General features: G+C 33.8%; 1 protein-coding gene across 4 annotated transcripts; it reads left to right on the forward strand.

Annotated features, from left to right (window-relative positions):
• Window positions 1–1,110: 1,110 nt before the first annotated feature.
• TECRL (trans-2,3-enoyl-CoA reductase like) lies at window positions 1,111–98,989 on the forward strand. 4 transcript variants are annotated; one of them, XM_001501057.5, is made up of 12 exons: window positions 1,111–1,448; window positions 28,819–28,870; window positions 48,694–48,738; window positions 56,712–56,815; window positions 64,716–64,831; window positions 69,193–69,298; window positions 70,554–70,626; window positions 75,736–75,779; window positions 88,438–88,495; window positions 96,702–96,787; window positions 97,316–97,361; window positions 98,250–98,989. In XM_001501057.5, exons 1-12 carry the CDS (start codon window positions 1,215–1,217, stop codon window positions 98,375–98,377), a joined length of 1,092 nt encoding a protein of 363 aa, XP_001501107.1. In that variant the 5' UTR covers window positions 1,111–1,214; the 3' UTR covers window positions 98,378–98,989. The 4 variants fall into 4 exon arrangements, with proteins under 4 accessions (XP_001501107.1, XP_070118509.1, XP_070118507.1 ...); XM_070262406.1 differs by having other exon boundaries at window positions 1,158–1,448; window positions 56,712–56,800; XM_070262408.1 differs by lacking the exon at window positions 88,438–88,495 and having other exon boundaries at window positions 1,157–1,448; window positions 56,712–56,800.
• Window positions 98,990–144,179: the final 45,190 nt, after the last annotated feature.

Genomic DNA, 144,179 nt, shown 5'->3' on the forward strand with positions numbered 1-144,179 from the left:
CTATGTGAGTTGCCGCCAGAGTATGACAACTGACAGACGGACGGTGTATTTCCATGACCTGGAAACGAACCCGGGGCATGGTTGTGAGACCACTCAATCTTAACCACTAGACCACCAGGGCCAGCTCACTCTTCCGTGTTTTTTTAAATATTAAATAGGGAGTGTGATAGTGGCCTAAAGTATTAAAATGATAACTGAACAATGTGTAAGTGAATCTCCAGTGCATAATTTGTAGTCAAAACTAAAAATAAAGAATATATTATTTTATTTAATTATGAAAGGAAAGATTAGCCTCATATAGATACATAGACATCCCCCTTTACAATTTTAGCCATTTTTCTTTTTATGTTTTCATTGAAAATAACATCCCAGAATATTTTCCTGTAATATCTCTTTGAATCAGTGGCAATATACTTTGTATTATTTTTAGTTGTTTCTTGACCAGATTTATAGTTCTCAGAGTACTTGGAGTCTTTTTCACTAACCTCTCTTTTCAGATTGTTTATAATTTTACATTGCTCATGCTAAGATTATTTGAATTTGCCATAATTTAGTGTTGTGGTAAATGTGATGTGTAGTACTGATTTTCTACATAATTTCAATGATTTCCCAATGACATAAAAGGTGTCAAAATGTTAAAATAAGGTTTACTTCCTTTTCTGTATGCTATAAAATCACTCTCTATCTTTTCCAATCTCATAGACAACTTGCTATCTATTCCCTATATGCAGTGAAAAATATCTGATATATATATACATATATTTAAAATATGACACAAATCTTTATCATAGGCAGCACTTATAAAAACTTTGGTTATGTAATAGCTAATTTTAAATACATCTTGTATATCATAATATGTAGGTTTGAAGATTAGTGCATCCAGAATTCAGAGATAATGAAAATTCTATCAATTCTTTTCTTTCCTTGGAATTTCTGATACTAGTGGTCATATTAACAAGCAGAGAAAAAAGGAGAAAGCAAGAAATAATTCGAGCGCTGGTAAAATAATCTTCATTGCAGCAATTCACAATAGCATGTTATATATAGAAATAAGATCAGTCATTGTTTTCAAGCCTGCTAAATAAAACCGAACTCTTGGAATGGCATGCCACTTGACCTTTCTGGGTTTCACCAGCAGTATTTAACTGGTGCAAAGGGAACACACTTGCAAGTGTCTCCTGTTGACATGAGAGATTCTCCTGGTAGTTCACACAATGTTCAAAAGGCACAAGTCCCTTGCTTCAGAACGCAAGAAAGAATTATCTTCCCATGGAGCCACACGGTCCACACTGAAGAATGATATGAGAAATTTTCACTTTTTGTCGCAACTTATACTCTCAGCAGGGCCTCTCAAATCAATTCCAGCAGTTAAACATTCAAAGACTGCTCACTTTGAGGTTGAAATACTTGATGCTCACACAAGAAAGCAGATATGTATTGTGGATAAGGTGAGTTTCATTTATTTCTTTCAATTTCTCTTATCTGACCCAAAGATCATTGATCACTTCATTAAATGTTGGCAAACCTTTACTAAAAGATCTTCCAGTGTTTATTGCTAATTTTACGATGAGTAGAATAGATACTTTATACTTCATTTCAGTAGTAAATATTCACTGCATCTTTCATACTCAATTTAAATGGTAGCTAATAATTATTAGCTTCTGGATATCCTGCTGACATTTACCATGGTCAGGAGGTAAAATTTCCGGGGCTCAGCTTCTCAGCCTACATGACAAAAGGTCTCTAGGTTTTTCTCTTCATGCACTTCATTGCATGTTCAAATTATCATAAAGTTTTAATAGTGTTTGTAGAAAATAGTAAGCAAAAGCCACTGTTATGAAAAATGATACTTAGTGTATATGATAAAACTTAGTCATTTACAAATTATTTAGAATTGATTAAATTATCTTAAAAAATGCACATCTCACTTTCTATGAAAAGTTTACTTATTTCAAAACCACGGTGTTCAAGGTCCTAAAAAGAGTGTCTTGCTTAATATGTTACCCATGTGTATTCATATCACAGATGTTTCACTAAGAAAAGATAAAATATATACTTCCTAGGCTAGAAAATTAACACACAAATATATGTGTACACTGTAGATATACATATGTATGTACAACATTCCAAACATTTTCAGTTTCTCAAAAGTTTAAAAATACACCAGTGGTTAATTTGTTATCAGAAAGATTGATATTTTTAATAAAAATAAACCTTGATTTATTTTACTTTACAGACTAGTTAAATAAGTTTTTTGCTGTTGTTCTAAAACTAAAATTTAACCACCGATTTTATTTAACTATACTTTCACTGTGATTCTAGATAAGAAGGAAAGAGAAGAAATTGTTTCCTGCTTTTAATTGCCAAGGTCATATATACTTTCTTATTTAGTAATTATAATGCTATGACCAGCCTATTGGTTGGGTGATATTAACTTTTATTTACAGATGAAAAATGAAAGATAGAAAAACTTTAAGAAGTTTGTACAGGTCAAGGTGAAATATAAGAGATTCAAAATCATTTCCATGCGACTCTAAATCATATTCTTTTTCTATAGCATCACTTGGGCCATATATAAATGATGAATATTTATTACATATAATAGAATTTTAGCTTATGAATTTCATGCGTATTATAACTTACCTCTATTTTAGTGTCTCAATAAAGTTTTTCTATTTTTTATATCAGACAAGAATAAGACAAATCTAAAAAAAAAGATAAAGTTATTCAGAAGTTACTGATGTTTGCAGTATCTCAATATCAAAAACTCAAAACTTATAAGAAAAATATAATTAAATCAAGGGGAAAAAGGCAATGGAGGGAATGGATATTAAATTGGTCAAGGACTTCTAAAGACCAAGATACCAAAATGAGACTGGTTATTGTGTTCTTTTTTATATGTGTCTAAACCTTGACACAAAATCCACCTTAAAGTAATGAGGAACTGGTGGGCTCCTAATTATTTTCCTCATACATTTAAATTTTCTGTTATTAAGATTTTATGTGAAGCTAAGACATGGAGCTTTATATTTCCATGTTTACATTTCTAGCTAAATGGTGAAAAGTTTAAGCATGCAGAAAGCCAACATTATTTAGAGATAAGAATTTTGTTTAGGAATCTCATATTTGAACTCTAAGAGTCCTGGTGTTTGCATCTCCAGTGGCAAACCCTTAGGGAAACTCAAAGGCTCAGTAGGGGATTAAGTCGGATTCCTCGCCAGCCTTCATTGCACAATCCACACCCTGTGGTGTGCAGCTTACTACATCCAAATGTTTGACTTGTCATTGAAACTGAATTTTGTTTTGTCTTGTTTCAGTTTTGTAATTTGAGAAATTGTCTCATAATGATGGCAAGATTTCTAAAAGAACAAAACACCAATTACTTTACATTTTTTTTGTTTCACGATTCCTAGCTGTGCAAATTTGTAAACATGAAAAAATTGCTTTTGTTTCTTGTTGAAGATATTGTTTTTCTTAGACAAATTAACAGCTATATTAGCAGTAAGGTCATGTTAAGTGCCTTTCACTGCACTTGGCTACACCTGGTCTACAAAAGCAGTGTTGCTTATGACTTCGTCCCTGTCTTTCAGTAAGTACTGTGTTGTTAAGTAGTAAAAGTTAAAGGGCATGTACTTTGGAACCAAGCATATCTGGATCAAACCCCTGCCACATCAATCATATCTATCAAGGCACAGGAAAGTCACTGAGCTGCTGATCCCCAGGACCTTTATTTAGAATTTAGGTTACTAAAATCTATTTTGTGAGCTTGTGGTAGAAGTAGAAATAATATGTGTAACATGCTTTGTAGAGTATCTTAAACATAATAGGGACAAAATAATCTTTTTAGTTTTAATAATCTTTCAGAGAGATAAATTTAATGTGCATAAACATTCAAAAAAAAATGTGACGAACTTTGTGATATCCACACAGAATTTAAATTTGACTTCTTGATAACTATCCATTGACATGATTTGTTATAATGCTTAAGTTAGATGTAAATTTTCAAATACCTAGAGTGGGATGTACGTATTTTAGTAATATATGCTAAGCTCTGGTAGAAATTGAGTTTGCGTCTAGATATATCTAATTTAGTTCATATAGTTTAAATATAAATTACAATTACATTTAATTTAAAATTAAATTTAAAAATAATTTAAATTCACAGTGGACAAAGTACGTACTCAAGAGATTCATGAGACCAAAACATTGAGAAAATTCCTCGGATTAAAGAAAATATATTGAATCATGTTCTCCAGCTTCTGTCCCATTTCTCTCATTACTTTCATCATGTTCATATCATCTGTCCACGCTTCTCTTTTCTCATTCTATCCTAAACCCTCTCCATCCAGGCATTTGCCTCCATCACTTCTCAGAATACGAACTTGCCGAGGTCACCAGTGAGGCAGTGGTAAATACCCTGCTAAATCCAAAGGTCAATTCTCATGCTTTATCATACTCAGTGTATCAGCAATATTTGCACTGTTAAGCACATCCTCTTCCTTAAAATACTTTCGTTATTTGAGCTCCAGGATTATACACACATTTTTTTTTTAAACCTTCTTTATTGGCTTCCCCCTTTTCTCTTACTTCTTCTTTATCATCTGACTTATTATGTATGGATTGTCAACAACTCTGTCATCAGAACTTCTCCCCACCTTTACTCATTTACCTTACTGAGTCTTGTAGCCTTAAGTATCATATGCCTATCGATGACTCATAAACATGTAACTGCAGCTTATCGTTTTCCTCTGAAATTGCAAATCCCTTTATCTATTTATCTATATATGTATCTATCTACATCTATGTATGTATGTATGTATCTATCTATCTAACTAACTAACTGTCTAGCTATCTCTCTGGCTATCTATCTATGTATGTATCTATCCATCTACCTATCTATTTGGATGTTTACTAGACATCTCAAACTTAGTATATCTAAAACTGAGCACTTGGTCTTCCCTCCAAATTTTTCCACAGAGTTTTCCAAGTCACTAAGTGGCAAATATATCTTTCCAATAGCTCAAGCCAAACAGCCGCATCATGACTCATCTTTTAATCTCACACGCCACATACAATCCATCTTCACAGTGATGTCTTCAAATATATCCATACTTTGACACTTTTTCAACACCTCTACTGCTAGCACTCCTCAATCTTTCCTGCTCTTGTCCTTAGCACCTTCAATATGTTCCCTAGATAGCAACCAGAACTCACCTCTTAAATCATGTCAGATAATATCATTCCCCACTCACAACCAGTCAACATTTTCCTTTAGGTCTTTACTTAACTGTCATGTTTTCCTTGGGACTTTTCCTGACTACCTATTTAAAATTGCCAAGTCTGTCAATTTTCTCTAATAACCTTCCTTGTGCTATTTCTTCACTAGTACTTATTACCTTTTTCATTTTGTTTATTATTTGGCCTACCCCTAGAATACCAGTTTCACAAAATCAGGGATTTGGGACTTTTTTCACTCCCATATTTTCAACATTTAGAATAGTGCCTGGCCCAAAGAAAGTGCTTACTAATATGTATTGAATAATTTGATGCTTGTTTAAGAGGTATCTGGATTTGACAATGCACTCATGTTTAGGAGTGCTAGTTTTGGGGTGGAGGAGTATGATATTTGAAAATACTTTTTATTTTTTTCTAAATCAAATTATCATTGGAATAAATGTAAATGTGTTTACAGAAAAAGACATTTAATTAAACCATTTCACCGAATGCCCAAATTCCTCCTGGCTTGCTCCCAGCAACGATGTACAGAATTTAACTTCATATTCATGTATAATTTATTAACAGATAGTGATATTCTGATTACAAAAGCTAACAAACTTTTCATAAAGAAGACAATGAAAATGGAAGAGTATTTATTTAACTAATTTACTTATTTCCTATGAATGATTGAAATAATGCTACTAAAAGAATGATAAGATGGAGAGCAGATTTAAAATATATTGTTAAATATCATTCTTAAGTATTTATTGGAACATCAAAAATATATAGGAAAAATAAATTTAAAAATTTAACAATGAATTATTTCTAGTTGCTAACTGTCCTTGTCTCACTTCTATTTTACAAAATGTCAGAAGCTTATCTTGTGATAAGTAGATGATTCAAGAGCATGGCCAGAACTCTTAAAGCTAGAGTTGATAAATGTTTCCAATATCATCCCATTCTTTTTTCTTTAGACTTTTCTCCAAGGAGCTTGACCTCAAGAGCCCTCTTTCTCCTATTGTTTTACTTACTCTACGTCAAAACTCTCAAAAGCTTTCAAAAGACTTCCTACAAATAAAAGAAAGCACTCAATAATTCTCCAATCCTTCTAGTGGTAAAAATACCAGTTTTCACCAGAAAGCAGTAGAGAGAATTATACAGGATTATATAACTGCATAAAAATTGTACTTTTAATACTTCAGTGAGAAATTTTGAGAACTGTTAATTTCTGACATTGCTACTTTTAATATTTTATCTTGAGGATGCTACTTAGCATATTTATGCCTCAGTCTCTTCATCTGTAAAATGAGAATGGTTCTGCTTTAAAATGGCTTCCTGGTAGTTTTCAGAATTTCATGCATATGCAAATGGAAATATCTTCCTTTCGTTCCATTACTCTTTTTCTTCCTCCTCTTTCTTTTCTTTTTTTTATTTTATCTTTTCCTCCTATGTCCCTCACCTCTTTCTCCCATCCCTGTCCCTTTTTTCTTTCCCTCCTCCTGAGCCCTCTTCTTCCTATTTCTTATTATGTAACATGATATAATAGAAAACTTAGAACTTTGGATTCAGAAAGCCCAGAATTTCAGTATAAATCTGACTGATTTTCTTCTCCATAGACAAAGTCCAAGAGCTCTCCTCCTTATTGTCCTTTTCTGTAAAAGGATTTAGCAGTCATTATCCTTCCCCTTTACAGAGGAAGAAATGGTGGCACAGAGTTGAAATAAAGAACTTAGTGGATGTTAGAACCAAGGTTTGAATCTAGCCAATATACGTTCTGTGTCTTGCTCTTAACTATTATACACTACCACTTGACGGATATTAATGACTTCTATTAGCCAAAATTCTCATGTTCTGTTTAATTTCATGGTTGGGATGTCTGATTTCCCATACAGACAATGTATTTCAGAACAGAAGTGCTATTTTTGTGCATGTGTGTGTAAGGAAGATTGGCCTTGAGCTAACATCTGTTGGCAATCTTCCTCTTTTGGCTTGAGGAAGATTGTCACTGAGTAAACATCTGTGCCAATCTACCTCTACTTTATATGCAGGATGCTGTCACAGCATGGCCTTATGAGTGGTGTGTAGATCTGCACCTGGTATCCGAACTCGTGAAACTTGGGCTGCCTAAGCGAAGTGCACGAACTTGATCACTACACCACTGGGCTGGCCCAGAGAAGTGCTGTTTTTGAAGGATGTCTACATGCCCTTCCATTTGAGACAAAGGAAAGCTCTTTAACACTCTTTCCATGTTGTATATCTAGACATACAATATCGTTAGTTAACACTCAAACGTAGAAATTAAAAATATTTTTAAAGTCCCTTTAACAAATTAAGAACAAAATGTGTTCAAAATGTTTACATCATTAAAAACTACAAAATTGAGATGAAAGTTTCCTTCCAAAAGAGGTAATTAATATGATCATTTTTAGTGAACACAGAGGAGCCCCAAAGCCCACCCTATTCTTTGGATGTACTTGGGAATTCCTTAGCACAGCATGCAGTTATAATTCCGAAACAATCAGTGTACTTTGTTTAATATTATCTCCCCTGACTTAGATTTCTTTCAGAAAAGGTATACCTATTGTCTTAAACCAATATACAATGTCATGAGAGGCAAAGTGGTGCAATGGTTTATGCTCTGAAGTCTGACATATTTGTGTATGCAGTTGAGATTTGCGAATTATTAATGCTTTGTCATCTTAATATGTTACTTAACTACTCCGATTCTTGGTTTCCCAAGAAGGATAAATATAAATCAAAGTAGAGTAAATATCTACCTCTAAGGAGTATCTAAAGATTTTATATTTTTTCTATGTAGAAGGTAGCACCACATTTGCGACATGGCTAGTTTTCTGTAAATGAATGTTATATTTTAGGTAGTGGCAAAACATTAAAAATATTATTCTGCTGAAGTGGGAAAATAATTGAATTAATACTTTTCTACTATGATTGCAAAAATTTAGGCATTTTTGGTGATAGTCATTATTATCCTTTTCTAAAATGATTAGGAAGAATTAGAATTAGAAAGCATAGTCACAGGAATCATCTTTGTAGCATCAGTTTCTAGCATTCTATATTCAACTCATACTCCAAATAATATACACTGGTTACTCATACCACGATATACCATAAAAGATGCCAGTGGATATATAAGCATTGCATTAGTGTAATAGTAGAGAAAAAATTATACTCTAGAAAACTATTCACGAATACCATTTACAAAACAAATATAGAACTTTTGTCTATATTTTTCCATTTTCCAAATATATCACCATGTAAGAAAACTGTTTTTGTTTATGGTTAAGCTATAAAGAAGTTATTCTATCTCCTAATATATGAGAAGCAATTATACTCCATTTAGAAGGTCAACATAGATGAATAAGTTTTAAAGGATGCGTCTAGAAAGAGAAGAGTTTAAATTTACCAGATTCAGTGGTTCTCCAACTCTCTATTTTGACATTTTATAGTGTCACAATCAAGTATTTATTAATTCAATAGATATTTGTCCAGTGCCCCATTAGGTGTTTGAGATAATGCATGAACTCAAACAGATGCAATTTTGATCTTCATAGATTTTATCCTCTCCTGTGGAAGACGGTGTAGAAGTAATTTTAGGTGCAAAGATATCTACATAGTGAGAGGTAAAAGAGGGTAATTTGGAGAGGCAAACAAAGGGAGATATCTTAATCTGTGGAAAAAGAAAGCTTCCTAGAGAAATGATCTTTATATGTGGCCTGGATAGTGAGTAGGATGAAGTTAAGTAGAGGGATATGATAGACAATTAGGAGACAGAAACAACAAGACATGTTTGGTTGTCAGAGTTGAGGGAAAGGGAGAACACAAGCATGATGTCAAATTGTTGAAACAACTCCAGATCTTGAGGATGGTACAATTTACTGAATCATTTTTGTGGCGTTTTTGTTTGCCTTCTTATTTTTGGTGAAGACAAGGAGAGAGGCAGGTTGGAAGAAGCACTTTTCATTCATTTTAAATTAGATATATTTGTGAGATATCCAAATAGAGATAACCAGTAGGCATCTGGGTGTGAAGACATAGAGCTGAGGAGAGTCACCATGGCTAAGTATTTTGATATGGGAATTGAAAACATATAGGAGTTCCTTGAACTCTCAGAGTAGGAAAGATAAAATTTGGAAATAATAATATGATGCATAAGAAGAAAAAAGAACCAACTACAGAAGGCTGAGAAATTCCAACATGTAAAGGTCTTACAGAAAGGGGAGATAGAAAAGGAAAATAAGGAGAAGTTTCCAGAGAGCTAGAAGAAATATGAGAAATGTTACACCACAGAAGTCAAAGAAAGAACATTGAGGAAGAGATCAGTAGCAAGGTTTCTGGGCTAGTGTGATCAAGTCTAGGGAGTGACATTGCGCAATGGAGCAAACAGAATAGGTGGTACGGTTGGGACCGATGATAGAGGGCCTAGGTGCCTTGCTAAGGCATCTGGACCTTTTCTTTTCTTTCAAATTAGGGGGGTAATATTTCCTGATCTGCCTTTCCAAAAATTAAATTTGCATCCATGTGGAAGATGGAATGGATAGTAGAAAGACTGAAGACAGAGAATTCAGTAAAACTGAGAAGTGAATCTTTTGTCAGCCCGTTCAAGACCGCCATATTTGGGAGGCAACCTGATATCATGGATCTGCTCAGGCTTTGAAGATACTCAGCTACCTCTCACACTTAACCAGCTTGTGACACTGGGCAATGTCCTTGTGTTCTTTTCCCTTATATTTTATTGGTACAAGTTATCTCATTGTAGGCACCTGAATAAATGTGATGTTCCATAAGGAATTTCTGTAAGGAAATGACTATGGCCCAGAGCCTTGATTAAGCAAGATAGAGCTAACAAATTAAAATTTACAAATTATTAATAGCATGGAAATTCTCAAATCAATTAAATATATTAAAGAACTATAAAACGAAGGCACCTGGGGCACATGTCTCTGTCAGGGTCCATGGATAGAGTGTGGTGGGTTTCCCAGTCTAAGGCCTGATTCGTCAGTTTAAACCAAAAGAGAGGGGTTTGGTAAGCCCCACGTGGTTCTTACTGAAGGTGCACATAAGGAGAAGGCACTGGGAGGCAAGGGAGACTGTTGATCACAAGGGCTGTTGGGGAAGTCATATCAGGAACGTGCATTTACTTGTGACTGTTGATGCTATTTACGGCATGTGCTGCATGAGGGGCTAGTGTCAGTTTAGGGTTACTGCAGGCCACCTGGTCAAACAAAACTGATGTTTGATTCCAGGCAAAAAGCAATACCATGGTGTAACTTAGCCAAACTCTTGACAAAACCTACAGATGTGCATGCTGTACTAATGGTTTTAAAAAGTTCACGATGTAGGAATTCTTAGTTCTTTCATGATCTAACAGTTCAAACAAAAAAGATAGAGTGTGCTTACATAATATATTTCTGGGAAAAAGTTTCCATTCACCCTTTTCGTGCTTTTGTTTGATTCTTTTTTCTAGAAATTAAAGGAGAATTGTATTATTGGCTTATATTTTGTCGTTATCAACATTTTATTGCTGTTTTTTGGTAATCTGACAAAGAACTGTCAAAATCATTACCTGACTTGCTGCTGTGATCTTAGCGTGTACTTACATATAATGCAAGTTTTTTGTCATTGTTCCTTTTACTGACCTGAGTGCTCAAAGTTTTCTAGTGACAACTTTCTTTCCTGAGCCTATTCCTCATAAAATTAGGATTTAACACGAGCGGTAATTTAAGTCAATGTTAAGAAATAAACATTCTGTTATTTTATATTTTGAATTATGTAAAAGCTTCAGGGAAAGAGGTCTGAAGGAGCAATACTGCAGCAAGTGGAAACTGATATTTATATCTACATTAAGGCTCTTAATATCCTCATACCATATGTTTGTGGGTACAAATTTGTGCTCCCTGAGGTCTTAAGTTAGCATTATTAGAAGTAGAGTAGTGGTAAAATTTATACTTTTGCTAGAATTTGTGCAATGATATGGCATCTAAGCTCCATACAGTCCTAAATTATGCATGGATTTACATATATTTATATTACATCTTACTTTCTGCTGTGAAAACTATGCTTTTTTCTTGGCTACCTGAGAAGAGCTCAAAGGCTTAGCAGCAATCATCGTTTGAAGGTGATATTTCCCTTAAAAAGCTTTGCAGTGATTCTTATCAAGTACCTATGAGAATATCTTGCAGGGGCACAATCCTAGAAGATCAGCTGCCTTCCTTTTCCCTCCCTCCTTCCTTCCTTCTTTCCTTCTCTCCAGCTTGTTTTTTCATTGAAGAATACCAATCTTCCAGTTGTTGGCACGGTTATAGACAATGGGAACACCAGCATGAAAACCAGACAAAACCAAACAAAATATGCTCCCTCCTCTTCAAATGTTCACAGCATTGTGATGAATAATCACATATAAATAGCCCAACGCAGATAATATAATACAAGCTTGAAGAAGTCATGAACGAGGTGCCAACTGAGCCCAAGTGGATTATTTTCTTTTCTGCTGAAGAAATTGAGAGCAGCTTTAGAAATCTCTTCCAGTTACAAACAGTCCCAGCACACTGAAGGATCATCAAGGGGGATCTCTAACAGGAAAGGGCAATCTCCTAAAGTAGAAATTATTTCCTCTGAATGTCTTACATCCTCGGCCTTCCAGGTTTTGAGTGAAGGCATTTTGCTCTGGAAGCCCCTCTGGAGAATTTAGGAAGGAAGGTAAAGATGAATTCCCTTCCCACTTAAGAGTTTCAAATGTGCAAACTTTTCAGGCTCTGTACCATTCGTATATTATATTTTATTAGTTGATTTTTAAACTGCCAGTCATCAAGTAATTTTCAATCCCTGTTGATCTGCTGGGATTCAACTGAGTAACCTGAGCCCACGAGTCTGTCACCATATAAAGCCTGTGAATGCCGCCCTCATGTATTTTCCTATGAGAAGTGAGTTCTCTTTTAGATAGATTTATTAGGAACTACCTACTACGTCTAGATAACAGATATTTTATTTGAGAATTGATCTTACTCTTTTTGTTTTTTTTTTTTAAAGATTGGCACCTGGGCTAACAACTGTTGCCAATCTTCCTTTTTTTTTTTTTCTGCTTTATTTCCCAAACCCCGCCCCAGTACATAGCTGTATATCTTAGTTGCAGGTCCTTCTAGTTGTGGGATGTTTGATGCTGCCTCAACGTGGTCCATGTCCGCGCCCAGGATCCGAACCCTGGGCCGCTGCAGCGGAGCACGCGAACTTAACCACTCGGCCATGGAGCCAGCCCCCGATCTTACTCTTAAATCAAAGAATGCTGTACCTCTGCCTTCTTATAAACTCAACATTCTTAGAAAATTTTGGGAAAAGAATGAATAATTACCTGTCCTTTTTCTTATAGAGTTTAAGTTTTCTCGTTACACATTTTTACTGTCTCCAAAATAAACATTTAATATTACTTCATGTTTGAATGTTTCTAACTTTGTAATTACTGTTATATGATTTTTTAAAAATCAAACTGTAATCAGCGATTTCTTTTGGCAAACATTTGGTGAATTACTGGCTGTCTGAGTCCTTTATTTGTCAATAGTGGTCTGTGCGCCACTGAAAATTGATGTATTATCTTCTTTTCATAAATTTCATTCAATAAAATTCTGTTATAATCTGAATTTAATTTAATCAGGACTTTAACACAGAATCCTGAGGCAGTCTTTCAGATGATATGCTACTCTTTTTTTACAGATGGGAAAATTTCAAAAATCTGTCATTCTAAAATTTCTGAGAAATCACCTGTATGTTAAGAGCTATTTTATGTAGAGTTCTTTTAACTCTTGATATGGTAAGAAAAACATAAACAGCAGAAACAGCTACAACCCTGAGCAGCTGATTGCTAAAATCAAATCTGCTTCATTTCAAAGTGGGAAGAAAAAATGAAATAGGTTTTTTTATAATTATAAAAAATAGATCCAGAAATTTTCTTATTCACTTTTACTTTTCAATCAGCATTTCTGGCATTGTATACACATGATCTTTTCTTAGGCCTTTGTTGGTAATAGAATCCTTCTAATGTAAGTTATTGGTCCATGTATGTCATAGCTTAAGTATGTAAGTACAATTTGGCTAGAATAACTCATTTTCAAACTAACTGTTCTTGACACTATCCTGTGCTATACTAGAGAAAAATCTGGAGTCCAAGTTTAGCTTTGTTTCCCTACACAAAGACACCCATTTCCCTTCTGTCTGATTAGATGTCTTCTAATTTCTTGCACCACTCGCCATCTCGTCGGTCCTAAAAGGAGGGGCCAATGTGTGGAGTTCTATAACACATAATGTATCTGTGATAGAATGTGCAAGTTTTTTCAGGTCTGCCCATGCTATTGCCTCACAGTTACTCATTTGGGAGGTTGAAAAGGCCAAGACTCAGTAGGTGATTGCAAGAGGTCAAAGTGTCCCATCAGTAGAGAATTCACCTGTGGAGCTAATTCTTTAGTCAGTCACCTTAGATAGTTCATCAAGCTGCTGGCTTTCCAGAATCTCGTTCTTTTTGTACTACATCCAATCAATCAATAAATCATTTTATTCTAGACTCAGTATATCTCTGCACTGAACTATTACCATCCTAGTTTAAAGCACCATCACTTCTAACATACCGACTGATCTACGAGCCTTCCCTGAACACCCACAGTATATGTAGCAAAACAGAATAAACATACTATAGTTCCTCTCAGATGTAGGTACAAGCACATATAAGTTCCACAATATCACCAGGTGAAATAGAATTCAAAATTTGTTATTACAGGTGAAATGGTTTTGTTATGGCATTATCATTTTAATTGTTACCTGCAGTCTGTTCAATTTACAGAAGCCAGATTGATTCTTTTAAAACCTGAACTATATCATGTCACTCCTCTGATCAAAACCCTCCAAAAGCTATACACCTTACTCAGGAGAAAATCCTAGCTTCTCTTCCACATTCTAAAAGTTTATGTGTTATTTCCACACCCTCATCGCTCTGGTCATGTCTTTAACCCCTCTGTCTCCAACTCGCTCTGCTCCAAGCACACTGGCCTGCTTGCTGTTTCCCAGACACTCTTGATGTGATGATCCCTCAGGGTCTCCATCCCTGATGGTACTTCTGTCTAGAAGAATCTTCTTCAAGATATCTGCATAGTTAGGTCCCTAGCTGAGGCCTGTGCTCATATATCTTTACCTTCCTATCAGAATCATACTTCTCTCCATCATTCTGATCTCTTCCTTCCTTTATATTTTCTTCTTTGAACTTACCCTCAGATATAGAATATATATATTTCTTTATTGTCTGTCTCATTTCTTCTAGAATATCAATTCAGTGTGTGCTTTAGTATTTTAGAAAGTGGGATTCAGGTAGAAGACTGCTCGTATTTAACTCAGCTCTGCTGCCTATTGTCTGTGTGACAGAGCACAGATCCCAACAGCTAAGCGCATCAGTTTCCACGTTGTCAGCTGGGGATGATAACAATACTTAACTCTGGGTTGTTGGGAGTATTAAACGAATTAACCGTTTAGAAGAGCACTTGGTACATAGAAGACATTATATAAGTGCTGGCTATTATTTTAAAACAGAGTAAAATTTTGTGCATGCGCGTGTGTGTGTGTGTTCCCACTCCTTTATGCATGGTACATAGAACAGTTACTGGTGCATAGTTGGAGCTCACTTAATATTTTTGAATCAAACAACAAACTCTCATACTTATTTATCATATCATATTTGTTTAGCTTGGATCCTTTACGTAATGATTGATTTGTATTTTATTACAATGATCAAGTTTGTGTTAAGATCTAAGATATAATGCTTGGAATAGATATTATGAGCCGCAAGACATATCCAGACAGTGAAGACTTTGTAAACATTTTTTATCCATTTAGTTAACACCAGTTGTGTACCTTTAGAGAGACATTTGTATTTCATGGATGCAATTTCCTCTTTTAAAGAGGCTCACTGATACGTACTTCATAAGATTGTTTATAATGGTCAAGTGACTCTTTGTATAGATTCTAAAGTATTTCCTGCTATATGGTAAATACTCAACAAATTTTCCTCTACCTCCCATCTCCCCTTTTTTCTCCCTCCCACTATATGATGTAGCTTGGCTGTTGTATAAGGTTTGAACCAGGCTATTTGCGTTCAAAGTCCATCCTTGTAGCTTATTAGCTGTGTGACTTGGGTAAATTACTTAAGCAGGCTGAGTCAGAGTTTTCTCTTCCATAAAATGAAGATAATAATATATCTTCAGTATGGTGTGTGAATTAAATTATTTAGTAAAGGTAAAGCTCTTGGAATAGTGCTGGACTCTTAAGCACTCAGTGATGTTAGTTATGACTGCTAGCATTATTCTTAATGGTATCCAATGCTATTTCTATATCATGTATTAACTTAAAATAAAAATGAGACAAATAACTTAATTAAAACGTAAAACCAGCTAGCAAACTCATTTTAGTGATGAAAAATTCTAGTCCATATCAAAGTAATAGATGATAGTATATAGTATATATCAAGCATTGAAACTGATCGAATTTACAGGATATAGTAACATTTAATTTCTTTAGAGGTCCATAGTAGTTATATTAGCACACTTTATGTTCAGAAGAGCAGAGGAGGAACTCCTTATCTGTGTCATGTTTTTATCTCTGTTTCCTGTCACATTTATTGATAACACTTTTTTTCCATTTAAAACTGTCTTAATTGGGACTATCAACTCTATGGTTACCTTTTCTGCATTTAAGGCTGTGAGATGAATGCACTCTGGACACTTATGACCTGCACAACTACTAGAGATTAATTTTTCTACTTTTGAAAGAGATCAATAAAAGTTATTTAAAAATGTTACTAGCATAACAATGAGGAGAATGATGCTGTTATCATGCCTGTTTGTTACCATTTCTAAACCACGAGGAACAGAGGCTAGGCTACCTGCCACATGCGGTGGGGAAGGAGGTTTGATTATTATTTGCATTCATTTTATGGAGACTGTACTTAGCAAGTGACATTGCTGTTGGAGGTAACTTTATAATTCATGCAACAAAATAGTTGATCTTACATTTATTTAACATCTGATGAGCTGTCCATTTTTATTTCTCTCATGTGCCCAGGAAACTAATGTCCTTATCAAGGGTGGAAAGCCTATATCTTGTGTGAAGGAGAGAAACTGAATTATATTTTATATCCTATCCCCTCACCCTCAAGGAACCTAAATTTTCCAATTGCTATATATATATGTAATAATGTTTGAAATATATAGTATATGCAACATTATATCTATATATTTATATCTATGTCTATATATGTCAAGAAAGCAAAATAACATGCATGGTATATTCTTACTAAAGATGCAGAGAAAAGATGGGACTAGTGCCTGGCTTTATGGTCTTCTAGAATATTCTAGATAATAAAATAAAATTTTAAACGTTTTGGAGACTCTGAATTTATGAGCCTTAAAATCATTGTTGGTTCCCCAAACATCCATGGGCTGGAGGTGGGCTCTAGGAGAGCAGATAGCTTGTCTTTTAGCTCATAGACCTCTGGGTTAAATAGATACAAAATACCTCACGTCATTCAGTGAACTTGGATTTTGAGACTGATATCATGACTGTTAGGAATTTTGCTTCCATGAAGACACAATGTGTGTATTTTGAAAATGTAAAAGGCAAAGGACCAAATATTTGATGATCAGAAAGGTAGACTCTGGTAAATATTAGTGTTGTTTATTAAGGGGTTTTTGCTGGCTCTCACACAGGAACAGGGTTGTATTAAACTTGCCTACTTGTCTGAAGTAACTAGTTTTGTGCTGTGAAATATGGGTGAAAGGCATGAATTTATTTCCTGAGGGGAGCTGTAAGAACCGAATCTAATTTCACCACATTTTTTTTTTTAACTTCTGCCTTGGAAACAAGAAATGTTCCAAATGATGTCTGCTTTGTGAATATGGGTCCTAGAGTGAGGAAAATGCAAAGCAGGTCCTCCAGCCAATCTGATATATGTGTAATATGTGTGAAAAATAAGCTTGTATTGTTTTAAACTACTGAATTCTGCAGCAAAGCCTAGACTATTCTGACAGGTGCATTCAATGAAACTTGAATTAAAGATGAGTTTCATGATTTGGCAATTCATTATTAAAGATCCTTTCATCATTAGAAAAATTTATAACCGAGAGAGAGAGGGAGAACAGTTTTCTATATCATTGTCAAATTTTTCCTCTTAAATCTTCACATACATATCAACGTCATATGTCTTTCATTTAAAACTGTAAGGCAGGGCTAAATCAAACTAAAAAGCTTCTGTACAGCAAAGGAAACCATCAACACAATGAAAAGGCAATTTTTGGAATGGGAGAAAATACTTGCAAGCCACATATCCGATAAGGGGTTAATATCCAAAATATACCAGGAACACATACAACTCAATAGCAAAAAAATAAATAGCTCACTTAAAAATGGGCAAAGGACCTGCAGCTGGCCTGGTTGCATAGCAGTGAAGTTTGTGCACTCTGCTTCGGTGGCCCAGAGTTTGCAGGTTCAGATCCTGGCCTCAAACCTACATGCTCCTTATCAAGCCATGCTGTATATGTAGGCATCCTACATATAAAGTGGAGGAAGATGGGCACAGATGTTAGCTCAGGACCTATATTCCTCAAAAAAAAAAAAAGTGGGCAAAGGACCTAAATAGACACTTTTTCAAAGACACAAAAATGGCTGATAGGCATATGAAAGCATTCTCAATGTCACTAATCATCAGGTAAATGCAAATCAAAACCACAATGAGATACAACCTCACACTTTCTGGATGGTTATTATCAAAAAGACAAGAGATGATAAATGCTGGCAAGGACGTGGAGAAAATGGAACCTTTACAAACTGCTGGTGGGAATGTAAATTGGTACAGCCACTATGGAAAACAGTATAGAAATTCTCCAAGAAAATCAAAACAAGAACTGCAAAGAATAGATCCAGCAATCCCACTTCTGGGTATGTATCCAAATGAAGCAAAGTCATTGTCTCAAACAGATGTCTGACTCCCATGTTCACAGCAGCATTATTCACAGGAAACAAGATATGGAAACAACTGAAGTGTCTGTTGAATGGATAAAAAAATGTGGTATATATACAACAGAATATTATTCAGCCTTGAAAATGAATGAAATCTTGTCATTTGCAACAATATTGATGAACATGGAGGGCATTATGCTAAGTGAAATAAGTCAGACAGAGACAAATACTTCATGGCGTCACTTATACAGAGAACCAAAAAAAAGTTGGACTCTTAGAGAGTAGAAAAGTGGTTCCCAGGGACTGGGGATTAGGGAAAATGAGAGGTTGGTAAAAGAGTAAAAACTTTCAGTTATAAGATGAGTAGGGTCAAAGGATCTTTTGCATAACATGTTAACTATAGCTGATAGCACTGCATTATATAATTGAAATGTACTGAAAGAGTAGATCTTAAATGTTCTCACCAAAAACAAAAAAAAGCAAATATGTGAGATAATGAATATGTTAATTAACTCCATAAGGGGAATTCTTTCACAACGTATGTGTATATCAAGTCATCACATTGTACACTTTAAATGTCTTACCAATTTATTTGACAATTATACTTCAACAAAGCAGAAAAAAGAATAAAAATAATTTTAAAATAATTTAACAAACACAGACAAAAAACTGTAAGACAGATTTATAAAGTATTTCATTATTCATATAAGGTAATTCAATAAATTGACTATATTGGGTACTCAATCTATCCACTGGATGTTAATCTCTTCCATGAATTTTTTTTTTTTGAGGAAGATTAGCCCTGAGCTAACATCTGCCACCAATCCTCCTCTTTTTTGCTGAGGAAGATTGGCCCTGATCTAACATCTGTGCTCATCTTCCTCTACTTTATATGTGGGAAACCTCCCACAGCATGCCTTGACAAGTGGTGTGTAGGTCTGCACCCAGGATCTGAACCGGCAAACCTCAGGCCACCGAAGCAGAATGTGAGAATTTAACCACTGCATCACTGGGCCTGTCCCTTTCAATGAATGTTTAATGATTCTATATACCAGAATTTCTAGTAGATGATATTTAATAAAATAGGCAGCAGAAGTAGGCTGATTCTAAATATACAAGGTTGAATCAATAGGACTCTGAGATTTCTCAGATAATGAAGTTGGGTTATCATGGTTGATATAAAGATTCTGGGTTAAAAAGCTGACTGAATATTGGTGTCATTAATGGAGTACAAGCAGTTCTTGGCTTAACACATACAGCATTCAGTTCTGATCATTTAAATTTGTGATCGCTGGGAGATATATGCAGACATGTTAAACATCCAGTTGTATATGTAAGTTTGCAGCTGTGAAAACAAGTTGGTACTGGAGATATACATTTGAGAGTATGAAAAAAATATGGCATTCAAAAGCATGGGACTGAATGAGATTAGCTCTCTAGATAAATGATGACTTATTTTTACACAAGATCACCAAAGTGTTGTAATGTAGGTGTTGATGCTTCATGGCTCATTTAATCATCAAACATTTTTCAGAATTTCAGACACATTAAATAATAAAATTTTCATTGTCCTAAGATGAAAAATACTCAGAATTGGTTTAATTGTTGAGGATGAATTCTTCCGTGAACACGCAATACACACAGTGACATTTGGAAAGTAATGCAATCACTTTCAGTGGCTGGCACTGTGTAGCAACACTTATGAGGGCAGTGAGCCAATGGTGCAGAAATAATTGTAGCATCTATTTCTGTGGTTTGTTATCAAACAATTCATTAATAATATAAACTTTCTAAAGTTGATCTTCCTCTCTAATTCTTTTTGCTTGAAACTCATTTCACATTCCTCATATTCTAAAAACTGTAAATTAAATCTTGAAGTAGGTAAAAAGAGACATATGACCATCACTTCAAAACTGAAGTGATTGCTGGTGTTTGGGATGCCATTTGAAATCTTTATCCATCAAGAGATTACAATATGAAGTCTGTTCAGGTCAATAGATTTAATTCAGTTATCTAAAATACACTCCTACTGTTTTTTCAACACAGATAATATACAATAAATAACAGTGCCTTTCAGGCTAGACTAAGTAATGGCTACAAATAATCAAGGATGTACAGTAAAAAAGGCCTAATTCCCGCTTATATGGCATGCCCAATATGGATGAGCTGTGACTTTGCTTTGAGCTCTCCTTATTCTGGAACCAGGTTGATGAAACAGCTCTTGTCATTGTCATTGTCATTGTCCGTTTCCAAATCAAGTGAACAGAGATGTGGTATCCCAGTCAGTTTGGGCTGCTGTAACAAAGTACCATGGACTGGGTAGCTTTCAAACAACAGAAATTTATTTCACACAGTTTTGGAGGCTGGATGTCCAAGATCAGAATGCCAGCATGGTCAAGTTCTGGTTAGGATCCACTTCTGAGTTGCAGACTGCCATCTTCTCATTGTATCTAGAGGGCTAAAGAGCTCTCTGGAGTCTCTTTCATAAGGATGTGAATTGCATCATGAGAGCTTCACCCTCATGACTTAATTACTTCTCAAAGACCTCTACCTCCTAGTATCATCACATTGAGGGTTAGGATTTCAACATATGAATTTTGAGAGACAAAAACATTCAGTCCATGACAGTTGGTGGAGCACACCCTGGCTCTTAAAGCTCCCTCTTGGAAATTAAACATGCTGTTTCCTCTCATATTTCACTGGTCAGTCAAGCAGTGTCATGCCTGAGTCCAACACGGTAGAGATATTCCCTCTGGGGTGCCTGCCAAGGGATGGACAACAAATATTTTGAACAATTATAAATCTACCAGAGTAAGCAAAGACTCTTTGAAACAAACTTATTTACTCCAAAATTTATGTGCTAAAGTTCATTCACTTTAATTGTATACAGAGCCCCAATTTCTCATTCAAATTCTATTAACTGATTTGCTTGGCTAGGACAATCTTAGCTACCTGGTTTCTAAGTCAGAAGGACAAGTGAGACCTATAGCAAGCAAAAGCAGGGACAAGTCCAAGAAATAAGAGCCAGCAGCTTCCGGTACATATACTCATCATGGTAGAAGTCAGTAACTCCCAGACGGATGTGTGAAAACTCAGAATGCTTTTTAAGACCTAAGGCTTGAAAAGGACACACTGCCATTTCTGTCCAAATTCCATTGTCCAAAGTCAGTTAAAGACCCGAAGTTCAACATAACCAGCATCAACTCCTAGAGAAATGGAAATGAGGAATAGAGCAAATATTTGCTAAAATAATCTAATTTGCTCCAGATCTTCAGTTTCTAAGAACAATTTAATTCATCCTTCTCTTAGTATGACAATAAATATATTTTAGGGACAAGAGTATTCAGATTGGATGGATTAAAATATTTGATACCTAATGAGGAAGATAAAATCCTACTTTTTCAGAAAACTGGTTACCCATAATAACTCCTTTCCCAAGAGATACTGTGTATCTCAGAATGGGGATTTCCTGAGTCACCAGTGGAATAAACCTCAGTTTCTAAGATTTAATGCATAGTAAGTTTATGCGGGTTTTTTTTGAAATTCACTGTAACTACATTGTGCATCTTTCAAAAGCAAATATTAAGTATATTGGATATTAACGTGAAATATCTATGTGAGTCATGAATAGTTTCAGATTTATCATAAAACCAAATATATGAAACGTTTTTCATGATATCATGTTAATTTTATTTTTGTATATAGAATTTGAAATTTGAGTGTATTTTTTAAAGTTAGAGTTAATCCATATATCTCTTTAATATCATCAGTAGAAAAAAAGGTAAACACATTAATTATACAACAGACTTAACATCTCAAGTGATTTACAATCTTGATGTAAATTTTTAAAAAGTAAACATCACCATCTGAATTTGTTTGTAATCTGTACAATGAAATGACTGAGCTATATGTTTCTTTTCCTTTCTAAATGATTGCTATTTTTAATACTTCTTTGCTACTTGATAACCAGCTACCCAAATACTTAGTTTCAAACCAAGGCTATTTATTTATCTAATTATTCTGTTATTTGGTGATTTAGCTTACCACTGCTCAGCAGATCTTCTGCTGGGCTCACTCAAGTAATTGCGACCAGCTGCCAGGTAGCTGAGTGACTCTGAGCCAAGAGTGAGCTGGACGAAAGGGGGCAACAAGGCCATGTGTCTGTCATCACTTGGGAAGTTAACTCTGGCTCCTTTACTTGGGGCTGATCAAGGGTATTATCAGAAATAGTAGACATACATGGCCTCCTGAGTCTTAGATTTGCAACTTACCCAGCCTCACTTTCAACACATACTTTTGATTAAAGCAAATCACCATAAATTTAAGGTCTGGGGAAATAAACTCTACCTCTTTATGGGAGCATCTGCAAAATATTGTGGCTATTTTTGCAATCTCCACAATAGTATAGGATAAAGTACAGTTTTATTACTAATATATAATATACATACCTACATATACATAGATTGATAGATAACACTGTCAAATCAAAGTTACTTTACTATTCCTCCCAAGCCTGCTAATACTGAGCCCATGATTACTCATCACTTTCATTATTATTTTCACCGTATTTGAGCCTTTTTTCAAAATGTATGTTACGGTAATACTAATTAAAGGTATATATAAATGCTATCTTTCCCTTTTACAAGTGAAGACAAAGTGACTTTGGTAATATCCCTGTCATTGTCATTGCAAATCAATGAGTGGAAATCACTTGTGTTTTAATCAACAATTTTTTAACAGACTGTAAATCCATAGTTATTCTAAGAAAGACTTTTTATTCTGATCATCGCTAAGAAATTATATCACCTAAAATGGACCCTGAAATATTTTACACTTTGTAATTAAGAAAACTCAAACTAGATTTAAAACATACTACATGGACATCTTTTTCCCTCCATTTTTATCTGTATTTACATTTTAATGAACTGCATTATCGATGAAGAGTTTTTGTATTTATGGAAAAATCACCTTTTCCAAAGAAGTGAATATAAATTAACTTGGATTATGCATACATACTTAAGTCTTTTCCCTATGATCCTAAAGCTGAATGATTAATCAGTGGGTAATAGAATATCATTCATTTATCAACCGCTTTCTTCACATAGCAGTTAATTTTCATGTTATAATACTTGGGACTATTTGGAAAGGAAAATGACTGCCATTTAATCACTGGTGTTTTTAACAAATTTTTTTAAATGATTATTTATTAGTTTGCTCATAGGTAATATTCTTTTATTTAAAATGGTCCTTCAGTATTTATAGAGAAACCATTTCATTTAAATATGGCTTGGGCTTCCTTATTTAGGTAATATCATATTAAATGAAAACTTTCCTGAGTGTAAGGATTATTTTCTTGGCTTCACAAACTTGCAATAAGAAAGCAAGTAATCATAAATGTTAAGAAGTCTAAGAAGTAATCATAAATGTTAATTTCACCAGGCTCTATTTTATTCTTAAAAATATGCTTTTGGGGCTGGCCCCATGGCCAAGTGATTTAAGTTCCACATGCTCCACTTGAGTGGCCCAGGTTCACAGGTTCAGATCCTGGGTGCAGACCTGCAGCCATGCTGTGGAGGCATCCCACATGCAAAGTGGAGGAAGATGGCACACATGTTAGCTCAGGGCAAAGGTGTTTCCTGGGCAGCCATTGCAGAAATGAGGGCTCCAGATAAGTATATAATCTCCTTTCTGGCAAGTCTCATCAATCTGTAGTGAGGCCACGGTGGGTGTGCAAGAATGGTGTGCCCCTGCTTATGTTCCCTGGGAGCTCCTCCTTAGCTTCCAGGTGTGAGGGAAACCCGAAGCCTCTCTCTCAGGCTGAAGCTCCAGGCTAAGTGAATAGGAAGACTGGGGTTCTGTGTCAGTCTGCTGTCTTTGAAGTGCCCTGGCAGGGTTGGTGGGGGGTGAAGTGGAGGTAGGGGTCCTGCCAAGAACTGTCTTTCCTATTGTTACAGACCTGTGGAGCTCATGTATGGCCAGTCAACCTTGGCCACCAGGGTCAGGCGATCAAGGAGCATCCCCTCTGTGGATTATGCACACCCACTCGCTTTAGCAAGGCATCTGGAGAGTATAGGGTATGCAGTAAACTCACTGGCTTCAGGAAGGCAGCAAGAAAATGTCCTGACTGCACCCACCCATGGGCTTCAGCAATGCAGTGCCTTCTTTGTGCAGTGGCTGTAGACTGGGAGTGGGAGAATGCCATGACTACTTGCACTTGCCAACCCCAGTTGGGGATTGGGGGAGTTTCACTACTGACAGGCTTGCAGTCTTTAGCTAGGGAATCGGAGAAAGCCTAACCATTCATGCTTCAGGCCCTCACCAGGAAGTGGAGGAGTACTGCAACCACAGGCACTCTCTGGTTTCAGAAAGACAATGGGTAGTGAGATAGCGGTGGGACTGCTCACCCCTATCTGTCTTAGCTGGGAGGCAAGAAGGAGCCTGTCTGAGCCTGCCCATCTGTGCCAGTAGGCTAGACAGATAGTGCAACAATGGCATCCATCAGTGCCTTGGTTCCTGGGGAGCACCTCAGCAGTCCCCTGGCCCTCCAGCTGAGGCTCCTAGGTCAGTAAACACATCCCCTTGACATACAGTCTCGGCACTTTTCAAACTGCTGCTTTTTCGCGGGGTCTTGGGTGAGCAAGACCACATATGAATGCCCTTTGAGTGAGGTATCTCAGTTTCTTAAAGCACTTGGAGTCCCTTGGATGTGAGCTTTGTTGTTTCTCTAAGCCAGATGTTTCGTGGGCTCATTTCTCTGGTGCGGATCCCAGAAGTCAGGGTGCCTGATGGGGGCCACAAACTCCTTGCTCCTTTGGGAGAAGCACCTGTCTGTGAGATTCCTCCTTATTGTATGTTGCAGTGCTGGTGGTGGTTTTTTTGTGAGGCCCTGTCTCTGCTTCTCCTACCCATCTCAATGTGGTCCTTTTATCTTATGTTGTGGAGAGCAGTTCGTCTAGTTTTCAGATCTTTTTCAGAGAAAAATGATCAATTCCTAGGGAGCAGGTGAGTTCAGGATCTTCCTATGCCACTTTCTTGGAGCCTCTCCCACTTATCTATATTTTAGTTACAATCTAGAATAAATATATTCAACTCCATGTTCTATTTGCTAATGTAAAACCTTATAATGGAACTTCTGAGAGGTATTTTTTGCACTTTCCTGAAGTAGTCAATTTTAAAATATGATTCTCTAGGCTAGTGCTCTTCCTTGTATCTCAGAAAACAGGAAGAAAAAGCTCTTGGCAGTTAGGAACCCTGCACTGAATATTTTGTATTTGTTCATGTGAGTGTGTGAATGTGTATTTTCGCACCTCTATATCTAATCATTTCTATCCAATTTGTCTTTTATTCTGTTTCTCTATCTTTACTGGTAAACAAAGTTTACTGAAAATTTTGGTTTGCACATTGTAATTACTCTGTCAAAGAAATTTCAAGTCTTGGTTGTTTTCTTTACCACTTAATTTTTATTTCTCTAAGTAGGATAAACAGTATTCTAGAGACATCTGTTCATTTCAAGGAATTCCCAAAAAAGTGACTTAAATGCAGTGTATAAAAGTAGCAATAGTACAAATTTTTTTTTGTGAAATATTGAAGTATTGTTGGATGCGGCAAATTGAAACAAATCCTAGATTTCACTCGAATGTAAAAAGCTTCTTCTAAGTCCATCAACTTAAATGTTGGATAAAATAGTAATAGTAAAACTATGATCAGTTGAAATTTAGAAGTAAATTTTTGGTTCAACCAATCAACACCATTTACCTTGCTTACTTAACATTTTAAAATTAATTTCCTCTGATGAGAAAGAAAGATTAATGAAGAGAATTTCAGGATTTCAGATGTAGGAATACTTATCTCTCCCATCTGCACAGTTAATTGTGATCCATAAAAGTGAATAAATTATAGTGATGACAATTTGTCCTTTTTAAGAGGTTGTAAAACTGGCTAAAAAGTAGAAGTTATTATGAATAAAATTCCTGATGAAGCTACAGAGACATCGATTTAGTAATCAGAAAGTCTTATATGCTCTGTTAATTATCATCTTTTCTTCTTTTTCTGCTCCGAGTACAACTAAAGGACCGGAAGAGTTGATCGAGCACAGTCTTGTGGCTAATTGAGCAACGCTGTTTGAATCATTTAATGGTTAATTATTTTTTTTCTGTTATATTTGACTAAAATTGCTCCAGAAAGGGCAGTTCTCAAAGATTTATTCAAAATAAGCACTTTTCTAACATTTGAAAGTCAAATGTAATTTTAAAAAGTAAAAAATAAGTTAAAAACCTTGCTAGAAGCTTGTAATAACAACCGACTTCCGCAAGTAGGTTTGTTTCGGGAGAATATAATCTTAGTCTTGAAAGTTTGCAAATTCAGAGAGAAAAATACATATAGAAGATTGTCATTTAAACTATTCTAGTTTAAAGAAAAGCATACAGCTTTTCCACAGAAGTCAACTTGTGAAAGATTTTTCATATCAGGTTAAGGAACTTCATTTGTTGTCACGTGACTTTGTACTCACAACTTTATTTTTGGCTTCAACAAAAGTGACTTCAAACTTTCTAATATGCTATATTGTATGCATGTTGAAATAGGAATTGCAGTAACACTAGGTGATTGCCCTCAAGGACCTCATAGATTGTTGGAACAACCAGCATGTAGACGCAAGATAATATGCCTTCATAAATTGATAGCTGAGCACATAGCAAACCCTAACTGAGCAGTTATTGATCATGAAAATTATTTGTTTTTCCAAATTAGATGGTCCTTGAAATGACTAACTGACAGATATTTCTTACTCTAGAGACTAGCATGTGGATTTTAGGCACCCCGATTAGAGAAACCAACATATGAAACTGTTTTGTGATTAAGTAACAGTGAGATAAAACAATGAACACTGTTAAAACAAACCACTACATTTTAAAAATGGAATTCAAATATCAGAGTTCAATAACCAAAATTAAAATGAAATATATGTTCAAGTTTATATACAGTACTTTCTCTAAAAACTGTTTTTAAAATATTTCTTAACATCTTTCAGAGAAGAGCGATGCTATGAAATAGTTGAAAATTTGATACTCACAGAACACTTTAGGATCCTTTTCTTATTTACAGCACTAATTCTCAATACAAATGGGAATTAGTATCATTCTTCAGTGCTTAAATCTGAGAACTTTCTTATTTAGTAAATCATATGTATATAGAAGAAACAAAAAAAATGTTTGCTGAATGGCATAGCACACTTTTGGTTATAGTTCTATTAAGCAGGGAGTACCATATGGTAAAAAAAAGTATTCATTGTTATATTTTTAATATATAATAAAATTTTAAATATAATGTAATGGTAAGAACCCTCCCGGATATTACCATATGTCATCCCTTTATGCACTTTTTTTTCCATTTCACCCTCTCAAAATAGCTATAAGAAGATTTTAGTGCAGCAATAAAATAAAATAAAACATGTACACAATATTCTATACATGTTTAGAAAAAGGAAATACATTTTTCTTGAGAGACCATGAAAATGTCTTTGGATGTAGACTTCGAAGGATTATCGAGTTTTTCATAAGCCAATGAAAGGGATCAGAAGTGGAGGGGAAATTCAGTTTGCAACGTTGATGTGAACAAAGTCAAAAGGTCCAAATGTGTTGTGATGGCTTGAGGTGTTTGAGTAGAACTCTTACCATCATGAATTTTCCAATTTCGATGAAGAGATATTTCTTTTATTCATTTTTCTAACATTAGAAGGGTTAATTTTAGCTGATCAGGAACAAATAATTTGTCTAACCATTATACACTTAGAAAATCCAAATTATATATCTAACATGCATTTTGAGGGAGCTGTTGTATTTTTGGTTGGGAGTTTTAATAACGTAACTAACTAGAGGGCTTAGATAGGGACCGGCCAGGTGGCACAGCTGTTGAGTGCACACGTTCTGCTTGGGTGGCCTGAGGTTTGCTGGTTCGGATCCCGGGTGCGGACATGGGACTGTTTGGCGAGCCATGCCATGGTAGGTGTCCCACATATAAGGTGGAGGAAGATGGGTACAGATGTTAGCTCAGGGCCAGTCTTCCTCAGCAAAAGAAAAAAAAAAAAAGAGGATTGACAGCAGTAAGCTCAGGGCTAATCTTCCTCTAAAAAAAAAAGATAGAGGGCTTAGATAGAATATTTTTTCTCATGATACTCTGAAGTAACATTTTCCTCTTTTGTCCACATAAATCAACCTCACTTACTCAGGCTCCTCTGCTATCCATTGTTTTACCTTCTATCTATCTTGTGAATTTACTCAAACTTTTAATTGATAGTCTCACCGGTTTGAAAACCAGAAATTGAATATTATGGGCAAAGAAAATTCAAAAATATATTTTAGAGATAAAAGGTTGGGCAGACTCACATAATAACACCATTATTGCTACCTATAAATATAAGATTTTAGAAAAAGATATATTGATGTAATGTTTCAATGTTGTTAAAGCAGTAGTGACTGAAAATTAAACTTTAAAGTTTATACTTTAAACATTAAATTACATTTTCTTCTGAAACAAACATATAGCAAACAACTAAACACCTTTTCCTCATAATTTTCTCTATTTTCTTTTCCTTTTCAGGTGACACAAACATCTACTATTCATGATGTTAAACAAAAATTTCACAAAGCATGTAAGTTTTATATGTAATTTAGAATTTATATTATAGTCTTTTTGTTCTTAAATTGGTTCACATTTATCTCTAAGAATAAGTCCAATATTATGATGGAAAGTGTGTATGGAACCGTATTTTTACATGGAATTGAGAAATAATATTATGCTAAATACTTCTTGTCCAGTATTTATACTGGTCAAATCTCTTCCACAAAGGAATTGTTTAAAACACATTGAAATTATGCTACTGAATTTTATCGATAGCTAGATTTACCTCATTGAGAGATCTATTATCATTTTCTTGGAAATAGTTATATAAGGTTTGTTTAAAATAGATTTTTATTTCTACAACTTTTCAGTAAAGTTTACCCACAACTTAAACATAGTGAAAATATCTATAATTACGAGAGATCATTTTTTATAGACTTTAATCTTATAGTAGTTTTAGACTCATAGTAACACTGAACAGAAAATACACAAAGTTTGTGTCCACCTCCATACCCCCACACATGCACAGCCTCCCTAAAAACATTCCAAATCAGAGTGGTACGTTTATTACAACCCATTCACCTACAGTGGCACATTATTATTTCCCAAAGTCCACAGTTTACATAGAGTTCATCTTTGGCATTGTTACATTCTATGGGTGTTCATAGGGAGCATTTTCAATCATTTGGATTCGGTTGAACAATATTTCTTTTCTGAACATATTTTTAAATCTCACAATTTAATACATTAAACTGTTTAATAATATCCAAGAGTAAGATAAGTAGAACTGTCATAATTTTCATCATTTTTTTAGGGAAAAAATAGAATATTGACTGAATACTTTCTGTACATATGAAGTCAAGTGAGGCATAATGACTAATTAAATGAAGGTGGAAGACGTCGTGTCAGTTTTCAAAAAATAGTCTCATGAGGAAGACACAAATGTATATCCAAAGAATATAAAAAGTAAAACCCAAATAGTCAATATACCTAAAATTTATAAATATTTATGGGAAAAGATCCTTTTCAAATTTTTAATAGGAACAGATAGCATAAAGAGGATGGGATAGAATTATCTGAAATATGCTTAACCAGTTAAACATTCTTGAGGAAGGTGAGTTCAAATATTTTACCATAAAGACATGTAGGATGTGGATATGCAGACAGGAATCAGAAAAGGATGACCGTAAGGAAAAAAGAACAAAACAAGAGAAGTGCTGAGATCTGTCATGGATTAATTCTCCAACTTTTAGCATGATAATCTAGTTCTCTGTATATTTATGCCAATATTTTCTAAATTATTGAAATTTTTCAATCTCCAAATTTGTATCATCGCATAGTCTATGTGAATCCTGTTACTCTGGTTATTTACGCAAGTATTTCCAGTTTATTTTCATTCTGCAGGCATTTGTTTTGAGTTAATTCGCATTTTCATATGAAATATGGACCTCGGTAAACTAGTAATTGAATTGCCATCTTTGGGAAGACTTAGACCAATTTTATCCTATACAGTAGTTTCAGAAAGTTTGGATTGTAGTAATAAGTGAGAAGACATTTGAAAATGACTTTTTTTTTTACTATAAAGTAGAAAGATGAAAGAAAATGATTGCATTTAAATTAATAATGACAATATAATAAATATAGTATTTCTATTATTGTCTGGAAATGTGGAAATGAATCAAAGGCTACGTATGGGTAGAAAGAATGTGCAGTCACCTAGATGTGTGCTTCTATGATTGCTTTTATGATAGTTTGTGTTATATATAGACATACATAACGATTCCTCAGAATCTTAAAATTATAGAGCCCAAAGTTCTATGTTAATGTGGTCCAGAGCCTATTTTTAGGAATTTTGAAAGTGAAATTAAGTAGCTTGTGGAAAATCTTAGAAATGTCCAGTTTCAGAACTGGACAATTGAAAATATGACAATAATAGGTTAGTTTTAATAGCTATATCAAGACTCAAGAATTTCTTGACAACTATTATTTTATTGACTTCCTAAGCACGGTTCTAATTTTTAACAACTTTACATAAATTTGAATCTTTTCTACTTCTTAAAAATTACCTTTACTTTGAAAGTATATTCATCACTTAAAGAAAAATATTTAGGCAGTTTTGCACTTACTATACTATTTTTGAAAAACTAACTGGTCTTCAAGTTTTACAGAGTATAGAAACACAAAAACATTTTTTGCTGCATTACATTACAAAGCAGTACCTAGAAGTCAATTAAATTGGACATTGTTTAACATATTTGCCAAATAGTAAAAGGCAACCAAAAAAACATTGCTAACATTAACAATATGTGACTGTATGTACAATGGTAAAAACTAAAAGTTATGTGTTGATTGCCTCAACATTTTATGTGTTTACCATACTTTAAAACCAGATAACATTGAATACTTTAATCAATTTCATAAACCTATTCAAACAATAATAATCATACGCATATAACTACAATTAGATTTTTCTACAAACTTACTTCTTTATTTTCTGACACTATATCATGTTTTTATTATGACATTTCTAATGCTGTTTGTTTTCAGGCCCTGGAGTTAAAATAGGAATTGTTAATCTTGTAAAGGAAAAAAAACCTCTTATCAGAAGACCAGTTTTCCTGAGGGGACAATTCTCCTTACAAATCTTTTATCTCTATGCTTTGTTCTCTTAGGTGTTCGGACTGATCTTGATTTCTTGTCTCCCTACTATTTCTCTGACTCGTGTCAGCTTTACATTTTTCTTAGTTCTATTTTAGAACTCTCTTTACTGTGATTTTTCTTGTCCTGTACACTGACTATCTTGTGTCCTCCCAAGGTTCATAATTTTTTGGTTCTGCTCTGTCTTAAGAGTTATCTGATAGATTGCCCTGGTAACACCACAGCATCAGACTGGTGAAGAGGCAGAAGGAGGAGGAAACTACAATTACAGTGTTAGTTGTTTAGGTAAAGGGGAAAGAAAGAGCAATGGTTTTCATGAAAAGAGATATCTATAAAACTATAAATTATATATACACACCCACACACACAAATACTTCTGCCTATTTCTCCTCTTCTCATTTAATGTACCAAAATGCATGGCATGGCCTCAGCTACAATATCTCCATCCATTTATTCATTAACATTTGTTATTACTTTTCTTGCTCGTTATCTTAAAGTCTTTCTTGGAGAGCTTCTGATGTCTTCACACTCATGTCTCTATATATCACTCTCATCTTCTCACAAAGCTGGCACAGAGGAATTCAACCTTCTTGTCAAAACCGAGCTGAAAAATTAAGCATTATACAAGTCCAGGAAACATCTGACTAAAACTGTGAGAATATTTTCTAAGATTTCAAGAGACTTTTTTTAAAAAACTTCACGTATGTATACTACTACATATTCCAGCGGAGGAGCATTATCCCTTTCATGTTATTCAATTTAACAACTATTCTTTATTTTAAAGGTAATTTATCCCTCTGTTGGGATACAATAATTTATTAGAATAATAATTGTTATATTTTTGGAAAATAAGAGAACTTACAAAGAGTGACAGCTAACTGTGTATATACTAATTTAAATCTGTAATGATATATTCTATTTTGTGGATTTAATTAATCTATAATCAAAATGTTTGCCAGAACAAATGTTAGTTCAAGGCCAATCTTCCTCACCAAAAAAACAAAGAAGAAGCTTGCCAGAATAACAGATAAATTCCAGCGAAAAAATTTTGCCTGAATGTTAAAAGTTTCATTATGCTTTATTATACTCAAAATTCTTTAAATTCCTATAGTCTGGTCCTCCATAGAAGAGGGATGGATGCAATAGTTGGCACTGATGAAATAGAAGATAAATTAATTTAAAAAATTCTCAAAGCAAAAGTCCAATGAATATACTCTTTAGAAACTGTGTCATTACTTGTCACAAGTCAAGGAATCTCTAACCAAAATTAAAAACTACCATTGTTGTCGAGTTGTATAAGGGTAGTATTTCTTCTAAGTAGTTAAAAAAAAAAAAACACCTTTTTTCTATTTTTTTAAAACTTCTTTTGGTTTTGTAGTTAAAGGTGGTTTGCAATCACGAGATAAGGTGCCCTGAACAGCATTTTAACATCATACATAAACTCTAAAAAGAAACTAGCCACCAACCAGTAATTATGAATGATGACTTCTATGAATATCGAATGGAGGTAAATATTATAATTATAATTATAATCAGGTATAAAATTAACCTTGATATAAAATCCAACCCAGAAGCTCTCTGAAGCCATCCTTTTGAGTTTTTATGGAGGCTTCATTACATAGGCATGATTGATTAAATCATTGGCTGTTGGCAATGGACCCGACCTCTAGCCTCTCTCTCCACCCCTGAGGCCAGAGACTGCTGGTGGGACTGAAAGTTCCAACCCTCTAACTGTATGGTTGGTTCTCCTGGCACCCAGGCCTCATCCTTAGGTAGGGTCCAAAAGTCTCCTCATTAACATCACAAAAGACACCTTTATAGCTCTTATCACTTGGGAAATTCCAAGGGTTTTAGGAGCTGTGTCCAAGTAGTACAAAAGGTGTGAGCAAATACAGAGGAATGGGTAGGAATGTTCTGCCTAAGCGAATTTAAACTTAATGCACAATTTTTTTAAAGTGATTCAAATGTCCAAGAAAAAAAGAATAAAAATAATGCTATAATCATTGGCAGAAAATATGAAATTTCACAAAGAAAGACTCACTTGAAGGAGGAAGATAGATGTTAAGTATCAAGGGACAATTATGTGGAGATAAATCTTCTAAGTTTTGGAAATGGATTCTCCAATAAAATGAATTTCTTGGGGCTGGCTCCGTGGTGCAGCAGTTAAGTGCACACTTTCCACTTTGGTGGCCTGGGGTTCCCTGGTCCAGATCCCAGGGACAGGCATGGCACTGCTTGGCAAGCCATGCTGTGGCAGGTGTCCCACATATAAAGTAGAGGAAGGTGGGCACGGATGTTAGCCCAGGGCCAGTCTTCCTCAGCAAAAAGAGGTTTGGAAGCAGATGTTAGCTCAGGGGTAATCTTCCTCAAAATAAAAAAATAAAAAATAAATAAATAAGTTTCTCCAGCCCAATAATACCACCATGAAATTAGAATGATATTCTACGGAATTTTTCTACTCACAGATTTTGTATGGACTAGTAACATATTTCTCAAAATTGGTAAAGTAGGGGCCTGAAATTGGCCACCCCAAGATATGTCTCTTTGGCATGATGATTATTTGGGGCTGGTTACTTTGCAGACAGGAAAGCAACTGAAAAGTAGAATTTACTTACCCTTTGTAAGAGGCATTTACATTGTAAAGGAAATCTCCATCTGTAAAGATATCTCCCTCTCTACCAGGAAGAAGGGGGCATGACATTATCTCTAGAAACTCTTACTCAATGGGGAAGGCAAGGACTTAAATCTGCATTTGTTTATTGTGCTTGTCTGGTAACCTCCTGTAACTGACTCCCCCCCTCCCCCCCCCCCGCCCCCAACATCCTTCTTTGTCTTTAGCTGGATATGATATTTAAGGTGGGGGCTTCAGCCATTTTGGCGAGTTGCTCAGCTTGCCTGAGCCTCTCCCATGTATACATGTTATAAAGCTTTGTTTAATTTTCTCTTGCTATTCTGTCTCACGTGAATTCAATTCATTCTCTGGCCAGACGAACCCAGAGAGGGTAGAGGAAATGTCTTCCTCCCCTACAGTAAACATTTCTGTTTAAGAAAATTGGAGAAGGAAGGAAAAATAAAAGAAAATCTCTTTGCTTATGACATTTGTCTTGTTATTATTCTCTCTCTTCTTTCCTTAAATCTAGGTGTGCTTGTGCTCCTTAAACATTATCCCTCAGAAACATAACTCTATTAGGTTTAATTAGCTGTGTCATGAATCTCCTAAGATATTTTCATGTAGCCAATTTTTAAAAATACTCACAAAAACTCTATGATCATCTAGTAGTATTATAATTTTCATTTTACAGGTGAAAGTCTTTAAAAAAATGATTAGACAACTTGCCCAAGGTCACATAGGTAATAAGTGGCAGAGCTGGGAATTTTAATCTCAGGGATTATGACTCTGTACCCTGTACTCTAACCACTAACCTCCATTGCCTCTACTTTACTGAGTCATATTTTTCATTAATTTCTTCAGGCAGAAATCCAAACAATACCTGTTTATTTTACGTGGGAAAGGCTATTATTAGTCCCCATTTGCAAATAGGGAACTAACTCAAAAGTTAATTTTAGAACTTATGTAGTGAATAATAGTGCTATCAGTCTAAGCATAGTTCACAATTGGTTGTAATAACTTAGCACCATAAGGTAAACTATTAAATTAAAAACACCAGTTAATATGAATAGAAGGAAAGAATGCAAATATGGCTTGAAAGAGCTAATGGAATTTTCTTCTGTGAGACTGATCTCAGAATTAGTAGTATATGAACTGCAGTAAAAAATGAATGACAATCACTTGAAGTGTAATTTGTGCACAGACTCTATGTAATAAAAGAAGTTTCTGAAAGAAAAAGCAAAATCGTTTTGCCCCTGACCTGTGTGCTATTAGTTGACAAATACCATAAAAAGTTTCCATGATGTTTCTAATCTCCTGGAGGAGTTGTCTCCGCAGTTCCCAGAAAAGCCCCTGGGAAAAATGCAAGAGAAGGAACAATAGAATTAACACACCAATTGTAGTTTCAGCCACATGAAGGGCCATATAATTGATTGTGACAGTTGAAATGCTTATAAATCTTTGCCAAAAGGCTAGGAGGATATAAACAATGCTAAACTTTGAAAGGTTCAAGGAGAGCAACTCAAAGCAAAGATAACCCAGTGGAAGGATTTATCACATATAGTATAGAATAATGAGTATTCTCTAGACAATCTGAAAAAAGACTCTTGGACAAGACTGTAGAATTCCCTGATCTCTCAACAAAAGAAGCTAAAAAAATGATAAATGCAACCTAGGAAAGAGGTGGCAGAATGCCTTTCTTAAAAAAGCCCTCTGCTGCTAACTCAAGAAGTAGCTAACATTTTTTCTGTAATGGTTTCCTTCACAAAAAGAATTATAAGCCTTGTCAATGATTTAGATGGAGAAATGGAATAATTTGGCAGGTTATTTATTCTTTGGTAACAGTCAAGGTTACATTTTGTGAAATCTATGGGAATTAAGTGACTATTCACCTTCTAGGAATTTAATCATTGAGGTTCAATAAGACCCTTTTACTTGTGGGAAGCAATATCATCATTTTCTTCATATTACATGTAGATTTCAAGATGGAGACAATAAAACCTGTTGGTGTTAATGTTCTAGTTATCGAAGACATTCTAACAAATATGCCCACAAGACACAAAGAAACTAGACTATATGAACCCCTCTCAGCTGGAAATAACAAAAGCGGTCCATCAGTTAGCCGCATCCTTGATAGACTTCAGACAAAATATTTCAGGAAAAGAGTGAAATTTCAGGAATCATATGTCAACCATTTAAAATTTAATAGGATTTTCAAAATATCTGTTCTTCAGCATGCTATTTACATCATTTAACAATTTCATACCACATATTGTTAATTTTTCTTCAGCTTTAGAGAAAGGGTTATTATAATTTTGAAGCCCAATAATATTTGGTAAATTACAAAATTTTATTTCACGGAAAATATTTTATAGGTTTTCACATGATTATCTCACAGCGTGATAGTTTAAATTCTTTGTATTTTCAATTTTATCTTTAAAAAATCTTTTTCTGTTGTTACTTAAGTAGCAAAAATCAATTATTTAATTCAACTTAATTCAACAGATACTTGATCAAGTTTAATGATCAGGTACTATGCTATACTATTAAAAGATGAATATTCTTAGTCTAGCCATCAAGATTTCCTGGCATACAGAAATATGTATACACACACACACACAAATTGAATGATATTTTAGAATTGATTAATGTTGACTCTACTAGTTAAAAATTATGCAAATTTTATTTTACGTTAATGTTAATCAATTTACTCTCTGTGGTCACAGATGCTCTCTTGATTCCTAAAAATAGTTGACAGGATATTTCCAACTTCCTTCTTCTTAAGCATATTTCAAAATAGTTCAACAACTTATATATGTTAGTGGAGAGAAATGTCAAATCTTAAAAAAAATTAATGCTGGAGGAAGATGGCTTCCCTAACCTTGAAATTTCAGGGAAATTGCTGATTCATTTGCTCTTAAAGTGGAAGTTTGAGATAAAAAAATAACCTAAATAATGTATCATCCCTCAACATGATATTAAGAGATGCAAACATATTGAGATAATATTTTGAGAAAAAATTACAATTCGAATCTATCCCATTATGTTATGTATATGTGTACTGTAAGTCACAAATTGTAATAATATATTGCCCATAATATATATATGGTTTCTTGCTATAAATAAAATCTCTGAAATTTCTTTCTTACGCCAGTGTCTTCAGTGAGGTCTCAGTCTAAACCACAATATAAACCACTGGCCCATATTAATGTCACATGTATTGGAAATGGACCTCTTCTCACTGTGACCACTTTAAAATACTTGTCAAATTTACTTTGCTGTATATATTAAATGTCATTGGACACTCACGGAAGTGTTGAGAATTCTATTTACCTATGTGATATATGATTGTTTGCAGAATCTTAGGAGATCCAACTGTTAGGAAGAGATGACCATTTTGCCAGTCAAGGTTCATGTAAGAAGACTGTCATAACTAATAACAATTCCTAAAGTGCATGAGATGTGATCCCGTCTGTAAATTGTTCTGCCTTTCATTACGGTACAGCATTTAAACCTGCGTCTTGCTATGCAATGTCAGGGTTATTTTGATTCATCTTTCACGACCTTCCGATGTTTCCCAAACCTGATATTATAAAATAATTTTGTTTTACAATCTCTAAGCATCAAGATGGTTGGGTTAGCAATATTTAAACCTGAGCAAGTACCTATATTATAGATGCACCAAATACTAGAAATGATTATCTATAGCAAATGACAGATTTCTAATTTATATTTGAATATGAGACTATGTGAGGACCTTTAAATTTCTAAAGGAGATTCATGTCTTGGAAACTGGTTACACTCTTAAAAAGGAATGCTCTCAATAATACAAATCCAGGAAGCAGTAAAGCAATAAAATCACTGGTACAGGTGAAAGATAAGTCTCTCTCAAATTTTAATGAACATGCAATTTTCTTTTTCTTTTTATTTTCTCTGTGTTTTTGTCTTTTTTTAACTTTTTTTGCTTTTTGGCAGCCACTGTTTCTGATTCCATTGCCTTCATTAATAGGATTATGAAATAAAGTATGATGAGTAATATAAAAGAGCAAGAGAGCCCATTAAGACATAGCTTGAAGCAGCGTTAGTCTTCTCTCTTCCCTGGGATTGTCTTCCTTAAGGAGCTTCTCAGAAAAACATGAAACGCACCACAGTGGAATTCTATGTAAACAATCTAAAAACAAGCACATGGAATCTTTAAATGCTTTATTAATGATACTTCCTTATTACAAGAAAACGTCATAAAGTGGGTAATTTTTTCTTATACGTTTTCTCTTGTTGGTTAAAAATATCTTTCTTTTTCACATTTCATAAAACAGATCATATTCAAATAGTTGCTCAGATCCTTTTATGAATCTCTTGAAAATGTAAATAATCTCTTTGTTAAATCTAGATGGCCAAATTGTATCATAATGTTTTCTAAAATCCCGTGAGATAATAGTGTGCCAATGTATTATTTTTATGTATGATTTTTTTTTGTTTGATGAGTATATACTTTGTGGGCGAAACATCAGATTTAATACATAAGATTATTTTTGCAAGATCATAATAGCTTCCTTTTTTATTACAATAAAATGATGAGTATACAAGATAAATTTCTAAAACTATAAAAATTTACAAAGAATAAAGCATTATCCAGCTATTATTAACTTTTTCCTTAATGGCTATTGATACCTCTCTATGTCTATATAACAATTTCACATATTTTACACTTTATTCTCTTAGCTTTTCTTAACGTACTTTCTAGATATATTTTTGTGTAAATATATATTGATATATGTGATCAGTATTATGAGAGATATACTTTTGATTGCATGTATAACACATATTCTCTGGATACACATTCTAACTACTTCCATAATGAAACAATATTATGCTTATATATTAACAAAATTTGTTGAATGTTGAACAATATTTACTGAACATTTACCATGTACCATGCATTGAGATAGTCACCAGAATAACTCATGTTCGTGAGCTTCTTTAGTCATATATACATATATATGTTTTTGTTTTTGTTTTTGTTTTTTTGCTTGAGGAAGATTGTTCCTGAGCTAACATCTGTGCCAATCTTCCCCTATTTTGTATGTGGGACACTGGCACAGTATGGCTTGATAAGAGGTGCGTAGGTCCGAGCCTGGGATCTGAACCTGTAAACCCTGGGCCGTCAAAGCAGAGCATGCAAACTTAACCACTACACTACCAGGCCCACCCTCTTTTGCCATATTTTTAAGAATAATGGCAAAAAGAAAATGTTGTTATAGAGAATAAGCTCGTTTGAAAAGGGGCCAGTCCAGTGGTGTAGTGGTTAAGTTCGCGCATTCTGATTCAGCAGCCCAGGGTTCGCCAATTCGGATCCCGGGCGTGGACCTATGCACTACTTATCAAGCCATGCTGTGGCAGGTGTCCCACATATAAAATAGAGGAAGATGGGCATGGATGTTAGCTCAGGGCCAAGCTTCCTCAGCAAAAAGAGGAGGATTGGCGGTGGATGTTAGCTCAGGGCTGATCTTCCTCAAAAAAAAAAAAAAACAAGAAGAAGAAACTCATTTGAAAATCTAACGTGTATTGCCAAAGTTTCTCTCCTAATTTACAGACTCAAAACAGTACAGTACTTACGAATGTCTTTTTTCTCTTCCTTCAGTAACTGGATATTAACAACTTATTAATTTTTGATAATTGATGAGTGGAAAAATTTTATTTAGTATTAGATTCCATTTATTTGATCACTAGTGAATGAATTTTTCACACTCTTAGTTGCAATTTATATGTACTTTTCTGAAAATTATCTGTTCATGGTCTTTACCCACATCTTTGGCTATGTGGATGTTCTCATTGTATTAATAAAACATAAGGTCTTTAAAAATTAGCATAAAAGTCACAGACACTATTTTTCCGTTTTTGCTGGAGAAAAGAAATTTTATAGATCCAAATTAATCAGTTATTTATTTTATATTTTCTGTTTTGTGTGGCCTATTTAGAAGTATTATTTTCAACCTTTAATCTTTAAAAATTTTGACATTTTATCCTTACACTTGTAAGATATAGTTCTGTTTTTTACATAAAATTTTTTAATATCTCCAATTTATCCCGGCATCAGGATGGAGTATAGGGTTCTCACCATTTAATTGTTACCTTCATTTTTACAATTTTAAATTCTAATCATATGATTATTAATAAATTTATACAGCCATTTTCTTTCTTAGCTATATTTATATTAGTTTGTTTTTTTAAACAATATCTAAATCTTAGAGAATTAATTCTGCTTTTAAAATGTTTTCCTGGTCGTTTATTTTGTATCATGATTTCTCTGTTCTTTTGCTGATTAGGATCAGATAACTTCTTAACATCTCTTCCATTCATTATTTAGGGTTCCATAAATTTGAATTCCAAACATTTTCAGGGATATTATGTTTTTCAAATATTATAATCCAAATATTTTTTAATACCGTCATATTTCATTTTCCAATAGTTACCAAATATGACCCTGTATAGCATTATCTTTGCATCATTTATTTTAATAAGCACTAGTTCTCTCTTAAAATAGATTAGAGTAAAATATTCATAGAATAAATCCACAGTGACAAAACTTTTAGTTATAGAATCATCTAGATTATATAAAGTAGTATTATGTGGACTTATATATGTAATTATGTGCATTTTAATATCCAGACCTCACATCTATGTCTGTGTGTGTGTGTGTGTATGTGTGCAAGTGTGTGTGAGTATATGCTAGGGCATTGTCATAAAATGAATATTTGCTAAACAGTAAAATACTTATCTTTTCTACTATAGAGCCAAGATAGTACAGAGATGATCTAACGTCTGTTTTCAGAAAATTGTCAAATGCATCTATATGAATTAAGAAATTGTCCTTGCTAACTTTCTTTAGTGCAAACAAAACATATTCAGAGACTCCAAACAATGTATATATTAAAAATATTTTATGATTAACAGGTTGAAACTTGTTAAAACTATATGTGCTTAAAAGTAGAATATCTTAATTCCTTCTTACAGCATCTTTTGAGTCTAAAAGCTTATGTCAGTCATTTCCAAGGTGTACCTAGATACTACGAAAAATCAAAAGTAAAAGATTTAACCTAGGAAGAATATTTTAGATAGGCATTTCTGTAGTATCATTTTGAGGTTGACTAAATGTTTATCAAGTGAAATCTATATATTTTGTCACAATCCACAAGAAATCATTTGTCCAGTTTATTTTTAAAATTTAAGGTAAGTTTTCTCTCACGTCGCAACTCCACTGTCTATAAGATTCATGTCATTCTAGTATATTATCTTTCGTTCTTCTTTTTTTTGTACTTATCTATCCAACTTTTCTCTATTTTCTTTGAGGGCTCTAGAATCTGGATTATAGATTTCTCCATTCTATGACCTGGCACTACATTGAAAATTACATCTAAAATGAGCACCATCCAATATGGTAACATCAAAACTGCCTGCTTTTCTGGAATTTTCACCTCCACTTCACTTTAGCTATTTACCCACTTATCCACACCATGAGTTTTTCCATGAGTTATAATTGAATTTTAATATTTGAAACTCTGAACAAAGCCAGTTGAACATCTTTTGTTCTAAATGCCTCACTCTTTTGCTCCAGGACTCCCAGTTTCTGGAACTCACAGAGATGTATAATCTCTAGAACATCACCTTTCTTCTGATCTATCATCTAGGTTAAAACTCTGTTTTGTAATTTATCTAAACTGTTCTTTCACTGGTTGATCCATATCAGCGTCTTAGTTCCACTATGCAATCTTCTCTCCATACCCTTAGAAGATTTACTCACTTGTCTCATTTTTTTCCCTATATCTTCAAATGCTTCCTCGCTAATTATTCTTTTTTTCAAGATTTTCCCAACTTACAAACTACTATAACAATGTCATAATTCCTTCCTCTATCCCTCACTTAGCATACACTTCAGAACACTTTCCTTTGTCAGAATGTCAGAGAACTTTCTAAGGTCCCTGGCAGTTTCTTTTTGGATAAAGCAGTGGACCATTTTTGGTCATATGTAATTTGAACTCTCCAATGCATGTGACGTGGTGCACCTCCCTTCTCTTTGTTTGACTCCTTTTGTTTGTTTGATTTTTGACTCTCTGCCCACTTGATTCTAAGATGTTAAACTTTATCTTCTCTCATCTTTCATTCTCAGACTCTGAGAACTTCTTATCTTATTTTTCGGTCTCTTAAATGTTGGTTCTTCTCAGATTTTATCCTCAACATTCTTCCCTTTTAATTCTACATTTTTTCTCTCTTTTTATGTGCCCTCAACTATTCCCATGGTTTAGAAAATATCACTAATGAATGAATGAAACAAAACTCTGTCCTTCTCAGAACTTTTGGCTCTATACTAAACAGCCGAAGTGGCATTGCAATACCTTGTATATTTTGCAGATACCTCAGCTTCCACACGATCAAAATTAAACACATCATATGCCTCCTCAGACTTGTTCTTATTTTCCCTAATTCAGTGAATGATAATTCGGTTCAGCTACTCATTCTTGAAATCTGCAGATCATTATAAACACCACTGTCTCCCTTATATTTTGTATCCAATTGTCCACTTGGTTTACGAACTGTATGCCATTGCTATGAAATCTGCACATTACCTTAATTCGTACAATCACAGTTCAAGTCTTTGTAATTTTTAATATAGACACCTATAATAGTCTTCTGTTGGATACATTTTCTCATATATTGACCCGCACAAGTATCTTACTCTTTACTCATGGCAGCATCAAGTTCAAGCTCATTCTGATGTATAAGGCCCTCATAATGTCCTCATTCTTTGTGTGTGTGCATGCGTGTTTACCTTGGTTGCAGCAAAGGAAAATAAATTTAATACATAATTTGAAGGGTGTGGTGGGGAATGTTTCCTTGGTTTGTTCTTGTTGAACAGCAACTATATTTTGACTGTGAGATTATTCCTACTTGATTATGTATTTATTTGCTCTATTTGTTTCTATAACACTAATTAGTTCATATATGGTTGATAAATAGAGGAATGATGTTAGCACAATGTGGAATTTACAACTGTTCATGCGCCTTTTTTTCTGAGCGTGGCATCATTTTGCATTCTCAAGGAATGGTAGCTGAATGTGAAGGACATAACATGAACACATGAATGGGTAGAGAAATAGACACTAGACCACAGTATCTATTTCTAACCTGGGTCAATTTGCCCAAATGCTTTGCCTTAGAAAGATTTATTGTCTATTTTCCCCTTATTTTTGTTAATTTCAGCAGTCACAAATCTTTCTTATGCACATTTCCATCAATTTTTCTTTTACTTTTTTTAAAGAAGGTCAAGCCCTATATTTTCTGTCATATTCATTTATTAAGAATACCTTTTTACGTGTACCAGTATTTTTATTATGGTTATTGCTGTTTCTGTTAGTGATCACAATATACGGTTGTACAAATTTTAAACAAGCTTCTCCAACTCTGTTTTTTTCAGAACTTCTGTAATTTTCAGAGTGTGATTTTGCAGATGAAGTGTTTCAAGAAGGCACATATAGTGTTTTAGCAGAAATTCTTGTATCTAAACAAAGGACTAAAAGGTTTCATATTGTTTTGTTTTAAAACTAACGTTAATAATACGTATTTAATTAGGTCTTAGTAGCTTTTGGTAGTTTGCATGCATTATCTCATTTAAGTCTTACAACATCCCTAAGGGTTAGATACCTTTGTTATATATCCTTTTTTTAATTAACTATTTTGCTTAACAGATGAGGAAAATAAGATTCAAATAGGTAACTTGCCCAAAATAAATAAGGCAACTAGTAGATTATGGTCCCAGGATTTAAGCTCAGACAGTCAATGTCCACAAACTTTGCAGTTAACTAGCAATAAAACACTGATTCTTTATATAGGGAAAGAATTTATTATAAATAACATCTCACATTTGATTAAAACCATGGTGTATGTATGACTTCTACCAACTCTTCTTCAATAAGAGGCTATTTGTTTATTCAAATCTTAGAAAACCACACATTCCTCTGTGCCATTCCTATCACTGCATATATAGTGATAATAAATATGATCATGACTACCTCTTCTCATGGAGGTTGCTCAACAGTAAGGATGTATGTATACTAAACATCTTAATAGGTGCATAAAATAATTTCAGATAGGAAGATCAAAAACAGGGTAATGGGTTAAAAGCAACTGGAAAGTAATACTGAGATCTGGTGCATCTGATAGTATCAGGGAAATTCTCCCTGTACAGAAGTCGTTCAGAAACAGATTCAGACACAGAGAATGAAATAGTTGAGTATAACAAGGTTTAATATTTGCCAAGTAGTGAGGCAGAGGGAAAATTTTACAAAGTAGTGAAGATCATTGATTAAGGTGTGATAACTGCTTTGGATCCTAGAATTGAGCTTAGAGAAGAATGAAAATGTTGGAGAAATAAGAAACTTAACATTGTGAAAATAGTGGGATAATTGTTGGAAAATCCTTGAAGAATCAAAGAATATTTGAGCCAGAAATACTAGTTTAAGTTAATAGGGAGAAAAGATGTTAGTGATGAGAAAGTAGGATGTTTGAAATTGGTATTTTCAAGGTGGTGCATTTATTGGTGAGCATAAGACTCTGGGAAAAAGTGAGAGAGTAGCTAGAAAATATTTGGATTTGGCTAGATCGTGGAACGAAAGGACACGAAATTAAAATGATATTAAAATCACCAACAATGATAGATGAGTAGTGGTGGAGAGGATTTCTTAGCTAAAATTATCACTGATTTAGGTGGAAAGACCAGTCCACCATAGATGGCAACAAGAACAAATAATATTAGATAGTATAGTCTGGTGATATGCACTCCACAAGGAGAATGGAGAAAAAATGTTTTGGAAGCAGCATCTAATAGCAAGGAGGATTCTTATCACACTTTCATGACCACAGTTGGGTCAATTTGGTGTAAAGAATGAACACCAGTTGAAAAATATGTAGAGAAGTTTTATATTAAAGCAAGAAGCTTGAGGGATTTTTGGTGTGGGAGTTGATGATTTAGAAGTTTTTGCTGATGACAAATTATGAGTGTCCTAAAGTACACTGGGGGAACCTGAGAAGGCATGGAGAGGTAGGCAATCAGGTCTGATTAGAAGTTGTACACAGCAAAACTGGGAGAAGTGACATTGTGATGGTGGACACTCTGGGAGACTTGAACAGCTAAAAGTGTCTAGTGTAAATGGAAATATAGGCATGATCATCAAGCCTGGTAGTTTCTTAGAAGTTCAGTGGGTGATTGGGTGAACAAATTGCTTATAAACTTGAACCAGTGAGGATAAAGGAATTTGATTGTACCTGTGTGCTCTTCTTCCTGGCCCACATTATTCTTGCATTATGCCTTGTATTCAACTGTGAAATTTGCTTGTTGCTTCATGCTTCTTGCTTTCATTCTCATTTTATAATTCTGAAGATTTATTTATGTAACTTTTGAATTTTTTATTTTTGGAACCATGCCTGTTTTCCTACAGAAGCCTTGCTTTGCGATTGCAGATTACACAGTGTTACAGCACTCTGTCTTTCTTACTTGAGCTCTTTGTAACATCGAACTCTCTAACATGCATTTTCTTTTCAAGGTCAGCAAAATTACACACATTGATGGTTGCTGGTTTGCGTGTTAAGACTTTCTGTTGTTGTTGGAGATAAGATTGGAAACGGTTCTCTTATTTTTCAGATGCATAAGGACTATCACGCATGTCATTTCTTACTGGCTTCCTTGATTCCATTTCAGCTTGATCACTTAATTATGTAGGTGGCATTTATAAGACTGCAAAGAAATGTTTTACAGGGAATAAAATGGCTCATTTAGTTCTAGTGAGGTAAAACACTGAATGAGTCATTTAACAATATTAAATCAGCAGCCAGTATTTTTCCATCAAGGAAGATCCTTCATTCTTCCATCAAGGAAGAGTTTTGGATAATAATACTTGATGTTTATTTCTTAGGAAAAAGGAGATAGAATTCATGTGCCTGCTCTTTTTGTTCACATTTGTAGGCTTCTACTGTTTGGAAAGAATATAATGGTACTAACTAATAAAGCAGTATAACCAAAGTGATGATGCAATGTGCACACGAAGGAAACATGTCATCATATGTTCCATTTAGCATTCCATTCCCTGGTTGACATTTCCTATAGTTTTTAGACCCATGGTGTTCAAGCTTTTTTGACTATGATTCAGAATAAGAAATGCATAATAGTCTTATAAAAACACAAGTGTTTTTATACAATTTAAACTATTGAAGCAAAAGTTCAAAGAACAATATCTAGAATTTATTCCAATATATTGTATCCAATCATGACAATCCATTTCTACTCTATTCTATTCAATTTATTTCTATTCTAATCTATTCTATCGTATTCCTCTATATATTGCTGAGAATAACACACTAATTCTATTCTTCAACTTACTGATGGGTTACAACCAGCAGTTTGGAAAACACTACCTTATTAAAATAAATCTGATTGAATTACATAAAGACATTAGCTATTTAGAATGTTATTACATAATCATATGAACACTTCCAATTATCAAGGAAAGAATTCTAAGGCATGGTTAGAATATGATAGGAGTTATCCTAATCAAGTTCAACTTCTTAGATAATTTAAGATACTGGCAGATGCCTTAGATCTACTACATAGTCATAATTCAGCTGTGAGCCAGTTGTCCAAATTCAATGTACTCAGCATTATAAATAATCTTCTGGACTACTCATACATGCTAAAAATCCGTATGCAACATATGTTCTTTATCCTTTATTAACTCTTTTTATGTCATTCTTCCAGCCTAATCCACCTCACTCCAACAAGCACAGAGCATTTCAGCAAATGTATGTTTTGTTCTTTGAAGAGATGACTAAAACAAATCTAAAGCCTTATATAGGCAGTAAATAACTCTCTTTCACTAGTACAGTATTCAAAGGTCACAATCTATAGATGCCAAGTTTACTTCATACGTAGATTAATAGTTTATCCATGTGGAGAGAGTTAGAAGGCCATGGATTTCCCTGAAGGTGTTTAGAGCTTCTACCTTCTCTGATTCATCATTGTGAATTCCGCCAGTGTTCACTCATCTAGTTCACAGACACATCTATTTGCTTAAAATGCTAGAGTTAGTTTTATATTGGCATTTCCACCATCAGAGGTACCATAAAGTGCTATTGGAAGTGATGTCTTACATGAATATTATTAAATTTGACAGAATTTGACAGCTTATGCACACTCATTATAGGTCCTCAATAACAATTTGTCAAATACAGATGGATTCTCATAAGGTTTGTATTTCCTCCAATACCCATAATTGGAAATTCAATTAAAACTGTAGAAATCTCTATTGCCTTCATTTGCATCATGTCTTCTTTGGCAACAGATTTTCACTATGAGTAATAAGTGCAGCTATTTTTAAATATTTTTCAACAAATAATGTCAGAATACGTTCCAGACCAACAAATGGCTATGTAAATATAACAATTGTATAAGTAAATACAAAAACAAAACAAAATTAATTGTCTTTACCTGCATATTTCCTAGTTAAAAAAAATCAAATGTCAGAATTAAATATTTGTGCCTTCATCATTTGCCATGCTATTACTAAATTTTGTTTAGAGATAATCTTAAATAGCTTTTAACTTCTGATTACACTTTTTGACTTCTGAGTTATTTGTCCATGAGAACTTGCATGTATAAGTTGTCTTTTTGCAGTAAATTTAGAGACAATTTGTTGCAATAGTCATTATGTCACATTATCATCACTCTTAGTGACACTTTAAAAAGCAATGTTTTGAAAACAAAATAACAATTGTGGAATATTCCTTTGACAATACTCTTCTTTTAATATATTATTTATTAAGTCAATTTGCTTAAAATTGGAACTCAAAGTTAAGAATTAAATTTTCAACAGACTTTAAAGTAAGAACATACGATTCACTTTAAGAGAAAAGAATTATATTCAGGTAATTGTGAACCAACTTTTTTATTATGGCAGTATTTAATAAAGCTGTTTTTCTTTTCCTATTTAGATAGAATTCTTTAGTAACTTTTTATTCTTAACATTAGTATAAGTAGAAGATACTAGTGATGTTTCTGCTATGATCAATACCCCCACAATATTAAAAGTCAATAATACATATTATTCTGAGTGCCTTACTCCTGATACAGAATAACCCACTTTCACATGCCAATATTATAAATTTTAAATGAGATCAAAGTCCTCCAGTTTTAAATGAAGAAGTTTAAGCTTTTTATTGAAGTATAATTACATAAAGTGCACAAGTCATAGGTCACATACCATGGTGTATATCCACAAATTGAACACGTCTGTGTAACCAGTCCCCAGATCAAAAAGCAGAGAATCACGACTCCTAAAGCTCTAGTCACGCTTTCTTTTAAAACTATCCACCATTGCTCATCAGCACTCTGCAGAGGATAACAACTATCTCCTTTTCTGACACGGAATAACCATTTTATCCAGTTCTTAAGGTATAATCTGTCTTACAATAGAAACTACTAGATTTTAAAATGTGTTTATACTTGCGCCGACAATTAAATTTTATTATTTTTCATTGAATAGGTCCAAAGTGGTACCCTTCCCGAATTGGCCTGCAGCTAGAACGTGGTAAGAACCAACTTTCATTGATCCATTTATTTAATTCAGAATCTCTTTTATGTCATCAATAGCTAGTATTCGTTTCTCACTTACTAAATGGCAGGCACTGTAATAAGTGATCTAAGTGTATTATCTCATTTGATTGTCTCCGCAAGCCTGGGCTCCACTCTTATGGATGAGGAATTTTAGTCTTAAAGAGATAAGTTTTACACATTCACTGTCAGTGAGTATTGGAAGCAAGATGTGAACTAACATTTTACTGTCTCTAAAGATTTTACTGCTGTGTTCCTTCTTTCTACTGCCTCCTAATATATTCTCGGGGATACAAGTTAGCTCTTTCTTCCTTTTTTCTTTTTTTGCTGTTCTAAAGCAGAGTAAGTCAGGTAAGGAGAAGCAGAAATGAGTGAATTTTAAGGAGAAGTATTATATTCACTATTAAGCCTCAAGTTTCTCAAAATTTCAAACTATTCTCCATTCAGAAAATTTATAAATAAATACACTTAAAGATGAGTCCTGCTGAGAATCATTGTTTTTGACATTGCATCAACTTCAACTTCAATTTGGACTTGTTAAATAAAAGCTGTGGGTAGAATGTAAACTTTAGAGGAATACTTAGTCAAAGTCCGTAACAGTAAATCTCTAAGAGGCATCTATTAAGGAATTTCAATCTCTGCATTTTTTCTTACAATGGTGAACTGAATTTTTTTTCCTGGTGCTTTTGCTAATGCTTAGGCTGTCATCTCTCAGATATCACATTCACGTAAGGATAAATGATGATTTCCTTGGATCTCTCTAAGATGTTGTGTTTGTTCTCATTGCTATCTTAAACCATCTTTCTTTCTGTCTTTCTTTGAGACTTCTGTGTTGAAACCATAGGCATCCATGGCATTCACAGAAGTCACTCTTTCTTGATGGGCTCAAATTCTTTCAAGTTCAAATGTTCAAGAAAAATCCCCATGTGGCTAGAGTTTGAAAGAGAAGAATCATGATCTTGTTTATTTTAGCCTCCACAGGGCCTAGTATGTACCAGTACATAAATGCCTTTTCAACACATGGATGCTGAAATAACATAAAATGAAATTGCGGTATTATTTTTGAAGTTGATTCATATAAAGAAAACTCTGAGAATGTCACATGCATCGATGCCAAATGTAATTTCAATTTGAAAGACACGATAAAGGACTAGGGAATTTCTCTTATTTCCACCTTTCTGGTGAATGTAAATTTTACTTTCCTCTCAAATTTATTTACCTGGTTGAGTGTGCCTGGGTGTGGTCTGAATAAAGTGTAGCCCTGTTGTTGTCCTTGGATAGGCATGTGATGATGTACTTGAAAAAAAGTCAATTAATTTAGTGAGATAAGCAGGGCATGGTGCAAAGAGAGGGTTATTTGGAGTAACTCAGAAGTTTAGACCTGACTCTTCTACTTACCTATCTATAGTGTCTTCTTTTGGAAAGTGGAGTTAATAAAGAACCTAACTCATGGTTTGTTTTTGGGTTTTTGACTTTTTATAAGTGTTAAGATTGTGTTTACAAAGCACTATAATGACTGGTACATGGTAGATGCTTCATCAGTCATAGTTACAACTATTAATATTAAGGAAAAAAGACAATACCAAAAAAATCAAGGCCTGAATATTTACATAGATTTGCTGCCAGAATATATTTGCCAGAATGATTATACTATGAGTAATGACATCATGTGAATTTAGAGTCTTTTATAGTTTCCTCACACAAAAAGACATCACTAAAATGTAAACAAAATAGCGAAAATTGATTTTTACAGGTTAAAAACCATTCATTTAGCTCAGTGATTCTGCTGAGCTGGGCTGGACTTGGGCTTGCTTGGCTAGGCTCACTCACGCAGCTGCAGTCAGCTGGTGGATTGCTGGGGACCAGCTGGTGTAGGATGGCCATAGCTACAGCCACTCCTCTCTGCTCTGTGTGGTCTCCCATGCTGTGGCAGAATATTCTGAGCTTGTTCTTATGGCAGAATCAGGGGTAAACAAATAAGCACAAGGACTCAAAAACTCTTGAGGCCCAGGTTTCGAATTGGCATATGATCCCTTGCTCCACATTCTGTTTGCCAAAGTAGGTCACTAGGCTAGCCCATGTTCAAGGGGTGGGGAAATAGACACCAACTCTTAATGGGAGGAATGAAAATTCATATTGTAAATGGCGTGATATGGGAATGGTGAAGAACTGAAGCCATTACTGCAATAAATCTGCCATACAACCCGGTAACTAAAATGTGTTCTCTCATTCTACCTTGATTAGCATATTTCATAATGTCCTGGAAGTACAGGGTTGAAGTTCTAACTCAGAATCATCGGATTTCTATAATAGAAAGGTGAAGATTGGGCAGTTGGCCCTTCTCTTCCCATCACTGATTCCAACCATCCATTCCTTTTATACAACAGCCTTGACAAACCCCTAGATTTAGAGGTTGCATCCTACTGCCTGGCTCATCCTTGGAAGGAAATAATCAAGGAAGATGTTTTGCATAAGTTAATTTGGGCTAGAAATTCAGGCTCCTTAAATGGCTAGAACAAGATATGAGAAAGAGATGGCATGGGCTCCTGTTAGGCACGTTCTCTTGGCCCTACATATTTCTTTCCCTTTGAAAAAGGCAAGAAGCATGCAAGGCCAACAACAGGGTCCCTGAACTGAGTCTAAAAGTGGTATGATTAATGATATGTCTGGATTCTGTCAGGGTGTTTTATCCAATGTCATATTGATGGGACCACATTTTAAAAGCATAATTGTAATGCTCTCTTCCTTGAAGTCAGCATGGGTGATATAGGAGTAGAAACTAATTCCCTCCCCAAATGTGTCAATAGCTGTATATCGGAAAGATGTTTTCATCACACTTTTAAGTGGTGCAAAGCTATCAGAAATTTTGGTCCTTATTAACATTTCTTGTTGTTATACATGATTGTCACAACGACATTACTGACCATTCAGATATCAAAGTCTTTCCCTTGATCCAGGGTGCATTAGCTTCCATGTTACATTTGCATTAGCTGTGTAACACGTTATCACAGACTTAGTAGGTTAATCCAACACTCATTTGTTAGCTTGAAGACTCAGTATGGCTGGATTCTCTGCTCAGAGTATCACAAGGCTGGAATCATGGTGTGGACCAAGTTGGATTTCTCATCTGAAGAGTCTTGAGAAGATCTCACTTCCATCTTCATTCCTGTTGTTGGCAGAATTCCTCTTGTTGGTTTTCTATGACAGAGCTCCCTATTTCCTTGCTGGATCTCAGTTCCTAGAGGCCACCTGCATTACTACTTGCCATGTGGCCCTCTTCATCTTCAAGCCAGCAATGGTACAGTGAAGCTTTCTAGTACATTGAATCTCTGAATTCCTGTCTGCCTCTCCATGCAGGTTTAAAGAACTCATGATTAGGTCAGACCCACCTGCATAATCTCTCTTTTGAAGCCATATAACACAACCTAATCAAGGAAGTGATAGCCTGTAATATTCATATTGGATTTGTCAAATTACTATCTTCACTATTAATATAAAGCAATTGTTTATTTTCGTCTTATTTTAAAATATCTATAATTATAAAATGATGTATTGGACTCTGAAAATCATCTAATAATCATCACAAATTAACACTTTACTGATTTTTTCAAACAGAGAATGGAATGACACTTTTTCATCATTGGAGATAATATAAATCACAAATAGATTAGCATAAAGTATAATATAAATATAACAACAACAATGACAACAACAATAATAGCATTATACTTGTGAGATTTATCTATGTTGGTACATGTAGCTCTAGTCCACTCATTTTTCTTTCTGTTTGGCATTTGGTATTTGGAATAAAACAAAATATATTTATCCATTATCTCATTTATGCACATTTAAGATTTTTATACAATTTTTGCTATTACAAATAATGCAAAAAGCACATCCTTATACATATCTTCCAGTATGCTTATGCCAGACTTATGTACAGTTCATTTTTTCATTTTTTTATTAAGATTATGATACATTACAACCTTGTGAGATTTCAGTTGTACATTATTGTTAGTAATGTTGTGGACACACCACTTCACCCTTTGTGCCCTCCCCCCACCCCCCCTTTTCCCTGGTAATCACCGATCGGTTCTCCATGTCTATATGTTAACTTCCACCTATAAGTGGGGTCATATAGAGTTCATCTTTCTCTGTCTGGCTTATTTTGCTTAATATAATATCCTCAAGGTCCATCCATGTTGATGCGAATGGAACAATTTGGTCCTTTTTTATGGCTGAGTAGTATTCCATTGTGTATATATACCATATCTTCTTTATCCAGTTGTCAGGTTCTGGGCATTTAGGTTGGTTCCACGTCTTGGCTATTGTAAATAGTGCTGCGATGAACATAGGGGTGCATGGGACTCTTGGGATTGCTGATTTCAGATTCATAGGGTAGATACCCAGTAGTGGGATGGCTGGGTCATAGGGTATTTCTATTTTTAACTTTTTGAGAAATCTCCATACTGTTTTCCATAGTGGCTGCACTAGTTTGCATTCCCACCAACAGTGTATGAGGGTTCCTTTTTCTCCACAACCTCTCCAACATTTGTCACTTTTGGTTTTGGATGTTTTTGCCAATCTAACAGGTGTAAGGTGATATCTTAGTGTAGTTTTGATTTGCATTTCCCTGATGATTAGGGATGATGAACATCTTTTCATGTGTCTCTTGGCCATATCTTCTTTGGAGAAATGTCTGTTCATGTCCTCTGCCCATTTTTTGATCAGGTTGTTTGTTTTTTTGTTGTTAAGCTGTGTGAGTTCTTTGTATATTATGGATATTAATCCTTTGTTGGATAAGTAGCTTGTAAATATTTTTTCCCAATTAGTGGGCTGTTTTTTTGTTTCAATCCTGTTTTCCCTTGCTTTGAAGAAAGTCTTTAGTCTGATGAAGTCTCATTTGTTTATTCTTTCTATTGTTTCCCCCATCTGAGGAGTTATAGTGTCCAAAAAGATTCTTTTGAAACTGATGTCAAAGAGTGTACTGCCTATATTCTCTTCTAGAAGGCTTATTGTGTCAGGCCTAACCTTTAAGTCTTTGATCCATTTTGAGTTTATTTCTGTGAATGGTGAAAAAGAATGATCAATCTTCATTCTTTTACATGTGGCTGTCCAGTTTTCCCAACACCATTTGTTGAAGAGACTTTCTTTTCTCCGTTGTAGGCCCTCAGCTCCTTTGTTGAAGATTAGCTGTCCATAGATGTGTGGTTTTATCTCTGGGCTTTCAATTCTGTTCCATTGATCTGTGCACCTGTTTTTGTACCAGTACCATGCTGTTTTGATCACTGTAGCTTTGTAGTATGTTTTGAAATCTGGGATTGTGATGCCTCCGGCTTTGTTTTTCTTACTCAGGATTGTTTTAGCAATTCGCGGTCTTTTGCTGCCCCATATGAATTTTAGGATTCTTTGTTCAATTTCTGTAAAGAATGCCCTTGGGATTCTGATTGGGATAGCATTGAATCTGTAGATTGCTTTAGGTAGTATGGACATTTTTAACTATGTTTACTCTTCCAATCCATGTGCATGGAATGTCTTTCCATCTCTTTATGTCGTCGTCCATTTCTTTCAAGAAAGTCTTATAGTTTTCATTGTATAAATCTTTCACTTCCTTGGTTAAATTTATCCCAAGGTATTTTATTCTTTTCGTTGCGATTGTGAATGGGATTGAGTTCTTGAGTTCTTTTTCTGGTGGTTCATTGTTTGTGTATAGAAATGCTAATGAATTATGTATGTTGATTTTATACCCTGCAACTTTGCTGTAGATGTTGATTATTTCTAATAGTTTTCCTATGGATTCTTTGGGGTTTTCTACATATTAGATCATGTCGTCTGCAAACAGCGAGAGTTTTACTTCTTCATTGCCTATTTGGATTGCTTTTATTTCTTTCTCCTGCCTAATTGCTCTGGCTAACACCTCCAGTACTATGTTGAATAGGATTGGTGAAAGCGGGCACCCTTGTCTTGTTCCTGTCCTCGGAGGGATGGCTTTCAGTTTTTGTCCATTGAGTATAATGTTGGCTGTGGGTTTGTCATATATGGCCTTTATTATGTTGAGGTACTTTCCTTCTATACCCATTTTATTGAGGGTTTTTATCATAAATGGATGTTGGATCTTGTCTAATGCTTTCTCTGCATCTATTGAGATGATCCTGTGGTTTTTGTTTCTCATTTTGTTAATGTAGTGTATCACGTTGATTGACTTGCAGATGTTGAACCATCCCTGTGTCCCTGGTATAAATCCCACTTGATCATGGTGTATAATTTTTTTTACATATTGCTGTATTCGGTTTGCCAGAATTTTGTTGAGGATTTTTGCATCTATGTTCATCAGTGATATCGGCCTGTAGTTCTCCTTCTTTGTGTTGTCCTTGTCAGGTTTGGGGATCAGAGTGATGTTGGCTTCATAGCATGTGTTGGGGAGTACTCCATCTTCCTCAATTTTCTGGAATAGTTTGAGAAGGATAGGTATTAAATCTTCTTTGAATGTTTGATAGAATTCTCCAGAGAAGCCGTCTGGTCCTGGACTCTTATTTTTGGGGAGGTTTTCGATTACTGTTTCTATTTCTTTACTTGTGATTGGCCTATTCAGGTTCTCCATTTCTTCCTGGTTCAGTTTGGGTAGGTTGTAAGAGTCCAGGAATTTGTCCATTTCTTCTAGGTTGTTCAATTTGTTGGCATATAGTTTTTCATAGTATTCTCTTATGATCCCTTGTATTTCTTTGGTATCTGTTGTGATTTCTCCTCTCTCATTCCTAATTTTATTTATTTGAAATTTCTCTCTTCTTTTCTTGGTGAGTCTGGCCAAGGGTTTGTCAATTTTGTTAATTTTTTCGAAGAACCAACTCTTTGTTTCATTGATCCTTTTTATTGTCTTTTTAGTTTCAATATCTGTACGGCTCATTTTTAAGAATGGAACATTTCCTTTACATGTCTTCTAAGACATCTATTCTGTTTATTTTCCTGCTATTTCATGAGAAACTCCTTCTCAGTATTTGCTATATGTTTCTCTTATTTCTTGGAAAGGTTGGAGTGGTAGAAAACTGTCTCAGTTTCCATTCTCTTCTCAAACTAAGTACATAAATAATCTCATCAAGCCCCATGGCTTTATCTGTTACTGAGTTTCAAATATCTACAGACATCTACCCAACTGCTTACTTGATAGCTCTTCACTTGAATGTCTAACAGATATCACACACTTAACATACCCTAGCAGAAATCTTAATTTTCACCCCCAAATCCTTCCCCTTCCTCAGTTTTCTTCATGTTGGTAAATGATATTACAACACCCTTAAGTGCTCAGGCCAAAACTCTAAGAGCTATTTTATCTCACTGAATCCTCTCCTCTCAAGTTGAATCTTTTCTATGTTCAAAAACATCTGGAATTGATGCATTTTTAACATTTCCTTCAGTGCCACCTTAATCCAAACATCATATCTTGCTTGACAAATTTTGAGTTTCTCCTAAGTAATGTCCTTGCTTCCCATTTTCCACACAGCATCCATAGTGATCTTTTAAAAAGGTAAGTCATGGTGCTTTGCAGTGACCATTGAAATTCATCTACTCCAACTAATATCTCCTATAATAAAATCACTTAGAAAACAGTTCTTTGTCTACTGACACTTAAATTATACTTTTAAAATACTTTGTATCATATTTGATTATGGTAATATCTAATATTATATTTTCTCAGAATAAAATATGATACTAACTACTGGTAGTCTGTACTTTGTTTAGATAGCTCTGGGAAACTACTATGCATTTGAAAATTTGCTAGATATATTTTATAAAATGTATTTTATAAAATGTGTTTATTCACATTTTATTTTACATGAAAGATTTATTGTACATTGAGATTCCCATGTAAATTTCATCCTTAGCTCTCACATTAAAAATTATTATCATTATGACTTGAAATTGTGTTAAAATAATATTTCCTTATTATTGAAGGTGGGCCTTTTTTGAAGGACTACGTAACCATTCAAAGTGTTGCAGCCTCCTCCATTGTCACACTCTATTTTACAGACCTAGGTCAACAGGTCAGTTGGACTACAGTAAGTATCAATTTGAAATGCAATACACATGTCACATATTTTGATGTGAATAATTTGTTGACCAGAAGGACAATTTCTATCAAATAAATTCATAGTGAAACAAAATATTGTACTGAATGATATTTTAAATTTTCCATTCATACTATGATCAGTGTCCAAAATTCCGTTCAAGAATTGGAGCAGTGTAAATAGACAGTTGAAAGAAGGAAGACAAATTTCCTTTTAAATATCAATCTACCCTATGACTGATGGCCCCATTTCTGCTTGCCCTATGCCTTGTCAGTTCAATGGTATTTCTTCAGATTTTCCTTCTAGGGTCCTGGGGATAATGAAGACTCTTCTAACATCAGACAGAGGGAAATTATTCAATAAAAAATGTTCCAAGGCTGAGGGAGAACATTTTGGAAACTGAGAATGAAGTAATAAGACTTCTTTGAGTTTGGGGAGGCAGGTGTTCTTTTGGTTCATCTGGGAGGAGGAGCTTTCAAAGTGATAGCAGCTGAATCCAATGGCATTAGAAGAAAGAAGACTAAGACACAGAGTACTAAGAAACAGAAAATACTTAACACTATTTCACAAACATTGGACTATTCATGAATAAAGAAATAGGTAGATAGGGGCTGGCTCTGTTGCATGCTAGTTAAGTTAGGTGCCCTCTGCTTCAGTGCCTGGCTTTGTGGGTTCCAATTCCAGGTGCAGACCTACACCATTCATCAGCCATGCTGTGGCAGTGACCCACATACAAAATAGAGGAAGATTTGCATAGATGTTAGGTCAGTGCTAATCTTCCTCAAGCGAAAAGAGGAAGGTTGGCAATAGATGTTAGCTCAGGGCCCATCTTCCTGACCAAAAAAGAAAAAAGAAAGAAGTAGATAGATGGAATAGCTTCAGTAGCAAGAGGAAATACTATGTGATATTTAGTGACAGAGGCAGTGAAGGAGTTAATTTGATAAATAATTTTGACACTGATATACAGAGAATAGTGCAAGTATTCTATTTTTCAATTAAACTTATTTTATATTTCTTGTTTACACTTTTAAAGGTTTTTTTCTGATTATGTCCTATTCCATATTTGTGATATGATTACACTTTTAATATTTTCTATTCAAAATGGCTTTCCTTTTTGCCAGCATTAACAATTAACATTATCATCCACAGTGCTTTGAGTTTTCCTTTTATACTTAAACAATCAATTTTTAAAATTATTACAAACACAGGATAACTTTTACATTCTTATTTAATTCTCAAAAAGAGAAATTCAAGTTTACATTCATTAATTAAAATATTGTCACATCTTTTATTTTTCTAGCAGTCTGTCCTTTAACATATATTGTCTTCCTGTATTTAGAGAATTACTTATATTTTAGTGTTTTTGGTTAAATAGTTGCTTTAATTTCCAAAGTTTGCTGAGCTTTTGAGTACTAATTTGTTGCCCTAAAAACTGAGTTTAGAATATTATGAATCCTGTTGCAGTGTTTCATAATGTTTACAAAACAATCTATTGATGCGTGTATTGTTTAAGTCAAGGGTTTAATACTTAAATGTGATATCTATAAACCTTTGCTAAAAGAGATTTTAGACAAGCAGATTTTGATCTTCAAAGGTTAAACTATTCAGAGTCTTTGTTCACATTTATGATGAAAAGGGAATTCTGTCTACGGAAGTTGTGTCAGCGTGAGTGACATTAACAGCGTGTTCATTAGAAATTCCAGCTGCATCATTTGGATAAGCACTGAGGAGAGAAAGTGCTAAGGTGGAATTCTATGACAATTGTACTAGAAAATTATAGCTTATTTGAGAGGAAAGTCATTTAGTTGACAAAAGGAGCTCTGGAAATAGGCTGGATATTTTTAAATCAACTCTATGGTTCATACGACCTTTTGCTCCAAATGAGTCAGTTCCATTAAATGCTAAAAATATACACATTATATTCCAATCATGCCTACTTTATATCAACTAAATTATACAATAAAAGCAGTATTTTACCACACATAACATTCTTGTACATTTATAAAATATTAAATGTGCTCCTATAATAAAAGTATTATTATAGTTTTTTTAAAAAAACAATCTCTTTAACTTAGCAAGGTCAAAATTAATATTTTAATAATATTTTTCATCAAGTAAGAGTATATTATCACCGAATATTGAAAAAACTCTTACCTCATTGAATTTATTGAAAGAGTTAGGAGAAAGTGTTAATATAGCAATGTAATAATCCTCATTATATAAATCCTATTAACTAAACTAAAGATCTTATTCAGTCTTCACCACTTATACATTCATCCATGTGTGTGTCTATAGTTCTGTGCAGTTTATCTCTTGCTTAGATTCATGTATCTACCACCAAAATCAGATACAGAATTGGTCCATTCCCACAAAGGAACTCCCTCAATTACCCTTCTATATTCACACATTCTTTTCCCTACACTGGGACAACCACCAATCTATTCATCTCTATATTTTTGTCATGTGGGTAACGCGATGCAAACAGAATCAAACAGTATTTTGTGATTGATATTTACTTTTCCCTAAGCGTTGTGCCTTTGGGATCCATCCTGCTTGTTGCATGTAACAAACTCAGTTCTCATTTATTGGTGAGTAATATTCTGTAGTATGGATGTAACAGAGTTTGTTTACCCATTCAGCCATTGACAGACATTTGGGTCGTTTTCAGAATTTTACTATTACAAATAAAGCTGTTATCTGTTCGTGTATTTGCGTGAACATAACTCTTTTCTGATACACATAGTTGAGTTTTACAAGTACCTTTTATATTCTAGATAAGTACTTTAATACATGGTTTGCAAATATTTTCTTTCAGTTTTTAACTTGTCTTTTCATCTTTTCAACAGGGTTATTTTTTTGCTGTGCAACAAGTTTTAAATTTTTTTTTTGAGGAAGATTAGCCCTGAGCTAACTATTGCCAGTCCTCCTCTTTTTGCTGAGGAAGACTGGCCCTGAGCTAACATCCATGCTCATCTTCCGCCACTTTATACGTGGGAGGCCTGCCACAGCATAGCTTGCCAAGCGTTGCTATGTCCGCACGCGGGATCCGAAGTGGTGAACCCCTGGCCGCCAAAGCGGAACGTGTGCACTTAACTGCTGCGCCATCAGGCTGGCCCCCGAGTTTTCAATATTAATGCAGTCTGATTTATCAATATTTTCTCTTAAGGATCTTGCCTTCACTGTCATATGACCTATGTAAGAACTCTCTGCTGGGCCCTAAGTCCAGGAGTATTTCTCCCAGGATTTTTTCTAACAGTTTAATAGTTTACATTTAATCATAGTCTATTTATATTGTAGAGAATTACCTATTTTTTTTAATCACCAAACAATCAGTATTTTCTTCCAATTTGCCTCTTGTGTTTTATAATCCATTTTCTGTTTTTTTTTTCTTGCCTCATTTGGATTAATTGTCATACTTTCTTTTCTATTAGCCTCTCTGCTATTTTGGTGGTTATATCTTCTTTTTTTTTTACTAACTCTAGTGTACTCAAGAGATTACACTGTAGGTTTTTAAAATATTAGACACTAATATAAAGTGTTTAATTTAAGATTACTAATGTGATACCTCATAGATAGTTAAATGACTTTAAGATATTTGAGTTCCTCCTGACATACCTTCTATCGTGGTATATTTTAATTTTCTACATATTTTAAAGCCAAAATCCAGTCCTATAATTTTATATAGTCAATATTTATTTAGATTTATCCTCTTTACTGCAATTTAGTTCTTCCTTCTCATGTTGAACTAATCTGGTATCATTATTCTTCTTCCTGAAAAACACTTTCAGTGCTTTACTCTACTTTTATCATTAACGAATTCTCTCAATTCTTGTTCATGTTAAAGCATGTTTATTTAACTTTTATTCTTGAAGAATATTTTTGCAGAAAAAAATAATTCAATCTTGGTGGTTATTTTTGTTTTCACTTCACAACATTTCATTATTTTTATTTCTGGCTCCCACTGTTTCTGTTGAAAAGTCAGCTATACTTCTTTGAAAGTAGTGTGTCTTTCTCTGGCTTATTTAAAATTTTTCTTTGTTTGGTTAGCAGCAGTTTGACTTTGGCACTCACAGTTATGATTATGTTTCTGTTTCCTCTGCCTCAGGTTTATAGTGTTATCTGAGTCTATGGTTTGATATATATATTTAATTTGAAAAATTAGCATAATCTCTTCACCTTTCGCTTTTCCGTTATTCTCTTTGTATTCTCCTTTTGGGTTTCATATTGCATTTCCATGTTTTTCTTTTCAGAGTTTTCAGATATCTACCGACAGTCTCAATCATGTCTTTTATTTCTTCGAATATTAAAAGATAGTTTTTTTTAAAAAGATTTTATTTTTTCCTTTTTATCCCCAAAGCCCCCCAGTACATAGTTGTATACACTCTTCATTGTGGGTCCTTCATAGTTGTGGCATGTGGGACGCGGCCTCAGCGTGGTTTGATGAGCAGTGCCATGTCCTCGCCCAGGATTCAAACCAACGAAACACTGGGCCGCCTGCAGCGGAGCATGCGAACTTAACCACTGGGCCACGGGGCCAGCCCCTAAAAGATAGTTTTGTAAAAGTATATGTCTGATAATTTTGTTATGTGAATCCTCAGTTTATGTGTTTTCAATGTCTGCTGTTTCTTTTGGTTTCGGTCACAATATCTTCACTCCTTGTATACTCGTATATTTATAACTTAGTGCAGGAAAATTTATGTGAAAAACTTTAAAGATAACTTGAGCCTAGGATGATGTTACCTTCTTTCAAAGATGATCTATCATTCTACAGATGGACTACTGGCACTAATGGGTCCAGGTCGTTTTAACCCAATCAATGATTGAAATGATTCCAGGCGGAGCCTCAGTACCTGTGTAGACAGATCTATTTCTGCCTCATCTTCACTCCTATGGTGTAATTCACTAACCCAAATCCTGGAGGTTTTATAAAGCCACCTCCATCCTTGCAAGACACCAAGCAACAATTTTTGTCCTTTTCTTCTCAAGCACCCCCAAAAGATTTGATCTTCTTACCAGGCTTCATATCTCATGTTCAATCATTACTCTGGAACCCTGTTTAAAAATCTTGACCTTCTAATTCTTCCATGACTCAGTAGCTCTTTGAAGCCTGAAAAACATTTTAATCAATCTTTCTCACTGATCTCATTAGAATGATTTGTTTGAATAATCTAAAACAGAATTCCCCATTATATGTTATTCCTATAGTGGTTAAATTAAAAAAAATAATTTCTAGTATCATATTAGCTTCGATAGTACTCATTGAGTACAAAGTGATATTTCTATTGGGAAATGCTCTCATAATTATATTTAGTAGCTCTCCTATCTTTAAAAGGTTAAAGTTGGCACTACTTTATTTTTGTTCATAATTTTCAACAACTGTGAAATGCGCAATTTATTTTGCTTTCGACTGTCAATTGCAATTTTAAAAAACAAGTAAAGCCATCACCTCAATAACAACAGGAATAAAAAGTCATGCTTTTTCTTTTCAAGAGAGGATGAAATGCATTAAGCACAATCTAAGCACAAGAGTCCTAATCAATTCACTATTGCAGCCACATGTTTCAATTATATTTTCTAAACCAGCTTATTGCCTTCTACCTCTTTCAATTTAGACAAACACTAAATTGAATACTCCACAGAAGTTCAAAAAAATCCCAATTACCTGGCTTGCCTAGTAGAAGTAGTGAATTTTGCATTTAAAGCAACACATTCGTTTAATACAGAGAACTTTCTATAAAAGGGAAGCATGAAAAGAATTTGATTTTGGAATTTAAGGTAGCATGTATCTGCAAAGTAAAAAGAGTATATCTACTTACTTTGAAGATAGAATCTCTGCTAAACTTGTGGATTACAATGGAGTTCCTAGTCTTTGCAAATTAATCTGATTTGCTTAGGCTGTATACCCAACCATATTTGTTTGTTTGTTTATTTTGGTTTTGGTTTTGTTTTTACTCTCTCTTTTTTAGTAGACGAAGAACAATTCCTGTTTCACAGGCTGTCATCTTACTATTTGTCTTTCTGGCTTGTAGTTTTATTTATTCTGAAACTATTTTCTGATTACCTTCTAAGTTTAATAAAACATATCTCTTCTTTTCTTCTATTTGCACCCAAATAGACTGTTTTTTTTGAAAGATACATTGTACAAAGGTTATTTCTTATCATTCTCTACTGCTGTCAGGTCAGGATCTATCTTCATACAATGTACTGTTTTAACCCCCAAGTTTCAGTATGAATAATATTTGTGATAAAATGTTGGGCCTCCTAGAACATATTACTGTAAGCCAGCAGGTTCTCCGAATTTATTTTTAGGAGATGATGGAGATGAGATTGTAGTTTAATTTCCTCTGATCCAAGGAAACTTCCTATTTGTGATAGCATTTTTATTAACTTAATAAAGAGTGACATTTGGTCCACGTTAACTATTATTCACGACAGTTTTCATTCCTGATATATTACTAGCGAATTTGCTCAAATTTGACCTGACTAGATCAGATGGCATTGAAACAAATATTTTAAACGTTTTGCTGTAATAAAACAATCACTTTCCTTGTTCTAGAGTATAAACTAGACTCTATTATCAGGCATTCAAAAGTGGTAAATATTTTTTCTTTATATCTGAATAATCAGGCATGTTGTATGCCATAAATCAATATAGTCTCTCGGTAAAAAGGTTGCTTATATATTGAATTTATCAGATGTTGCATTGTTTTTACCTTCACATAAAAGTCTTTTGGGGCTCATGAGATGATAAATATTGCTAAAAAGAAAAATTATAACTGAAGAAACCTATGTATATAAATAGCTATAATATGCATTATTATTGTATGTATTATTATTATACATGTATTACATGTATGTATATATGTGCATGTATATATTTTTCTATGTGTATATGTATTTATTATTTATGCATATATACATAAAACATGCATATCGTGTATTGTAACCATCTAACTATATAAAATTCTCACCAGAGATAAGAACATAATTTTTACTCATTGAGCACACCTGCATATTCAGTAAAACAAGTGCAGCTTTAAGTTTTCCTCCTTAGAAAATGATGAAAATTGGCAAAGACAAAGCAAAGTAGTAATGGCAGTTGAATTTATCATTGTCATGTTTGTATCAATTCTCTTCTCTTTGAACACTCAGAGGTCAATTATTTTCCCTCTTCTGTCTGAAAATTCCAGAGTGTGACTTTAACTTGGTTGCAGTATCAAAACAAAGTCAAATAATGGACAGTCACCAGATTCAGAAAACCACTCAGCCAGTTAATCTTTCTGCAATCACAAGTTCTTGCTTCCAGCTATCTTTCCAAGTCTTAAACTGTCTCTCTGTAGGATGGATATTTCTTTCCACATATGTGGTTGCCCCTCAGCTCCAGAAGTCAGAAGGCAATCCTTTTAAATACCCACTCAGACTCATTAGAATCGAGGTCTAAAATTTCCAAAAGAGACAACTAAATTATTTCAATTTTAATCAGGGTCAAATCAATTGAGTTCAAGACGACATGGCCATGTAAAGATAAGGAAAAAACCAAAAACAGTCACTAAAGCCCATTCCATTTAGTGACAAGCACAGTTGACACAGAAGATGGAATGTGTATGGGGCTAGGGAGACATGAAGAAATATTTGGTTATTGGTTAGTTAAATAAAAATTCCTTTGTACTGTTTATGAAAAAAACATTAGGTTCAATATTAATTTTTATTTTAAATTAATTATTTATAATTGTCATTCTCCTAACTCTTGGGTAATTCTTCCAAGGAAGACTTTTTGTTATTTGCATTAGCACTTAGTCTAATTCTTTTTAAAAAATAGATGCTCATAGTCATAAGTGAAACTTAACATCTATAAAAATATGTTTAATCTAAATCAGCTTCTTATTTTCAGGTATTTTTGGCTGAATACACAGGACCTCTGCTAATATATCTCCTCTTTTATTTGAGGATCCCATATATATACGACATGAAAGAGTGTTCTAGAAGATTACGCCACCCAGTGGTACAGTAAGTAATACGTATAGTATATATAGATTAAGGAGGAGGTGAACCAGTACACAGATATTATCTTAATAAAGGTTATTTGTAAACCCAATTAAAGTGGATTCAATTTTGGGGAAATATATTTTAGGTAACCATAAATAATGTATCCACACCAACTTGCAAATTTATAAACAATAAACTATTAAATATACTTTAAAGTAGAGGGAATTTAAGTTGATAATAATCACACAACAAGAGAAATCTAGAAATTTAGAAATATCAAAAAAGATCTTCAATTATAAAGTTGAGCAGCCATATTTAGGCTCAAAATATAGATACTTCTTTAAAAACATGGGCAACATTACATAGGAAAGAAATAATGACCTAACTAATGAAAAAGTTTTTACGAGTTATCTTTAGTAAGTCAAAATACAAAATTAAATTTTATGTTGAAGACAGAAAAAAGACCAAGACAGTTATCAAAGCAGAATATACAACCGGAGTAGTTAGCATATTGTGGAAATAATTGGTTGGTCTGTCTGTCTGTCTCTTTCGGCATACCGAATTAAAGAGAAAGAAAATCATTATTCAAGATGCTACACTGAGATGTAGGATTAGCAATTTGTTCAAAAACAAAAAAAAAGAACCTGATTATATGACTAAAGTCCAAGAGAATTATGAAGAAAAATTCAGGTCACGGGGATACTAGAAGATAGAGAATGATTTGACTAGTAATTCTCCCATCTCAAATCAAGCTTTCCCTTACCCTTAATTTCTGTACTCCAGTCACTCTGGTCTTCCTTCTTATCCTGATACCTGCCGTGTTCCCTTTCACATGGGGCATTTACACATGCCATCCCTCTGCCTCAATCTTCTTTACCTACCTCTTCCTTATCTATTATTCAAGCTTCAGATAGAAGCTTAATATTTCTTACTTAAGGTAGCCATTACTATTCCTTCCATGACCAATATGCTACTAAAATATTTTTCTTTTATACAATTTATTGTATACAACTTTAAAATTATATATTCACGTAAACATTTGTTTGTGTTTTTCCCTCTATAGAGTAAAAGTTCTATAATGAATGTATTTTGATATCCAGGATATTTTCGCTGCTTAACACACGACTTGATTTCTAGGAAATACTCAAGAAAAATATTTTGAATGAAATATGTAGATGAATCAATATCATACTATGTATTTATTTTACATTGGGCACTTTTAGAGGATGAAAGAGAGGAACCTGACCTGGATGGGAGTTCTAAGATGGCTTCTCTAAGAAAGTTGCATTTGAACTTTTTTCTTTGTTCTCTGAAGAGATTAGTCAGATTTTAGTAAATTTGAGGAATCTTAACATGGAAATTATTTGTGGTACAAAGCCAATTGATGCTTTGTAGGGGCAGAAAGAAAGTTAGTGGAGCAGAGCACAGAGAAGATAGGGAGATCAGCTCTCGGGGATGATGGTCAGGTTTTATAGGACAAGCTGTTCGGGGCCTTTTGGAAAATTAACATCTGTCCTTTTTCTTAAGTGAAGGGAAGGCCCAATTCATTTAGAAAGAGTCTGGGGTGGAGAGTTCATAAGGAGAATGCAATTGCACTTAGTTTTTACACCAAATATATAATATGAACCAGATATATAGCATAGAATGAAAAAAGAACACTTTTCCCCAGTGGCATTCTCAAAGGAATTGACTCAGGGTTGGTTACCATTCTTAAACACAAACACAGCGTGTTTTATAACATTTCAGTGATAAATGTATTTGTGCTACATTGTTCCAAAATAGCAAATATATTGTTTTTATGAAATTATTTCAGAGCAGATATACACAAACACACAAACTGCTTTTGAAATTTGTGTCACAGTAGAGATTATAAAGTAATCAAAGGCTTCTAAGGCAAGTGAATTTCAGGATGGACGATGTCATTTCCCAAGGTTAAGAAGATCAAATTTCAAATGTCATCTCCATTTGCCACACACTCCAATGTTAATTCTCCAAAATTGCTTTGAATCACATCACAGAGTCAAAAGTATTTTTCTGCTGGATTCAGATCTATATGTGACTGAACTGCCACAAAATTCTTTGAATTGCTTAGAAACCTCTGCACACTAAGGCTGAATCTCCTGCAGGATCTCTGTCCCCATCAAGTAGTGAAAAGGTGGTCCACAGCTTGGTGTAACACAGATGTTCTTTATTTAATCAACGGTATTTAAGATAGAGAAACATACTCAAAAGTAGCATAGTCTCTCCCACTAGAGGGATCAGGTGAACTAGCTGCACTGTGGCTAAGGCCACACCTTCTTAGGGCTTCTAACTGCATCATCAGTGATGGAAAAGCAGCCAGAGAAACCTTTCCTGCAGTCAGTGTTCACAGTGTGACTATCTGCTTTAAACGCAAGAGAATACTTTAGATATTTGGATACTATATCCCTGTTTAGGGATGTATCCACCTCATTAACCCCACACTGTCAGGTCATCCTCCCTCATTTCACACATTCCATCTCAATAAACTCTACAATCGTCTAATGTTGCCTTCCATGAGTCTTCCCCAACTCCTGGAATCCTTCCACTGTGTCCTCTGCAATTCAAAGTCCATTATTAGAAAAATCTCTTATATCTTCAACATTTTATCTGAACACTAACTTCAAATTCTTCATCAACAGAAACCTGATACATTGCCTACCTTGAAGCTCTGAAGTTTAGACTGTCTTCTCCCACAGCCCTCAGACTTTGAAACTTATTTGATACAGGATAAGATATTTTCAAATATTATAACTAGAAGAAGAATTGGGCCCCAGCCTATTTATGGATGTGCACTTAGTTTAGCACAGGAGAGAGCAAGAGTTGATGTTTGAAGAGAAGTCAATCAAAATGAAAAAAGAATAGGAATATTGTTGAATGAAATGAAACTTGGTAGGTGAGTTATCAATAGTGTGCAAAGTGGCATATATCCAAATAGCAAGGCATAGCAGTAAATTCTATACTGGTCTCTGTGCTCTCTTATGTATAGCATAAAATAAATAAGTGAACTAATTTAGAGGTATCATAGCTTGAACTAAAATTTCTCATTTAGAGCTCTGCTACATTGCTGGGTGTAACCTAATTTTTCTGCTTTATTACAAAATGGAAAATTTTATTAATCAGGTATTTATATAAACACTTCTACAAAAGAACGAACAAGTTAGGAGGGATATCAATGCCCTCACCAGTTCTTTGACCCCACAAGGCAACTTCCTAGATCAGGATCTTTGCTTGTGCTTGTCTTACTGTCTAGAAAGTGCTATCCCCAGATCACCACACTGTTTGGTCTCTCACATCTTTCAGAAATTGTCTATTGTTCACAGATATACACATCACATAAAACATCTCTCCCATAAGAGATGCAAAATTATATATTTATGAATTGATTAATAATGATAAATTCCCTGATGACTTAGCCAGGTTGATTAGTGTTTGTTTATTTGTTTGTCTTACCTAAAGTCACTATTATTAAAATCAGAAATCGTTGGTTCATTTTTGTTAAAATGAACTCCCAGTGGAGACTCGATGTTTTATTTTATGTAGACTAAATGGCATGCTGATTTTTATGCTCAACCTTTATTGGTTTAATTATGCAATCTTTGATTCATGTTGATTTTCTTGAATAGCAGCCAAAGGATTTGAAATTTTACATTTTATTTATAACAACATAGGTACAGATTTTAATGCAAAATATTTTTTTCTTAAATATACTTCTGTAAATTACATTTGGCATTTAGTTTTAAAATAGGGTTATACAAATGACAAGAAGAGGTGGTAACTTAGAAAAATAGCAACAAAAACAAATGCACAAAGGGACAAACAAAATATTGCAATATGTTAGGTGGGCAAAAACCAAACATAAACTAAACAAAACAAAAGCAGCATTGAACCCATAGGATATGAAATTCAAACTTTTTCAATCTATGGGACTTGCTAAAGGACAAGTAGACAATGAAAAAGTTATTCTGAATATTATAAAATGTCAAATGCATTCTAAGTAGGTTTTGGATATTTTTGAATTGTCTGCTTTAATCTGGAGGCATTTTGATATGAGCACATTTGCAATTATTATACGTATATATATTCCTGGAGCAGGTGTGAGCATACAATTTATGAAATATTTCTAGTGTCATCAGAAGTAAATTTATAGAGACTGTTGTAACAGTACTTTTGTTATTAAATAAGTTTAGAACATTTCTAGAATAAAAATATTAACACAAACACTTGTGGTTTGGTTACTGAAAACAATATTTCCTAATAAGTAGAATCATGTATTAAATAAAAAAATTAAAATATCTTATGCATAAGGCAATTCAGATTTTTAGGAGAGAATTTAATGTATTCATATTTCATTTTCTTTCTAGCTTGGCCTGCTTCTGCCATTGTATGCACTATATCCGATATCTTTTGGAAACCTTATTTGTACACAAAGTTTCTGCAGGACATACACCTTTGAAAAATTTGATAAAGGTAGGGATCGATATGTTTTGTAATTTTAATTATTATTGAGATAATTTATGTATCGAATCACCTGTAAAATAATTCAATCATGTTTATTTCCCTCAAGCCTAGATTTGTCTGTTCAGCAGTATCAGCCTGTCTTAAACATTCTGTTCCTGAAACGTTATTTCCTGGGTGACCTGTTTCATTGGAGCTGCCCTCAACCAATAACCCTGCATAGAAAAGTTTGCCAAGATCTTATGTTGCAAGCTAGATAAGTTCAGGCAACTTTTAATTTTGAAAATACTTAACATTGAATTCAGATTATTTAAGTGCCACTTGGAGGGGAAGAATGTCATTTATGAACCTTCCTATAAACAAACATCTGTGTGATTAAAATAATGATACTACACCCCATCTTTACGATACTTGACAGTGTGATGATAGTGGCTTTACTCTTCAAAAAAATGGTGAATGCAACAGTTATTAACCATCAAATAATGATCAAGAAAACGAGAAATTTTCTGGAACATTGAATTGGAAATGTAGGTTAGGTAATATGCTGCAATTCAACTTTCTAATTCAAATTGAAATTTACTTTTCAATTTAAAATTTATTTTCAATACACATTATGCTCTTACTAAAATCTTCCTTTCTTTGGCAAATATCTGTTTTCTAAAAGTTTCAACAAAGCAGCCATTCTATTGCCATTGTGATGAAACAGTAAACTCTAAAACTCTTAGAAACCTCAGAAATTGTTTCACTAGCTTCTCTTTTGACAGAAGGTATTAAAATTTATCATATCAGTATAGGATCAGCATTATAGCCTAGGACTTCTAAAACCAGGCCTTGTTCTTTCTAATCAATCAAGACATTACTTGATGAGCAAATAATTCATCTTCTTATTCATTTACTGTTGGAAAATGAGTATTAGTACATTTTATGCAATAGAAAATTTATTTTTATGACAATTCATATTTATTATCTGATAGACAAAAACCATTCTTCAGAAATTTTCTTTTGCAGTGTCACAATTGTCCTCTATCCTGAATACCCATTTATATTAATAAGGACTGAGTAAAGCAATGCATTTCTTTAGTGATATCAAAAAGGTACTTTTAAAATGCTATTGGATGAAGAAACATTCCATTTAGCCAGTTTAGAAAATTTATATCATTTTTTTATACAAAACTACTGCAGTGTGGCATATAGACGTGTAGGGTGGTTTAGAGTGATGTGATCTATATGCTGTACATTACTTACTTTTATTCTGTGTTATTTGTAGGGCTGTGTCTTTTACTGGGGATTCACTTCTTGGATGGCCTACTACATTAATCACCCACGGTATACACCACCATGTATGTAGGATTTCTTCTTAACTAACCCCATACTAAATTGCCAACATCAAAACTCTTTCTAAACTACATAGAAATGATGAACAACATGGCACACTTAAAGGAATAAGCAAATAATGAAAAAAAAGTCAATTTTAAATTGTTTCCATCCCATATTCCATTACATTTTTATGTAGACATAAAAGACCAGATTTGACTGTCATTCTTTGATTTATTTTCTCTCTATAAGAACTCTAGCAAAAATATGAGTTGATTGCAAACCTCCAAAATGACAGATAGTAAAATGAAAGAGTAAAGCTTAAAAAGAAAAATTCTATAAAATCACATAATCACGTACAATCAGCTATCAGATACTTTAAAAATAAACAATAAATAATTATTCTTCCAGGTGTGATTCAATGAAAATAAAATAGAGGCATCCTTTTTCTGTGACATACTGTTTCTTATTTATAACTTTCTTAAATCGCTTTGGTCCTTGACTCGGATGAAGCAATTTGGTGGAAAGTTAACTGGACCAAAGCTAAACCTTCAGTTCCTAATTTGGGGGAAAAAATACCTGTCCTGGAGAAGAATTTCATTTCTTTTACTCATCGTGGACTGCTCTCGCCAGCTTTTACTGCAGCTCACAAGGCACACACATTTAATTGACAATTATTTTTTGTGGTCTATTTCTGCTCTTTATAAAGTTTGAAATAAATGGAAATGAATGACGTAGTCAAGCTTTATTTTAGATTTTATAAAATAATGTAATCTGACAATTTTTTGCTTGAAGTCTCAATACAGAGAATTACATTATTTGGGGTCTTTGCTAAGATCAGCAAATCTAGTTCAGCGTGCTAAGTTAAGAGTAACTGAAATGTTCAAAACATTAACTCTTCTAAATACTAACCATTAACTCAGAATATTGAAGGAAAAAATCTTTTGATCTCATATAACTCTAACTGATTTTTAAAATATTTACCAGAAGATGCACTTTTTAACTTCAGAACATAAACAGATAAATATTTTTGCTCCATAGTATGTTTAAGAAGAGCCTCTGAAAAATGCTACCTTCACATATCCGATGCAAAATAATAAAGGCTGATTGTGTTAATACAGGCAAAACATTTATTGAAAACAATATTTGTCGAGAACTGTAAAATTGCTATTTCTTTTGTAATTATAAACAGCATTATTATGTAGGTGTTCATGTTCCCCATTATAGATTAGGAAAATGAGGTCCTGAGGCCTCATTTAAGACTTTTAAATGCATAAGATATAAGTAGGACTCAATTTTTTGATGTAAGCAGGAGACACATCTGTTTCTTAAATTGATAGTCATCTTAGTCAGCTTTGGTGGCTGTAACAAAATACCACAGACCGGAGGACTTACACAAGAGGAATTTCTTCCTCACAGTTGTGGAGATAGGGAAGTCCGAGATCAGGATGCTGGCGGATTCTCTTCCCTGGTGAGGACTCTCCACCTGACTTGCAGAGGGCTGCCTTCTCACCACGTCCTCACATGGTGGAGAGAGAGAGGAAGCAAGCTCCTTGATGCCTCTTCTTATAAAGGCACTAATCCCATCATGAGGGCCCCAACCTCATGACCTCATCTAAAGCTAATTACCTCCCAAAGGTCCCATCTCCAAATACCATCATATTGGGGGTTAGGTCTTCAGCATATAGATTTTGTGGGACACTATTCAGTGTGTAGTAATAGTGATGTGGACCTAGGATAATTAGCCCACGTTACAGGCGAGTAGTAGGATTCAACAGATCTCTCTAATTTGTCATATGCTTATGACATTTGTTAGGTATTATTTTTTCTAAGAATTTCACTTTTCTTTTTGGCAGCTATGATACAAAAAGATCTTCCCTTGCGTTTTTCTCTTCCTAAGATTTTTAAAGATTACTCCTTCCCCTTTATAATATTTTAGTTAAAATTCATAGATTTAATATTTTTATTTTAAAATATAGGTCATATATTAGATCATAACAATTCAATGCAGTCCCTCCAAAGTAGAAGTAATACAAACTACATTATCTTTAGATGAGATGATATAAACATTAAGCATAGTTAAGTAAAAAAAATTTGAACATAAAATTTTTAAACTAGACGCTTAAAAACATATTCCTAAATAAGTATTGAATCTAAAAGTAAAAATAGTAATATTACAGAAAAGACTATGACAAAGTGACAAAAGAGGAAACAAGTACATATTAAAGCTGTTTCTAGCAAAGTAGTTATAATCTTATTAGATAATCATATATAAGGAAAATGAATCAAACATACTAATTCAACAAGTTAGAAATTCCTTTGTTTTAAAACATTTTACTCCAATTGTGCACTGCTTAAATTCGTGTGCTTAGAGTTGCAGAATAGACGATTGAGCCAATTTTTACATTGTTTCCTTTGAAAATTTTCTTTAGAATCTGCATGCTTACAACATATTTTTCCTTCATTTTACCCTCAAAATTAGAAAAAGAAAGAAAAGAACAGGGGTAGGATTTTATGTATGTTTACTTTTTTCATCATATTTTTCTGGGGTTTCACTTTAGGTATGTTCTTTCTACTTACATACTCAAGTCTTTCATTCTGGATATTTCTTCTTACATTATAGCTATGATTCTTATTTTTCTGTTCTTTTTATGTTGTCGTAATTTACACTGTTGCTCTTTGTCTTTTACATCAACTGGTTTTTTTTTCACCACTTTCTACATTCTCTATGCCAACGCTTTCATCTTTTTCATAGTCCTATTCTCAGCAGATCTGACTGCACAAAATTAACAGCATTTGTACATTTACACACTTAAACCAACTTAAATGAAAGATAATATGTTGGTATTCATTTCCAACACTTATACCAGTAAGGGTGTCCTTTTCCATACTTCTTGAACAATATTTAAAGGTAAATAAGAAAAACATATTATCATAGTTAAAAACTGCCCAGTGGCAGGAATATTCCATTAACCACAAACCAGGATGCATATGTTCAGAAAACTTAATACATAATGTTTGATGCCAAAAATAGTCAAGGAAAAATGACCTACCTTTTTTTGCCTACTTAAATGTGAAATATAATACAAATTGTAAAAATATTATAGCAAGTTTTAATGATAACATTTTTTCTAGAAAGTTTGTTTTAAATTATATTATCTGTAACTTTGTTTTCTGGGAATAAATAGTAACAATATTTCAAAATTATACTCTTTGACCCAGTACCTGTTTTATCCCATCATTGTTTATTCTCATTAAAAAATGAAAACAAAGCACATCTTCACTGTCCTGCTGCAGGAAATGTTCTGAACCTCTCTCTTCTCTGTGTTAATAGTTTTTCCTTTTTTTTAGATGAAAACTCAGTCATGTACTCGGAGTGTCCTCCCTGATTAGAACAAATCCTTTTTAGCTCTTAACATTGAATACTACATAGATCCTTCTTAGTAACACTTATCCAAGTTGCAAACTTCCATTTGTTATTATGTGCTTAGTATTCGTTTCCTTGTCAGAAAGTAAGTTCCATTCAGACAGGGTTGCATTTGCCTTTGTTTATAATTAATTTATCAAAAGAATACAGTGTAGTGCTGCCATGTAAATTCCTAATAACTATCATTGAATGAGTAAAGTTTTGTCCAGATGTGGGCACAAATAAAAAAAATTATGGTCGATAGGGATGGATATCACCTAATTATTATGATTTTGGCAGAGAAGAATGTTTATATCGCAAAATGTGTATAACATAATATTAAGGGAAAAGGTGATTATAAACTTGTTCTATTAAATATTATAAAACGTGTATAACAAATGATGTATATTTCCAAAAGGGAAAATCTGAATTTTAACTAGGTTCCATGGATGACAGGATTTTTAATGGATTTTATTTTCCCTTTACACTTTTATATATCTCAAATTTTCTCCATTAATATATTTTATTTTATACTTAGATAAATGTACTATATAAAGAAAAACTTCCAATACAAGTACATGTTTTATATATGTACTTTATACATATAGCCAAATATACTTATGTAACTTTTAACTAAATTATACTTTTAAATTTCTAGCCCGTAGAAATAGGACTTCAGTAAAAGACTTATACAGAAAGATATTTGAAGCAGTATTATTTATCATACACAAAATTAAGTGATCCTAATTGCAGCAAGTGCATAATATTTACTGTTTCAAGAGCTGGCCACATCACACCTTATGATGCAGATTCCATGATAGTTTTGACAAGGAATGTTTAACAATATTGGAAAAGTCTTTAATATATTCTTACATAAAAATACAAGATTCAAAATGGGGCATTATATTAATTTTTATTTATATAGGTGTTTATATAATAAATACAATTTACATGTGCACACATAAAACTAGAAGAAAGAAATGGAACTATTAATACAGAAGATAAGCTTATCAGGTAATTCTATTTTCCAGTACTTTTGTATATTCCAACTACTCCAACAGGAATAAGGTGACTTTAGGACATTGTTTTTAATTCCACTTTGTCTATTACTCTTTATAAGATTTGGGAAATTATATAACCTATATTTTTCTTTATTTTAAGATAAAACAATAATACTTGCCTCATATTTTTTATGATGAAAAAATAAAAAACATTTAAAATATTGCCTGTTACAAAACATCAATGCAGAGATAAAAATTATTATTAGCATTTTTCTTTTTGTTTTTAAAGATTTTATTTTTTTTCCTTTTTCTCCCCAAATCCCCCTGGTACATAGTTGTATATTCTTCATTGTCTTTTTGTTTTTAAACATTAAAAAATAAGTTTTTATTGGGTGCCATTATATGTTAGGCTGTATTAATGTGCTTTTAAAGTGACAAACAAAATAGATTACATCTGCTTTCAAAGAGTTTAATAATACAAATTAAAAAAAGATTTCATTTGTATTCTAAATATCATGATGTTACTAAAAGAAAAGTACGTGTGGAAAGTAAAAATATTTTCATGTCTTTAGACTGCAGAAGTATCATCCCAAAAGGTCAATTACATACCACATAGGACTTTTGATCCGAGGATAGTGATATCCAATAAACCTTGCCCAAATTCTTTCTACAGTGTGGCAATCCAGAATATAAGTGTTTGCATAACATCTTCCTTTCCTACTTTCTAGCATTTGGAAACAGGCAAATCACAGTATCTGCTATCAATTTTCTGGTACGTATTCTTTATATTACTCATACTGTAATTGTGGTATTATTAAGAATGCAAATTAGATGGCACTTGAGGATTTGCCATGTAGAAAATATGATCTATTTTATATCATATACATAATGGTGTTAAATGAAGTAAATCAGATAACTTCCCGTAATCAAGTCATTAGCTCTCTCAATCTTTTAATCAAAATGTTGTACTCATCTGTAAAGGATGATTAGAGTTATTTAAAATACAGTAAAATTTGAAAAAATTATACTCAGTAATTCTTCCAATTGTCAGCATATTTACCAACTTATAAAACTCTAAGAGCAAAAAGTTTTACAAATCTGATAGATGAACATCCAAAAAACACTTTGGCATAATTGTTAATTTAAGTGATTCTGGATGAAAACAAAGTGATTTTTTGAGTGAAACACAGCTCTTTCTTAATTGTTCTCAGTCCAGTTCCTTAGATCATTCTATTTAACTTCACATACCCGTTGTTTGAGTTGGGTCCAAATCAATCTGTGTACCACAGATTCTTTATTATTTCTGAAATACATGAATTATTTCATTAGACATATTTAGCCTCATACCATGCTTTCATTCTTTGTTCATGTTCTTCCCTCACTCCTGTCCCTGAGAGATTAACTCCCATGATTCCTGTCCTCGATATGTTGATATCCTCCCACGAACAAGACCATATTCCTTGTGACGTTTGTACTGAACAACTTAGACCCCACCACTTCATACAAGGCATAAATTGCACTCCATAACTCTGCAAAAGCTCTCACACAAACCTCTGTGTGTGTATATATATATTTGTTTTAATTAATAGCTTGGTTAATAACATCCTCTACGGTGATGGCGGTGAGGGGGGCAGGTCATTTTAAATTTTTTTAGCAACTAGTTTTGTGCACAGTAGAAGCTCACCACTCACTTGAATAAATAACAAAAAATCACTTCTTTATTTAGAAATTTTTAAGCAAATATACTGTAAATATGTCACCACCTTTTAGTTTTTGATATGTGTATATTGTTCATGGACAGAAAGTCTGCAGTTATTTATTTTGATGTGTTTATTGCTAACTTACGTTGCACCAAGTCTAATGTTCTCTTTATATTAACCACTTAGTTAATTTGAGCAAATGGAAGAATGAATTTATGGATTAACAAAATAATAATCACATACTTGGTCTTTATTTAGATATATTTTTAGATTAATATCTGATTGTTTCTCTCATTTTTCTCTTCCTTATGAAATCATCCACTACTTTTTTGGCAAGTTGTTTACTCTTATTTATTTTTGTGTAACTATTTACACAGCTCCCATTTTATATAATATATTTTATTTCTTTCCTTTTCTCAAATGTGGTGTGGATATGAATCCATGGCTCTAGAACAAAAGAAAAATTTTAAGAAAAGTTGTAGCTTTTACAAAATTATGTATTATAATAGTTGTAATATTTTTCTTGAAAAGTGAAAAGAATCATAATTGGAAACAAGCAAAATTCTAATAGTTTGCAATATATATTTTTCCTCCAAAGACTTTTGAAAACTCTGCTTCCTTATTAAGCTACTATTTCTTCTCCGTCATTCATGCCTTTATTAATTAATGCTATTTTATATAGTCCCCAGGGCGAAACTTAATATTAAGAAGAAGAATTAAGCAACTAGTAAAATCTTATCACGCAGTTGCTGTCTTGTAAGGACCAAGATGCCAAACTATGCAAATACTGATAAATAGTGGCGTAGACTATGTCCAATACAGACGTAGCACGTAAATGTGATAACTTTAATTCCACATCTCTGAGCATAGAACAAGCATTGTCTGTTTCAGTTATAGACTTAAATTAAGATAAAAAGACTAACTTGTGCTTCTAAGTATAAACAGTATTGAATATATGGAAAAAGCTTATTTTAAAGTCAGAATTTTGAGTGTAATTGTATTCCATTGCAAATAGAAATTTAGAAATTAGACAGAAGGGCCACAGTGGCTCTTAAAATTGTAAGTTGTGATAATAAATTAAAAAAGCCTGCTAGCTCTGTAATTTCTTAATAGTGATCAATGTAGGCAGAACACACAATTTTTACAAGTAATAATGATATTAATATATAAGTTTTTCAGAATTGATTCTAATACAGAAAGTAACAACTAATGAGTTGATCAAGTTTGTGTATAATCACCTAAATTGAAGATGCCTGCCATATCATTGTGAGTGTAACATTCTATATTTCAAGGTTAATGTTTTCATTCATAATAGCTGAATGTATAAGTGTTTACCTTAAGGATTTATTACAAATAATACATATACAAATGATTTTGAAACAATAAGCAACCTGCTTTTAAGTCCAATGCATTTCAAATTATTTTATATCAAAATTACTAGCATAAGGCGGGCGTGGTGGTGAGTGATTAAGTTCCAGCACTCTGTTTTGGCAGCCCGGGGTTCACTGGTTCCTATCCTAGGCATGAACCTACGCACCGCTTATCAAAGCATGCTGTGGCAGGCATCCCATATATTAAAAGTAGACGAAGATGGGCACAGATGTTAGCTCAGGGCCAATCTTCCTTAGAAAAAACAGGAGAATTGGCGACGATGTTAGCTCAGGGCTAATCTTCCTCAAGCAAAAACAAAAAAAATTAGGGGCTGGCCTGGTGGCACTGCAGTTAAGTGCATACTTTCTGCTTCTGCGGCCTGGGGTTCACCTATTTGAATCCTGGGTGCTGACATGGCACCGCTTGGCAAGCCATGCTGTGGTAGGTGTCCCACGTATAAAATAGAAGAAGATGGGCACAGATGTTAGCTCAGGGCCAGTCTTTGTCAGCAAAAAGAGGAGGATTGCCAGATGTTAGCTCAGGGCTAGTCTTCCTCAAAAAAAAAAAAATTACCAGTGTATAATAGAATCAATTATTATAAAGAAGAAACAAAGGGGAAATTCATGAGTCAATCATACAATATAAAATTCAAGGAGAAACTGTCATAATTGCAACTGCTAATTATTCTGCTAATAAAATGTTATGTTTGTAAACTACTTGCTTTTCATTTATTGATCTATGTACTCTCAGCATAAGAAAAAAAAGCTTGATTTATTTAAAGTTGGTTTTGCTCAGTAATTACTGAGCAACAAAGGAAAAGAAAAAAGAAAGAAAAAAAAGACCAGAAGTTTAAGAGGGTGAGGAAGGCCATGTGACGCCAAGAGTATAAAGCAGGCAGGGCTCCCATTCGAGTCTGAGGGTAGAATGGACAGTGGATCGAAGAAAGCTTTCTGGAGAATGTACGCGTAAAGTAGGCCTCAAAGGATACCCTGAGCTGTTTTCTCATAATGAAATAGCTTTATTTAATTTTTTAATTATAAAAATAATACATACAAATTCCAAGCAACATAAAATGGCATACAGATTTTAAATAATACAAAATTCCATCACTAGAAGCAACGATAATTAACCATTCAATCAGTATCCTTCCCCTACAAATACAATTTTATTTAAATGTGGACCATAAAAAAAATCAAAGTAAAAACTTTAGAGGCCCTTGTTAAATGAAAAATTGTAGAGAATTATATAATACAAGTATCCCCGTGCTTTCCCGTCACTTCTAAGTGATAGGCAGTTCCACTAAAAATCCTTGGAGGAGCAGTGTGGGGTGATCTGATGCACATGTGTTGTATGGGGACATCTCATTTACTTCAAGCAGAAGAAATGAACTCAGAGAGACACCTCTCGATGTTGCAGAGGAGCAAACTGTGTTTTGTTGTATCTGGCATTTAATCCAACCAGCAAACCAATGGGTGTGAGTTTCTCTAAATTGAGTGAAGTTGTAACTAAACATTTCGACCTCAGACTTCTGTGTTTTGGTGTAACATAAAATGCCCTCAGCCAAGACACTAATCTACAGCATTGTTTCTTTTACGCCCTTGATTTATGTTTGGTACTTTGTTAGAAGGTTCTCTTTTCATAAAATAACAAAGAAAACTACATAGAAAACCACACTTCTGAAGCACCTCATTAAGGGACACAGAAAGTTGGAAGGCATATCACTCTCACCGTTACCATTGAAATGAACTGGCCTTACTTCAGAAAAATAGTTGCTACGTAGAGCCAGATTATTACCTGGTAAGAAGATAATATATTAGAACCATGTTAAATATGGTTATACTTCTTAGTTATTCATGTGTGAATCATCCATTTTCTGCACTAACCATTAATAATTATAATTTTCTGGGGCCAGCCCAGTGGCGCAGCGGTTAAGTTCGCACATTCTGCTTCTCAGTGGCCCGGGGTTCGCCAGTTTGGAACCCGGGTGCGGACATGGCACCACTTGGCCAAAGCCATGCTGTAGTAGGCGTCCCATGTATAAAGTAGAGGAAGATGGTCATGGATGTTAGCTCAGGGCCAATCTTCCTCAGCAAAAAGAGGAGGATTGGCAGTAGTTAGCTCAGGGCTAATCTTCCTCAAAATAAACAAATAAATAAATAATCATAATTTTCTTTTCTGCTCCCTGTGTTTTCATTCTACTGCTATTCTGAGCTTCCTACTACACTAAAAATATATTGTAGGCAAAACACCACACTTCACAATACATACTTAGTATGTTCTAAAGTTACGTAAAAATTCCTTGTGGAAAATCTTTGATTTTGGTGAGTTTTGACACATTTATACTATATTCTGAAAAGTATTGTATCACCTCTTCCTTTGGTACATTTTTTCTGTCTTTCAACACCACTTCGTTCCCTCAGATATGTTCTGGCATCACAAAATCTACAAGGGAAAAATCAAACAAGTAGAATCAAATACAGGCAAATTTAGAAAGGCATCAGAATATTTTTCCCTATAACTTTTAGATATAACTTTGTTTTTCTGCTGTAAATATTGTGGAGACACACTATAATCCAGCCTGTTCATATTTCTATGACTCCTCTTCATCTTCTGAAACCAACCCCACCCACAAAGCAACAAATCAAAACACCAAAATCACAACTGCAAAACAAATGGATTTTATAATTTTTAGTAATTGATTTTATTAATAACAATCCTGTTTTCTTTATCCACTCTTCCTCTCAACCTTATTTTTACTCTCCAGAGGCAATTATAGTTTGTCAGTTCTCTGTACAAGGAGCATTTCACCCGTAAAGGATTTTTCTTGCCTTTCTTACTGTCTTCAATGAGGGGGAAAATGAGAGGAATAGATAATAACATCTAAGGCATAGTTTGCAAAGTACTGAAAATAACTCTTCTCCCTGGTTTTGTCTCTCTGGCTCTAGTCTCACCATTGGTTATCCACTCATTTAGGTTAAGATTTTTTATTAAAAGCAAATATTCTTGGAAAGGAATAAATTATGCTCTTGTCAAGTAGTCACACCTTGTCTTGTAACGTTTAACTGAGAAGGAGCTTGAGCATAGAAGTGTAGTTTTTGATTAGGGGAGATGCTGGGGACAATATATTATAATATTTAATAACGGTAGAGGTGAGTTGGCTGCAGTTGTGGAAACCACAGAAAGGCTAGGAAAATGCTTGTGAATGTTTGGTATTTGTGGATGAGATGAAGGAGGGAAGAAAAGGGTGCCAAATGTGAGTGCTTTCCTTCTCAGCAGTCTGCTCAGGTTTAGCTGGGACAATTTTTTCTCTGATCTTTTGCCTACTATTGATAACCACCGATAACAAGATTTACATTTACTTTTCATTGAAGATTTAAAATAAAATCTAGGCCTCTATGTTTTCTCATCATTTGCCATTCTACTTTCCTCTCAAATCCATGGACTATCTTTTAATTATATACATAGGACTCAAGCTTTATACTTAAATTTGATTGGAGTCACTGCTTCTTAAATAATTTATTTGGAAAACACGTTTAAAAAAATGATGTAAAATTAATGCAAATATTATATTTTATTATTTTACTATAATTACCATGGGTTCTTCAGTTAAAACTTAGTTACTCCTGACTATAGTAATGGTTTCAATTAAAACCAGCAGCTATTATAACCAAAAAAATTGTTATTGTTAAAATGTATAATATAAAAATGATATAAAAATAATGGCTGAAAAGACAGTCACTAAAAGTGTGTTTTTAATAATAATTAACTACAGAGTTAGTATATGTAAAATATCCTTATTTTTAAAATTTTATTGTTTGGGCCATTCTTATACTATATTTTTGTACTGTATATGCACATTCTTGTGTTATATAATATTTCATGAAAGCTCTATGGATTAAAAAAATAATTCAGGTATTTCCAAAATTGTAGTAATGAGGTAGACCACAGATATAAAATAAATTATTTTAAACATTAAATAAATTCCAAAATCAAATAGTTTGGGTTACAACTTATTGAGTGAAAATATCATCTCTTATAGCTGTTTATACAATAAAATATTAGTTTCATGCCACAAATAAATTCATAAAATAACTATTAAAATTTCTTTTTCACATCATGCAATAATATAAATGCAATATTTGAACTTTTTCTTAAAATCCTACAATTACTTATTTTCAAAAGTCAAATGTATTGGTTAGAGCAAAGACAATAAAATGGAGTTAAGATAGTCATAACAAAGGGTGCTGTAATGACTAGACATCCACATTCAAAAAAATGAATCTAGACACAAACCTTACATCCTTCACAAAAGTTAACTCAAAATGGATCACAGGCCTAAATGTAAAACTCAACACTATAAAACTCTTAGAAGATAACACAGGAGAAATCCTAGATGACTTTATGTATGGTGACGACTTTTTATATACAACTCTGAAGACACAATCCATGAAATCAATAATTGATGAGCTACTTCATTAACTTAAAAACGGCCTTGTGAAAGACAGTTTCAAGAGAATGAGAAGACAGGCACAGACAAGGAAAACAATATTTGCAAAAGATGCATTTGATAAAGGACTATTACCCAAAATATACAAAGAACTCTTAAACTCAACAATAAGAAGACAAACAACTCAATTAAAAAATAGGCCAAGACTTTATCAGATATTTTACCAAGAAGAAATACAGATGGCAAATAAACATATGGAAAGATGTTCTGCATCATATGTCACCAGGTAAATGCAAATTAAAACAACTAGATACCACTGTACATCAATTGGAATGGACAAAATCTAGAGCACTGAAAACACCAAATGCTGGAAAGGATGTGGAGAAATAGGAACTCTCATTCATTGCTGGTTGGAATGCAAAATGGTGTAGCCAGTTTGAAAGAAGTTTGGTGGTTTCTTGCAAAACTAAACATACTCTTATAATACAATCCAGCAACCATGCTCCTGGGTATTTACCCAAGGGACTTAAAAACATATGCCTACAGAAAATCCTGCACATGGATATTTATATCAACTTCATTCATAATTGCCCAAACTGGAAGCAACCAAGATGTCCTTTAGTAGGTGAATGGATAAATAAACCATGGCACATCCAGCCAATGCAATATTATTCAGTGCTAAAGTAAAATGAGCTATCAAGCCATGAAAAGATATGGAGGAACATTAAATGTATATTAATAAGCATAATAAGCCAATCTGACTAGGCAACATACTGTATGATTCCAACTATATCACATTCTAGAAAAGGCAAAACTATGGAGACCACGAAAAATATCAATGATCACCATGGGTTGAAGGAAGAGGGATGAACAGGAGGAACACAGGATTTTTAGGGCAGTGAAAATACTATGATACCATGATAGAAATATGTCATACATTTCTCTAAGCCAGTAGAATGTACAATATCAAGAGTGAACCATGATGTAAATTATGGACTTTGGGTGGTTATGATGTGTCAACATAGGTTCATGCAGCAAATGGACCACTCTGGTGGAGATCTTGATAATGGGAGAGGCTATGTGTTTGTTGGCAGAGGATATATGGGAAATCTCTGTACCTTCCTCTCAATTTTCCTGTGAACTTCAAACTGATATAAAAAAATAAAGTCTTTGTGAAAAATAAAGTATTAGTTAATATGTATATATTTTCTGTTAAACCCTTAGTTAACATATTGAATATATTTCTTCTGAAACAGAATGCATGTTATCCTTATTATTATTATTATTATTTGTGAGGAAGCTTGGTTCTGAGCTAACATCTGTTGACAATCTTTCTCTTTTTGCTTGAGGAAGATTGTCACTGAGCTAACATCTATGCCATTCTTCCTCTGTTTTATATGGGATACTGCCAGTGTGGCTTGACGAGCAGTGCTAGGTCTGCACCCAGGATCTGAACCCATGAACCCTTGGGCCTCTGAAGCAGAGAGCATGAACTTAACCACTGTGCCACTGGCCAGGCTCCTCCTTATTAATTTTTTGATAGAAATGTATATAAGTGAGTTTCATAATAAATGAGTAGAGATTAGGAATTAGAATAAAGTTCTATAATTTATGAGCATAGTAATATAAATTATCATAAGGATTATGAATACTAAGACAGTGTAATATTGGCTTATATTATCAAATATTATATCAGTCTAGGGAATATGCCTTATCCCTTAAAATAGAAACTAACTTCCCAAGATCAGAATAGTTGATACATTTCACAGGTGAAACTTTCTGTATTCATGTAGTTAGCCAGGATTTTCATTATTTTTGAAATATTGATTAAGGTAAAGTAAATAAAAGATATAATTATTGTTGTCATTATTATCATTATAAATAGAGAAAATAAAAATAGCTTGAACTCAAAACAAACCAGATTATGAGTGTTAGAAATATTTTAGCAGATTCTATATTTCAAAGAAATTAATAAAATGATTACCATATTGCTCAAACGATAAAATTATAAGATATTGGATCTGTCAATAATTAATAATAATAGTGCATATAAAACTGGGGGAACAGAAATATACAGAAATTACATACATCATTTTCATTCCTATAAAAATATTATGAGATCACAGAATAAAGATTCCTTATTTTTGCTGTAGAAACCAAAAGGATTTCACTAAGACAAATGACAGAGCCTGACTACTTGATGGCTACAAAGTCTATATTAGGGTGTTTGGATTTTGTTCTATGGAAACATCACTTTCACTTATTTAAAGGAGAGAAAGCTTGACTTAATGAAGTTTGTAAGGAAGAACAACACAGTAATTCTGTAAAAGTGGGTCTCTGCCAGTTGGCCTCCCTCTGTCTCATTTTCGTCATTAGTCATTAGCATCTTTGACACATGACAAATGTTACTGACCAAGGTACAGTAAGTAGCAGTTAACAGAAAGCATCTTTACTACTGAAATTCCATGTGTTCTGATCCAGTTGTATCTTTCAATCTGGATACAGTGGGATTTAATGGGGGATATTTTCAGAAAAAATTGTAGAGCACAATGTGAGGAAAGATACATCACTTCTAATACGTTAACTAAAGTCCTTTGCAGACTATTAATCTGACACCTCCTACCCTGTACATTGTTAAATATTTAGTAGTACTGATTAAAAATAAAATTGAAATGTCAGAGAACTGAGAGTACTAAGGATACTGAGAAAAAGTATTTCCATTTACTTTCTAAATCAAAGCATTTAAGAAAAGATGATATTCACATGTAAACACTGATTCTTTCAATTATATTAGCTGACAATTTCGTATTATTTATTCATATAATGATTACTCTCAAGAATGTAGAACAGACTACTGAATCATTGACATCCTGCTATTGCTCAAATGAATGCCATTGTGAAGCAACAAGTAATCAAATTATTCACTAAAGATTGTTTAAAATAAGTATAAATGAACATTTAAAAAGTTTTACTTTAAGCCACACCTATGCATCCAAATGTAAAGTCCATTTGAATTTTCATTATTTACCATGTTAAAGTTCATTCTCATTTAAAACATTTATACCTAAAGACTTTATTGTAAAAATAACAAATATAAAATTTACCATCTTAATCATTTTTCGTGTATGGATCAGTAATGTTAAGTTCATTTACATTGTGCAACAGGCATTTAGTGACTTTTTAAATCTAAGCCATGTTGTTCTTTACAACTAAGGCTGTTCTGGCAATGTCATGTGGTTGCTTCTCTCTCTTTTGTGAGTGTGTTTGGAAAATATAGGCTCTTTTATTAATTAGATTAAACGTTTTGGGAAAAAAAGTGAAATTGTGGGAAATTGCCAATTTGTATTTGAGCAAACCAAATGAAATAATTTCAAATTCATTTGTTCTACTACTGTAATGCAGAAAAATGGTTCTTCTTACATATAATGTTTAAATATTATTTCTTTCTTAATATATCTGGACAATGTTTTCTTAGTATTTCTTTTTGTATGTTTCTGTGTACTTATTGCCTACAATGCCTTTACCATCTTTGTTACATAGGGACTAGACGTGGTTCATAGTAGATAGCACCTACATGTTTTATTATTTAAGATAATTTAAAATTTAAATAATGTAAATCAAACCTAATGATAGTAACTGCCCCAAATTTTATTTATTAAATTATTTTGTTAACATATAATATGACAAATGGAGACATCTAATTTAGGTAAGAGTTAACCCAGAAGAAATGTATACATCATGCTGACAAATGTGCTAGTGTTTTGCATTTAATGTGCTGCTGAAATTTAATCAATGATAGAACCATATATTGAGTTTTATAGCACTGACTAAATTTTCTAATCTTACTCAGGCTTGACCCAAGAGGAGATTATATCAACCACTTTTGTCTAGGTTTATTAGTTTTCAAACTGTCTTGGACTCACTTATTCCTCAGAGTTTTAAAGCTAAGGCTTAAGGTGATAATTACAAAGAGTCACAATTGCTCTTTAAAATCCATTAGGGAGCTGTTTAGTTTATGATAAACTAAACATCTCTAAGCATATAGATATAGTTGGTGATTTTTTCTCTCTACACCCAGAATGTATATAGATAAACTTTTCATCAGTTTCACTACTGATTGGGTTGGGCAAGGGGCACCTAATAATCAATTATGGCATTAGTGTAAGGTTACTCTCCTGCTCTAACTGAAACCAAAATGCTATTTTATTCATATCATGTACTATGGGTAGATGATTAATGTTTTTAGATTTAGTTTTGTTGTGATATGTAGGAAAAAGAAAGTATTTTGATGGTTGAATGAGTGTAAAAAATATTGATAATCACAAATTAAACATGTTTCACCAGAAGAAAAACCATAATTTCTAAAATATGCTTTGTTAACAAAAGATTTGGTAAGCTAATTTGCTTATTAATAAATACTTTTTTCATATATCCCATTTTGTGTTTGGCACTGTGAGTGATGAAAATTAAGTATGACATAGTGTCTGGACTGAAAGATGAACAAAAAATATGAAGATCAAATGGACATATAATAACTCATTAATTTGGTAATTATGTGTTTTATGGTGTTGATAATGTGTGAGATAGAAATTTAGAGCAGTGAGATCAATGCAGGACAATTCTCTGGAGAAGTTTTTATTGATGACATTGGTAACTAAAATTATAATAACTTTATTGAGCAATTCACGTCAGATACTTGATTCCATTTAATCATCATATAACATACTTATGAGATAGGAATTACTATTCACATTTAGGTGAAGAAATGAAATTTCAAATATCTAAATCACCTAATCTCTAACAAAGAGTAAGTGAAAGATGCAGGATTCGAACACAAGTCCATCCAACCAGAAGCCCACACTCTTAACCACATTCACACGTGAATAATTTCAACTGTAAAATCATTATCTGAAAATGCAAAACTCATATTCGCATTCCTAATTAAAACTTGAGAAACTAGGAGCCTCCTGTACAGTTATAGGAATATTGTTCCATGCATACGCTATTTGTTGAAAAGAACAAAACCAGATAAACTTTAAGAGATTAACAGCATTAAAGGCACTGAGTTAGAAGCATGTTCAATTTATGGGATGGGTGTTCAATTGAATTAAGGGTGTTCAATTTATGATATTATAGTGAAAAATTGAGTCTCGACAGTAGAGATTTTGGATAACATAATCTGTTATTAATAACATAGAATTTATATGTTGAATACATACTTTGTGTTAAATCAGATAAGGTATATATGGCAGACAAAAGATCTTACCTTCTGAGGATACTTGTTGCAAATTGGGAGCATTAATAGCCCCAGGAGATGTTGGTAAGGCTTGAGATTCTTAGAAGTTCATAGTGGCCTATTAACAGGGATGATGAGTGAAGTGTACATGATCAACGGGTCAGATGACAGACAGGCAGCAATTGTCTCTGTGGGACAGTATTACTTACAATGCATTTTCTAAATTGAGCTGAAATAAGCTGGAAACCAAACTACCAACCTTGCAGTAGAAGGGCTGCTACTGTGTTAATAAACCTACGATATGTAAACCTACGTTCAATCTATCCACAGCAACATGACGTGTCTCTTCATGGCATGAAAATCTCCCCACTATAACAAGTACAGAGCAGATAATCAGCACAACCTGATTAACCAGGCAATTTGAATCCGGTTATCAAATGGGCTCAAGAGTATCTTGAGGATTTCTAACTCAGTATGACTCATTATTTTGATTCTATATATGCCTACAAACGGCTTCTTTCATTGTTATAACACAAAATTTCCTCTCCTTGCAATTGGAGTACTAATCTATCTATTAAACCTTTGAGATTAATATATTATGTGGATATTTATATACAGAATACATTTTTTAAGAGGCATAGGTATATCACACTGAAAAGGCTAAAATGTTTTGCAGATTTGTGAAGCTGGAAATCATTTCATCAACGTTGTATTGGCTCATCCCAATCACACAGGTTAGTCTGTTTTCCTTTTAATCTTCTCTAGAGTGAATTATGTTAATTATCATTTTTAAAAGCCTTAAATCAACAATTTTTAAAAGGGAAATAGTGATAGTTGAGAAGATTTAAGATAGTATATCCCAATCCTTACCTTTTCATGTCTAAATTTTCCAAATATTTGAACCAAATCATATGCTCTAATAATAACTTCTCTAAAATGAAGTGTGCATACACACACCCACCACACCACACTCCCCCCCAACACACCCAAAACAACAATCTCACAAATATGTGAAAAAATAAACACATGATTAGGAAGTGAAGCGATATGAAATCTGTTGATAAATATCCAAATTGCTTAGCTTAGCTCTCAATTTTGATCTAATTTGCCCAATAATTGATACAAGCAATGCCTGGGAAGGCATTTGTAATTTGATCATTAGTTAAAAGCATTCAAAAGAATTTAGTATCCAAATCATTTAAAGATATCTTGGATAAATCAATCCTTTCATTCTGGCTCAATTATGGGTAGGGATTCACAGCTGATTATTGTAAATGATACATATTTTAATTATACATTTCAGATAACAATGGCCAACATTTGGACTTCATGTTGTTATCAATTGAGCTGAAAATATAAAGGCACATTTGTCTTTTCAAGTGTGTTTTAATCTCTACCTGAATTTCTTAACATTTTCTTGCCTCTCACATTTCTGGCAGGCTGATAAAGCATATGAAACACTTTCCAGAATAATTTTTTCATATAATAAAATACATAGAATTACAAAGGAAATTTATTATATTGGAATACTTTTGAACATATGAAAAATGTTGTAATATAATAATATATTTCTTACTACAACATTAAATAACACTGTGATAACTACTTCAGTTTTTGAGTACTGGTGACCATAAATTATATATATGGATATCCAAACAACAGAAATAAGATTTGAAAATATATGTACTTTCTCTTGATGGAAAAAAGTTAACAGATTAATCAAATGCTATTTGGGTTTGTTTTCTGCATTTGTGTTGAAGTAAAGCATGCATTTCATTAAGAAGTTGGAAGCCATTTTTATCTGATCTAAACTCATAGAGGCACTGAATTCTCTTTGGGGGTATGTGAAGCCCAGATGAAAAACTTCTCATAATCTGATTTATTTTCAGTGTAGAAGCAAAACACAATACAATCCCATAAAAATGCTAATATTATCAACGTTATGAATATCACAAATTTTAGTCTTGACTCTGACTCTCTAACAATGTGACCTCGCTCAGGGTTCTTTATCTATCTGGAATATGGTGTCATTATTTGAAAATGAAAATTTTAAGTCAAATATGACTTTGAAATTATTCATGTGAGAAGTACTGTGTGTATGTGTTTATTTCACCTTTTATCTTGCTTTATATGTTGCTCTTGAGAAATTAGATGCCAATCTACTCTTCTCTCCTTTGTTAATTGGGATTCTTTTTTTGTCTGGCGACTCACAAGACTTTTTCTTTATCACTAAAGTCTATTAATTTTGTAGAGTGTCTTAGAGTTGATTATCTCAGATCAATTTTCCCAGGGACATGATGTAATCTTTAAGCAGGTTGATTCATGTCTTTTTTAGTTCTAGAAAGTTTTACTACAGTTTTAAAATTCACTTCATTACATTGCAGACTGTAGGGGAGTGGTGGGGTTAAATTATACATATGTTACATCTGTCTCTATCTTCTATATAGCTATCACTTTCTATTTTTACAGATCCACATTTTTGTATACATTCTGGGAAAAGCCCACCAGGATGCTACTGGGCCTTTCTTTTTGGGGAAATTTTAAAAGACATGCTGGTGGGAAATTACCATTGCAGAGTGTCTTGGTATAACAATTGATTTGCACTAGTTTCCTCTTCAACAAACTCCTAGATTTCCTTCACCCTCAACTGGCACATTTAACATCTCAGGGATTATCTGTTGGCATGATATAGACCTTCATCTTGAGAGTCTGAGATTCCATTCCTGTGTACTTATCAGAACACGGATGTGGTCCTTGTCCATGGGTCAAGGGAGTACCAAGAGGTATCCAAGTACTAGAGGCAAAATCTATTCTCCTTACCTCAATGGATAACAGCAGGCATACTTCCTCTTCAAGATCACAGTCAATTACCCTGTCAACAGTAGCGCTTCCACCTCCACAACTCTAGGTCTTCAGATTTTAAGATCTTTATCCCCAAATGAAGACTGTTCTGTAATAGGATGCAGGAAGATCCCCGTTCAACTATAAGTTACAGTTTGTAGTTGATTTAAAGATGTACCTTGCCCCTACGTCAGCACCTTAGCTATGCTTTCAATAGACCAGTTCGTCAATCCATTAGTTTGACAACTTCTTGATCATGTTGTATTTGATATGATATGGTTATGGACCCTCTCCTGTACCTCCTTTTTGAAAAGTGGATTCCTTAAGCTAATAGTATGTTTTGGAAGATATGTTAATTGATCAAATATTACGTAAGACCTTGGATAACAGGATTGACTCAGGAGCTGAAGGAAAGAAAGGAAAAACCATTCACAGAATGTCTCTTTTCCTGCAAGTGTGAATTGCTGCCCCCCTTCAGAATAGATGGTGTCTAATAAATCACCTTGCCATCAGGTTACTTGTTAGTCTCCATGAGCAATGATGCCTTTTTACGGTCTCCCTGTTGTTCTTTCTTGCTAGCAGTTTGGACATTTGTCAACAGTAGTAGGTAGATCTGCCCTGGTAAGTGGGAGCCCATGCTAAGAACAGCTTCCATTCCTGCCACTATACTCTCCTAAATCAGCCATTTTCCAGCAATGGAACAGTCTATTACAGAGGCTTGCCTGACATTGAGTCATCTTTTCTATGTGTTGTTTACTGTCTCTTCCATTATTGATACTCCCTGTTGGACATTAATGTATGATACAAAGATCTTTACACTTCATGCCTACTCTTATATTCATGGAAATTTCTGACTTGTGTGTCCATTTGACACTGCCTGTGATTCCACGCATATCATAGCCTTGGGTATATCTCTTTCAACGCTTGAAACTCTGCCCGTTAGGAGAATTAGCCCCCTGCCCACTATTGTCTTTTAAGGGGACCCCTGGACGTGACCATAATGCAGCTGCCAGGCATTTTTGGCTTATACCCACATACCAGCCAGCTCATCCCTAAACGATGCTCAGGCTCCTCCTCATTTTTCAGCTGACCTTAAGGGATCCCTGGACTGGGGATGTAGGTGAATCAAATGAGACACATTTGTTCAACAGTGGTGGATAACATGGTTTTCTAGACTACCTGCTAGTGCATCTTGCTTGTACCTTATTGTCCTACTTATGTTTCACTATGAATATACCACTTCCATGTTGTAATCGATTATTGCTAGTCTTACTCAACCTATGACTTGCTATGTCTAACAGAACTCAGCTTATAACGAAGTTAGGGCCACATGGTCATTGTTCCTAGAATAGGCTCTTAATCTTTACCAGGATTCAAGAGCATGCCAGGACTGTTTTCTCAAAGAACTATGATTCTCCATTACATATGGCAGGGCCTTGCTTCAGAATACCACAGTTCAGCATTATGATTATCCCATTGGGCTTGCCATAAATTCCACACAGTTTTTTCCCACCACTGACAAGTTTAATCTAGAGCATCTACCTAATTTCAAGGCCCAAATGTAGGAGTGCTTTCACTAAAACTTGAGCCTGCTGGAAGTTTCTGCCTTGAGCCCTAACAAACTATTGTAGCTTTTTGTGCTACATGGTGTATGGTTCAAAGTAGATTTTCCTGGTGTGTAATATGATACCTCCCTAACTAGAAGAGGCTACAAGGCATTTTGCTTTCTTCTTACTGGTGGGAGGTAGAGATTGCAATATATTTCCTCTGTTTTGGAGGCCATGCTCACAATCCTTTGGCCTCAAAACATTTTACTGATGCCCCTAAAACTTTGTTGTGTTTGTTAGCCCTCCCACCTCCTGTGGCCCATGCATGTCTTACCAAAGCCACCAACATGCAAGCCACTCCTTACTCATGGAGTATGAAGAGCATAATGTTGATGGTATAGTGTAAGAGTGTGATTTTCAGTGAGATGTCCAACCAGTCAGGGTCTCCTTGAGCTATTTTATGAGAGAGGGCAGGAGTATTAAAACAGTCCTAGAAAAAAATTGAAAATGTATACTCTTGTCCATTTTAAGGAAAAGTAAATTATTCTTTTCTAATAGAGACAGAAAAAAACACATCTGTCAATTCAGTGGCTATATCCATATACCCAAGCCTGGGTTAATCTGCTTTAGCAAAGATACCATATCTGGTAATCACTTGCAATGGTGGATAATGTTTGATCAAGCTTGCAGGTCTCACTGTCATCTTCCAAAATAGAGTCTTGCTCTTGCAGGGCCTAGAGAAGTTAATTAAATGGTGATATAACTCAAGCATACTTTAGACTTTAAGTGTGGCACTAAGCTCTCCCTGGGATACACTATTGCTTTATATTTACTGAAGAAGGAGTGCGATTTCAGAGGCTTCCACTTGCCTTTCCTCACTTTATTAACTCTTACTCCAAAGGCCAAGAAATCAATATGGAGGTTGTGCAATCTACAAAGTATGTATAGTCCAATTATCCATTCAGTTTCTGGGGGAATGACAACTTTGGACCTGGTGGACTCACTGTGTCTAACAGTCCTTGAAATGTAGGGATATTCTACTTCCACTGGTATACAATTTGCCAAACAAATGTCTATAGATCATTTAGTGACGTTCTCTAGTGAGGGAATGTGAGAATCGTTATCATGTTACTTGTTTTCCTTTTTCAAACTGTTTCTTCCTGGGCTTCTAGACTGTTCTTCCATCAATGAGTTTAGCGTCTTACAACTGATTCAAGTCAAAAAACTTGGAAAAAAATAGAGAATTTTATAGTGGGCCAGGTGCCTGAAGTCTCTGAACTATTCATTTCCAAATTATTTTGCTTGTCTAAATTCAGAAATAGCATTGTGGAGCATCCATCAATCTAGCCTCCAGGAACACTGTGTTCTTTTAATGAGCTTTTCTGTGGATCCAACTTTCTGTGGCTCAAGCCTCTTCTGAACTTACCACTCATTCTGACTTATGACAATTAAGTGCAACCAGAATTGGCTTTGATTTGGGGGAGGAGGGATCCTTTAATCCCAATCACTGCTAGAAATCCCAGTTCTAGGTGACATCACTTACAGTCCCCCTGGAACTGCAGAGAGCCAACACGAATCTTAATGATGGTGGTGCCCTTTCATTAACACATTCCTTAAAGCTTTGGAAAATGGTGTATCCTCTAGATGCTGCAACAGAATATGGGAAAGAACATGGGAATATGGCGCATGGAAAAAACTTTCCTCTGATAGAATAGCAGCTTCCATTTTCAGCCTTATATAGACTATCTACTCCAGATCCCCACTTTTCTGAACCATTTAACACCTTCTTTCTCTGCCTGCCATAGGTATTCTGACATTTCTGCCTCAGTTACTGTGGGCCATTGCCTTATTCATGCTTCCAGATGTGTGTTAGCGTGCTTGTGCTATCTTAAATTCTACATCCAGGACGGTGCTCCAACAACATAACCCTACCCTTATCCAATTTTATATTTTGCCCCTCTTATCGAGCACCCTCAGAACCCAATCATCACATATGTATTCTCCTTTAATTTGCTTTTCATGTTGGCTGGGTCCTATAGCTTCTTTGGGGCATAATTCCTTTTTCCTTATTAAGACCAGAACAACCTCAGATAGGTTATATTGTGATACAATTCTAATTATAGCATAAGTGTTAAGAGGGGACATGGAGAAGATCCTAGATGAGATTTTCCCGCAACATAATGACTTCTGTATTACCTTTAAGCAAGGAGGTGTGCTAAGCTTTAATAAGGAGGATGGGACCCTTCTGTAGACAGGGAGTTCACGAAAATCTATGTACTCCAAGATTTTGTGGACAATGACCTTGGCTTCGCAGACCTGCTTTAGACTGGAGTTGTATATTCTTCGGAGCTTGACTACTCTTGCAATTAAGTCCTGGACCTGGTTTTCAGCTTTCTTTGCCTTTCTCTCATTGTATGCCACCAAGGAGATACTCTAGTTTTCACCTTTGATTTTTAATTGTGAATTATTAGTTCCAGTTTTGGCATCTTTGTTGAGAACACTGATAGTAATTACCACTTAATTCCATTGGACCAAATAAAGCATTCACTTCCACCAGTAAAACATCCTAGTCTACCACTGGTAAAGGTTTCACACTTGCACAGCTACCTTGACCAGCAACCATCGGTTCTGCACCTACCATAAATGATGGGGTACTCATTGCAGGTACTTCAGCAGGTCATTCAACTCTAAAATGTCACTCCAGCCTCTGCTTTTTGGGCCATTCCTGGCGTCAACTACTATAGGTTCAGTTTTATGGGATGCAGATGCTGAGACAGAGATTAGCATTTAGGAGGTTTGTTAGGGAGTGATTTTTTGAATGGGAAGAAAGAAATCGTGTTTGAATTGAGTGGGAAGTTGAGAGCAATACAGTCTCAAGTAGAGTTTCAGATGAACCTATGGGGCATTCTAAACCTGGGATGAATAATCAGTGGTGTTCTGAGTTGAGTCATCAATTTGCCATATGAATCACATATTGGACAAAGGCTAAACTAAAAAGTGAGTGTGACCTTGGACAACATTGTGCCCTCCAGCCAGTCAGTCTTCATAGAGGGTGCTGAGGGTTGAGGGTTCTCTGCCAGCAGCACTCCTGAAGCTCTGGAATGAACCCTTTATGCCTTAAGCAGAATTTGGATGGTGCAGTACTGTAATGTAAAAAATCCTCAGACTTTTTTTTAATAGAAGCTCTATTATAAATAGTAACTATAGATTGAGAAAACATATCATGGGAATATAAATGTTAAATTAGTAACACAAACTTACGTATTATTACAATTAACAGCAACTATGTACACTTGAGATGATATCTATCTACAAACGTTTTGTGTGTCACAAGACACTGTTTATTTAATCTATGAACGACATCTGGAAGAAATTTGCATTTGTGGGCCCTGATAATTCCACTATCTCCAGAGGCTGAAGAGTCATAAACTAGAGGCTTGAACCCAGATAGATTATCTTGTGTGCGTCTTCCACTTCCGAAATTCATTTACTGTAACGTGGGTAGGTTCTTCCATTATCTTTCTTTTGATGAATATATGAAAATTATACAAAGGCATTTACATAAGTGTTACCAAGAGAATTAGTAGTATTAAATGGCTTACGTATTTATCCTTATCTTGAAATGAGCAGTGCACAGTATCTAGTATATTTTTTACTTTGATATTTCAACAATAGTCGCAGTCTTGGAGTCAACATACTGACATTTCATTATGACTTTAGAATCATAACTAAAAGAGATTAGTTGATGTGTTATCTGATTAAATCTTGCTGTGGAGAATAAACAATAATTTCACAATTCATATTTACTTTTACAAATGTCACAGCTCAAAGTGCAACTTGAAGTCATTACAAATTTGTTATCTAAAAGGTTTCTTGAAAAAGTTGGGAAGGCGAAAAATAACTAACAAAAATCAAGTGACAATATGCTAAATATAATGAGAGCTGTAAATAACTATCCTGATTGCTGAGCAGAAATAATTTATGCGTTATTTCTGAATATTAACTCTACTGATATTCACCGCAATCCTTTTATGAGAGATTTTCACACTTTTTGATATAAATGACATTGTTATAAGATTTCCTTTGGATTTTCACTAATTTAACAAAAAGAGAGGTGTGAGGTATTTAATAATCTCACCCAAAAATATCTTCGTTGACATTAAAGGGGAATAGGAAAAGGCATACATTGTGAAAATTCATTTGTTAATCTTAGTATGCAATACTATTGCAACTATTATGATATGCAAAATAACATTTATATATTGTGGCATTTAAAATCTTAAAGAGATGATTATCATGGTGTGTTCTGTAATTTTACAGCAACATAGCTGTAGACATGGTCAGAAAATGACAGGTATTTTATTTGAGTCAAAAGGTCATAACATTTGGAATTAGGTCTCTTCTGCGAAATTCATGAAATAGGTTTCTATAAATATATGATGACATGTCACATAGTATATACTTGTTCTAGGGCATTTAGAATTGTGTAATAAGTATATGATCAAATTTTCAATATGTAGCATCATTGACATTTTGCACTTCTTTCTAAAAGGAAACAATGCCTGTTTTCCAAGTCCAAATTATAACCCGTTCACATGGATGTTTTTCCTGGTTTCGTGTCCTAACTACACCTATGAGGTACACTATTTATGTATGTAGATAATTGAACTTTGATGATATATTAAATGCATGTGTTTGTGTTTTTATATGTATTATAGATTAATATATATATGTTTTATCTCTAGATATAGGTAGAGATATAGATTATGATATAGATTTCAACTCAAGTTATAGGCATAGGAAATTGGAACTTGTCAACCACAATTTTCCCTACAGAAAAAGGAATATTTGTAAATATATGTATCTGTATTTAAAAACATTTTTGTAATCTTCATATAAAATGTCTTGAGATGTTTCAGAGTTTTAATTTTTATCAAAGTTTTTGGAATAATGTTCTCCATTTTCTCATCAATATGATAATGTTTCATGGAATCATTTATGACTTTATCATATTTAACAGAGAAATTAACATTTTGGGGAAATTTATTTCTACCTATAATTTTTTCCACTGTGTTTTGAGCTTTCACGTTACCTGTTTAATGCCACCAGTGAACAGATTACTAGATTAACCATCGATATTTGTTAATTTATGTTTTAATCTGACAGATTGGATCATGGATTAGTTTCACAGTCATGACACAAACACTGCCAGGTAAGATCTAGGTTTGTTGACAATTAATTGAAGTAAATGCACCTTTAGGAGAAGTGGTTTCTGGTGGCAAGTTGCTATAGTACTAAAGTTTTGCATATTTGCAAAAGGATTTTATGCTTTCATTTTTATTTTTATTTTGCATATTTTAGCAGTATTAAAATATATTGGAACATCTTTTACTATGTATCTCTATGTAATTGCAACTTAATTCAAGCTAGGAAATGTCATCCAAATATATACATTAAATAACTAGATTTTGTTAAAAAGCAGTAGCGGTAATAATTCACTTCACTTGAAACTGTCTCTCATGCCTGTGTACAGACATATGTATGTGCTATGTCTTCAAGTGTCCCTGAGTGTCTGTAATGGGAGGTCTGGGAGCAGACGTGTACCATCTTGAATGCTGGGCATTTTAACACACATGAAGAAGTTGAGTTGCAATGAACTCAATGTATTAGAAGGGATATGCATAATATCCATTTCACCCCATCTTTGTTTCACCATACAAAATTCTGAATCATAATTAATAAGGTTTGTTGTGTGTGTGTGTATGTACAGGTATATTATGTGCATATGGGAAACTATTATTGAAAAATTCAAAGAGATTAAAAAATTCCTTATTCGTGAGTATTTTGTGGCAGTGAGATAAAAAAATGTTTATTTATTTTGATCTCTGCTTTGTCCTTTCTGTGTTTATTCATCTAGCAGCAAATATTGATTAAATATATATTATGTTAGGTAATGAATATGAGTAAAGAAAATTGATAGAGAAATATGCAACATTTGAAAAATATTTTAAGAGCTGTATATGATAGTGTTTTTTCTTCGAATAACTCACTATAACCATCATAGAAATAAGAAAAGATAATTATTTCTTTTTTCTTCCAGTTGGGATTTTTACACTTCTGATGACTATCCAGATGTCTTTGTGGGCACAAAAGAAACATAAGGTTTATCTGAAGAAATTTAACTCTTACATGCGTAGGAAATCAGCAATGATACCATTCATATTGTAAGAAAAAATAAGTGATCTTATTTCATATACAGAAAAGCAATATATAAACTCACTAAATTAGACTTAGTCTAAGATGATTATTATGTTCCAGAAATTAACAAACAACAGTATTTCTACTGAGTAAAAATATGAAATAGTAGAATTTAGCTAAATTTAGAGTAATAAATTTGAGGCAGATTAAAAGTAGAAATTAAAGATATAACTAATGAAAAATAGAATTAAGCATAGAAAATAGAAAAATAACATTCAGTATATTTCTAAGGGATTGATTCTTCAACAAGATTTTCTTACTTCATTAAATATCTCATAACACTATTTGTCTAAGACAATGAAAATATCTGAATTCTAAAGTAAATATTTTTAAAAGTTTTGGCATTTGAATCACTTGAATTTTACACATTTTGATAGTAATTAAATTTCTTCTCTATTGTTCAATTTGTTATTGAGAAGTTTCAAATGTCCTATGTTATTAGTTTAATTTCTTGTGAAAATTCTACTTATATTGAAAATGAAATACTTGTAAATAGCCATGTATCTTATTTATTCATAATATATGTAATGTATGCTACCATTCTGAAATTAGAACAATTAAAATGTTAAAATACTTTCTAGACATTATTTGTTAAGTCTTTTAAAATATGTATTATAGTTTGAAATATATTATTTATTCATTTATATAGAAATATATATATTTTGGAATATATTTCAAATAGATTATAAGTGATGATAAAGAGAGAATGCATTGGAGATTCTTTAAGATTCAGAGTTGGAAGACTTTTTGCTTTATTTTTACATTTTTAATTCTTACATCCTTTCAAAGACTGTGTGCATGTGTATATACATATATATTTTGACAAAGAAGTGACTAATATTGTAAAAATCAAAGTATACATTAGTTAAAATATTTGAAAGCAATTCTCAGTTTCTTCATTTTAAATTGGGATTCTTAAGATTGGTTGATTTCTAGAGCCGTTCAAATTCATGTGTGGATATATATATAAGTATCCTCATTCATTAAAGCTCTTAGATTATAGACATACGGCCAAAATATTTTTGATAAAGCTTGGTCTATATGCATTCTGTGGGTGTTTATTATTAATATATGTGGTCAATCATTCAAGAAATAACAAAAGCATCCCCTTTAAAAGTTTTGTTATCGTTCTCAAATGTGCAGTGTTAAAATATCTCAGGGGAAGACAGCAATAAACTTTAACTTCCTAATATCCCTTCAGTAAAATAGCCTTGAATCATGAAATGTTTTTAAAAGAAAGTGCTAATGCATTAAACCACATATACCTATTCCGTCTATATAGTCAACAACCTGTGATAAATATCCATTTTGTGAAAGAGAAAGAGTAGTTTCTATTTTCTTAACTGGATCCTGACTGACATCAACTCAGGAAGTTTGCACATTTTTGCAGGACTAGAAGGAGATCTTTGATGCAGCAGAAAAGATGGGATACATAGAGGACAAGCATTTCCAGGCATTTCTCTTCCCATTGTGCTACATTTCTTTATCCCAGTTGCTCCAACCATATCAGTCTCAGATCAATCATTTCCTTACGGTTAGTAGAAACACCTTAGTTAATAGGTACCTCAATTATGAACTGTTTATTATTATTATTTCTCATTTTTATTTTCTGAGGGTCTTATTTCCTAAGACATCAAAAGAGAGAACCTGACAAACAATGTTTTATTATCAATATTAATGTTGCAAGTATGATCTGCAGCAGCCATATATACATTTCGGCCTTTAAAACCTAATCCTGATGTATAGATTTTAGGAGTCACTATACGTAAGTATGTATATGTGAATACATACAACACACACACACACACACACACACACACACACACACACACACACAATTTCTGTGATTTCTTACAGATTTCCTCTTCCTCTTGTTCATCTGTGTAGCCAAGGCTGCTGCCTCCAATTTACTCCAATTGTCTTCAAATTCTCGGCTTTAATACATGTCCAGGGTCAGTCTTTAAAAACTATAATGGAACTCTCTAACTGAATCCATACTATAAACATTACATAAATAATGAATTTGTGTTGCTATTTAAGAAATGGTATATCTCTTCTAGTGCAAAACAAATCTAAATGAGAATCTCATAGTGTCATTTCCATGTTCCTTTGGCACACATCCAGGTAATTTAGTTTCGGGTAACAGTTTCAGCTTATGGGGTCTTTTTCAGAAACAGCATTCAACAGTGCATAGACTAGTTATAGGTGTCTTGATTTTCTTTACAAATCTGTGTGTTTAAGAGGGGGCATTGCTGGAGATGGTTCAGAAAATTGAGATTTAAATATAAAGGTGAAGTCAAACATAAAATATGACACCTTTTGTATAAGGTAGATGTCATAATTTGATCATATTCACAGAAAACAAAGAAAAACGTTAGTGAAAAATTTGTCTGTATAGACAAATATATATATATATATATTTATACACACACACGTACATACAATAGACATATTGACTATAAAATTGCTCACAGAAGTGTCTCTTAAGCAATAAAATGTTTACCAAAAAAATATGATTTACCTTCTTGGTAAAATGCATCCCTGCTTTTATTTTGAGACCCTTCCAGTACTGGCAAATGCCCAATGTATAAAAGTAACAAGCCCAAGAACTCTTCTTTCACATCAGCTTTTTTGGTACTCTTTGTTCTTTTGACCAAATTCTGTGAGTAAAGATGCTTAAAATAGCCACTGTGCTTTCAATAGGATGATGTTGTTCCACTTATCATTATCATAGCATCAAGTACATAATCTCTTTGTACTATTATAAGAATAGAGCTGTGAGCACGCAGTGTGGACTTCAGACATCTAATGCTTGGGCTTCCCTTTTTGGTATCTTAGGATTTCAAAGCAGCTATAGGATTTGTCCTTAAAGGACAAGAATAATAGTCGTTCCACGTGAGTTGGTAGCTTAGCAGTCACAGTTTTGTAGCTAAAGTCTACTCAGTGGTGAGCGGATTTGATGGCCCAGCAAATGGGATACTGCACAAATGGAATGTTCCAGTAGCTAAAAGTTTACTCGAAGAAAAGCTGAAAAGAAAAACACCTCCTGTGGGTACACAATGTCTGTGTTTTTTATTTCTATACGTGACAAATAAAAACATGTAAAATCTATATTTACTCTCTATTAATTGATATAGCAATATAAAGTTATCTATCAGCCCTTCATGATTAATAAAAACAACATAAATATAGCATCTTTGGTTATATTTTTGTGAAAATTTCAAAGTGATATATAATTTTGCCAAATAACTATAGTCCACTTTCTGTTTAAGGCATCTAAAGCAAAATTATCGACCACCTTAAAGAAAATCATAATTACTTGTTGACATAATTTGCTATCCTAAATATGCTGCATTATATAACATTCCCACAAGCTGTCAATACTCTCATCTTCCAGATAAGATACACTTATTTCCTCAAATGTTAGGATTCTTGTGTGTGTATTTTCAACAATTGTGATTTTAAGGCAAGGTAAAGATTATGATGATATTAGCAACTCATATATTCCATGCTTTCAATAAAGAAAGGCAAATAGACCTTATTTCTAATTTGATTCAGGTATGTGTATACATGATATATTCATAAAAGTGGTATGAGAGTTGTCAAGAAGAGATTTTTTTTAGTTTGAGGAAGGAACAAGGTTAATTATCATCAACCTTATCAACTAGGAAACAGTCCTAAAATGCTGCCACTTCACATCCAAATTTTTGTACTTCATTTATTGATAGATTTGTTAAAAGTACTGAATGTCAGCTGTGTGTGGGCAATCAGTAGTTGAGAGGACAAAAGGGAATAATGCAGCCTCTGCTTTCTAGATAATTTACTTATTTAGGAGACAACATAATTTATAAAAATGAGTCTTTAGAATTAACTGAAATTAATTAAAATCCATGTATTAAAGGCAATATTAAGTTTTCTTTGTTTTCATTCTTTTATTCTTTGGGCTACATGGGATATAAAGGAATGGATATTACCTCAACCTGTAAATGTCTGTTAAAAATTATGAAATTATGAATCTGATTCACACAATCAGTCTTTCTCAAGCCATTTCTTTACTATAATACTTATAACAAAGAATAAAGAATACATTTGCCCTCCATTTCTTTCAAGTTTGCATAACATACCATTTGTAAAGCATACCATTTATAAAAACTCTAAAAACTAAAAACATATCATTACTGGTTACGAATCTTTCTTGTGAGAAATTCATAGATCTGTGAATTCATGTCCAATGATATCTTCATAGATTGAGTTATCCATTGGTTTGCTTCATGTTTAGTAACTCTTTTCTTCACATTTGGAAATGAATCAGTTTTAGGAGGATGAAATTACTCAGAGTAGACTGACCAGGTTGGGGAATGAGTCCCACATAAACCTGTCCCCCTCAAATAGAACTTACTATGTCTTCACTAATAAATGCCCCATTGTAAACAAAGGCTGGAAATAATCTTCAGCAGAGTGGAAAAATATGATCGCAGATCTCAGGTTCTACCACCAAATCCTTTAATGCGACAATTATGATGATTCCTGACAAGCTATGACTTTGCAACTTCCATTTGAAGTTTGCTAAAAACGATAGCCAATAATGTAGATATTTAAATTTTATGAACATAATTAAGCATATGAGAGTCAATAAATTAATATCAAAAGTTCCTGACTGATACTAGATTTATGATTACATATATTAAAAATAAACATCATAGTTCATTTAATCTAATCATTACTCTAATAGCTACTTTTTGAATAAGTGTCTGGAATAACACTTTTTCTATTCTAAAATAAAAATTTGCAAAGAGTGTTTCTGAAATACCACATCTTCATCTCTCACACATTTCTATAGAAAGTAGCTGGAGAGGGAAAAAATCATAAGAAAAAAACAAAAATTACATCAGCTGCTGCCACCACCCCATATTATCACAGCATACTGCCTCTCTTCCTCACCCCTTCATCATTTCTACCTTAAGCTGCAATTTTAAAGGTGTTTTGATTTGTTTGCATGAGACTTAAAAGTTTTTTTGTGGTACATTTGAATAAAATAGACCTGTGGTTCATTTGGTCTTTTAGCAAAAGTTTGTGGAAACAAAAGTTATTCTCTGACTCATACACAGACACACACACACACACAGCAATTCTAAGCAATATCTTTTCTTAAAAGAGACAATAAAACTATGGAAGTGTCTTAAAAAATGTGAATATTCAATCTTAATTTTCTTTAAAAATGTTATGCCCAACATTCAAGCCTAATAAAATCATAAAATTCAACATTATGGTTGAATATCTTGTATATTGACCTTTAATCTTCTTCTAGTAAACATCTTCTCAAAGTATTTTAAGTTCAATTTTGAATAACTAGCATTCAGTACATGTTAAATTTTAGCAGTTGATGTATTTCCATAACCTTTTTGCTCATAAAATAAAATAAAATGACCTGTGAATCAATAATGAAGTTTCCTTCTATTTTTATTTTAATAATAAAAAAAGAAAACTCTTGTGGTTGCTCCTGGATATTAGAGGTGATTATAGCAAATGTTACTTTATAAGTACAATTAAAGGCATTTATGCAGCTTTTGCATAATGATAATAATTAAAAACCGTTTATTTTAAAGGCTGCTTAAAAGTTAATTTTCATCCAGGTGCATATCGAAGCCTATAATTAGTCTCCCTTCAGAGGAGGTTGGTTGTGGAGATGTACAAAGCATTTCCAGAGGCAGAAGTTCCCCACTAAAATGGGATTTTGGCTTTTAACTGTAGTTTGATAATGGTGCTTAAAATATGTGAGAAAAAATATGCTCAGAAATATTTTTAAAAATGAATCTATAATCATCCCAGATTTTTTTCTTGTGAATATGGAAGACATATTTTCATACTCTTTGACTTCTTGATAAATGATCTCCTATAGGACTAGTCCCTGGAGAATTTTATTATTTACATCAAATATAAGAAATATTCACAACAATTACCCAGCATAATTTCCTGTCTATCCTGTTGTTCTACTGGCCTGGAAATCAATGTTGTTTCGTTAATAAATTCTTCCTTACAATTCATTCTTCCTCTATTAACGATATCCTACTTGCCAGCCATTTGCCAGATGGCTTATTTTCCATAAAGCTTTCTCATACTTTCTAGCAGAATCCCCAAAGAGAGAGATTTAATCACATTTTGGCTAATTCAACACAGAACGCAAAAGGATATGTAACCCCCATAAGAACTTTTTTTAAGAATCCAAGTCCTGTTACTTTAAGAAGAGTTTGCAAAGTTTAAAAATAAGTCATTTATGAATTATTATTTTATAATATCTGACATTGGTTAAGTTTGCTTACCTGCTTAGATATGAGTTTTCTTATCTGTAAAATGAGATGTTTGAGGTAAGTAACCTGTAATATTTTTTCATATGTAGTCTATAAAAATTGCTCTTGATTTAGATAATTGTCAATTCTCATTGCTTGTAAAAGTAAATATTACACAATCCATGTTTGAATTATACAACCTGTATTTAGTTTTCATATAACATAATCTCTACTAATTTACCAAAAATATTAATTAGTGTTTGGTATCTGAAAAACAGGTCTGAACTTTCCTGAATAAAGTAAACAGGGTTTCTTTTTTCTTGGAGCTTTCCATCTGAGATAGAAAATGAGAACATAGCAATTAATTAAATGAGTGGCAAATATTTGTACGCATTGCAAAATAATCACCACAATGTCTAGTTAACATCTGTCACCTTATATCGTTACAAAAATATTTTTGTCTTTTGATGGGAACTTTTAAGAACGATTCTCCTGGTAAATTTCAAATATACAATACTATATTACTAACTATAGTCACCATGCTGTACATTATGTCTCCATGACTTATTTTACAACTTAAAATTTGTACATTTTGAATCCCTTCACCCATTTCTCCCACCCTCACCCCCCTGCCTCTAGCAACCACCAATCTGTTCTCTGTATCTATGAGCTTGGTTTTTTATATGTCAACAATTCTCATTCTGGGTATTTATCTGAAGAAAACTAAAACACTAACTCAAAAAGATATCTGCGCCCCTATGTTCATTGCAGCATTATTTGCAATAACCAAGATATAGAAACAACCTAAGTGACTGTTGATGGATGAATGGATAAAGAAAAATAGGATATTATTTAGCCATAAAACAGAATGAAATCTTGCCATCTGCGACAACATGGATGGACCTCAAGGGCATTATGCTAAGTGAAATAAGTCAGACAGAGAAAGACAAATACTGTATGATGTCACCTATATGTGAGAATCTAAAAAAATCTATAAAACAAAAACAAAAATCCAAGCTGATATATTTTTAAAAATATATTATTACATCCCCTTTCTGGAAATATTGTTATGGGAAAAGACATGAACATTTAGAATACAGTAATATCCGAGGGGAGAAACATTTAGTTGCTATAAGATGCTCTGGGTTTTTCTTTTGTTATAAAGAGAAGAAAACTTAATAGGATCCCCCCCACCATTTATGGGACGTCCTGGATTCCAGGGGAAAGGTTGAGCGAGAGCAGGTAGGCCTAGATTTCAAGTCTTAAAAGTCCTTTTATTGGCCTGAATAAACAGATGGAAACCACTTCAATGTCAGTAAATCTTAAGCGCCAGTAAGAGTCAATAAGAGCGTTGCACATCCATTCACACACCTGCATTTGCCAAACATGCCCCAGAACGACATTTCCTGTTAGAATATGTGAGACTTTATCCGAGCCTAGGAGCCTGCACAAATGTACCTTTCCGAAAAGACCAAAAGTAAACAAAAACTGATTTTTCCAGATATATAAACTGGGCCTGAGGAAGATACCATTCCAGAAAATTCTGATGGGTCTCCCATACAAACAATTTCATATGTACTGACCACTCTGAACAGTGCCACCAGCAAGACTGCTACACAAAAAGCTGGACACACTGAAGACATAAAGTGCTATAGCATCTTCAGAGAGGGAATAAATTCAGCAATCTTCATGAAATCTTAATTACTGATTTTAGGTCCAAAGAAACCTCCAGTCATTTTCCAGTAAAATCAATCAGACTTATTACATCCTAAAATTATGATACATATTAAAATTTAGCACTGTGCATCAAACATTATTTCAATATCAACAATTTTATATAGAAAGTATTGAGATATAGGCACTGTGATATATATGTATATGCATGATAACAATGCTTAGGCAGATGTTAAATGTGGACTAAATGAATAATGGCTCTAATAAATCATTCATGCTGTAACTAAATCATAGGGTAGAATGCAGCCTTTAAAATATATCTTCTATGAATTTTAATTGGCATAATTAAATCCTCATATCAGAGATTACATAAATAAAATAGAATGTAAAAATGGATAGATGCTTTATCTAAGTCTGTAGGTATTTCACAATAATAAAGTAATAATACAAAACAAAAACTACCAAAGAAGACAGAAGCAAACTTATTCCTATATTAAATCATAGTATAAAGCAAGAATACCACATATGATGACATCAAAATATTCACAATTGTTTTGGGCTAGGAGGATTAAAATACCTTTTTTCTTTCTACTGACTATGCTTTCCAGACTGTTTTCCATGTACAAATATAATCTATTTCATTATAAATTTAAAAAAACTTCCTTCACCACATCAGACTCTTTATGCACTCGTTCCTGTGTTTTTTCTCGTGTCACCTCTAGACATATTTTCTCATACTCCTTATGTTCAAATAACTGATCAAATTAACATGTATTAAGCTTTTCACGTGATTTTCTATGGCCAAGTTTCTCCACATATTCTTCATTTTATAATAGGAACTCCCTTAAAGTGGATTTGTTTTACTTTATACTGAAATTCACCTTTATATATAAAATATACACCAAAAAGTATAGATTATTCTACGTACAAATGAATTTTGTAAATTGAGTATACTCAGATTATTTCAGAAAGAGTATCACCAGCATCCCAGAAGCCCCTTTCCTGCACCCATCTCATGCTACCTTGCAGTTACTAACTTCCTCAAAAGTAAAACTTATGTGACTTCTAATAGCATGGATTAATTTTGCAATTTTTGTGATTTGTTCGTGTCTATTTTTTGTCTTTTTTAACCAAGCATAAAAGATTAGTGAATATTGTCACGTGTAGTTTTGCATATTTTTTTTCTAATTGTGTATGTAATACCTTCATCACCTTTGATATTTTCGTCAGTTCTAATTTTCATGGGCATTTTGGTAGATTCCAGCTTTAGGATATCACGAATAATGCAGTGGTGAACATATGTACACTTGTTTGTTGAGTATGTACTTAAAAACTGAATAGCTGCATCATGGGTATGATTATTTTTCAGATTTAGTAGATACTACCACACAGTTACTCCAAAACATGGTATTTTTCATTTTGTATTTGGTTTGATATGGACTGATATATCACTGTGTGCTTAATTTGCATTTTCCTAACAATTAAAGAAGTTGAGCATCTTTTCATATGTTTAATATTTGTGCTGGACTCCTCTTTCGTGAATTTCTGTTTGCTTTTACCCAAAAAGCTGTTGATCTTTTCTTTCTCATTGAGATGTAGGAAATCTTCATGTATTCAAGTTGTGAGTTCCTCATTTTACGTCCATAGATCTTCTTTCTTTCTCTCTCTCATCTCTTTCATCTATTTCTCTATGGGTCTAGAAAACATATTATTTTATCCTGTTGCTTTCCTATTTCCTCATGGCATATTTTGACTAATAGTAATTATTTACATTAATATAGTTTAATTAATCATTTTTCTTTTATGACTTTATTTTGTGTCTTTCTAAAATGTTCTTTGTCTACTCTAAGCTCACAAATATGCTCACCTGTTTTCTCCTAAAAACTTTAATATTTTATCTTATACATTTAGATTGGCATGCTATCTAGAACTGACGTTTTTGTGTTCGGAGTAAGATAGAGGCCAAGATACATTTTTGTTGTATAGATAGCCAATGTCCTAGAACTATTTATCAAGACTAATTACCCATTGCACTGTAGCATCATAAATCAGGACTGAATATGTGAGTGTCTATTTTAGGGATTCACAATTCTATTCCATTGCTTAGGCTTTTGTTGTTTTGGGTTTTTTTGCTTGCTTTGGGTTTAACCTTGCACTGAGTCCGCTGTGTTCTAATTTAGTCGTGTTTCCTGGTAGTATTCATCTTCCCACTTCACTTTTCTTCATCTTCTTTAAGATTGCTTTGGTTATATTTGGGCCATTGTATTTTTATTTGAATTTTAGAATCACTTTGTTAATTAAAAAAGAACTCTAGGGACTTAAATGGGAATTATATTGAATCTATACATTAATTCAAGGAGAATTAATCTTTGCAATATTAGGTCTTATAGTCCAAAAGTTCTCCATTTATTTAGATGGTCTGTACTTCCCATCAATAAAATTGCTTAGATTTCCACATAGAGGTCTTCATATAATTTATTTGATTTTTTAACATATTTGATTTTATCACTATTTTAAATATCTTTTAATTTGTTTCATTTAATATTCTACTTGTCAAAAGTTAAGAGACTCATTAACTATAAAAATTTGCTGTATATATTTATTATTTCTAAAGTCTTTCTGGGAATTATTTTTTAGGCACATAATCATGCAATATGCAAATATTTGTAATATTTTCCAATGATTATATATATGTAATATGTGTATATATACATATATCTGTGTGTACATATATATATACACATATTACATATATACATTCTCAGTACAAAATTATATAAAATGAGAGAGCATTCTTTCTCATTCTTACTTCAGAGAAATATTTTTAGTATCTTATCATTGATTATAAGGTTTTCCTTAGGTTTTTGTAGATATTCCTTATCAGATTATGAAATATTCTTTCTACACTTAGTTTGCTAAGTTTTTACAATAAAGGAACATTGAATTTTCTCCAATGATTTCTCCATCTATTGTAATGATCACATTTTTTTCTCTTCCTCTGTTTTCTTTAGGTTTTATTTGCTGTTCTTTTCTCTAGCTTCCTCAGAAGGGAGCTCAAATAATTGATTTTAAACATTTTAAATTTTTTAATAAGTATTCCACCAAACACAACTTTTGACGTATCCTAGAAGCTTTGATATGTGATGCATTTATTATTTTACATTTTAGTAAAAATATATTCCAATTTCTATTTTTATTTCTTGTTTAGCCCGTAGATTAGTTAAAAGGGAGTTTTTAGTTTCCAAGAATTTGGGCTTGTTTTCTAGATATGTTTTATTTAATCTAGTTTAGTTCTATGTGGTCAGAAAATATATTTTAAATGATTTCTTTTTCTTTATTTTGTTTTGTTTTTGAAATGTGTTGAGACTTCATGACATAGCATATGGTCTAATTTGGTAAATTCTGTGCACTTGAAAAAATATGAATTTTTTAATATGTGCACATTTTATATAAGCTTAGTAGACTTTCATGAATTTTAGTTCTATGTATATTTTAAAATGCACAATGCATTGTTGATGTTTATCATCATAAGCAATTAACATTGGCTTATTTGCATATGGTAGAGAAAATTTGCACTACTGAAAAAAATTCAAATTTCAGTATGAAATACTATTACTCTTATAATGCACCCAAATATCTGTAAAACCATCTCCTACAAGTTCTACATTTGCGTATTTCAAAACATGGATTTATTTTGATAATATCTATGAGGCTCACTTTCCTTATCTATAGAATAACATAATTATTTATGCTTTACCCAATTATGGGGATGAAATAAGATAACATTTTAATTTTCTGGTGTATAACTAAAATTATAATACTAATCTCTGTTGGTTTTCCCAATAGAAATGAAAAGAAACACAAAGGTCATTTGAAATGTGGTGCTTGTTTGGGATATGAAGAAAAGTTACAGAATGAGCAGGACAATTTGATTAGCAAAAAACAGTTGATGAAGTGGAGGAATTTTTCAAGTATGCGTAGAATGAAAAATGATTTTTAGATGGGGAAATTTATTAAAGACTTGTATTGGCTATTCAAAGTGATATCACAGTAGAACAGAAAACCCTTTCCTAAATCACAATATGAACTTCAAAGGACTGGATAAAAATCAACACTAGTCAAGAGAAAATTTAACTAAATACAATTGATGGCTTTGTTTTTGTCTTCATTGATTGATAACAAAGCAGGCTTTCTAGTTGAAGTTTGTCATTTAAATGCGGGAAGTGCTTGATCTTGAGTTGAGTTTTTACTTTTAATGAGAGAATGGATAAATTTGCGATTCTTACAGGCAAGAGGATTAAAAATCCTAATCCGTTCCGAAAGTCTCAGACTTGGTAGCCTTGAGCTACACAAAGGAGCATAAACTTATTTGAATATTAATTCACATGTAAGAATTTGATTATCAAATTTAGAGAAATATATTCATAATATTTTAGTTTGTGTTATTCTTTTATTCCAACGAGTCTAGGACATAAGGCAGAAACAGTGCCAAATTCTACAACATAGTTTGCAACTGAAAATTAAAGTTTAGCTTTTTGATGTCATTTTTGAGCTCTATCAGGAATTCACTCCTTCCCTAATCTCTAGACCATACAGCATATATGCAAAGGCCCTTACAGCAACATTCTCTCTCCTGAGCCAGGGACTTCCTGAAACATTCTTTGCATGAGAAAAGAGCAATTTGTCTCCCCTGTGAAGACTCACTGATTACAACCAAAAATTAACTAAGATTTCAGCATATAAACATAAAAGTTTCCATGTGTGAGTGTGTGTAAACTGGTGTGTGTAATGGGTGCATATCCTTTTCATGTTTATAGCTGTTTTAGAGCTCCACATTCAGAAAGTGTTAGTATTTTACCATGCAGAACTAAGAATTTCTTCTTTATCTCTGTAGTTTGTGGCTAGAGATCAATTTTATTCTTTTAAATTTGGAATTAGCATCTTTAAAAAATATTTCTAACTATATACACATACATAATACTTGGAATTTAAGTAAATTATATAAAATAAGATGTAATCATCTATGAATTTTATTAATAAAGACCATTCATGTTACAGGTAAAATCTTTACAAAATTGAGAATATTTACAATATCAAGGATATACTAAATATATAAAGCAGGAAATTTTCAAAACATACCTGATTTTAATAATTTTAATCCAGACTGAATGTGACGCACTGAATGTTTGTGTCTGCCCCAAATTCACATGTGGAAATCCTAACCCCAATGTGATGTATTAGGAGGCTAGGCCTTTGAGAAGTGATTAGATCATAGAGTGGAGTCCCCGTAAATAGGATTAGTGTCCTTATAAAAGAGACCTCAGAGAACTCTCTTACCTCTTTCTACCATTTGAGGATACAAGAAGAAACTGGCAGTCTGAAAGAGGGTCCTCACCAGAACCTGACCATTCTGGCACCCTGATCTTGGCCTTCAAGCCTCCAAAACTGTGAGAAATAAATTTGGGTTTTTTTTTCTAAGGCGCCCAGCCTATGGTGTTTTGTTTTAGCAGCCTGAACTAAATAATACACCGAAATTCTACCAGAGGGATTATTTCCCAGTCATCATCCGTCTAGTTATCCCTTCCAATAACAAATGAGAATAGACATAACCCGAGTTTCTTTTAGTATATTTCCATTTGAGGCTCCATTTCTTTGACAGTGGGTCATAATCAGCTACAGTTTAGCTGAGATGCAAAATGACAATGTGGAGGATCACTTATATTAAATAGAGAACTACAGCACCCCCTCTTTTCCTGGCTTCTGTTTTCCTGCTCCAACAGCTACCCTCTTACTTCCCTGATTATTTATTCAATGTGGTTATAATAAATACCCCTACACTTACTACTTATTTGCATTCCTCTAATTAGCATCTCTTTAAATAGGATCATTCAGAGGCTTCAAATTTCACGTGAAAAACTCTACACACAATACAGAATTATCCATTTAAAAATAGCAGTAGTCCCAACACTGAGAATCCTTGTTATATAGGATAGATAATTTGTCCACAATCACATTGCCAATAATTAGCAGCACTAGAATCAACTTTTTCATAGAAAAAGTATATATTATAAAGTATAGTATATATACTATATGGTATAAAGTATAGTATATATTATTGGTTCAAGATGTATCTCAAGACTTATTCTTAAAAGTATGTCATAAATTTCTCTCTTCTCTATATAACCTTTTGCATTTATTAACTTTCACATTCTATGAAATTATTAAAACCACTCCTAGTCGACATAGACATTTTTGCAGCAAAATGGATAGAGTGACATATATCAAACGTTAATCTGGACATATCTCTCCCCTATTTAAAGCCATTAAGTGGTTCTCTATCTATACTAGAATTAACCAAGCTGGTTACTTTGTGGAGTTTTTCTTTCTTTGTTCTTTTGGATTTTTCCCCCCAACTTTATTAAGCTGAAATTGACATATAACATTGTGTAAGTTTAAGGTGTACGACATAGTGAGTTAATACACATATATTTTGTGAAATGCTTACCATATAAGGTGGGTTGATACATCCATTATCTCACATAATAACCCTTTTTTCTATGGTGATAACATTTAAGATGTACTCTCTTAGCAACTTTTAAGTATATAAGTGAGCTGATTATTTTGGTATGCAGGTCTCTCCATAATCAGATCACAACTATCTCTATTTCACGCCAAGCTAGAATAATCACTTATATTTCCTCGATCATAATATGCTATTTCTAATATGTCTGCTTTCGTTCATGTGTTGTCCCTGTCGGAATACACTTGATCTCATCCCAACTTTTCCCAACTCACACTCAAGACCCAGCTTAATGTTTATCATCTACAGAAATTCTTTTCCAAACCTCTCCTCCTCCAGTAGGTTTTATGTTTTCCTTCTCTCTTCAACTAATATCGTGTGCATATCTCTTTATCTGCTTTGAGGTTAAAGTCATGGAACTAGAGTTAGGCAGACAAGGCTTCAAATCGTGTTCTCAAATTTATTAAATTTGTGATATTTGATAAGACCATAGTATTTTAGGTCTCAGTGAAATGAGGACAGTAATGATCAAATCACAGTAAGCTAATGAGTTAAGCTCAATTCTTGGTCTGTAATAAATAAATGGTGGTTTTACGAGTTTTATTATTATTGGAAAATATATTATTAATCTCATTAAAGTATTTCTCTCAGGGACTAGTTTTCACATCTTTTAGACCAGGGACTGTGTGATTTTCATCTAGCTATCTCTAAACCCTAGCACAACATACAGAATAGTTACTCAAGAAATGTTTACAGAATTAATGAGTTTTGCCCTCTGTTATGTTCTCACATGTGAATTTCAACATTCTGCTTCTTTGTTTCCAAATATTAGAGGCAAATATCCTCTGTAAAAAATAATTACAGTACAGCTTGGCTATGGCTATTTAAAAATATGGACTCTTTAAATAATTTTGTAAGAAGGGAAAAAGTTACAGGCTTGAAAAGAAAGTGATATAAGGACTATATATTTAAGGACAAAAATAAATTAACTAAGATATATTTCTCATATGCAACAAAGGAGTAACAATACTTACCCGACTGGATTAATGTGGCAAATAAGAATGTACGTTTTAGTTACTTTTCCAATATGCTTGCTTCATGTGTCTTTCTTATATATTAGAAGTCACTTGTTAAATGTCATTAACAATTCAATTTTAACTCAGGATGACTTTTACACTCCCACTGATACTTTTTTTTTTTTAATGTTATGATAGATTACAACCTTGTGAGATTTCAGTTGTACATTTTTGTTAGTCATGTTGTGGGTACACCACTTCCCCCTTTGTGCCCTTCCCCCACCCCCCCTTTTCCCTGGTAACCACCGATCAGATCTCCTTATCAATATACTAACTTCCACCTATGAGTGGAGTCATAATAGAGTTCGTCTTTCTCTGACTGGCTTATTTTGCTTAACATAATACCCTCGAGGAGGTCCATCCACGTTGTTGTGAATGGGCCAATTTCGTCTTTTTTTATGGCTGAGTAGTATTCCATTGTGTATATATACCACATCTTCTTTATCCAATCATCAGTTTCTGGGCATGTGGGTTGGTTCCACGTCTTGGCTATTGTAAATAATGCTGCGATGATCATAGGGGTGCAACGGACTCTTGAGATTTCTGATTTCAGGTCCTTAGGATAGATACCCAGTAATGGGATGGCTGGGTCATAGGGTATTTCTATTTTTAACTTTTTGAGAAATCTCCATACTGTTTTCCATAGTGGCTGTACCAGTTTGCATTCCCACCAACAGTGTATGAGGGTTCCTTTTTCTCCACAACCTCTCCAACATTTGTCGCTCTTGGTTTTGGATGTTTTTGCCAATCTAACGGGTGTAAGGTGATATCTTAGTGTAGTTTTGATTTGCATTTCCCTGATGATTAGCGATGATGAACATCTTTTCATGTGTCTATTGGCCATATTCATATCTTCTTTTGAGAAATGTCTGTTCATGTCCTCTGCCCATTTTTTGATTGGGTTGTTTGTTTTTTTGTTGTTAACCACTGATACTTTTATTTAGCAACATTATGTAACTAACACCATTTTTGAATTATTATATTGTTAAATATTCTTTGGAATTAGGTGGATTAAAAATAATTAAACAGGGTCTGGCCCCGTTTGCATAGTGGTTAAGTTCACAGGTTCCATTTTGGCAGCCTGGGGTTTGCGGGTTTGGATCCTGGGCGCTGGACCTCAAACAGCGTTCATCAAGCCATACTGTGATGACATCCCACACACAAAATAGAGGAAGATTGGCATAGATGTTAGCTCAGGGCCAATCTTCCTCACCAAAAGAAAAGAAAAACATTAAACACATACATAAGTAATTATACAAACAGATGTGTGTGTATATGTGTTTATGTATAAATTTTTTTTAACATTTTTAACATTTTTTTAACATTCTCTTACTGCTCAAGGACTAAAACTAGTTGCAGGCTTTAGTTCCCTCTGTCTGCACATCATGGGTAATTGCCACAGAAGGACAAACAAATAATAGACTAAATAACTTTGGCAAAGACACACTTAAGTAAAGTTCAAATAAGAAATAAACAGAGAACAGAAGTCAGTGATATAAACAATTTTCTGGAATCAAAATAATAGCTTACTTTTTCTCACTCTGGATCTGTCTAAATGTAGGTTAATTTGCTTGTGCATGACTTAGTTTCTTTTTGTGAAAGACACAGACATACTAATTTATATCAATAAATTTATCTTGTAAGTATCTTATAGACCTCATAAGGGTGTGGTTTTGATATAAATCTACTATAAAATATTAAGTACTATAGGAATTGGGATTTGGAAATTTAGACATATATACTAAATTAGCGTTTAATTTAATATTAAATACTAAATTAGTTTTTAAAACTATATTTAGCATTTAGTAAATTTAGACTTTAAGTACTATAAGGATAACAACTTGAAAATTATAAACCAGCAAACTAGTTCCAACTGTCTGAAATTAATTACGAGGCATATAAGAAAAAAAAGAATGCAATCATCATAGATGTAAGAATATTTCTCTATCTGTATTTAATAGTCATGCAAAACTATGTCAAGAATTGTGTTCAGAATTTCAAGGGGGAAAAAGATATACGTATCCTTGAGGTTTTCATTTGAAAAAACTCCCCTAACTACATAATTCATAAGCTCCATTAATAGGTATATGATGAGTATACAGCGAAAATGACATTCTATGTTGGTACCAATTTCATTTTGGCTTTTTACTCCATGAATAAAAAGTTCTTTTACATACCTATAAGCTATGCCTTTCTAAGGCTACTTTCCAGATTTTTATGGACTATCCTGCTAAATTACTTTCTACTTCTGTGCTGGAGATCGAGAACCCAGTATCTGAGGTCATCCCACAACTGTAACAGATCTTGATTGGGATTGACTTTGTCCTTCCTGCACACTCTAGGCTCTTGTAGCTACTGGAACATTTCCATATTTCTCACCACTGTGTCCTCTGTTGGTCCAGAAAATCTTGTTTATTGATTCACTTGTGCATTTTTAGCATTTAGATACATATAATCTCTCTAAATAAAGTAACTTTATTACTATCCCACAAAGATTCACCAAAGGAAAGAATAAAAGCAAATTATTCTTTTAGCTATTTTGCATACTTCATTTTAAGTAGTCATTTCTTCCTGCCAACAGATTCTCCACACCAGTGATTAATTGGAGGTGAATAGGTACCTATATACTTTTAAATGTTAAGACTCTGATTATGATTACCCGTCACTATTTATTACACACTTACAATTCAATTAACATGTGGATTTAAGGTTAATTGAAACATAAGTAAAAATAACGCTCTTCTTTCTGGTAGTACCAGCCTCTGAGCCAACTGAACAGAACAATATGAGGCCAAATTTTAACATTAAAAATGTCACTTGAAGGTGTTTGTCTTTTCCAACTTTCAGCAGCCTTCATCTTCATTACAATGAACTCTGTGTATGTGTGTGTCTTTGTATGTGCGTATATACATATACATACACATATGTGTTTATCCTAAAAGGGGCAAAACCATAAAGCTACAAAATCATATTTAAAGATAAACTGAACTGACAACTTCCTTATGAAATTTTCCATTTCCTGCCCTTTCTTTTTCTCTTCTCTACGGGCAGGTTCTTGTTGTTTCTTATGGGCTCCCAAATATACTTACACTTTATTAAACTCAAATATACTCTACTATAGCTGTTTATATACCATATATCATATTATATGTACTGCTTATCTCCCTGCCTTAATAAATAATATATTCTGTGTATTTCTTGAAGGCGAGAATCAAGTCTTAATCATCCTTGTACCTGCAGTGACGAGCGATGGTTTAAGAACTCAACAGGGGTTCCAATCTATAGATGACACACCTGGAAGAGATCCATTTTAAAGTTCTTTCTTTTTTTCTTTCTCTCTTTCTTTCGATTGGAAATGTTGAATGTAGAATAGCTAATGAAAAATCAGTTTATGTTCTACAATAGTATAATTCAGATGAATTATTTTTTCTGGCAACTGCTACATGGGAGAAAAGTCCAATTTTTAAATACTGACAACTGGACTGTCATTAAGTATTTGGGGAAAATCGTCACTTCCATCTACGTGAACTCAATTCATGTAAGAGCAATAAATCTGGACACGTGCAACAAGCTACTGGAAATGCTGAGCAAAGCAAGCAGTTTTATGTTTTGATGACTATAAGAACATATCATGTGAGGAAAAAAATCTTAAAATTTTGGCATTGCTAGAGTGAGTATAGTGGATGATCACGTTGCTTCCACATGACTATTTGTGAATAATACATTATAAAACATGATGACAAGAATTTTGCCCCTGAGATGCACTGAAAACATTATATTCTAGAAATATTTTGAAAATGGAAATACAATTTTATTTCCCAGAGCATTCAAATATCTTGTTGATATATACAATCTACAGACAATTTATAACAGGAAAAAATTACAGCATCAAGAGAGAAGAATGAATAAAAAGGAGGGCTATCCCGGTGGCTCAGCAGTTAAGTGTGCACATTCCGCTTCGGTGCCTCGGGGTTCGCCAGTTTGAATCCCAGGTGCGGACATGGCACCACTTGGCATACCATGTTGTGGCAGGTGTCCCACATATAAAGTAGAGGAAGATGGGCATGGATGTTAGCTCAGGGCCAGTCTTCCTCGGCAAAAAGAGGAGGATTGGTAGATATTAGCTCAGAGCTAGTCTTCCTCAACAAAAAAGAAGGGAAAACAATCTTTTATAGGGTTCTTCGATGGATTAAACTAATGGGCTGGGGATATACTAGGCAGATTGCTAAAACTTGCCAAAATACTAGCAAATGTTTGTGGTATTGAACGAAAAGTCTAGGCAGCACGAAACAAAAACTAAATTTCAATTCAATTGCCAATTCAACATTTAACTTCAGAAACCAGTGATATGGAATTGAAAGGTTGAGTGAATCTGTGGATCTTTCTAATCTACCAGTGATTAAAATAACATTCCACTTTTGGAGCATTATTTGCATTGTGAATTTCTCTGAGTCGTTTTGAGTCTTCCATTTCATGGAAGTGTTGGTTGATTAATTTTTTCTCCCAAAAGGTGATGATGGAAATGTAAATGCAGAATTCACACAGAGCTTTATTGGCAAAACATTTGCATTGGAAACCATATAGTCCCAGATTGATTAGATCTCCCTTTAGTTCTCTGAATTACCTGGCTTCTCTGAAGTAGAGGAAGACTATTTTAAAAATAAGAGAACACTTATAAGAGATAAATGAAAATGTATTTAGTCTTTCGAATCATGAGAGGAATTCAATTGAAAGAGCAGCACCATTTAATATAAATTTAATTCAAAAATATGATGAAAGACCTGAATAAGAACATACAAGAAGCTCAATGAACTCCACATAGACGACCTCAAAAAGATACATTATAAACAAAGTATGGAAAGACCAAGACAAAGAGAGAATCTTGAAAGCAGAAAGAGAAAAGTAACTCATCACATACAAAAGATCCTCAATAATATTATAAGTAGTTCTCTCACCTGGAATTTTGGAAGCCAGAAGGCAGTGAGTTGATATTCAAAGTGCTACAAGATACAATCTTCCAACCAAGAATGTTATGTCTGGTAAAACTGTCCTTCAAAACTGAGTGAGAAATTAAGACATTCCTAGGTGAACAAAAGGTGAGAGACTTTGTTACCAGCAGGTCTGTAGTGAAAAACGTTTTAAAGGGATTCCTGCAGGTTGTAATGAAAGAACACCAGACAGCAGCTCAAAGCCATATGAAGAAATAAAAATCCCAGTAAAGGTGAATACATGGGCAGTTATAAAAGCTGGCATTATTTTAACACTGGTTTATAACTCCATCTTTTGTTTTCTACATGATTTAAGAGACTAATACACTACAAAAGTTATTAGTCTAAAAGTTAGTATTATGATAACTTTGATTTGTAACTCCTGATTTTGTTTTCTAAATAATTTAAGAGACTCATGCATTAAAATTATTACTTTATGATTTTGAACCCCCAGTGTGCGAAGATGTAATTTTCTGACATCAATAACTGAAATGAGTGGGGCTGGAGCTATAAATGAGCAGAAATTTTGTATGTTATTTAAATTAAGCTGATATAAATTCAAATCAGAGCGTTACAGTGTTAAGACGTTATTACAGTGTTAAGACGTTATTACAGTGTTAAGATGTTAAGTGTAATCCCTATAGTAACCAGAAAGAAAATAGTTATGGAATATACACAGAAGGGAATGAGAAGGGAATTAAAATCTTTCACTAGAAAAATCAGCTAACCACAAAAGAGAAAGTAATGAAGGAAGTTAGGGACAAAAAAAGCTTTGAGGCACATAGAAAACAAATAGCAAAATGACAAAAACAAGTTCCTCCTTATCAGTAATTAATTCAAACATATGTGGATTAAACTTTCAAACCAAAATACAGAGATTGGCATGATGGATTAAAAACCACGATCCAACTGTATGCTGTCACAAGAAATTCACTTTAGACCCAAAGGCACAAATAGGTTGAAAGTGAGAGGTTAGAAAAGATACTCCATGCAAATAATAACCAAAAGAGAACAACAGTGTCTATACTAATATAAGACAAAACAGATATTAAATCAAAAAAGTTTACATGAGATATGAAAATACATTATATGTTAATAGAAGATTCAATATGAAGATTTGGAATTATAAACACTTATGTCCCTAATAACAAACCATCAAAACGTATGAAGCAAAAATTTGCAGAATTGAAGGAGAAATAGATATTTCTATAATAATAGAGATTTCAATGTCTTATTTTTAATAATGAATACAGCAACCAGACGCAAGATAAGTAAGGAAATAGAGGACTGCAACAACGCAAAAGATCGACTAGATCTCACAGACATACACAGGACACTCTATCTATTGGGCAGGAAGATCCACTACCAATCCCGAGTGAGGATTCCTATTATGTGGGAGATGGCAAAAATCATCACAAGGCCAATGCCCAGAAGTAGGTGCTCACAGACATCCATCCACTGCACATTGTATAGGTTCGGGGTCTCAACCCACATGTCACTGGTAGATCAATGCTTTGCTCACAGAAAGAAGAGACACCATATTAGTGTCTGTAGTGTGCGTAGGTCTCCCATAGCCCGCAGGCCCCACCCAATAGCTGGCGCAGGGTGCTGGACTGCGAACACCCCTCTAGCGATGCAGGTGAAGATCCTGTGTCCTTCCTGCAGGGGGCAGATACACTGGTGGGCCTGGCCAAGTGCCATGTAATGCACACTCTTAAGCAATACAAAAAAGTTCACTGTGTACCCAGAACAGAGAAAAGCTTCCTCCTAGTAAGGAAGAGTCATCTGTGGCCAATCATCAGATCAGCACCCAGCTTTCATATAGGAGAATGTTCCAGGTTTTGTTTTATTTCCTTTTACATATACTATAGGGATTAAAATATGTACAGCTAAACTTTTACAGTCTATTTAGAGTTGTTTTATTGTTTCAGGTGAAATATAAAATCCTTACAAACTATGTAAATCCCTTTAATTTTCCCCTTTATGGTATAGGTGTCATATGTATAGCATCTATATACAGTTAAAACCCTACCAATGTTCTAATTTTGTGTTAAACGGTGACATATATTTAAAAAAAAATTTAAGGAAGAACATTAGTCCTTTATATATACTCAGATATTCACCATTTCTTTTGTTTTCATTTGGGTGTGTAGAATGTCATATGTGCGTGTGTATATGTAATTTTTTAAAGTATTTTAAAGTTGTTCCATTTTTTTCTGCCTTCCATGTTTTGATGATAAATCTAGAGTCATTCACACTGTTGCCTACCATATGTAATATTTTATTTTTCTCTCCCTGATTTCAGGAGTTTTCTTATTTTGGTTTTGAGAGCTTGGTATCATATCTTTGTATGAATTTTTTTTACATTTGGCTATTTGTTGTTAATTGAGCTTGTTGAATCTGTACATTCATCTTTTACCAATTTTGGGAATTGGTTGGTGTCAAATGTCTTACTTTTCTGGGAAGTCTCTTTTGAGGGCTACTGTGACATGAATGTCAGACCATTTGACGTTGTCCCACAGGTCCTTGAGTCTCAGTTGATTTGTAAAATATCTTGATTCTGCCCTCTTCAGATTGGGTGATGTTTATTGATCTGCCTTTCCAATTACTTGCTCTCTCTTCAGTTCTCCATTTTGCCACTTAACCCATCCAGTAAATTATTTATTAAGTTTGAAGTATTTGTTTTTCAAATCTTAAAATTTCCATTTAGTGTTTTTTTTTGTTTCTATATCTCTGATGAGAATTTAATGTTTTTTCATCATTTCAAGTCTGTAGACATTTTACTACTATTGGATCCAAAGTCGTATTTAAATTAAAATAATAAAAAGACAATGGTTATGGCAATATATATACTTTTATTTTGCCATCCATCAATTTTACTAACGTAAAAGTTGGGCCCAATCAATCTTCTAAATAGAGCTATGCAGAAAAGTAAACACATTAATTGTAGCTTTCATAATTAATGATTTCACACACACACAAATAAATCTTTGAAAATGAGATTCTGTATGTTCTAAGCTTACATTTATGAGTAGTTTCTGCTCCTCTTAAATTTTTAAATAATTTTACCAGAGGAATATTTTTTACATATTTCCAGTTTTCTCATTAAAAAAAACCTTTAAATCAAATATCTAAAAAGTACTGTACGATAATTAAAATATTCTCCAGTTCCTCTGAAAAGGCACAAAAGACAGAAAGGCATTTCACAGTGGAAAGTAAAATAAAATGGTAGTGGTAGGCCCCCACATCTCAATAACCACTCTAAATGTAAATGGATTGAACTCCCCAATCAAAAGACACAGAGTGGCAGGATGGATCAAAGAACAAGACCTAACAATATGCTGCCTCCAGGAAACACACCTCAGCCCCAAAGACAAACACAGACTCAGAGTGAAGGGATGGAGAACAATACTTCAAGCTAATAATGAACAAAAGAAAGCAGGTGTCGCTATACTAATATCAGACAAGGTAGACTTCAAAGCGAAACAGATAAAGAAAGACAAAGAGGGACAGTATATAATGATAAAAGGGAGTCTCCACCAAGAAGACATAACACTTATAAATATATACGCACCCAACACAGGAGCACCAAAATTTGTAAAGCAACTCTTAATAGGACTAAAAGAAGACATCAACAACAATACAATAATAGTAGGGGACCTCAACACACCATTAACACCAATGGACAAAACATCCAGACAGAAAATCAACAAGGAAATAATAGAATTAAATGAAAAATTAGACCAGATGGACTTAATAGATATATATAGAACACTTCATCCAAAAACAGCAGGTTACACATTCTTCTCAAGTGCACATGGAACATTCTCAAGGATTGACCATATTTTGGGAAACAAAGCAAACATCAATAAATACAAGAGAGTTGAAATAATAATAAGCATCTTTTCTGATCATAACGCTATGAAACTAGAAATCAACTACAAGAAAAAAGCAGAGAAGGGTGCAAAAATGTGGAGACTAAACAACACGCTTCTGAACAAACAATGGATCATTGAAGAAATTAAAGAAGAAATCAAATATTATCTGGAGACAAATGAAAATGAGAACACGACATACCAAATCATTTGGGATGCAGCAAAAGCAGTCCTAAGAGGGAAATTCATTGCAATACAGGCTCACCTCACTAAACAAGAAAAAGCTCACATAAGCAACCTCAAACGACACCTAACAGAACTAGAAAAAGAAGAACAAACAAAGCCCAGAGTCAGTAGAAGGAGGGAAATAATAAAAATAAGAGCAGAAATAAACGATATTGAAACAAAAAACACAATACAAAGGATCAATGAAACAAAGAGTTGGTTCTTCGAAAAAATTAACAAAATCGACAAACCTTTAGCCAGACTCACCAAGAAAAGAAGAGAGAAATCGTAAATAAATAAAATTAGGAATGAGAGAGGAGAAATCACAACAGATACCAATGAAATACAAGGCATCATAAGAGAATACTATGAAAAACTATATGCCAACAAATTGAACAACCTGGAAGAAATGGACAAATTCCTAGACTCCTACAATCTCCCCAAACTGAATCAGGAAGAAATGGAGAATCTGAATAGGCCAATCACAAGTAAGGAAATATAAACGGTAATCAAAAACCTCCCCAAAAATAAGAGTCCAGGACCAGATGGCTTCTCTGGAGAATTCTACCAAATATTCAAAGAAGACTTAATACCTATTCTTCTCAAACTGTTCCAGAAATTGAGAAGATGGAGTACTCCCTAACACATTCTATGAAGCCAACATCACTTTGATCCCCAAACCTGAAAAGGACAACACAAAGAAGGAGAACTACAGGCCGATATCACTGATGAACATAGATGCAAAAATCCTCAACAAAATTTTGGCAAACTGAATACAGCAATACATCAAAAAGATTGTACACCATGATCAAGTGGCATTTATCCCAGGGACACAGGGATGGTTCAACATCTGCAAGTCAATCAACGTGATACACTACATCAACAAAATGAAAAACAAAAACCACATGATCATCTCAATAGATGCTGAGAAAGCATTCGACAAGATCCAACACCCATTTATGATAAAAACCCTCAATAAAATGGGTATAGAAGGAAAGTACCTCAACATAATAAAGGCCGTATATGACAGACCCACAGCCAACATCATACTCAATGGACAAAAATTGGACATTGAATGGACAAAAATCCCTGTGAGGACAGGGACAAGACAAGGGTGCCCACTTTCACCACTCCTATTCAACATAGTACTGGAGGTGTTGGCCAGAGCAATTCGGCAGGAAAAAGAAATAAAAGGAATCCAAATAGGTAATGAAGAAGTAAAACTCTCGCTGTTTGCAGACGACATGATCTTATATATAGAAAACCCCAAAGAATCCATAGAAAAACTATTAGAAATAATCAACAACTACAGCAAAGTAGCAGGGTATAAAATCAACATACATAAATCAGTAGCACTTCTATACACTAACAATGAACTAACAGAAGAAGAACTCAAGAACTCAATCCCATTCACAACCGCAACAGAAAGAATAAAATACCTTGGGATAAACTTAACCAAGGAAGTGAAGGATCTATACAATGAAAACTACAAGACTTTCTTGAAAGAAATAGATGACGACATAAAGAGATGGAAAGACATTCCATGCACATGGATTGGAAGAATAAACATAGTTAAAATGCCCATACTACCTAAAGCAATCTACAGATTCAATGCTATCCCAATCAGAACCCCAAGAACATTCTTCACAGAAATTGATCAAAGAATCCTAAAATTGATATGGGGCAACAAAAGACCGCGAATTGCTAAAGCAATCCTGAGCAAGAAAAAACAAAGCTGGCGGAATCACAATCCCCGATTTCAAAACATACTACAAAGCTACAGTGATCAAAACAGCATGGTACTGGTACAAAAACAGGTGCACAGATCAATGGAACAGAATTGAAAGCCCAGAGATAAAACCACACATCTATGGACAGCTAATCTTCGACTAAGGAGCAGAGGGCCTACAATGGAGAAAAGAAAGTCTCTTTAACAAATGGTGCTGGGAAAACTGGACAGCCACATGTAAAAGATTGAAAATTGACCATTCTTTTTCACCACACACCAAAATAAACTCAAAATGGATCAAAGACCTAAAGATTAGGCCTGAAACAATAAGTCTTCTGGAAGAGAATATAGGCAGTGCACTCTTTGACATCAGTTTCAAAAGAATCTTTTCAGACACTATAACTCCTCAGTTGAGGGAAACAATAGAAAGAATAAACAAATGGGACTTCATCAGACTAAAGAGCTTCTTCAAGGCAAGGGAAAACAGGATTGAAACAAGAAAACAGCCCACTAATTGGGAAAAAATATTTACAAGCCACTTATCTGACAAAGGGTTAATCTCCATAATAAACAAAGAACTCACACGGCTCAACAACAACAAAAAAACAACCCGATCAAAAAATGGGCAGAGGACATGAACAGACATTTCTCAAAAGAAGATATGAATATGGCCAATAGACACATGAAAAGATGTTCATCATCACTAATCATCAGGGAAATGCAAATCAAAACTACACTAAGATATCACCTTACACCCGTTAGATTGGCAAAAACATCCAAAACCAAGAGCGACAAATGTTGGAGAGGTTGTGGAGAAAAAGGAACCCTCATACACTGTTGGTGGGAATGCAAACTGGTACAGCCACTATGGAAAACAGTATGGAGATTTCTCAAAAAGTTAAAAATAGAAATACCCTATGACCCAGCCATCCCATTACTGGGTATCTATCCTAAGAACCTGAAATCAGAAATCTCAAGAGTCCGTTGCACCCCTATGTTCATCGCAGCATTATTTACAATAGCCAAGACGTGGAACCAACCCACATGCCCAGAAACTGATGATTGGATAAAGAAGATGTGGTATATATACACAATGGAATACTACTCAGCCATAAAAAAGACAAAATTGGCCCATTCACAGCAATGTGGATGGACCTCGCAAGTATTATGTTAAGCGAAATAAGCCAGTCAGAGAAAGATGAACTCTATATGACTCCACTCATAGGTGGAAGTTAGTATATTGACAAGGAGATCTGATCGGTGGTTATCAGGGAAAAGGGGGGGTGGAGGGAGGGCACAAAGGGGGAAGTGGTGTACCCACAACATGACTAACAAAAATGTACAACTGAAATCTCACAAGGTTGTAATCTATCATAACATTAGTAAAAAAAAAAAAAAAAAACCTTTAAATCAAATATCTAAAAAGTAGTGTACGATAATTAAAATATTCTCCAGTTCCTCTGAAAAGGCACAAAAGACAGAAATGCATTTCACAGTGGAAAGTAAAAGCAACTTAATATACTTTTCATGCATTTTTTTCAAAGGCTTATTTATAATGTTAGCTGATCTCACAAAAATATCAATTTTATCTTCTCTTTTTCCCATATTCTAGATCTGCCATTTTCTTCAGTAGATATATGATTTAAAATGCAAATCAGTTTAGATGTTCCATTTATATATTCATTTATACAATCAACGCTCATAACTTCTCCCTCACAAAATAAAACCATAATGCTCAAAGGTCTTAAATAAAAGACTAATATTAAGACAAAATAATCTTAAATATAGTTATTTCAGTAAAGGTGATCTAAAAGTTCATTCTAACTGACCTTAAATGATGGCAAAGAGAACCTATGTCGTAGTTATTTTTCTCTCTTACATTTGTAATTGTTTTCCCCAGGTGCTTCAGATTATATTTGTATTTCTTAATCTTAATTGCTCATGTTTATTTTTAAATATATTTTGATGGAGACAACTTTCTCATTAGCTTCCTTAAGTCTATTTTAAAAATGTTGACAGTTTTAGTTGAATATTATGTTTCTAAATATGAGCAATTATTTGTGCGATCTCACTGAAATAGGAGGGGTCAGTTTTTCCAGTGTAATCATGTAAACGAAAGTAAAGAGAACTTCCATAACTAAAATTTCTACACATTTCTCTACTGAATACATAGCCAAGTGTGTCAATATGGTTAAAAGACATGAGAAATTGTGTTATTCTTTTTTCAGCGGGCTGTCTCAGTTTGGAAGCACTCACGTATTTATTTCACTTCAAAAGATTCATGTCTCTGATAGACTTCTACTGCAGTCTATTTTTTCTTTTGCTCTATGGCACTGAAGAGTGGATCATTCCGCCAACTGTAATTTTTAACAAGTATTGTCCTTATGTCACTCCAATAAGCCTGGAGGAAAGGATGGGTCGTCTGCCTCATTAGTATGAGACACTGTAGCTAAGTGTGTTCTTTGGACAACGTTATTGATTCAAGTACACAGGCCCAGAGTCTGCTCAAGTAAATTTACCTGGGAGCTGAAGTGAAAATATCTGAGTAGCTGATGGCTGAAATTGACCTTAGGTGTTTAATAGCTTGATTTCTCTTACAGGGAATCACCAATACTCATTATATTCCATTCAATCCATTATCCTGATCAATGGAGTATTGTTTTTATGGTTCATTTGCTAGACTTTTCTTGAAACTGAAATCATAGCATTTTTAAGCTAGAAGAGATTTTGCAAATGATAAAACTAAAGTTACAGGAAGGTTAAGTGTCTTTTCTTTTATTCACTCTTCTGAAACTGGATTCTATTTTAACTGGAATGCTATGTAAGGATAATTAGCAAAATGCCTTATTAACTCTCTTCTAGCCTGGCCCAGACCTATTTGCTAGATGAACATGCTCCAAAGGCTTGATTTTTTGGTTTAAAAATACTTTGAAGGAGAAAGCCATCTAAACAACAAAATCAATCAGGCAGCCAACAAAAACTTGTTTGGGCTTTTAGGAATGTCATATAGTAAAGAACAGTCAGTGCCCTGGCACAGACCTGTGAAAAGCTTGATTACATTGCAACCCTGAAAAGAAGTTCCTGAAGCTGTCCTATATCACAGGGTCCTGTCATTATTAGAAGCATAATGAAATATTCTGGTTTACAATATATTCATTTGTCACCTAATGCTATTTATTGATTGATTTCAGCAAAAGGCATGATTCTGCTGTTACTTCTTTTAAATTTTATTCGATGCTTTTCTGCATGTAATGTGAAAAATGTCTATCTTTAAATGTTAAGTTAAAGTCTCTCAACCCAGAAACAGAATAATTTTAAGAGTGTAAGTTACCAAACATATGTTGTTGTTTTGTTATTGTATGAAGTAAGAAAATGGAAAAAAGTTATATTTTCAATCCTAATGTAATAGCAATCATTTTTCTATGAATGATCATTTTGGCTCATAGCTCCATTTTATAATCTACTGAAATCTATAGATCTCTTTTCCACCAGAAAAAAAATCAAATGTACAGTTGTGCATATAATTTCAGAGGATTTAATTATGCTAAAATATATTCATGTATCTCAGATTAAAAATACTTCCTGAATTAAATTCAAAGATGAAAATATCATTATTTACTTAAGAAGAAGGACGACATTCACTTTAAAAGCCTAAAATTTAAGCTCAATACAATTGAACAATCAACAGCTGTAGTTGACTGATAGTGCTTTAAAATTTTGAATAATGTCACGTAGACCAAAAATCCATATCCTTTTAACCACTGTTCAAAGTCCAAACATAGTGATATAAATATGCAGTAGCATTTTTAACTCTGCTGTATAATTAAGAATGGATTTTGCAACTTGAAAAGTAATTCTCTTAGAGAAATATGTCATATTACTCAAAATTCACATTAAGAATATTTGCAGATGAATGCTTTTATTGTTTGAGTGGCATAAATAATGTATTTGGATTGAAGCCAACTAATGATCTACTTTGAGCAGTTTTGTTACGGTATAAGAAAGGAACAGCTGGTGTCAGCAGTGTTTACTGTGACTTTAACAGACAGCAGCAGCTACAGAATGCAGAGTCTTAATGAAGGAGAGGCTCTAAAGCTGCCTGTGGATAGAATTACAGATGTTTCGGGAATGTCACAGTAATTTGTTTTCTTCTAAAGGTACCCAAATAAATCTGAGATTTCATTGCCTTAAAAGAGGTGAAGACCACAAGATGTGAATGTTAACAAATTCTTCAGGCACTTTGAACACTAGTTTCATTTATTCTTTCTATTTTTCACTCCTTAAGTGCTATAATATTAGCATGGAGCAAAGGGAATAATTCCTCACATTTGTTTGACACGCTAAAGTTCAGTACTGTGGGGCTCCATCAATTTGAATTTCATGTACCACTATTTCCCTTGACATTTTACCATAGGGGGATCCCATACGTTTACCAGGTTTCCATAACAAACATGGGAGGACATCTGGAGCATATAATGAGCTGCTACACAAGAGATTGTGAGAATTTAAGTCAATGAAATTTGTCAACTGATATATGGAATTAGACTTTAATTGGAAAAGGGCTGAGTATTTCAAAAGCAGAGAGAGAGTATCTAACTTATTTAGTGTCAGAAGGATGATGCATGTGTGATAGAAATGAGGAAGTAATGAATGATTAAGGCTGGGAAGTGTAATGAAACATGTTTTTTACGTAGTTTTGTAAATTGAAATTAAGTAGAATAGATTCTTGGATGTTTTCTCTTTTCAGTTGTTTCAGCATGATTTTGTAAACCATGGTTCAGCAAACTATGGTCCATGGACCAATTCTGTACTACTAACAGTTTTTTTGTAAATAAAGTTTTCTTGGAAGACCGAAACAATCATTTATTTATGTATTGTCTATGGCCGATTTAGTTCTGTACCTGCAGAGTTGAGTAGTTGCAACAGAGACTATAAGGTCTATAAACTCTGAAAAATTCATTATCTGACCCTGTACACGAAAAGTTTGCCAGCCCCACTCTAGGTGTATGAAAATCATTGAAGGTTAAATTTATGTTGTTTTCTTTGCAGATTTCTTATCTTCAAGATCTCTTATCCAATGATGTAGCCTCTCAAATAAGCTAGAGAGTGAAAAACAGGTTTATATATATCATAGATATTTTAATATAATAAATGATAAACTCATAGTTGTATTAGTCAAATTTTAATTAAGGCAGTATAAGTACTAAACATTTATAGGGTTAAAAAGTTTACTATAGGAATTAGGATTTGCACAAATATTAAAGGCACTGGCTAAGTCAAAGTTGGAAGGATGAGAATTGGAAAATAAGATACAATCACTGTCAATAACAGCCAGAGTCACTCAAGTAGTTGGGCGGATTTGAGCTTCAAGTAAAATCCTAGAAGTTGTTCATGTTGACTGTCAAAGTGAAACCAGGAAGGGAAAACTGGTGGAGAAATCTGTAGAATTTGCCCTCTTTGAAGCGACTTCAGTGAAGGGCTTGACTATTGACTTGGGTACACTTTTGGCTGCTGGGGCCAGTAGCCTGAAAGACCCCTGGATTCTGGAATCCACTGAACACCTCCATGTCTCTCTCTCAACCTAATCATCTCCTGAGATCTTTGAAAAGGAACAGCTGCTTCTTTATTTCTGACTTTAACTCTTATCCACTTTCTTGTTTTGGTCAACTCTAACTTAGAAATATATAAATGAAAGAGTAATATGGGAAATATAGGTTCCGCTTTTAGCTAAGTTGAAAACTGTTTATTATGCTCACAGATTCTGTGAGTCAGAAATTTGGGCAAGGTAGAGAAGGAAAGATTTGTCTCTCCTTCACTTGGCATCTTCTGCTGTGGTTTGAAGGCCTGGAGTTGGAATCAACTCAAAATATACTCAGTTATAAGTCTGGTGGTTTGTGGTTGAAAAACTCAAAGACCCAAAAGCTAGGACAGCTGAAGCTGTTTAGGCAACTTTATTTTATGTGGCCTCTACGTGTAGTCTTTTCAGCATAGAGGCTTCGCAATATTTGGACTTTTTACATGTCAGCTCAGGTTTCCCATGGCATCTTTCATAAGAGAATGAGAAGTCAGGTGGAAGGTCTATGTCTTTTATAACCAAGCTTCAGAACGGACTTAGCATCATTCTGCCATTTTCCACTAAAATGAATAGTCACAAGCTTCTGCTGAGATTCAAGGGGGACGGAGGAAGACCACACCTCTTGTTGGGAGAACAGTCAGACACATTGTTGAAAAAGCATATATTTCTTCAATCAGATATGGAAAATAAAATCTGTCACACTTTTTGAATTTTCTCATTCTTTTTGTAACTTCCTAACAAGTAAATTTGAAAATAGATTTTTAGTCTTTCTAAATTTTTGATACTAGCATTCAAAACTCTAAACTTCCTCATAGAAGAGCTCAAATTATTTTAAAACTTGATTATTGTTTCTTCTTTGAATCATGAGATATTTACAAATATAAGTATGCAGCACTGTAAAGTTCCCTCATAGCACAACTTACAACATTTTACAGTTTGATTGCTGTTCTTTTTTTAACTCCTGGATTATTTACAATTGCATTTATACGTTTCCAAAGGTACAATTCTCTTGTTAATTGTGGACATATCATCTATTTTTAGCAACTGTTTAGACTGTATAGAAAAACCTCATGTCCTAAGTGAATATTACATGATGTCAATAAAACAGGCTATACTCCATCATAACTCAAGATACTAGCATTTTTCATACTGATGAAAACAGTGTGTTTACTTTTATTACATAAATGTAAGATTCTCACAGTTGCTTTTTTCCCCCGATAATTATTTTAGATGATGCAAATAGAAAATTAAAAGATATATTGTGGACAGGTTATTTAGCTTATCAATATGTGAACATTGATTTCATATATTTTCCTCTTACAAATATACCTCAATGCCTTATTTGCTATTTATAGATTAAATTGAGGAAATGCAGTTAAAATATATGAAAAAAATAATGGATATAGATCCAGTTTGTATATAAAAAAATTTAATGAAAACAATGCACATTTAAAATTCAATTAGATTTTCTTCAAACTAAAGTCTTACCTGAGTGGATAATTAATGACACTTTTTTAGAAAAACACGTCTTTTAAAAGCAAAATCTAGGTGGGAATGTTAGTAAGAATGGCGTCATCTTTGTATTGTAAGCCAGAAAACATTGCATTTTATTTTTAGAGCTTGGAACATATTGATGGCTTCAAGTCTGCTTGTTAAGGAGAAGAGTGCAAAGTGAAGAGTGAAAAAAGGAAGGCCAGGATGAATAGCAAATGAGCCTGTCATTGCTAAGTTGCGTCAATGAGAAAATGCCATGGAACATCATTCAACTAATCAGGGAAAGCATGAACGTCCTCATTCTGTCAGAAAATATGTACAAAAATGACCTCTCCTTTTATCAGGAACAGTGAGATACAACAGCTTGGCCATTATTTACGTCTGGATAAGGAGGCTTTTGGTTGTGTTCCTTCTTTCTCAGTGATGCATTCTTACCACTTTTTCTTATCATCTAGTATTCTTCATGCCTGAAACATTTGAATAAAATATTAGTAGAAATTTAAAAAGGATCTGTTTTATTGTAGTCTTTTTCACTAGTAGGCTTTGATATTAGATTTTAAGGCAATAGAAAGGCATAAAACTTACTATTTCAGAGAGTTTTTAAAGCAAGCATAAGTATATAATTGCAAAATTGGAAAAATTACCCAGACTTAGCATGGATTCAAAACCATGTCCTGGGAGAACATGTGAATCCAACATGTTATAGTTTATGATAAAATTATCATTATTTTGCACAGATCATGTATAATATTAAAAAAATAAAGGGGCAGGCCTGGTGGTGTAGTGGTTAAGGTCATGCACTCTGCTTTGGGGACCTGGGGCTCACAGGTTTGGACCCTGGGTGCAGACTCAGCACCACTCATCAAGCCACCCTGTGGCGGCAACCCACATAAAATAGAGGCACATTGGCATGGATGTTAGCTCAGCAACAATCTTCCTCAAGCAAAAAGAGGAAGATTGGGAAAAGATGTTAGCTTAGGGCTAATCTTCCTCACCAAAAAAAAAGGGGGGGGGCTCCCTTCATTTACATCAAATTATGCAAAATATAAAATTATGAAGTACTCTTTCTCTATAGTGTAGGCTAAAAAAGTTCTGTCATATTATTAAGATTTTTTAAACTTAAAAACAAAAGAAGTAGCTTTAGAGGGGATTTCTTTAAATTTTCTGTTACTTTTTTCATTGTGAAAGATAAAAAAAATGTGAAGTAGGTGCCACTCTCTGCATGAAAATTTCTTTACTGAATATTGTTATGATACTTTCTTTGCATATATTAAATGTGTCTTTTAAAATAAGTAGTAAGATAATGTGAACTAATCATCAGACTCTGGTCAAGAAATATTTTATCTTTGTTTACTTGTACTAAATTTTCTTTCAAGTAACAAAAAGATAATGAACATTTCTCTATTTTTCCCTGGGTCTTAGGAAGGAAAAAAACAAATGAGAGATAAATTATTTATTTAATTCTAACAGCCTTGGCCCAAGGCTGTCAGAGAAAATTGATGTTCAAAAGTAGGATTCCTGGGGCTGGCCCCGTGGCCGAGTGGTTTAGTTCGCGCACTCCACAGCAGGCGGCCCAGTGTTTCGTTGGTTCGAATCCTGGGCGTGGACATGGCACTGCTCATCAGACCACGCTGAGGCAGCGTCCCACATGCCACAACTAGAAGAACCCACAACGAAGAATACACAACTATGTACCGGGGGGCTTTGGGGAGAAAAAGGAAAAAATAAAAAAAATCTAAAAAAAAAAAAAAAGTAGGATTCCTTCTTTCAGAAGAATAGGAAAAGCAGAACCTCAGTCAAGGGTGTGGCTGCTATCTTGCAAAGTTTGTGTGTTCTAATGTTTTGTGACTAAACCTTACATCGCCAAATAATCAGAGAAGTGTTCAAAAGATGGAGGCCCAGCACAACCAAGTATTGTTTTAAGGGCAGCCATTAATTGTATATCATATTTATTGTTATGCATAATCTTCCTGAAGGAGATTGCAAAGATAATGGCAGTAGTTTATATTAATGCCTTGATGGTAAAGAGGCGTTGGAGACTGACAAAACTGCTGCCGTTTCTTTGTTCTCACTTAACCATCAGTGGCCTAAATCTTCCAGACTCTTTTTGTGGTTGGATAAAGGAAACACATGTCTCCCAACCGTAACACGCATGCAACATTATAGTCGATGCTGTGTATGGTCTTCCTCAGTGTTCAGAGGATGGGTGCTAGAGTACAAATAGAATTTTTTTTTCAGTTATCTCCAATGTAGTATCAAAAATCATTAATAGACAAAGGAAAACACAGTGAAATGGGAGAATTTTTTTTAAGATGTGTTGATTGAAATTGTTGCTGAATGAAAGAATTTTTACATTCAATGCAATACACAGACATAAAACTTGGTTGGATAAAAATATAAATAAGAAAAAAAATCATATATGTGCCCAATATGACCATCCATTTTTTTCTTAATTTCTACTACTCTTATCTTAATGTTGCTCTTTATGGTGATAACATTAGCTATATTATATATTATTTAATCATTCTTTATTTATTTTAAAATGGTTATATTTCAGTATGCTAATCTATATCTCACGTATAATATTGCACACAATATTTGTTTTAATTTTTTGTTTCTTGAATAACATTTTTTGACTTGAGATAAAGTCTGATTATTTTATTTTTTTAATTTCAAAATCTTATTGCCATTATTTCAAACACAAAATCATACAACTTTAACAGCCTGTTTACTTTTTTATTGAAACGTAGGATTAGGGTTTTATTTTATCTACATATTTTGCAATTATAACCCCAGTGAAGTCGGAAGCATGTACACAAGTTAGGAATAATTTAAAACTGAAACAGGAAAGCCACAATTGGAAAATAATTGTGATTTCTTTGATATTAATTATATGTCTATCAACTTAATATAAAAATCTTCACTTATTGGCATTTACCAACAAAAAAATAGCAATACATACTTTTCCTATAATTTATACCCTTTATTTCATTATCCAAATGTCAATAATTAAGTTAAAATTCTTTGAAAACTTAACATGATCTTTGTAATTCCATAATATTAGTGTCTTCCATTTTTTTCTTGCATAACTTTCTATCTTTATAATACAATGTTGCTTGTTTATCTTCTGCTTGGCATCTATTTGAAACAGTAGTCCTAAAAAGCAATATTATATGTATTTAACATGTTTGTTTTTTGTTTTTGTTTTTTGAGGAAGATTAGCCTTGAGCTAACTGCTGCCAATCCACTTCTTTTTGCTGAGGAAGACTGGCCCTGAGCTCACATCCTTGCCCATCTTCTTCTATTTTATATGTTGATGCCTACCACAGGATGGCATGCCAAGCGGTGCCATGTCCGCACCAGGGATCCAAACTGGTGAACCCCGGGCCACCAAATCAGAACGTGTGCACTTAACTGCTGTGCCACTGGGCCAGCCCCGTATTTAACATTGTTTATTGCACAGAAATTTACTCACTGTTAAGGCTTTAACCAGTATCTTACTGAAAATTTCTAATTCAAGTTATTATCACATGTTCTCTTAAATATTATTCTCTCTTCTTAGCCAGTTTCCAAACTTCCAGTTCCTTCATCTTCCAAACAATTCAACACATAAGATATAAAACGTTCTTTGTCCTGAACCACAGGGTAGTGTTTAGTGCTCTTACTTTGGAAAAGCCAGACCAGAGGGTAAGCCCTGGCCACTAGCTTTTTCACTCTGGGTCAGTTACATAAATGCTCTAAACCTCAGATTTCCAGTCTGCAACGTGAACCAATTCCCCCTGCTTCGTAAGAGTTTATTACATATTATGTAAGATAATATATGTAAAATAGTAAATAAAATGCTTGACACATGAATCATTAATGTAGTAGCAGTTATTGCTGTCAGAATATTTCCGCAGGACTGCAGTTTCTTTGGCTCTCAAGTATTAAACTAACATCAAATTCTAAGGGCTTCCATTATTTTAACTAAACCTATATATTTAAATTTTAAATACTAACCATTTTGTTCAAGCACCTATCCTCTAGAAAACTTAAACCATGTGTCAATTTGGGCGGAATCTCAAGCACTGGGGCTTCAGTGCATCCATCATCGAAGGTGATTGAAATATTGGCTTATCTTCAGAAAGCGGAAAATAAAACATTTTGCTTTAAACTTCAGTGACTATGCCAATCCAATTTAATCACTTCTTCATCTGTGTTCTGCAGTATTTTGTCTATGCCTCTTAAATTTATCTGGAAGAGCTATATTAAGGAACATGCCATTGGACAGAGAAAATTTTTTTCACAGGCATGTTTATATTATGGAATTAGATTTTCTGCTTCAGGAGAGATATTTAGAGAATAATAAGGAGCCACATGGTGTGAAGCTACTCAGCTCAATTAAACTAATTGTTCAATGGAGCAACTCTGGCCTAAATCCATCACATTCAAAATCAAACAATTTTATATTAGGAATGCCACTATCTGAATATGTCTTATTTCTTATATTATTATAAGCTGTTTAAGAGCAGAGACATCTTTTCATTTTGCACATTTTATACCCCCTTCCAGACTGGAGTCTAAAAAATGACATATTTGCTAATTAAAGAGTAAATAAGAAAAATAAAACTGGTTCAAATTAAAAATACAATAAAAGTCCTATTTAATGCTTTAAAAGGATAAGCTGTTGACAAATGTAAATTTTTTTTACAACATAAAAGAGAAAACTTCCAAAGGTATACAAATTAGACTTGAACAAATTTTAAAAAGTACTAGATTTTTGGAAAGGAGGACTCAGTTATCAGAAAAACATGTCAATTCTCCCAATATCAATGTGTGTACTTATAACTTATTTTCTGCTCTCTCTGGAAAAAGACTGTTACATCCCACCCATTGCCAGGTGACTTACAATGCCTCACTGAGTGAGGAGTATACGTCCACACCCTACTGAGCGAGGCATGACTATCTTTGGTCACTTGCTTTAGCCAAAAAAGTGAGGAAAATTGAGCTGTGCATTTTGCAGCAGAAACCTTAAGAGACTTCTCGTGGTTTCGCTATGCACTTTTTCCTCTGCTTCACAAATGAGATAGAAATTCTATTCCCTTAATATGGTTCCAGAATAAATAACACAGCCAAAGCATAGATTGACAGGTGGGTGAGATTTGGGGATTGCTGTGATCTAAATGTTTGTGTCCTCTCCAAATTCATATTTTAAAATCTAATCCCCAATATGATGGTATTTGGAGGTGGGCATTTGGGAGTAACTAGGTCGTGAGAGGAGAGCTCATATGAATGGGATTAGTGGCCATAGAAGAAGAAGGCTGGGAGCTAGCCTCTCTCTGAGGAGACATAGAGAAGGCTGTAGGCTTTCAGCAGGAGCCAGGCTCTCACTAGACACCAGATCTGCCAGCACCTTGTTCTTGGACTTCCCAGGCTCCAGAACTGTGAGAAATAAATGTTTGTTGTGTAACCCATTCTATGATAATTTGTTATAGGAGCCTGAATGGCTAAGACAGAAATTGGTACCCAGAAGTGGGGTGCTGTTGTAACAAATACCCCAAAACCTGGAAGCAGCTTTGGAACTGGGTAATGGATAGAGGCTGGGAGAGCGATAAAGTGTATGCTAGAAAAAGCAAATATTGCTGTGAAGGGAATTTGAAATGTGATTCTGGTTAGGACTCAGGAAAAAAAAATGAGGAAAGCTCTAGAGAACACTTCTATCTTTCTAGAGAATACATAAATAATCATGGACAGAATGTTGGAAGAAATATGGATGTTAGGGGAGATTCTGCTGAGGTTTCAGAAAGAAATGAGGAGCATTTTACTGAAAACTAGAGGAAAGGTGGTGCTTGTTATAAAGTGGCAAAGAACTTGGCTGAATTGTGTCTGTTTTCTAGTGTTTTGTGGAAGGTGGAGTTTGTGAACAATGACATTAGATATTTAGCTAAAGAGATTTCTAAGTAGTGTTGAAGGAACGGCTTGGTTCCTGACTGCTTACAGTAAACTGTGAGAAGAGAGAAGGAACTTGAAGACAGGATTTTTAAGCAAAAAAGAATTAGAACTTAAATTTGGAAATTCTCAGCCTGTCCATATTGTAAAAAATGAGAAAGCATGTTTAAAAGATAACATTAGGAGTATTGCCAAGCAACCCTTTGATAAGGAGATCAGGGTGGATGCGAAGTAGGGACTTAATCAGCACCCAAGCAGGAAAACTGCCAATTTGACCTGAATGGGAGGGAGATTGGAAGGAATGAAGGAAGACTGTCAGACTGTTTGGATTTTACAGGACAGGACCACAGCGCTGTTGGGCTGTAAATGTGCTCTATTCTTCCAGACAGGAAGAATGACCCCGAAAGGCAGTTCAGAGATCTTCAGGGCTTCCTCCTTGGTTCACAAGGGGGAGCCCTTGCCTTACTTTCAGCAGCCAACCGCCCTTTGCCCAAAACTGTGGGGGCAGAGCTGCCCAAGCCACTGGGCGCTCTATCCTTGTCTTGCAGAACCCTGGGGACAGGACTTCTGCCCAGCAGAGTTGCAGTGGCAAAACTACAGCCCTAGTGGGCCTGGAGGGCAGAGTGTGGAACCAAAGAGGAGTTTTAAGTACTAAATATGTTCCAAGCCACACAAATAAGATGTCTTATTAGTCCTTAAAATTCTGTCAGTTATAATATACATAGTTTTCTTTATTTTTCTAAGGATTCAGATTCTTGTATAGAATAGGGCTATCTTTAAAAATAGATATGCCTGACTATTTTTGTTTGGAGAGAAATGCTTACTATTATTCAGGAACTATCCAGAAATGGAAGTGATTTTATTGGACTTTTTTTCATTTTTTTCTCTCCATTTTTAACGTGGTGCACAATCCTGTCAATTTCTTTCAAAAGTTGTCATCTTATTTTATTTTTTAAAAAAAGGGTTTTCAAAATAAAAATAATAATTGATAATAGCTGTAAAGTTTTTTTAAATAAAATAATGAAATATCGTATTTTTTGATAAGCGTTGCACCAAGAACACATTTGTTTCAAAATGAAAAAACAAGCTTTATAGAGGCGCATATTTCAGAGTCAACATTTTCCATAATTGCTTTTCATGTTTTATATTTCATGCAAATGCATGTTACTGGATTAGTTGCTCAATAGATTAAATTTACTCTCTTGCAAACCAGAACTTAAACAAAAGCAGGTGTTGCTTCTTAATGGAACACTCTGAGACTATTTCTGTAATGAGCTTTACAGACACATAAATCTTATCTGCTTTTTCAAATGACATTCTGCATTTTATTAAACTAGCCTGCTACTGAAGCCTTAAGAGAACCTCAAATTTTAAAATGGTTCTTAATTTGAGGGTCTTTGAATATTTAGATTACAAAAAGACAGTTTTAAATTCTACGGCATTTCTGTTGCAGTATCAAAGTCAATTTAAATATTTTTATTACAATGGAAAAAGCTATATCACATAATGATTAATTTCAATAGCTCCTTGAAGGCATTGAAGGATCTGCATGGAGTGCCTGGAAATTTCTCACTCAGCCGACTTTGTGGACAGGCACAGACATTGCAAAGAACTCTCATAGACAATCTTAAAGCTCTGTTTATTTATTTGTATGTTTAAGACCTCTTGCTAAGGGCAAATTAACATTTGATAATATTTGAATTGTTACACCATTAGTTTTGTACAATACTAATTAAGAGAATTATTAATTTCAACATTATGGTAACATTCTAAATCTAGACAACTTAACCATAACCTTAGCTCTTATCTCTTCACCTCTGATAAGGGCTGTGAAAGTAGCAATGAGGAGTGAGGAGGGCTCACACCCAACCTGTAGGACATGGTGGCAGTGAGTCAGGAGAAAATAGCCAATACTTGGTAGCGCCAAAGGGGAAGCAGGGTCCTTCTAGGAGAGACACAAAGGGTAAAGGGAGCAGGTAGAGAAGAGGTTTAGAGTATGAGGGGGTGCTTGGATGAATTTGAGTGACAAAGTGGGCATGTTTAGCAGGGATGTAGGTTTGTCAGAAATGGTCGAGAAAAGGATTTGGGCGAGGACACAGGGGAAGAAATTCTAGGGCCTCATAAACCAACTTGATGGATTAGCTATGGAAATGTCACTTATCTGAGGGGTATATGTAGTATTACTTAGAGATCTTAGAACTGGTGAGTCTCCCTTAAATCCTGGGAAAAATTATTCAGTTTATAAAATTCAATGTTTCTATTTTGAAACAGGTCTCCTTAATAGGAGTGTTCATAGCATAGCAAGTTCTTGTCCTTCTTGTGTATGCATTACTCCATGGCTTTCACTATCCTGCTCTGTCATGACAGAATAAATTATAGAAGACTGCTGGCCTGTACCTTAGCATTATGATGCTAGAGGGTTGCTTAAAGGTAATGCCAAGTAAGGGCAAGCCATGTGGCCTAGTGGTTAAGTCTATGTGCTCCACTTCAGCAGCCTGGATTCGGATCCCAGGCCTGAACCTATACCACTTGTCAGCCATGCTGTGGCAGTGACTCACACATAAAATAGAGGAAGACTGGCACAAATGTTAGCTTCGGGCTAATCTTCCTGAGCAAGAAGAAGAAAAAGAGGAAGATTGGGAACAGATGTTAGCTCAAGGCTAATCTTCCGCAGCAAAAAAAAAAATCCAAAAAACAAAGTAGTAGGTAAAACAGTGAAGGTTAAAAAAAAGGCTGGTGTATGTTGCACATATGTAGAGCAAGTATTGTAAGCTATCCTAGGTGATAGATGAGTGGGAGTGTCTATTAAAGTTCCCACTAGTGGTGAATTTCACAATATATAAGACAAGGTGGGAATTTTCAAGGAAATGGTCATAACAAGGGAGATGTAGTGAGCAGGAAGACTAACAAATGGGCAGTGTCTGTATATGGTGAATGAACAGTTGGGATGAGAAAGGAATTCTTACAGGATGGAGAATTACATATTGCTATACAAAAGAGGCAGAGAAAAATCGAAACTATCTGTATGGGGAAATTTTATATTACATTTATATTTTATAATTTCATATTTATATATTTTATATAATTTATATAATTTTATAATTTATATTTATATTTATAATTTTAGTTAAAAGATTGAGAAATCAGAATGGGATAAACAGTAGAATCATAATATGAAGAAACTTAAATAGGAGAATAAGAAGTTTGAGTTTTCTTATTGGAGATTTTGAAGGAGGGGGAGACAATAAAACTATTAGTATGAAGATCAGCATGATTGTGGTAATTACCGAATTTCAGAACTGACAAAATAGGAGACATAGAGACCAGGTAGGAGACAGGTAAAATGCCAAGACAATGGATTCAGTACACTGAAAATGAGAAGCATTGCAGGATAAAGGATGAGCCTACTAGTATTAGTGACCGACATTTAGCGAGCAATGTTTAGTAATAGTATTCAGTGACCAAATTATTCTGGGGAATAAATGAGGATTTAATTTTTGGCCTGACTACAAAGAAAAATGTCAATAAATTAAGAAAAATAAAATAGGAAAACGCAAAAGAAAGCTGATTCTAGAAGTAAGATGTTCATATTCACATGCTTATGTGGAGATGTCAAAAGTGTACAGGGAAGACATAAAGGGAAAGCTGGGTGAAAAAAATTATACGAAAAGATCAAACATAAGAATATGCATTTGAGAATCATCTTCTCGGAGTGATAGGAGATGGGGAAAATGCAGAACTACAATACTGAGCTGAACTTTGGAGGAAACTGATCTTTATAATTAGATTTTTAGAAAAAAGTCAATTAGATAATGTCATAAAAGTGATTCGATGTCAATGTTCTTAGAGGTAGTAGGTAAAATAGAAACACTTTGTACAAAAACTGATAATATTTTTTGTTTTCTGACAAAAATTCTGAAAATTCAGATGCTGGGTATTTTGAAAAAAAAATTTTTCTTTAGCATTTAAAAATACATCTGGAAGTATCTGTTATATATTCAACCTATACATAATCTCTTTGGAGCTATGTATTTATAAAACAGATGTGACAACAGATGGTAGTAAACAGTGCATTTTTTTTTATAACTGATTAACAACTTTTACCAAATGCCAGTGGTAATAAAGAAATGTACTTTATCTTGGACTACAAGGAATTAAATATTCAGTGATAATAAAGGCAACTATTTTGGTTACCTGAATATCACTCCTCTCTCTGAGTGTGTTAAATAGTAGCAACTTGGTCTAAATTTAGCTCTGCTTTTACATTGTCTTTTTTTAACTAAGGCAGTTATCCTATTTCACGAAGGCAAGATAAATCCTCAATTAATTTTATTATGCCTTAATTATTTGCAAAACAAGATGACAGAGAGAAAAGAAGTCAAATTTGTCCAGCTTAAGGTGAAATTTACTGCTGCAATTTTACAGAAGAGTCCCTTTGACGTCATAAACTGCTAGAAAAAGGCATAAGCAGTTGATTGAAAAAACATAAGAAGAGTGAGATGAGATTGCAGCCTTCATAGGGTTTCACACTTTATACCGGATAATTCATTCTTGCCCCATTGTAGAAAATAGTAAATTGTTTTCATATGTAGCTGTCCCATTAATTTTCAAAGCATAACTTTATGAAGAGCAAAGTAGTGGAGTTTGCTGACCGCAGCCTTACAGGTAAGGGCTTATCCTTCCCTCTGGCGAAAAACGTAGCGTTATCAAGAAACACATCTGCAAATCCAGCTTTTGTGAAAGAATCGTGACGTATAAATTATCTACGTGGCACTGTGGATGTAGCCATTTCACTAAAACTGTTAAAATAGTTTAAACTCAGGAAATGAGAGCCATGCCTATAAAGATATTGTGGACTTTATCATTTTTCTAATTGAAGGGAGGTTTTATATTTTTCCATCATAACATTAGCACACTTTCACTAGTTCTGTGCCAGAAATGTCTAATGCCAAAAGCTTATTTGGAGGAATTATCTGAGATTCAAATGATTAAGTCAGTTATTTAGAATAAAATGATTTTCTGTTTGTTTTTGATGATTCGTTTGGGTCAGAAAATAACTTGCATCTATGAAATACAGTATTTAAGACATTTTGCTCTTAAAATAGATCAACACATGAAACTAAGAAAAAAAATAGCATTCAGCTAATTTATTAAATCTGTAGCAAGGGGCGCGTGTCCTTTTTAGTGGAGGGAAGTGTTAGTTTTATCTCCCCCTCAGGTTTTCCTCATCTAACCTTTAGTTGAGGGAATGTAGCACGCATTTGACATTTCAGTCACTTATTATTATCTCATATAAAGTCCAGAAGGAATACTCCGACTCTCTAGGACTCATTAAAAAATTTTTGTATCCCATTTGAATTTATTAATTTTTATCTAAAATTTTCAAGCATTGAAACCATGTATGAATATTTGGATGGCAAAACAATTAAAAAATATGCTAACTACCTCAATAGTGGAAAGTAGTGTTGAAAAGTTACTTATCGTTTGAGTATGTGTTCATGACAGAGGTAAATCTAGTGTAAGCGCACCACAAAACCAAAGACCTTGGCCAAGTACATTAATCTGCTGTTTGGCTTAACTTGACTAACGTTAAGGCAACTGTTTGAATGCATTTCTTTTAAAATAATTTTTCAAGACTCATAAAACCCCACTTAAAATATGAATGCCACCACTATTCATTCAGTCACCAAAATCTACACGTAATCCTTGACTCTTTGACACTGTACCTTTATACCCAAATCAATAACTACTCAATTTCACTCTAATTCCTAAATATTTCCATAAGATATTTACCATTTTTTATTCTTATTGGTATTTCCCTAGGACATATCATGATCATCTGCTACATGGATTATTGCAACAACCGCTGAACTTTTGCTTCCTTTCCATCTGGTCTCTAACTCATTCTCCATATTATAGTTAAAATAAGTTCTTTTTATATAAAATTTTCAGAATTTTCATATTTATAAAAAATTTTTAAGATCGTACAGAGTTCCCATGTATCCCTCACTCCGTTTCCCCTAGCATTAACGTTTTGCATTATGATACAATTAACTCTTATTCATACATTATTATTCACTAAAATCCACAATTTATTCTAATCTCATTTGTTGCTTTTTGTCCTTTTCCTGTTCCAGGACACCAAAATATATTTACTCATCATGCCTCCTTAGGCAACTCTTGGTTGTGACAATATTTGGGACTTTCCTTGTTTTTGATGGGCTTGATAGTTCTGAGGAGTACCTATCAGGTATTTTGCAGAAAGTCCCTCAATTGGGATTTGTCTAAGGTTTTTCTAATGGTTAGATCTGGGGATGTATTTTTGTTGGGAGACCACAGAGATAAAGTGCTGTTTTTATCACAACATATCAAGGGTGCATACTATCACTTGGATTCTTTTA

This window comes from Equus caballus, chromosome 3 (genome assembly GCF_041296265.1).
Source record: "Equus caballus isolate H_3958 breed thoroughbred chromosome 3, TB-T2T, whole genome shotgun sequence".
NCBI classification, from domain to species: Eukaryota; Metazoa; Chordata; class Mammalia; order Perissodactyla; family Equidae; genus Equus; species Equus caballus.

Coding starts and splice junctions, on each gene's coding strand:
- TECRL (XM_001501057.5), top strand. CDS start 1,215: ATGTTCAAAAGGCACAAGTCCCTTGCTTCAGAACGCAAGAAAGAATTA. Junction 75,780..88,437: donor TATCTGCTATCAATTTTCTG/GTACGTATTCTT, acceptor AATGTTTTGCAG/ATTTGTGAAGCTGGAAATCA. Junction 97,362..98,249: donor CATGACACAAACACTGCCAG/GTAAGATCTAGG, acceptor TTTTTCTTCCAG/TTGGGATTTTTACACTTCTG.